The sequence below is a fragment of the Chelon labrosus genome, assembly GCF_963514085.1.
Source record: "Chelon labrosus genome assembly, chromosome: 18".
NCBI classification, from domain to species: domain Eukaryota; kingdom Metazoa; phylum Chordata; class Actinopteri; order Mugiliformes; family Mugilidae; genus Chelon; species Chelon labrosus.
The window spans coordinates 3,880,451-4,024,629 of record NC_140351.1 but is presented as its reverse complement, the minus strand read 5'-3'; the positions used below and the strand labels follow the sequence as shown (position 1 = coordinate 4,024,629).

The 144,179-nt window shown below is 45.8% G+C and overlaps 2 protein-coding genes across 3 annotated transcripts; one reads left to right on the top strand and one right to left on the bottom strand.

The window, feature by feature from the left end:
- Positions 1-9,665: 9,665 nt before the first annotated feature.
- Positions 9,666-63,005, bottom strand: znf438 (zinc finger protein 438). Of its 2 annotated transcripts, XR_014699600.1 has the most exons (5): positions 62,837-63,005; positions 29,390-29,499; positions 12,836-14,608; positions 11,934-12,754; positions 9,666-11,330 (listed from the first exon to the last, which is right to left on the bottom strand). XR_014699600.1 is itself a non-coding variant. In XM_084566505.1 (4 exons), the coding sequence occupies exons 3-4, from the start codon at positions 14,578-14,580 to the stop codon at positions 12,166-12,168; spliced, it is 2,334 nt and encodes a 777-aa protein (XP_084422631.1). In that variant the 5' UTR covers positions 14,581-14,608; positions 29,390-29,499; positions 62,837-63,005; the 3' UTR covers positions 9,666-12,165. The 2 variants fall into 2 exon arrangements, 1 of the variants encoding a protein (XP_084422631.1); XM_084566505.1 differs by having other exon boundaries at positions 9,666-12,754.
- Positions 63,006-79,718: 16,713 nt separating this feature from the next.
- On the top strand, positions 79,719-130,330 carry zeb1b (zinc finger E-box binding homeobox 1b). Its single transcript, XM_084566281.1, has 8 exons — positions 79,719-79,814; positions 113,421-113,576; positions 120,940-121,101; positions 123,040-123,242; positions 123,510-123,615; positions 124,039-125,711; positions 126,864-127,044; positions 128,375-130,330. Exons 1-8 carry the CDS (start codon positions 79,757-79,759, stop codon positions 129,085-129,087), a joined length of 3,252 nt encoding a protein of 1,083 aa, XP_084422407.1. The 5' UTR covers positions 79,719-79,756; the 3' UTR covers positions 129,088-130,330.
- Positions 130,331-144,179: the final 13,849 nt, after the last annotated feature.

Below are 144,179 nucleotides of genomic sequence, written 5' to 3'. Positions count from 1 at the left end.
ACTCATGTAAACGCTGTAGAGGAAGGTTGGGTGTGGGGGGGTGAGGATAATTGATTCTGACGACCCGAGTCTGATGGCGGTCTTCCCCAAGGGGGGAGTAGGTGAGCGGATCCCTGGCAGAGTCACCGTCACGAGGAAGGAGGGGGTTGGGGAGGGAAGGGGACAGAATATATCACTTAATCCAACTCAAGCTCGACACTCAGCGACCACATTCTTTTATCCAGTCGGTCTTTAGTTAACGGCATGACGTATGCATGAGCTAATTAACTTATCAAATCACCCCCCATACCCCCGGTGTGTCTCAACGAAAAAGAAAAACAAAGAGAGAAATGACGATCCTCGGCTCTTAAATCAAAAATCCTCTTTTTTTCTTATTTATTATCTTCTTGCATGCACAATTCTGCACAGAACAGCCCTCGTCCTCCTATTAGCCCCCGCCCACGACTCCTTGGAGCCAGACTAAATAAATTAATTACAGATTCAGATGCCTGCTTACTCGCTAACCTCGTTAGCTTTTTCTGCAAACAGAGACCTCCTTGTTTGAGTGTGTGCGCCTGGAATGTTTGCACTGATGATTGTTTTATATATATATATATATGTCTGTGTGCGTACGTTCATCTTCCTCCTCCTCCTCCTCCTCCTCCTCTTCCGGCATCAGCCTGATTAATTTAACCTTATGTGTAAGAATGCTCTGTAAATGTAGGTTACCGCTCAGGCAGACGTGATTCCCCAAAGGCACAGAGCTGCGTTAGTTAGCATCCGGTTATTTCCGACATGGCTACAGGAGGACGCTCTCTGTCGGACACGCTCAGGTAGAGGGATGAGGAACGAGAGGCCCGTGTCGACGGGATGAGTATTTGATCTCGGGCTCGAGCTACACTTGAATTGTATTTACTCCTCGCTCGTAGAGAAGCAACCGATCTTTCTCAGAGCGGCGTTACACTGAGCGTTCGGATACATGAGACGAGAGGAGAGAGGTCGGAACAGATGGCAGGAGTCGGCCCCCAAGGCGAACGGCTCCTACCCCGGTGAACACTGGGAGCTCTTGACCATCTGGACCCGAAAGGCAATGAGCAGCAACCCCGTAGCGGATTCCCCCATCGAGGTGGGGGGGGGAGCAATGACACACTGTCCATTAGCTCCACGTGAGGATGAGGCGTCCCACATACGGAGGAGAGGGACCCGATAGACCCTCTTGTGTGGGGGGTTGATCTAATCATGAATGTAGAGTTTGTGCGTTCTTCTTCTGCAAAAAACAATTTGTCGAGCCTTTCAAACACAGATTAATCGTGTCTCTGCAGCGCTCAGAGGGAGAAGTGAAGGCGTTTAGAGGCCAGGAGATAAAGATATGAGTTGTGCATCCGTCTGCGTGAGCACCCTCTGGAATGAACTGAATGTTTCTGGAGTGGTTGGTTAAACCCTCCTCTCTGGCAGAAATAACGTCTCCCACAAATCAAAAGCACAGCTCTGATTTGGCCGGATCGGCCGTGCAGTCATTTCTCGTGCTCTTCGGATTATTGGATCCAGACCGAGCGATGGAACAGGAGAGTAGTTAAAGCAGTTGATATGAAACAGTTATTGAGGCTGACATGTTAGTCTTAATCGGTTTTAACGGGTAAAATACACAAAAAGATCTAAGTACATGGTCTTTTCTTTGGTTTAAGGTCTTAAGGTTTTAGTCCTGCATTGATTCCACAACAAGATCCAGAGTCGTAATAGCTAAAAGGTTTGGTAAACGTTGTAGAGGAGCATCTCCTATTAAAAAAAGGAGAAGAAATGATTTAAACTGGACCTTAACACTAGAAGTCCCAGAGAGCAGCCATTTGGCTTTTCTACCTATAAAACCCACAGGGCAGCCGATCGGCTGGAAGGCTTTTAGCTAATATCCTAAATCACCTGTGAACCCTCCTTCTGTTATGTAAACGAGGCAGTCACTGGGGCACCACAGGAGGGGACATGCTGAGCCACTTCAAGGAAACTTGTGGGGAGGGGAGGGGGAGTGGGCCCAGAGAGCTTATGGGGGACGGGGTAAGCACACAGAGCAGTGTTCACTTCTAACCTGGCAACACCTTGAGACAGAAACTGGTTCATCCCAAAGACAAAACACCTTGACATAAAATGGGGGAGGGGGGGAATCAGAGAGGAGCAGGATTGCTGGGGGTTTGGAGGCCAGAGTGTGTGGGGGAGGGAGGCACACCTGAGGGCTGTGAACTCATTTGCTCTGTCCGGGCTGCTAACTGACTGTCTGTCTTTCACCAGTTTCACCAGGTGGCAGCCTGGGCAGAACAAATGAGCTGAATCAAAACGTAATATATGTAGAAAGATGTAGAAGTTATCAGGACCCTACAACACTGGGCTTCCAACATCCCCACCAGACACATAGGAAAAGTAAAAGAACAGAACCACATCAAAAAAGCACTCAAAATCTGTGGTTATCCCAACTGGGCCTTCATGATATTTACACATATTTACAAATAATAATAAAAAAAATGCATTATCAGGATACAGTGTTAGAGAGTGGAAGTGAGTGAGACTTAGACCTAGAACTTAGACTTAAAACTTTATTGATCCCTTTGGGGTGACTCCCTCAGGGAAATTTGAGTTTTCCGCAGCAGCAAGCACACAGAGCAGTTTGCAGACAAACAACAGCAGTGGTTTGCAAATAGTTATAGAAAAAGTGATTGAATAATAAAATGGTGAACATTAAATAATGAACGGTGAACTTCCTTTGAGTGGGATTAAAATAAGATGTAGTAAAACTCTAGTAGGGAAAAATAAACAGTAAGTAACAGTGAGTGAGGTGAGTACATTTCAATAATCACTCACAATGCTGGCACTGCCAAGCCATCTCCTTTCTGCATTTGCCACATGTGTATTTGTAGCAGTCAATACATTGCAGTCACATGAGTCATTATGGCCACATTGGTCATTAGCATGGCAGTGCCAGCATTGTGAGTGATTATTGAAATGTACTCACCTCACTCACTGTTACTTACTGTTTATTTTTCCCTACTAGAGTTTTACTACAGTTTATTTTAATCCCACTCAAAGGAAGTTCACCGTTCATTATTTAATGTTCACCATTTTATTATTCAATCACTTTTTCTATAACTATTTGCAAACCACTGCTGTTGTTTGTCTGCAAACTGCTCTGTGTGCTTGCTGCTGCGGAAAACTCAAATTTCCCTGAGGGAGTCACCCCAAAGGGATCAATAAAGTTTTAAGTCTAAGTTCTAAGTCTAAGTCTCACTCACTTCCACTCTCTAACACTGTATCCTGATAATGCATTTTTTTTATTATTATTTGTAAATATGTGTAAATATCGTGAAGGCCCAGTTGGGATAACCACAGATTTTGAGTGCTTTTTTGATGTGGTTCTGTTCTTTTACTTTTCCTATGTGTCTGGTGGGGATGTTGGAAGCCCAGTGTTGTAGGGTCCTGATAACTTCTACATCCTTCTACATATATTACATTTTGATTCAGCTCATTTGTTCTGCCCAGGCTGCCACCTGGTGAAACTGGTGAAAGACAGACAGACAGTTAGGCTGCGTTCAGACTGCCAGCCAAAATCCGATTTTTAGCCCATTCAGATTTGAATCGGATCTCGATTTTGAAGTCTGAACAGTGACAGATCACATGAAATCCGATTTTTGCCAAACGGTTGCAAACCACATCCAGAGGTAGTTTCATATCGCATTCGTATCGGAGATGGACAGATGCGTCTCAGTCTGAACAGCTCCCAACACTCAGATGGGTTTTGACTGTCCGTGACGTCACTTACGCGACGCCAGGCCAGAACCAATGCGCCAGACCGCGTGCCTATTTCCGTTGTGGAGGAGCCACGTTACGGCCACGGACAGTGATATTACAGCTATCACAATGGAGGAGGACTTTGAAAACAATTCGCCTTGGACAGAGGAAGAAACTGCATGCCTTATAAATCTTTACACTGACGTGACGTACATCCATTGTGTTGTTTGTTGTTGTTTTGCTTGTCGCTGTCGCAATTATATGACGTCTGACAAATACACGTGCTGAATGACGCTTCCGCTCGTTGCTACAGCAACCTATCAGACCGGTGAAGAATGTGGCCCAGTCTGAACAGAACCATATCCGATTTGGACACTTGCTAAAGGCAGTGTGAACAGTCAGCCCTAAAAAACGGATATGAGAAGGAATCAGATTTGAATCAGATCCGTCTGCAGTCTGAACGCAGCCTTAGCAGCCCGGACAGAGCAAATGAGTTCACAGCCCTCAGGTGTGCCTCCCTCCCCCACACACTCTGGCCTCCAAACCCCCAGCAATCCTGCTCCTCTCCGATTCCCCCCCTCCCCCATTTTATGTCAAGGTGTTTTGTCTTTGGGATGAACCAGTTTCTGTCTCAAGGTGTTGCCAGTTTAGAAGTGAACAGCCACCCTCTCCCCCATAAACTCTCTGGGCCCACTCCCTCTCCCCTCCCCACAGGTTTCCTTGAAGTGGCTCGCATGTCCCCTCCTGTGGTGCCCCAGTGACTGCCTCGTTTACATAACAGAAGGAGGGTTCACAGGTGATTAGGATATTAGCTAAAACCCTTCCAGCCGATCGGCTGCCCTCTGGGTTTTATAGGTAGAGCAAAAAATGCTGGGACTTCTAGTGTTAAAGCTGCAGCGTGGGACTTTTGTTTGCAGTTACACAAACCCTGTCGACGCAAACATGTGACATGTGCCCTCCGGCTCTGGAGAGTCCCGGCCTTGTGTTCAGAAATAGAAAAAAACAAATACAGAAACAATTCCACGGTTCGAAGACAGCTATTCATTGTTCATGTAGTGTAAAGTCAAAAGCTAAAAATTCCTCCTCAGAGTATTTGCAGATATTAACCTGTAAGCAGCAGCTCTTAGCCTTTTTAAATTTGTCAGAACAGAAGCTTGTTCTTGGACGTTTCTCTTAGTTTTTCCTTCTCGGGCTCTGTTATCTGTCTCTGTCTCTTCAGTTGTGGCAAACAATCGTTGCTCCCTGACGTAAAACACATGAGAAAAACTCCTTTAGGCTGCCGAACAGAGACGATTAGCTCAGTCAGCATGACATAAACTCTCTTGGCAAAGCGTGAAACTTTTAATTTATCTGTAAATTTACCAGCGCCAGCACAGTCTGACTGACGTCTCCTGCTACAGGGTTACTCTTTAGTAAGGCCTAATGACGAACAAGCATAACATTATGACCAGATTCCTAATATTGTGCAGGTCTCTTTTGTGGTAACTCTTCAGAGAATGGACATGGGCCTTCTGAGGGTGTCCTGTGGTGTCTGGCAACAGGATGTTGTTAGTGGAGGGGCCTATGTGGATCATCCCACTAGTGAATCTAGTGAATTTGGAGGTCAACACCTTGTGCTGTGAAGGTTCTCAGCCATCCAGGTCATGGTATATCCAAAAAAGGCAACTGGATGTTTAGAGTTTTTTGAGAAGACGTTTCACCACTCATCCGAGTAGCTGAAGAACTGCAGAACAAGTCCAGTTGCCATTTTTGAACCTTTTTTGGAAACACCTTGTGCTGTTCTTCATATTTTATGAGTTGTTCCTAAAGCATATTTGTGTGTGTAGAAGAAAGGAGTGTCATTGCTATGGGGTGGGGGGTGCCTGGTCTGGTCGGGGTGGGGGTGCCTGGTCTGGTCTAGGTGGGTGCTACATGTCTAAGTAACATCCACACCAATGAATGCCAGGTCCAGATGTTTCCCAGCAGAACATTGAACTGTCACAAGATGGTCGATGTTATTCACTTCTAATGTCAGTGGTTATCATATTATGGCTGATGGGTGTATGAGTAATCAATAAAAACACTAATTTTTACAAAAAGATGGAAAAATGGGGACCTTGATAAAACCACAATAAAAACCTCTTTTTAACACAGCGGGTGTGACAAGTAGGCGACTATAAAAATGCTCAGACTGGGGCGATATGACTTACAAATAAAATCTATAAACTACAAAGGACAAAGACATTATTGAAGACATATTTTGTTTCTACCCAATAACAAGAGAATGAACAAAGAGAAGCTGATTGTCAGCTGATTGTTGGATGGACTCTACGTCTGTTACGTTGGAGTAAAACGCCCCCCCTCAAGGTATCTTGTGATCTTTTCACATGTTTATCCCCATGCGTCTGTAATGTCTTTCCACTCTGTCCCTTTCTGAGCTTATAGGACACAATTCTGCTGCACTGGACATGCTGAACTAAACCGGCCGTGCAGCAAACTGTGGATTTTTAAAAACATTTTCTTATCGTCCTGAACCACAAATTCAATAAACCGACATAATCCATTTATGGCTCAGCTCTAGCATATGCACTGGTAAAAAATGAAGTAAATTATATGCCTCATGATTCTTTTATAATCGGTATTATCAAAACCACAAAGTGAACGCCGCAACGACAACAACAAGGATTGTTCTCTAATGTGTTCCTGGGAATAAATCTTAATCAGACTGGAGCTCCTCGTGTACGGTTCTAGCTTTGGAGACTCTTCATCCTCTGAATCATCTAAAGCAGCTCATACAGCTCAGAGCGATGTATCTGCACCTGCACGTCCTCCTGAGGTGGCTCCTTCCCCTCGCTCCATTTAGAGCCACAGCCCGGCTCGGATCGATGCCTTTCTCCAGCCGCCCGTCATCAATTATTCACCTGATCAGCACTGCTGCTCATTAGATGACTAATCCGGGAGGGTGAGGAGAGACGGGACGCTTTGAAACCTGAGACCGAGAGGCAGCAGGGAAGGGAAGGGAAGGGAAGGGAAGGGAAGGGAAGGGAAGGACGGATCACATCTCCAGACCTAGAGAGATGGAGGGAGAGTTCATAGATGTGGGATTACCGATTTGTACATCTAAGTCCTGACATCCAGGAGAGTTTATAAATCTTTGATGAAACCATAGAATCACTTTGATGAATGTGCACATGTGTCACCAACGCGGTGCACGTGCCTCCAGCGGCGTCACGGATGTTTGGTGGATGAAGACAGAGCGGCAATCAAGAGCGGATCAACGCCGAAAAAGCGAGAAAGTAGAAGGAACCCGGGGAGGAGGGGAGGAGGGTTTATGTTTGCTAAAAAAGATTGCATGTTGGACTCAGGTTACACACCACCTAAGTTGTTCACAGGAACATCTGTGGTCAGAGCGGGTCACATTTTAGTGTCCTATAAATCTCCCCTCGCCCCCTCCACCAGCGGTGACGCCAGTTGTGTTATTCCACGTCTCCCTGCCTCCTGTTGCCTAGCGCACTTGTTTCCCCCTCCTGTTTGTGCAAAAAGCTAAACAGGTAGAAAGTCTTCTAGTACGAGTAGATCAGGCTCAGCCCTTCCAAGGTTGCGGTTAAACGGGCTGTAGCTCAAAGAAAGAACAAGAGAAAGAAAGAAAGAAGGAGAGCAGCCCCCGGTTCTCCTTCTTTCCAACTGATCATGTACGAGCTTTGATCTCCCCCTGTCCCCCCTGAGAGCCACAGCGAGGTGGGAGTGCAGCGTGGTGGTGCCGTGCTCCACGTTAGCTCTGATTAAAGGGAAATATGCATCACCGTATAGCGCTTTCCTTTTTCATCTGCGATGTGGTGCGATGGCGACGCGAGATCAGGACGGGGAGGTGGGGTTGGCGCGGTTCGTACTGAAGTCGCAGCTTCATCTGAGCTGAAACAAGCCACCTGAAGTTGAGTCACTCTCCTTTGAAACCTGTGGCGGATGCGTAGTTCGAGGGAGAAGTTGTCGGGGAGGGGATGTGTCGTGTTTGCACGGCAGCAGAAGTCACACCAGAGTTTCCCTTTGACCCCCGATTCTAGGGTCACGAGCCTCCAAATCAATTAGAGCCGACGACCGGCATTCCACACTCGTACGGCGACGACTACCAGCGCCGGGAGTGTTTGTCAGTGTATTTGAAGGGATTGTTTTTTTAAAAACTCTAAATCGGGGGCGACATCTGTGAGGTAGATCACGTGACATTCGAAAGAAATGTTGTAGATGTTAGTCCATCTTCTGTCTGACGGTTGGTAGACGCACGATACACTGACAGGAGAAGTGAATAACATCGACCATCTTGTGACAGTTCAGTGTTCTGCTGGGAAACTTCTGGACCTGGCATTCATTGGTGTGGATGTTACTTAGACATGTAGCACCCACCTAGAACAGACCAGGCACCCCCACCCCATAGCAATGACACTCCTTGATGGCAGCAGCCATCCCCAGCAGGATGCAGCCACAAAAACACTTTAGGAACAACTAAAAAAAACATGAAGAACAGCACAAGGTGTTGACCTGGCCTCCAAATTCACTAGATCCCAAACTGATCAAGTATCTGTGGGATGATCCACAGAGGATCCCACTCAAAGGACCCCCCCCCACTAACGACTGGACACCCTCAGAAGGCCCATGTTCATTCTCTGATGAGTCACAACTGCTTTGGAGGCACAAGGGACACCCACATATTGCTCTGATTCCATTTGGAAAAGCAGAAAAATAGTGAGACAAGCTAGAGATCAGTTCTAATGTTATCTCTAATCATTAAATATTAAGCCATCACAAGACTCAGACTATTGTTTCTGTGCTCCTCTCTGAAAATGGCAACCTCACCTTTCTCTGAACCTAGGAAGTCTTTCACAAAAATGTCTCTTTCTCTTATCATGGTGCACATTTAAATGCGTTTTTTTTATAACCATATTCAAAGTCAAAAAGAGCTTCACACACACACACGTATGTAGATGCAGGTCTGAGGATGTTGTGATCCTAAAGCAGACAGATGGAAAGTCTGTTGGGAGGGGGGGCGGGGGCCCAGAGGTGAGGCATATGTGGGCTCCTGAAAGCCCTTTGGCTAACCCACTTTGGTTGACCCTTACATGCTGCACACACACACACACACACACACACCTTTCCAGAGTGAAATATCCATTAATGCCATTCTCTGATTCTCTTCTGATGAGTTCACCACAACCCCACCCTCCTGTCTACCTCCAGTCTACTCTCAGTCTGTTGTTTTTAATCAGAGAACACGTAGGCAGGGTTTTAAGTGTGTAGGTGGCTTCAGTCTGTATCTGTGCAGTTTTACAGAAGGTAAAAAAAAAAAATATGATTAATCCCAGAAGAGAAAATAAACCAGTCAGTCTGAAAACAAGTGTCCAGCTCTAGACACTGGTGTGAACTCAGATACATCTAAAAAAGAATGAACTCATTAAATTATTATTATTATATCCCTTATGCCTCCAAAACAGTTGGGACTCATCAGAGAATGGACATGGGCCTTCTGAGGGTGTCCTGTGGTGTCTGGCTACAGGATGTTGTTAGTGGGGGGGCCTTTGAGGGGAGGGGCCTCTGTGGATCATCCCACAGATGCTTGATCAGTTTGGGATCTAGTGAATTTGGAGGCCAGGTCAACACCTTGTGCTGTTCTTCATGTTTTTTTGAGTTGTTCCTAAAGTGTTTTTGTGGCTGCATCCTGCTCAAGGAGTGTCATTGCTATGGGGTGGGGGTGCCTGGTCTGGTCTAGGTGGGTGCTACATGTCTAAGTAACATCCACACCAATGAATGCCAGGTCCAGAAGTTTCTCAGCAGAACACTGAACTGTCACATGATGGTTTAAATGTTATTCACTTCTCCTGTCAGTGGTTTTAATGTTGTGGCTGATCGGTGCATGTATGGAAAAAAAAAACATTCCAACAACCGTGTCCTCAACAAAGCATATATTTTTATTCTCATAAACATCAGGTTCATCAGGTACATAAACAGTTACGAGCACAAACACTTTCAGTCTTTTATTATTTTGACACAGTCAACACATCGCATCACCTAATGTGGGACTTATTTTCTATTTTTATTTATTTAGTTAGTTTTTTTTTTGTTTTTTTTTATTATTTTCCGACTTGTGCCGACGGTCGTCTTGTGTTTCTCGTGTAGCTGAGGAAAAGAAGAGTCTGAGCCTTAATCCTGTCACTTCCTGGTTTGCGTTGAGGGCTCGAAAACAAAAGGGCAACTCACCGATGAACGCCGGGACGCCTCCGCCTCCGCCTGCTGGACGTCGGTGCGTTGCCCTTCGCTCACAGCCCTGCGTTTTGTGTCAGACACGTAAGGACAGCTCTGCATGGCTTTTGTTGCCAGTGGTTGGCAATGATATAATATATATATGCATCTCAGTCTCCTCCTCCAATGTGACAGAACAAAGCAGCTGATTCACTAGTTACTCTATGTAAATATATATATCATTTTTCTCAATATATCTATATAATCTATCTATAGAATAAGTCTATATAGCATGTATATATATGTTTTTATATATATATATATATACTTTTGGTAGGGTTTTTAAAACATTCAGGTACATTCACTTGACCCTGTGACTCTTTTTTTTTTTTCTTCATATGAAAGATAAAACACAGACAAAAATGTTAACAGAGCTACCTGCCATGTAGTAACGGGACGCCCCGACCAAGAAACACACACACACACACACACACACACAAAAAAAAATCATAATAAAAAAAAACTCATAAGAAGCAAACGTAACAAATGTCTCAGTGCTGGTTCCAATCACGAGCATAAATATACTAAAAGACCTCTGGTTTAATCTAGAATATAAAATAGCATATTTTTCTGGACTTGACGACAGTTTATATTAACTCTGGTCAGAGTCGGGGGTGCACACGGTTCCACAGGTGCGTACATGAGCTGGTCGACAACAGGCATTCATTCATCTCCTCTAACTCAACGAACAGTATTCTGTCAAGTGCTTTTTTTTTTTTTTTTTTTTTTTGCTTTTTTGTTTTTCTGTCGAGAAAAGCCTAAAATGCAAAACTCACTTCTACAATCACTAGTGTGAATAGACCCTTGGCATGTCACAGAATACACATATAGGCATTAATCAACAAGTCAAGAAGATAGAACTCGGCCCACAGAGGACGATGATAAGCCACGTTACGCATAAACACCGATTTCTTTTACTTCTTCTTCTTCTTTTTTTTTTTGTTTGTTTCCAAGAAAGGCAACAAGGATGTCACTTGGGTGCTGGTTAGGAAAGTGTTCCTTCGTGGGTCCAGGTTGAAAATACGGACCCTCCTCGTTCTGTAAGACCGTGAGGTGGAAGTTCAAGTCATAGCTGAACATTTTGAGGAACATCCCGGCGAAGGAGTTGTGCAGAAACCGATTTTCTGTTTAATCTGTTGTAATCCAAGGCCAGTGGATAAATAAATTGTCCGCCAGTGTGATAGTAGACCTTTTTGTTTTAACAATTCATTCCATCCTAATTAATAAATGTTTTTCTCACTTTCCAAGCCGTGGTGTCTAGCCATGCAGATTTGGTGGTTTCAGTTGTCATCTTCTGAGATTTCTGATACTGTCTGCAAAAAAACAAAAATAAAAAAAATGAAGGTAAATGGAACGTCTTTGCGGCGCTCACATCTAAAAAGAAACTGAGTTTGGGCGTCCATGTGGGTTAGAAGTCAAGCCGCTTAAAAGGAAAACAGTTCTGTTGCACGTCATCTAAAGCCACTAATAATCTGTAAAACAACACCAGCTGCAGCAAGATATAAATGGATGCTAATGGTACAAATGTGAGTTTTTAATAAAGTGATCTAGCTGAGAAAGCTGCAATAACTTTTTGGTTAAAGAAACTACAACAAAAAGGAAAGGAATAATAAACGAGAGGGAAAGTGAAGACTGTAACCAGCCATCTCAAAAAACAAGCCCGTACCACCAAATGATCTGCACGGCCAGATTGATTAAAGGATGAAACGACCCTTTACCAGATATACTGTTGTCATTTAGGTTATAAATTACCCTCTTAATAACATTTAAATAACCAGTAGAAAAAAATAATCATCTAACTTCCAACAGGATTTTAAATACATACCTCAGAACAAAAACAAAAACATCCCAGAACAGAACAGTGCAATCAAAATACTATGAAAAATTATATTGTTTATAAAACTGGATTCTCTGACCTAGTGAGAATATCCCTTAAGAGTTGTAACACGAAGATCAATTTTCACCGTGGGTTTGATTTTGTTTTTTCTTCTTTTTTTGGACCAAGTCAAATGTCACAGCTGGTGAAAGATGAAGCTAGTGCTAAAAGACGTAAGAGAGACTCTCTATCCCTGTGCTGCTGATTGTTAGGACTAAGTGAGTACGAGGAGGAGGAGGAACCGCGATGAAGGGCTCCATGGGCTAAGCTGGCTAGTGTGGGCTCGGAGCGGGAGTGTTCAGATCGCCGTCTGCCTCGCCCTCTTCGTGGCCGGAGTAGGAGCTCAGGGCGTCCCACAGCAGGCCGGGCTGCTCACAGTGGTGGCGACTCCTCCAGTGCTCCATAACCTCCTCTTTAGTGTTCAGCACCTCGCTGCAGAGCACACAGTTAAAAGCTGCACCCGCTGCGAGGACGCCGAGGCCTCCGCCGCTTTCCGGTGACGAGAACGTCCCGCTGTCCTCCCCCTCGCTTCCGCGGTGGTGGGACATGATGTGCCTCTTGAGCTTGGAGAAGGAGAAGAATTCCTCATCGCAGCTGCCGCACTTGACCAGGTTGCGCCTCTCGTTGAGCTGGCGCCAGTAGTGCGCGGCGTGCTTCACCAGCTCGTTCTCGGCCTCGCGGCCCCCCCGTGGAGGCTGGCCGTCGTGAAGCCGAATGTGCACCTCCTCCCCGTGCACATAAAGCAAATGCATCTTCATGTCGGCAAAGGTGGGAGTGATAGCTTGGCAGCGGCCACATTTAATCTGCAGCTCCACAGGGTCTTCATGATCCTGTTCATCAGATGGATCCGGGGAGTGGGCCCTGGTGAGGAAAATATCAGTTAATCACAAGCTTTAATCTGGAAATTGATGTAATTATAATCTCAATCGATAATAATCTCACCCCTCCACAGACATGTCGTCCTCATGGTGACTGATTGACGGCTCCACGGTCAGCACCACCTTGTGGACCTCCCTCAGATGACTGAAGTACACCCCCACATATCCGAAGGACTTCTCGCAGAACTCGCAGCTCAAAGCCCGACGTGGTCGTACCTCGGAGTGGTGAAGCTTCATGTGCGTGCTGAGGCTGCCCGAGTGAGCGTAGGCCTTGCGGCACACGGGGCAGATGTAGGGCCGACTGTTGGTGTGACTGTTCATGTGGCTCTGGAGGTGATGCTTGAACTGGAAACAGCGGCTGCAGGTCGGGCATCGGTGGAGCGGACGGCTTCCTATGAACAGCCGTGGGTGGGAGCCGCCTCTCAGGTGGAGGGTAACCGGCGCCGCTTGGGGAGGACAGTCCAGGGCCTTCGTTGTGGTAGTGTTGGGGAGTTGGTGACCAAGTATGAGCTCCTGTTCTTGGCCATCTGGGGTGATGGCAGGTAAACTAACTAGTTGAGGAACTGTCTCCATGACCAACATGGGCTTGGGTCGAATACTGCGGTATTTCTTTGATATATCCACTTCCTTTTGTTTGGAGCTGGGAACAACTGCTGGCGATTTCTCAGGAACCCTTCTGCGAAAGAAAGACAACGACCTCTTCTTGCGGGCCTCAAAGGCTAAGATGTCTTCCATTGTCTTTCTTTTTCTTCCTCTCTTCTTGCCAGGTGGTTTCTGGAGGGTTCCCACAACGGGCATGAGTGTGTTCTTGGCCTGCGACTGAGTACTGGAGTTTGGCACCCGGTTGTGACTCAAGGCTTCAGGTGTTTCAAAGGTCTTGGATTTAGCATCTAAGGGGTTTTTAAGTCCTGCCTGTGAAGAGAGGGTTTTCTTCTCTGGGGATAAACTGTTGAGCTTGGCAGCTGGGATGAGACTGCTCTTCATTTTAGAGTAGGGCAAGATAGGGAGTTTACCCTTAGGTGGGGATGGGATAATCTGGACCGCTTTGCTGAAGATGGCCGGGGACAGGACTGTGATACTGCTCTGGGGCTGAGCAGCAGCTGGCTTTGATTGACACAGCCTCACTGTAGTCTTCCTTTCCTCTGGGGATTTCCCTGGGGAGGTCTTGACAGCAGTAGTAGGGTACTGGAGACTCTGAATAAGACCAGTAGCTGCAGGTCGTTCAGAGCCATCTGGCACTCGCTCCAACTGAGAACCAGGGTAGAGGACAGCATTGTCTGGTAGAAGAGCGGTGACAGAGATGTCAGAGGAGGCTGGATCAATGAAAATGACTTGCTCTGAGGGCTCCTCTTTGGGCACTAGGGTTTCCTTTGTGTGCTTGGTCTCTTTCTTCATCGCCGTTGATCCTCCAGTCTCCACCGTCTTGGTCTGCACTGCCACAGAAACGTTTGAGGCTGTTTTCGCCCTGGCAGCTGTCAGTGGAGATTTGGCCTTATCCTGGGTCCCTTTGCTCCTCACTGGCTGGTATCTGGGAATGGGCAACTTGAGGTTCTTCTGGATCGACTGGGTTTGCTGCGGCGTCTGAGACGAGACAGAAGGGGGCAGCGCCACCAGGGAGAATGTGCCATCTTGACCTGCTATTTGCATCAGTGCATAGTTTTGGGTGGGCACGATGATGGACTTTGGGCTGGAGGCGGTGGTGGCCTCGGGGAGGGCGGACGGAGGCTGGCAGGACAGGACCGCAGGGGAGGGGGAGGGCACCACTGCCGGGGCCTTGGGGGCAATGCTTCGAAACTGAAGGCTCTTCATCTGACGGGCTGGACTCGCTCGCTACCAACTAAAACACACAAGCACAAAAAAGAAAAACATTTCTGTCAGTTATTATTATCAGTCTTAAACTTCCCTCAAAACCTTGAACCTCAGGCTTATATATCAACGCTGCAGCAACAGCATCATGTGTGAACTAGGGTTAGAGAAATATTTACAGAAACCTGATGAACCGCTGCTAGTTTGCTGCAATGACCCACTGGGCTCGTCACCTGTCTTCTTTGAGGCGTCCATGTTGTTACTGTCATGTGAAAAATGACTGGTCGACTAGTCTGTACAACCCCTAGTGTGAATGCATGCTTCTGTCTGTACTATCTAACACCATTAACAGGAATAACTCAGATGCTGGCATGGTTTCTTGGTCTCGTCTGAAGCTGCCAACATCATTAATATAAATGTGACCTCTCTGCAGAAGGTCGAAAGGTCTTTTAATAGAGGCCATTACTCTGCAACCCAAGCAGGACAGAAGCAAACATGCACCGTCAAAAATACAGTCATCTGCACAAGTGTGACAAGCTGTCTTATTACTCATGTCTCTCTGGTCGCAAACAGCAGACTCCCTCTCCCCCCAGGCTAAGGACAAACTGCCCCCTTTGATATGGGCTCAGCATGCAGCCGTGGTACATGCTGAGGATCTGTGGGGGGCTCCTTGTACCTCCCCTCACTTCCTGGAAGGATCAGCCAGTGGAGCGTGAAAGCTGCCCAACGGCAGGATCTCTACCAGATGAAGAGGGGGCTCCCCTCTCATCTTGTCTTCACCTGACCGGCACTCTAACCTGGCCGAAGGCAACGAGGATGCCCCGGGATTTACTTCATCATCCCTTGTTCACAAATAACATTTCACGGTCGCCCAGTGGGGAGGGAGGCTTTTCCTTTCTCACAGTGCTGATACAAAATACTGCTGAAGTCCACGGGGGAAACTCTAACCTCAGAGTGAGGTTTTAAACAAGTCCTTATTATCTCAATCTACCGAACAGTTTCCATCCATCAATCATAAGCCACAGGTATGGTTTTAAAAACAAAAAAAGGCGAAATTGCCTTCGTGTATATCAGTGCTGTATCTTTATATCAAAAGGAGGGAGAGATTACAGTGGAAACCTTCAAAGGGCCTAATTGTGAACAGACTCCGAGGTTTGAATTTAACATTATGACCCGAGTCTCAATTGCGGCATTTGATGCAGGCAGACTTCCAACTCCATTCCGTAATGCTAATCAGCATAAAAGTGCCACAATCTGGAGGTGTTACAAAAGGCAAAATAATTTCATACAAAAAAAAAGAAAGCCTCGCTATTCACTTTAAAAGAAAAGGACCTTTTTACCTTCAAAAGAATGACGAGGGGAAAAACAGCAGTGAAGGGCATATTGTTTAACAGCTGGAAGTGTTTCTGTGCAGAGAGATTATTTATACAGTACCCATACCGCATTACGACTCCATAAAACTGGAGATATTCCTCCTCTGTGTGGATAGTTGATTCCCGTTTGACTGTGACTTTGGCTGAAGGCAGAGTGGAATAAAACCATGGGATATGTCTTCCTCTGGACGTTTGATGTAGGTATAAAAATAAAAATAAAAAAGGAATGGGGGCAATGCTTGTCGATTACTTCTGCAACGTCAAAGTATACAGCTGGATACGAGGGGTGGAAAAAGTGTGTATCAACAGCCGAGGAAGGAGCTGTAATCCTTTGGTCACAGACGATTCAGCAGACATCACCTGACACCAAGTCAGCTCGCAAAAACAAATCCATCTTTACAAAGTCTGATTGTCTCATTCCACACGGAAAATAGCACTGGAACAGTGTGGTCAGTGTAGGGAAGTACTGCGTTTGAACTTTTGTTACTTGAAAACATCTAATATTTCAAGAAACTGAACAGAACTAGGTATTAGACATCAGGGAGAAAACGCAATAAGGATTTGCCAAAGATGTCAGAGTTATTTGCTGCAGAAGGAGAGTGTGAGAATTAAAATAATAAATAATTCTTACACAATGCTTCTGCACAATGAATACATGCTGTTAATAAAATGCAATGGTAAGAGTCAAATAACATGTGTAGCGCTGCCACTCCAAACCATGCAAAGGAGGCACTACATGAAATATATCAGGAGATCACCAAAGTGCCAAACATTCATCATCTGGGAACCATTAAAGTCTGCACACAAAGCTGTGCCAGTCCAAATAGTAAAAGTTTATATTTCTCAGAGGGTTAAGAAGAGTTTGACCTGCTGGTGCAACAAAACAAGAAGTGAGAGAGTGGGATCAACATTTATTTAAATTCATCCTCTGAGGGACAATGAACGGATAATTAACAGACTTTCAACAACACTTTAGTCTTTTCTAGCGACCATTTAAAGGAGCGTGTTTTTTCAATGAATGAATTAATCAAGCAGAACTCAGCTTATGTAATAGGACATCAGATCAATCATTGTGACCAGGAGCCCAACTCCAAATGTGGTCTGAGCGACTGGATCCAGATTGTGTCCTCAGTGTGCCTTGGGTTTGTTCAGACCACAACTTTGAGTTAGGTTTGAACTGCAAGCTAGCTCTGAACTGTAAGCTAAGTGTGAACTTTGAGCTCTGACCTTTAAGCTAGCTCTGAACTGTAATCTAGGTTTGAACTTGAGCTAGGTCTGAACAGTAAGCTAGCTCTGAACTGTAAGCTAAGTGTGAACTTTGAGCTCTGAACTTTAAGCTAGTTCTGAACTGTAATCTAGGTTTGAACTTGAGCTAGGTCTGAACAGTAAGCTAGCTCTGAACTGTAAGCTAAGTGTGAACTTTGAGCTCTGAACTTTAAGGTAGTTCTGAACTGTAATCTAGGTTTGAACTTGAGCTAGGTCTGAACAGTAAGCTAGCTCTGAACTGTAAGCTAAGTGTGAACTTTAAGCTAGGTCTAAACTTTAAGCTAGGTCTGAACTTTAAGCTAGTTCTGGACTTTAAAATAGGTCTGGACTTTAAGCTAGCTCTGAACTTTAGCCAGGTTTGAACTGTAAGATAGCTCTGAACTGTAAGCTAGGTCTGAACTTTAAAATAGGTCTGGACTTTAAGCTAGCTTTGAACTGTAAGATAGCTTTGAACTGTAAGATAGGTTTGAACTGTAAGCTAGGTTTGAACTGTAAACTAGATATGAACTGTAAGCTAGGTTTAAACTTTAGGCTAGGTCTGAATTTTAAGCTAGCTTTGATCTGTAAGCTAGGTCTGAACTGTAAGCTTAGTTTGAACTTAAATTAGGTTTGAGCTTTGAGCTAGGTCTGAACTGTAAGATAGGTCGTAACTGTAAGCTAGGTCTGAACTTAAGCTAGGTCTGAATTTTAAGGTAAGTTTGAACTTTAAGATAGATCTGGACTGTAAGTTAGGTCTGAACTTTAAGCTATGTCTGAACTTTAAGCTAGGTCTGAACTTTAAGCTAGGTCTGAACTGTAAGCTACACTTATACTAGCGTTACAGCCAACCAAACTTCCTCCATCCACAAAACGTTTGTCAGGGAGAGTTGGTCTGGAGTCACTCCATTGGGAACTGATTATGCTCCAGCAAAGATCTACCGAGCCGTTTAGGCTGGCTTTATGTGTAACCCTGACCCTAACCCCAACCTGATTGGCTGTAGGGCTATCCAGTTGTGTGCAGAGCATTTTTTTTCCTCTGGTTCAAACGCACCTCATAATGAAATCCAAATACCATGTTACTAGACTCATATGATGAGAACTGAGTCTGGATACGCCTGGCAATGCTGGTACAACAGGGAAGTGACACTGATGATGGCACAGCCCCAGGCCACAGCTAGTTAGCCAGTATGCTGAAACTATCAATGACTCTGTCTTCTTTACTGGTGGAGGCCAGGAAATAAAAAAGCACCCGGGGCTACGTTATCTCCAGGCTTTTTTGTTCTCATTTCACCAACTCTTTCCATTTTGTCTTCCCCCTCTATGTTTGTCTGTTCTGTTCTTCAGTTAAGCCACATGGAAGAGGTAAAAGAGACACGTGAAAGAAAAGAAAAGGAAGACGAGCAGGCGAGGGTTTGTTCACTTGTTGATGTAACGGTGGCAGCTGACTTGTCATTCTTAAGTCTCCTCAGGTGGTTCTTGTGGTATTCAAGCACAGAAAAAAAAGAGAAACCAAACAGGAGAAAAGCCAGAGCCACAGATGCTTAAGAGCCACATCCATAAACGCTTGTCAGCTCATAATGATCCTGATACCGCCGGAAGAACAGCAGAGATGCTACAGTCAAGGACGGAGACAAAACAAAAGCTATAAATATATGAACACATGGTAATCACTCTAATTTCCTCGACTAGGATACTCGAATACAAAACATGGGCTCAGTTTGAAGTTAGTCAAGGGTTTTTGCTTAAGATTCATTTTAAAGAAACGGTTGAACCACAGGAAATATAAAAGACGTCCAAGCAAGTTTAGGTATTTGTTAAAGCCACACAAATGAGAGACATTTAAAGAAAGTTTTCAGCCACCTTGATAGCATCAGATTCCCACCATTAACTATGAAATTAAGCCAGGCGATGAACAGAGTCTGGTTTCTGCTCAGGCTGAACATTTTCATCCTAAAATCAGGGTACGACCCTTACTTGGAGTTTGACAAGAACACGAGAAACCGTTTCCGTGTCCTGGAAACAGACATCATGTTGAGAATTTCTATTTTCTGTTTCATCCGACCAGAGAATCCTTTTCCTTATGCTCTATGAATAATTTAAACTCCAGCTCCAGGTACACAGTTTCAGGTCTTTCACTGAGTCATGTCCTCGGTCTATCCACTCTAAGGTCTGACTGACTAATGCTGCGTTCACACTATGAGACATAAAAGTTACAAAACGACCAGACGAGTGGCGAGCTACAAAGTGTTGCTCATGCTCTCGTAGCGGTTGTTAGGCGTCGTCTGTCTGTTTGAAATTTTGACCTCGCATTAACATCTGATCTGAGGATTGTAACAGCCGCCATCTCTAATGGATTGAATGTGCTGTTTCAGAACCAAGAACAGAGCTGTTTTATGTGTGCGTCATGACTTGTGCTCGAATTTGAGATGTTTTGATTTGATTTTGTAATTACGGGTTATTGTGCGATACTTATAAAAGTGAAAGCATCTGAATACTTTCTGAAGATGGCTCACAGGACTCTTGTAATGTCCTGTGTCCTTAAACTACAAACCTGCCTCACTTTAAATGTTACTGAGATCTGAGAAGCCTCCTCTTGACTCGAGAGGGAATAACACAACAAGGCGAGGGGAGAGGTCACAGATGCTACTCAATCTGCTGCTGGATTTGAAATGCCGACCGCTCTAATCTGACCGGGGTCAGAGGTCAGGGCCGGGGTGATGCAAAAACCTGGTTTCTGGAGAGAATGCAGGAGGCCGAGGGAGAGAGAGAAGAAAAAGGGGGTGTTTGTGTGTGCGTTTCTGGGGGGGTGGTGGTCCACAGAGACAGATTATCAGGTAAAGCTAGAGGGGTGAGAGGTGAGGATCTGCTGTTTATGCTGGAAACAGGTCAGGGTTGAGCAGGAGGGCAGTGTGGGGACGGGCCAGGCATCCACCTGGAATGGAATGAAATGGTGTAAACACAAAAAGCTCACACTCTCAAACCTGGACCCGGGTCACATGAAGAGGTGGCTCCAGCCAAAGACTGATGGGCTGACCAGCCAAAACAACCCTAGCTATTGTTCGCCGCTAATGCAAGTTAGTGAGAGGTGAACGCGCTGCTGTGTGAAAAGTCAAAACATGGAGAGCATTGTGTTTGGGTAGCATCCCCCGATGCATTCTCTGGTTTTGCTTTTAGCCAGCTACTCTTTAAACTGCAGACTCCGGCATTCTGCTCCCAGCCAGGAAATCCAAATCCAAGACAGACTGATTTTATTTGGTTTTGAAAGTTAGACTCCAAAGTCCTATTTGCACGGGACTAGTTTTACCTGGGGACCTTTAGTCATTCGTAATAATTGCAGAAGTTTCTATTCTTTTTTTTTTTTTTAAAGAGTTGTGTTTGATTGATTTGCTTTTGTTTCTGCCTCTTTTCAGTCAAGAATTATGAAGGCTGTTATATAAATCAAAGCGTGGACAGATGTTTGGGTGCAAAGTCAAGATGTCACGGAATGCAGACCCTAAAAGAAAAGCACAAGCTCAAGAACGAAATCTTGCAGGATGATGAGATGGATGACAGGCGTGGCAGCATATTTTGAGGTGTTGGATTTTATTTATTGATGCATCAGTGTTTTGCAGATGTAAATACTGACAGGTATTTCGTAGATTCGTTTTTTATGATTAATCCAAATCTGCAGAGTAACTAAAGCTGTCTGACGTATACTGACTTTAACATGGAGGGGAAGCAGAAAGTAGCAGAGACACAACCAAGGATAACGTCAGTAAATCTTACTTATCCGGTAAGAATGCGCCACAACAAAACACAGATTTGCACGGGACTAGTTTTACCTGGGGACGTCTAGCGACATTTGTAAAGTGAAAATGACCTTCCCTGTTTCCCCTAAGACCGAGGTCTACGTTATTTTAAGGCGTTTTGTTTCTTTGGCTGCTTTCTTTCTGCCTCTTTTCAGTCAAGAACTATGAAGGCCGTGTTGAAAAATCAAAGTTTGGTCAGATGTTTGGGTGCAAAGTTGAGATGTTGCTGTCAGCATGCACTAACACAGAAAAAAGCAATTTTTGCAAAGTAACTCATAGAGGTGAGGTAGGATAATAAAGCAGAAAAGACATTATAAGGGATAAAGTCAGTAAATTTGAGTAAAACACAAAGTTCTAAATCACATGACGTCCTCAGGTAAAACTTTTCCTGTGCAAATAGGGCTTCAATCTCATCTGATCATCTTGCAGCAGATATTGAGGAAGGTGATGTAGTTTAAAGTTGGGGGAAGCAGAGCACCGAGCAGAGGAGGAGTGTGAGGTTTGTTATCTTTCTTGTAGGTGAGAGTTGATGCTCATCTGGGACTCGCAGATAGAGCCTTGAGACGGAGGGGGTCTGGAATGAAGCGTATGTCTATGTGGGAGGAAGGGCTAAAAAAACCCAGCAGAGGCCAAGCTCCCCCCAGGTTTTAGCCCAGATGAAAGGCCAGGATCTGGGCTAGATAAGAGGGCAGAGCACGGGGGGTCGGGGCCAGCCGGCTGTGAGAAGCCATGTCCAGCGGCCATCTTTCACCAGAACCCCTCCCTCTTTCTCTCTCTCTCTCACACACACACAAATACAAAAACACACACATATACACAGCATGTGGGATAAGTAAAAATACTCAGAGGTGGTTAAAAAGTTGTCGTTAACTAAAACTAAACATGGTCCGTGAACGCCGCAGCCCACGAGGAAATTAGCTCATCCCAATTTTATTTTTTCCTCCTGAATGAGCTCAAAGAGTTATCTGTGCTCGATTGCTTCTCCCTGCACGCATGCTAACTGCTCATCTTTGCTCTGCAGCCTAAGGTGTACTTGTGAGTTATGCAGCTATGTGCGTGTGTGAGTGTGTATTTAAATGTGTGTGTGCTCATATGTGTGCGTGCATGCCGGGGAGCTGGGGTCTGGAGCGAAAGCGGTCATGAGGAAAATGAAATCAGTGTTTGCAGAGGTCCCCGTTTCATCCCAGAGGTCTGCCGAACGAGAGAGAGCCAAGGAGGAGAGAGCACCAACACACACACCCAAACACACACATAAACACACAATGATCGGTGAGTTGGTAGCATCCAGCTGCTCATTTCACCTTTTTCTTTTTTTTTTCTTTTTTACACCGGACAACAAACAGTGAAAGGTGTTGCAAGAGAGAATATTAGAGCACCATATGGTATGCAGCGCTCGCAACGCAAGACACACACACACAAAACACACACAATCGTATGTCATCCACTGTCACCTGAGCAAATCAATGCAAAGGGAGAAATCCATTCCAATTAGGATCCGGCTGCTCTGCCCTGCATGTGGATGTAGATGAATCAATATAGAAATCCTGTTGCTAAACCGCCGTTCCTCGCGTCGACTCTTGATGTTTAGCTTCCTTTGGCTTTACATCTTAGAAATAAGGAAACAGAGGGACGTCCGGATCGGTTACTGATCTTTAAATAGTCAGTAAATGATCTTAAACGTCCTCTCCTGTAGATTCCTTGTCTTCTCCAAGAGTCGACCGGATTCAGTCCAATAAATCTTTCTGTCAAAGTTAATGTAGTGTGGAGAGGGTAGCTGGTACCTTGTGTTCTCTAGTCCACAAATGTTCTGGTCATCCAACGCTGCCATAAACTCCCTAACCCTCTCTGGAAGATTTCTCTCCTTGACGCCGTCTCCAGGAAACTTTTCTCTTCTTTTAAACGCTCAGTGTTTGTCACCAAACATCCACATTGCATTTGTTGCTAACTGCTGTCTGACTCACTTCATTTTCCAGAGTAAAGTTTTGGTTCCTCTTCTTCTTCTTCTTCAATTTCTGGCAGCTTTGATGCTACCCAACCTCCATTAAAGCAGCAGAAGAGGAAGATGCTGCAGGGGCGTGGTTTTGGTTCATGGCTGACCTAAAATTACTTGGAAACTACTTGGCTGAAGTCTGATCCGATCATTTTAAACGTTCCCTGATACCGATCAGGACATCCTTAGATCGATATGCACTGCCTGGCCAAAACAAAAGTCTCCACCTGGATTTAACTAAGCAAATAGGTACGAGCCTCCTATTGGATAATTACTGCATTGGTGATTATCTTTCAGCTGGAAACAAGTTATTTAACCCCAACTTTCTGTCTAACAGAGTAAAGTTCTTCCACACAGCAGACATGTTTAGTCCGTGACTTTGGTTCCTCTTCTTCTTAATTCTTTGGCAGCTTTGATGCTAAAACAGAAGAAGAAGAAGAAGCAGGAGGAGGAGGCCAGGTAGAAAACTCACTAGAGAAGCTGGACCCTCAATAAAAAAAAAAACAATCCCTTTGAAGGCAGGATGCTGTAAACCCCTGACAACCGGTGACCTTTGACCCGATGTCCAACAAGGCCATGTGTCACGGCCGGGAAGCTGCAACGTCCTCAATCATCCTCGGCTGCAGCTGAACCAAATGAGCATACGGCCGGCGGCTCCGAGCTGAGTGGCGTCGACGTGGAGCCGAGGTGACAGCGGCGTGGCCGAGTGTGTGCAAGCGCGCTCAAGGTCTAAAGTGTTAACGTAGCCCCCGCTACCACAACCCCCGGGCGCCCTCCCTCCCTCCCCCAGCACTGTGTTCTCCATCCAGACTTTGCTCAGCACTAAACCTTTACCTGACCTTTCCCTCCGCTGTGACATTTGGACTCTTCTGAATAGGTCAAACAGCACTAAAGAGTGGTGGAAAAATGAAGGGAGGGGCTGGAGGAGAAACAGAAAAGCAGCGTGAGAAGATGACAAGAAGTGTCGAAGAAGATGGAGAAACATTAATGAGAGGAAGTCAAGAGGAAAAGGAAAAGGTTTGGACTGTTTTAGCTTTTGCCAGTTGGGATTCAACTGGTAAATTATACACAACAACAAGACATCGTTCACTGTGACAGCTTGAAATGCCAAACTGCTGCAGTTAAGTCTATGAAATGGTAGTGGTGGCTCATCAGAGAATGGACATGGGCCTTCTGAGGGTGTCCTGTGGTGTCTGGCAACAAAATGTAGTTAGTGGTGGTCTTTGAGGGGAGGGTCCTCTGTGGATCATCCCAAAGATACTTGATCAGTTTGGCATCTAGTGAATTTGGAGGCCAGGTCAACACCTTGTGCTATTCTTCATGTCTTTATGAGGTACTCCTAAAGCGTTTTTGTGGCTGCATCCTGCTGAGGATGGCTGCTGCCACCAAGGAGTGTCATTGCTATGGGGTGGGGGTGCCTGGTCTGGTCTAGGTGGGTGCTACATGTCTAAGTAACATCCACACCAAAGAATGCCAGTTTCCAAAAAGTTTTCCAGCAGGACACTGACTTGTCACAAGACGGTCAATTGTTTTTAACTTCTGCTGTCAGTGGTCATAATGTTGTGGCTGATGAGTGTATTTCCTTTAATAAATGTGCAGTCACTGCTGTCAGGAAGTTGCGATGAGCTCATGCTGCTTACTGACCAAAGGAAATGATGTCATGCTAATATCACTTAAAAACACTGGTGGATGTTCGACACAGGACGCAGATAAAAAATGTTTTCAAGTCCAAAATAGGGAAACAAACAAAACCTCAAGAGGCGATTCCTTATTTATCGTTGACACATCTGCAAAAAAAAAGAAAGAAGACTTTTCTCTTTTTCATTCTGTCTACTTTGGAAAAGTACACCCACAATGGTACCGTTAGAGATGAAATAATACAGCTGACCAGTTGAGAAACAAATATGTAAAATCTTCCTCCAATCCCAGGTGCACAAACACCCCATTAGTCACACAACAAAGAGGCAAAATGGAACCGGTGCCAAGTGTGGACCGTGATGTTGGGAAAAATTTCTTTCAAAGAGCTGTGTGCCAAGACGGCCACACTACAATCAGGTTTACAGTTCACGGTTCGTTCAAGGCTTCAGAGCGCTACTGACAAACAAAGTGGTTGCAAAGTCATCTTCCTAAAAGTGGTTGATGATTTCTGGGACTATTGTGCTCTCTGTAGAAAGGACCGGCTGCATGATTCTTGACCTGAATGCATATGCCAACAACAGGCAGCTTATGTGATACATACTGTAGAGCCTGTATAAAAACAGGCAGCACCTCGGCACCATCAATAGCCTCTGCTAGCGTTACCAGACGTCTTTTCAGATGCAGTAGTACTTAAGTTGTACTTCAGGACTGACATGTCATGGTAGTATGGGCTTCATCTTTAGTGAAGTATTTCCACACCCTTGATGAACCTCTGCTAGTTTGCTGTAATGACCCACTGGGCTCTTCTTGGAGGCGTCCATGTTGTTATTGTCAACATGATGCTTAAAGTAAGGTCGACTAGTCGGTACAACCCCTGGCTCAGTGTTCCAAGGTTTCTTTTATTAACAAGCATCCAGGAACGCCTTTGGACGACATGTCGTACAGTCTCGTTCAATTTAAAGTCACACTTCCATAGATGTGTTGCCAGCAGATGTACGTTACGGGATGTACTCTAGGACAGACAAGCCTTGGCTCATGCAAGTATGCCGCGCAATCACACGATCTGCTGAACACAGATGTTCGAGCGACGCGCGCCGCTTGCGTAGGTAAACAAGAGGAGATGTCCATCTGCATCTACGCATCTCCGTCCTCTCCCTTCGTCCTTCATTTATTAATCTGCTCCTCCATCCCTACCGACAGACACACGTGAACACGCATGCGAGTGGAAGAAGCTGCTCAAACACACGTTTAAAACACACTCCTGCAGATGAATACTGCAGCGATTTTATTTTTTTTTTGATGTCGGCCTTGATGAGGAAAAGTGATGCCACTGCAGCCTCGACTGGGACGCTAAGAAAACACCTGCGCTCCCAGTCGCACCTTAATGATCACTCAATGCAATGGGAGAACTTTAATGGAGGCCCTGGGAAGGAGGGAGGGAGGAAGGAAGGAAGCTGCCAGCTTGCTAATTTTAGGCACTCTGCATCTCAGATGAAACGCTGGAAAAGGCAGAGAGGAGGCGTGGAGAGGCGGGAAAGTTCTCCGTCTCTCACTTTCTCGACTTTCTGCATCGTGTCTTTCTAACTATCATTACCCCCTGCATCCGGTGTGAGAGAGAGTCTCATAGCTCTTTGATTCTCTGAATCATTTCTGCCTCTCCTTCACGATCCCAGACCTCTCTCTCTCTCTCTCTTTCTCCTTCTTTCTCCGACTCTCTTTCATTCTCACTTCCCTCCCCTCCTGTCGGTACCTGAGTAAATAAACAGTGTTGTGTGGGATGCTAATTAGAGCAGGTTCAGGGACGTGACGAGCCCAGAGACGGATAAACAGCAAGGTGGGGAGGGGTAGAGATGAGATGGATGTGGGGAGGGGAGGGGCGGAGGTGGAGGTAACCCACCCCAAGGGCAACACAGACACAAACACGTCAGCTTAGCGGTGAAGGACAGAAAAGCGGTTTTAGCTTTCAACCCAACTTAGCGTGGCTTTGAAAACGAAGGGCGCTGGCAAAGTGGAGGACTTTGAAAAGGGGGGCTGCGACGGAGTGAAGGGCACGTGTTGGAGCTTCAGCCACGGCGAGAGGAAGAGGGAACGGCGTGCAAACTTCCTTAATGACGCCTGCTCCTAGAGACCCGGCGCGAGATCAAAAGAATATGCAGATGATGCCAATGTCTCCTTTTGAGGTGAATCCTGGGCTTCTGTAAAGCAGGTCAACGAGAGGCAGCTCATTCCTGTTTAACGGCAGATGGACTTTTCTGAGGGAATAACCTGCCTCATGTGCAGGTGAGGAGGTAACGTTAAAAAGTGAACGTTATGAGAAAACTATTCCAGTGTGTTCAAGCTGGTTTTAGGACCACTTGGCAGAGGAACAATGAAAGCAACAAACCTGCCAAACGTAGCCCACTTGTAGCCACTTCTCTACTCCAACAACCTCTCAACCTGTAACCAAGGTTGTATTTCCATATTTTAGGGAAGTGGAGCACTTTGGGTAAAAGGCTTTATTGAAATTTCAGACAACACACTCATCTGCAGGAACAGGAACGTCCTAACCCAGTTCCCCTACCTGCGTTTCCACTGCGACGAACCAAGGTAGTTTTAAATATTTTATTCTAAGGCCTATAATTAAAAGGAGCTGCTGCCTTTGTAAACAAAAGAAGAAGAAAGGGTGAGCTTTGAGGGAGTAATGTGGCCCAATGTAGGAAAGAATAGATGCATTTATACAACAGGAACTTCCTAACCTTGTAACCCTAACCCTAACCCCTACCTGTGTTTCCACTGGGAGGAACCAACGTCTAAGGCTCGACTTGTAATTGTTACGACTTAGCTTCAGACCCCACGTCGTAGCCTAGAAATGCAGCTACGCTTCCCGGCGACGCACAACGCAACAGCTGTGATTGGCCTGAATCTATTTCCTTGTTCACAGGTTATAGAAATACAAAACTGTACGTCTGGCACCTTCCTACCAAGGTGCACAGAGAAGGAAAATAAGTTGGAACAGCTTTATTAGAGCGACGTGTTTCGACTCAGGGCCTTCATCAGGGTCATCAAGAAACACGCCGTCATCCAAGCATCTATGTCATGACTTTTAGTCGGTGTAAAACGCTGCAGCTCATTGTTTGAGGGTTGACCTCCGCGTCAATTACAGCGTAGCTACAGACCCTACGCAGACCTTAAAGCCATAGCATCTTCACAGAAATTCAACTACGCATCACAGTTATTGGTCCACTTGGTAGTAGCGTGTTTCTGCTTTAGTATTTCTTGCTGCTTCTCCATCTCCGCAATATTCGAATTGATTGTTTTGATTTAATAAAGATGGAACACAATGAGGAAAGGTTAACTGAGGAGGTTCGGAGATACGAACATTTGCATGACTCATCTTTGACGAAATTTTGGCGATAGTTTTAGTCGCCATTGTGAAACAGGAAGTAGAAACGCTTAAATGGCGTAGGCTACGTACGTAGGTTACGCCGTCTACGCCCTGCGGTACCTTAAATGAGCCTTAAGATGTCAAAATTCTGAAATTAATTAAATACTTGGTGTTTGTGCTCCAGACTGAAGTTGATTAAAAGATTCATGTAAATAAAATAAAAAAGTAATGTTACCATATACTATTTTTATAACGTTTTTGAAGAGGAGACTTTTGCCCCTTAATGGTAACATGGGATTTATGTTTGAAACATCAAAATTAATTAAAAAAATACCAAATATCACAGGAAAAAGCATAACCACTGCTAAGTTATCAAAAAAATAACACTCAAAAAGGAACGTCCCCAAACAAGATTGGATGCACGAATGCCCAATCACATTTATCTGTATAAATCAAGTCTTAAGAAAGTCGGCGTCAGTCCGTCTTTGTCTTGAGTTCATAAATCGAGGATCTGCTTTACGGGTCTTTGTTGGGTTATTAAAACCAAAGCAAACACTGTCTGGCAGCATCAAAGCCAACCTCGGACCGTAATGATCACTGATGCCGCCGTTAAATGAAGCAGACGTGAGCGCTGTTCACTCTAACACCTCCTCTCCACTAGCAGAGGGAGGAGGAGGAGGCGTTGAACCAGGTACAAGAGAGAAGAACCAACCAAGAGACAACACAGACCGTATAAAACTGTTTCATGATTAAAAGACGTTCCAGATTAGGGCCAGATCGGTAATGACAAGGGCACGGGGGGGAAACCTTTTCCGTTGCAAGGACTTGCATAAGCTTTTAATCTCACGTTAAGTCCGGCGCAAACACCGACGGAGAAGATGAGAGAGTGGAAGGTAGGGAGGATCGCCGTGTATCTAAGAGATTGTGGAGGAGAGGGGGGAAATGTGATGGCTGGATAGATGAGCTATTTTTATAATGAGGTCAGGGGGAGCTGTGGGATTTCATCCTCATGGGAGGAACTGTGTGGAGATGCATCGCTCCCGCTGAGTGGGAATAACTCTGTCCACAGGAGGAAGAAGAAGAAGAAGAAGAGATGGATGGACAGATGTATCCAGATGTCAGAGTCAGGCTTTCCTCGTCTCATGAAACAGAATCAAGGCTGGTGCTTAATTATACAATTTCATTATACAAGTATTTATCTATTTATTGGGAACAAGACATGCTCTCATTGTTTCCTGGTTTCAGGACAAACGCACCGCTTCCCCAACTCCCTAAAAACACACTTTACGTGCAAAGACAAAAAAGTGCGTCATCCATTTTCATCCTTAACGTGCAACATCTCACATGTTTTGAGACTATTTGTGTCTGTTAGCATCTTATTTCTAGCTTTATTAACTGCGTACGTGACATTTACCGACTGGATGATTCCTTCCTCCTCGGCCGCTCCCCTCACTCCTCCTCCTGCTCCTCCACCTCGTCCACCTCCTCCACCACCTCCTCCTCCTCCTCCTCTCCACACGGCCCCTGTGAAGAGAGACCACACGAGTTAGCCTTTAGCTGAAAGTATTGTTAAAAAACGAATAAACACCATCACAGATTTGATGTGCAATTTGTATGTTAAGGCCCCAAAGGGTCCAATATTAAATGAATAAGAGCAGCGTGAAAGAAATGATTAAATGACGCAACAAGTTTCAACTTAAGCATCATTATTATTATTATTATTATTATTATATTAAAAGCTGCAGTAATATTCTGTTTTTTAGGACTGATTTGTGCCTCGTTAAATCAGCTGTGCATGCAAACCTTTGTAGTGTGTGTATATACACGATCAGCCATAACATTATGACCACCTTCCTAATATTGTGTAGGTCTCCCTTGTGGTGACTCATCAGAGAATGGACATGGGCCTCCTTCTGGCCAGGTCAACACCTTGTGCTGTTCTTCATGTTTTTTTGAGGTTGTTCCTAAAGCGTCGGGATGGGGATGGCTGCTGCCATCAAGGAGTGTCATTGCTATGGGGTGGGGGTGTCTGGTCTGGTCTAGGTGGGTGCTACATGTCTAAGTAACATCCACACCAATGAATGCCAGGTCCAGAAGTTTCCCAGCAGAACATTGAACTGTCACAAGATTGTCAACGTTATTAACTTCTCCTGTCAGTGGTCATAATGTTGTGGCTGATCGGTGTGTGCTGCAAAAAGCATCGTTATCAAATAGTCTTGCTAACAAGGGCACGTGAGGAAACTGTCGAGACATGCAACAATATAAAATTGAGGGTAATTAGGGAAAATAATTAACTTTTAAAAAGGAGATTGACTTGGAATAATAATAAAGCGTTTGATTAAACTAATGAATAGAGTTTTTACAATTCAGAAACTAATCAATAATTTGTTTATCTTTCCAAACATATTGACTGACTATATGATTATTCATCTCATATTTCTAATTTATTTATATCAAGCTTGTCATCTTGTAATGGGGGGGTGGGGTCTCGTGTTCCCTGTCGAGGTTAAAAGAGTAACGTTCAAACGCCGCCATCACAGCTCTGCATGACCTGCTTCACAAGCGCAGCCTCAAACGTGGCCGAGGACACACATGCACAATATCAACAGACTCTCCCTCCTTCTCCGGCTCCAGCTCGGGCCCTCGCTCTCTCTAAATGCCTGTCGCTTCGGCCCCTCCATTAAGCTGAGCAAGTGCTCGTTTAGCCAACAGTGCCTCGGCAGTCGGGGACGCGGGCTGCCCACTCAGTCAGATCTAGCCGCATTAAATAAATAAGGAGCGCTCTTCTGTGTAAATTATTCATTTAACACGCCTTATCCTCTTCCAACAACCTTGTTAGAGCAACTCAGGAGTGGAGAGGGGGCGAGGGGGAAGGGGGCCAAGGAGGAGGAAGCAGAGGGGGGAAGAGGCAGACACCGCGGCTCATGTGCGACTCAGCAGAACCTGTGGTGCATCTCTAAGCTCTCTGGGCGTTCAGTCGTAGGGGGGGCTAATTCGCCCTGACACCTCCTTTGTTTCAGGCGGAAGAGGGCTGCGCACACACACACACACACACACACACACACACACACACACACACACACACACCTACTCGGGATGCACACACTCCTCGACTCACACTGACACGCACCAAGTTTGAGAGAAAGAGCACAAGAAAGGAATTTTTAGTGCATATTCATAGAATAATCATTCTAGTTGTCTGGATAAATTATTGAGAAACGGGAGTCCGGGACACGCAACGCTGGAGAGTGAGGGGGGCTGTTCAGACAACACAGCAAGCACCCCCGCTCTAAACAAGCTGATTCTGATGAGCCGGGAAAGGGATGGATAGAAAAAAAAATGCTTATCTCCGACAAAACTACTGTCGTGGATAATAACCTTGAGGACAAATGTCTGCGGAGTGTATTCGTGGCACGGCTGGGAAAAAAACAAAAAAACATTTATTTACGCTGAAGCAGAGTGAAGAGTTGGTATCTGAGCTGTGCACATACACCGATCCAGCGTAACATTATGACCACCTGCCCAATATTTTGCAGGTCTCCCTTGTGGTGACTCATCAAAGAATGGACATGGGCCTTCTGAGGGTGTCCTGTGGTGTCTGGCTACAGAATAATAAGAATTAACTTAACCCTTAATTGTTCCTGCTGTTTGACCTATCGGTTTGTTAACACAGTAGTGTGTACAGTTGGAGCAGTGGGCTGCAGCCTCTAAGGGCCGCGTCCGGGGAGCAATTTGGGGGTTAGATGCTTGCTCAGGGCACCTCAGCCATGGACACGGCGGGAGGGGAACCTGGGCAATCCCCTTGGTCCCAAGCTGCATCTCTAACCACTACTACTCTTGAGGGGAGGGGCCTCTGTGGATCATCCCAGAGACACTTGATCATTTTGGGATCTAGTGAATTTGGAGGCCAGGTCAACACCTTGTGCTGTTCTTTTGAGTTGTTCCTAAACCAGTTTTGTGGCTGCATCCTGCTGGGGATGGCTGCTGCCATCAAGGAGTGTCATTGCTATGGGGTGGGGGTGTCTGGTCTGGTCTAGGTGGGTGCTACATGTCTAAGTAACATCCACACCAATGAATGCCAGGTCCAAAAGTTTCCCAGCAGAACATTGAATTGTCACAAGATGGTCAATGTTCTTCACTTCTCCTGTCAGTGGTCATAATGTTGTGGCTGATCGGTGTACCCGTGTTTATGTTAATACTAAATCACACCGAGGTGAAGCTCTGGAAACTCAAACTGCATTAAAATGAATTCCTAATACCTAAACACTCCAGTAATAAGCTTCAAAGTCTAATTCCTTGCAGGTATTTGGGAATTAAAAGTAAAAGGAGTTCTACTTTGAGTTAAGACAAATTACCTGGAACACAGAGTTTATCAAAAAGTAAGCTTACATTCAAAATCACGACTCCCTTTTGCTCTATTAGCACTCATCAGAGTCCAGGTCTAGACTGAAGCGTTTCCAAATATTATCAGGCCAAACAACAGCCGAATCTCGCTTCCACGGTGAAATCACAGATAGTCCCAGGATCAACCCGGCACACACTGACCTCCCCTCCCTCTCTCTCTCCCTCTCTGACTCCAGTTTGCAGTCCCAGAGCGGGAGGTTGTTATGTCAACTCTGACAGTGCTCATTACCAGCCTCTACGCTCTGAATTGGAGTTAACAGGCTTTGGCCCAGGCAGAGGCCGGCCAGACAGACCCGGCTGGTACAATGGGATCAGTGTGTGTTAATGTGTGTGTGTGCCGAGAGTTAATCACAAAGTGCTCTTTCATTTCTAAATCACACCCGGAGGGCGCTGTACATTACCGAGGCATTGATACACGATGTACAGTGACATTCGCTGCTTATTTTCATTCCCACTCGCAAACTCTTCCATATGAGGGACTGATCGCTGCAACCTGCCGCCAAAAAAAGCTCCTGTTGGGGTTTGTAAATCTATACCGGCTGCAGAAGTTCTAGTTTTATCGGCGAGAATTTACCCCACTTAAAAGATGGGAAAGAAGTTGAATGACATGCAAACGCGTATAATGTAGCGTATGTCAAATCTAGCGTACTCCAAGTTTGCATATCGTTAGCCTCATAGCATAATTGCCCAAGTCATTTTTTGGCCACTGTTATAATATCAATAAAAAATACCAACGTGTTTGCTAAAAATAGATTTTTTTCTTGTTTTCCGAAAACGTTTAAATACGACTTCGGCAATTACGTTATTAGGCTAACGATTTGTAACTACAAGTGTGATTATGTTCCGCATATGAAAACTAATTTCACCGACAGGAAAAGAAAACAGCAGCCTGATGCCATTTGGGACACAGTAGACTAGTTTAACTGCTACCGATCTCTACCGCTGTTTCAGAACCAAGAACTGCACAAAACTCACGATTATAACTCCAACCCTGGAAGTTTCTACACGCACCGTAATCTCTGGTAATAAAAATCTAAATAATGACACCGATGATGCATCATTTTAAGTCCACCCGGCTCCCCATACACCAACATGATCACATCAATAATTAACCACATGCCGATACGTTATTTAATGACAGAATCACACACACACAGTTTGCTCATATTAAATACTTTCATTAGTCAGTTCTTGCTTAGATTTATATATTATTTAGTCAGTCAACAGCGGCAAGGTCAGAATATTTTTAAAAGGCTCTCTTTGCTAATGATCAGACATCACATCAGGTCAAGGCATATCCAAAACGCTGGCTTCTTCAGCTCTAAAAGACTGTTATTCATTCATTGGAGAAAGAGGACAGGGTCAAACAGTCTCCTCCTTACAGGTAAGTATCTGGTCATTAATGGACACAAAGGTTAGAACTGAAGAAGACACTTCAATGAAACGTCTTCAAGAAACTCCAGCGTCTTCGGATACCACTCACGGTGCTTCTTTCCTTTTCAGGTGATCATTTCTAATAGTGGTTGAATGACCTCTTCTGCAGATCAGCCCTGTTGAGTAGGTGGTCTTTAATGTGACCCGGGACGCATTGTGTGTCAAGGTCTGTTCGCATCCACAAACACATGAACCAACACAGGAGAGTCAGCTCATCAGGAAACGATTCAGCGGTCCACCTACACCTGAAGGACACAGGACACTCCTTTGAAGACAACAACGTCCAAATCTTAGCCAGAGAAGACCGGTTGTTGGAAAGAGGAGTAAAGGAAGCCATCTATGTCAGACTGGAATAACGTTCTCTAAACAGAGGAGGTGGACTGTCCCCAAGAGGTTTCAACCCCATTCACACCTTGAGACTGGAGCCTCTGATTGACAAGGATGGTTTGGGCACCATTCATAGGGACAGAGGACAGGGACAAACAGTCCCAGATCAATGACAGGTAAGTATCTAACTGTTAATGGAAATTAGCTACACCGGTTTCAGTAGAAGTTCCTACTTACACCTAAGACTTCCCACCAGTCCCCCTAGAACTGAAGAAGGTCCTTGGATGAGTGGTGAAACATCTTCTCGAAAAAGTCCAGTTGCCTTTTTTAAAAACGGATATTGAGGTTAAATGCGACCTAGACCACCTCCAGATGTGGTCAGAGATCGGTTCACACCTGCACTTGTGATCTGATTCCCCAGGACGGACGTTAACGCAACGTCTAAATGGGGTCAAAGTTTTCTACGTGTCACCGATTCAGGTGCATCCCCCCCTAGTGTCCTCCAGCCCTTCCCCTCCCCTCTCAGGTCAGCAGCCACCTAGCGATGTCAGTGATTACACTTGATTAAGGCTTTCCACTTCAAACGGGCCTGATGTTTACACACATATCCCTGATATGGCGGATGGGATAAAGAGCAGGTAGAGCTCTGTGTTTGTGTCCGTGTGCCATGTATAGTCGTGTATTTGCCTCGATGGGAGGATGATGAACATCATTACGCCCAGGCTTTGTGGACATTACAACTGTAATGACTACAGCTACAGAGTACTACAGCTGCTTCTTTCTCCCGCTTTCACCTTTGCCTATGACAACCATACAGTGTTGTGTTGTTTAACAATCTGCAGAGAATAGATTTATTTCTTGGAGGCTTACTTAAAAGCTTTGGTGGTTCAGCATCAGGCACTGGAAAAGCTATTACCAGGACTTCCAACTTCCATGTCAGTGTTTGTTGGACAAGAAAAGTCTCAGTGAATTATGCTTCATTTTATCAGTTGTACTGTAGGTCTAAATCTGAGCAAGGCCATGTCTTTTACATAACTTTTATAAACAAGCTGCTTTTCCATATATTTTTCATCTATTGGCAGAAAGACAAAAGTGTGAGGTGTCCCACAGCTGCAGCGCTGCCGCCCAAATTAGCCTAGACCACATGAAAAGCTGTCGTCTCTATTCCAGGACGGGGCGGGAAAATTACAGCCCTGCTCTCTCTACTCTAGCATTAAACCTCAATTAGTGCACAAGTACACCATGATGTCATCACCGAGGGACCCGAGAGCCCTGGAAATGAGGGGTGCTTTGGCTTTGGCTTTTGCTTCGAAGCAGCGCACTCTTACAAATCCAACCACCCTCAGACTTTCAGGTCTTTGCTCTCAGCAGCTGAGAAACAACATCCTCCTGCGACATGGCCTGGAAATACTGAAAGCACAAGAACTTGTGACACGGTTTTAGCTGAATTTACCAGGAATTTTAATCCTGAGTCGTGGAGCTTTCCCAAGAGACGAGAGGTCAGTGAGGTAGGGACAAGAAAAACTCAGATTTGACCCAAGCTGACCTGGCAGGAGACAGAGGAAGAAGGCTTAAGCTAGGTCCTATCCAAACAATGACAGTGTTTCTACTGCTTTACCCTCAGCAAAGAAGTCGTACTCCACAAGAAACCTACATAATCATATGGAGTGGATTAGGCTCGGGAAGGATACATACATTTTATGACAATCATGACTGTTTTCATGAATTTGAGAATCATTTCTATTATTAAAACTGACTGCATGTAAAATCTGGTATCTTTAAAGTGAAGACAGATTTGCTATTCCACTAACAAATACCAGAAAATGTTTAAGTTTGAAACTTTGATCAAGGTGGCCTGTTTGTCTCAGTCTCTATCTGTACTGATGGACCCAGGACATGTCAGTATTTTGACAGATTTGATGCACAAAACTAAAAGGCTCTTCCATCTTTAAGTTCACAACGGTGCAACATACGAACTTACCTCCCAATAAGGTAGGCCGCACGAGCACTCTTTAAAATTCAAGCGGAAAATATTTGCAGAATTGAGCAATCGTTGATGCAATCGCTGCTGCAATCAACCAGCTTCATTCACGGCTGATCTGATACCAGGCCCCTTCTTCCTGAATGTATACCCAACTGTGTGGAAGTCAAGACTGAGGGCAGATACTCCCAGATAGGCCCGCAACCAAAAACAGCTCAGCCCCAATTAGCTAAATAAGGGTGCGCTGATCAATCGGATCAGATGACGCAATATTTAGGATAATTTTACCGGCGTACATTCAAAATTGACTCAAGCCTTTGATATGCAGTCCCCTGAATGCTGGACCTGAGCAGTGGAATGTCCCCAACTGGCTCCATGCAATACTATATATGCTGGAATCTACTTTTCTGAGCCAGTCGTCCTTTAGAGGGGACAGACGCTTGTTTTTTTGTTTTGGTTTTTGCCGGTGTTGTCAGCAAGCGACTTTCAGCACTGCTGCAGACGAGAAGAAGACTGTTTTTCCATTTGTTCCATCAGGCCACTGGAATTTCATCATAATTTGATTTGTTTTCAAACTTGATGCCCTGTGCACATGCTACATCGTTGTATTTTTAATTCCTAAAAACTATTTTATTCCGCAGGACATCAGAGTTATATATCTGTTATGTATTCATGTACTAGAAATGTGTACGCTGTTTTACTTTCTAAACTTTCTTTTTAAGGTGGCTTCAGTCAGACCCTGTGATAAGGATTGGCCAATAGTGCTTCCTGCTATCGGTCGGCAAACTTTGGAAGAGTTTAAGGCCGTAACCAACCAGATCCTCTTCCCTTTTCGGAAATAGAACGCAGTTGCCAAAAAGATCTGAAAAGAACAGAACTGAAGAGTAGTTATCAGTGAATCTTCATCGTACCCAAACAAAGAACAAACGAAAATGGTTTTGATAGGAACTGGTATCAAAGTCAAAGCGTTGCCTCGTCAGATTTTGTTGAAGTAATGTCACCGTGTTCCCAATTATGAACACTGAGGAGAGTAAAATTTTAACGAAACCATAAGAAATAACAGCCAAGACTTGTAATAAACATGATCCCCCCCCTTCGACTCTGCTCTAGGTTTGCAACAAGAAAAAAAACTCAAAAAACCCAGGACACAGCACTCCCTGGATGGTTATTGTACTCTAAGGTAAGTCCCTTTTGCTGCAGGGTCACTGTTCCTTCATGTCGTACAAAGATGGGAGCAACTTCAACACAGTTCAGCATGAAAAACGCTGGCAGGCACCACCTCGTACCTTTCTCCTCTTTGTAACAGGGAGGGCGAGTTTCCCACACTGTGTGAATTATTCATTACAGCTCCCAGCAACTTCTCAGCGGTTGTTCAGCCAAGCTGCCGAGGACCACAGGTCCTCTTTGGTATACCTCCACCTGAAGAGATGGAATCGGCCTCACATCTTCAAAGAGAAGTCAATCACGCCATGGATTGTTAGTACCACCCAGTGGGTTTACAAAACTGCTACTCTGTGTCTCACAGGTGCAGAGAAAAGGGGAAGGGGCCCACATTTCACAGAAAGTGGAGCAGATTTTTTTATTTTTTTTTTTAGAGCCAAGCTCCGACAAAAACTTTGAGCAGGGGTAGGGGGGCGGTGACGGGGGTGGTTGAGATCAAAAGCCTGCAAGTTCCTGGCGAGAGGACCCAATCAGCCGAGAGGGCCAAGGAGAGGAGGAGAGACGAGTGCTTCCCTTTTAAATTGATCCCACTGAGACCCTCAAGGTTCCCCTCGCAGGACTCGGAGAGAAAGCGATAAAAATCTGGCCCTGTGGATCTGACGAGGAACTGGGAGGAGAGAAGGCGAAGAAGAAAGACTGTTTTGGGGGAGAGACACAGAAAGAACAGAGAGGAGCTGTGGGGGGAGATCAAGGGGAGACGCGGGAGACGAGAAGGGTGGGCTCATTCTCTGAGGGCGCATCCAGGCATCGTTGTGTGCCAGCAATGAGCAGGAGCAGGCAGGTCTGGTGCTATCAGGCTATCAAACCTGTGTTACACGTCTGATCATGTGCTCAACCAATCAACCGTGGCCGTGTCTTTATTCTGCCCAGGTCCTGGCAGCTGAGACATTGGACTGCTTCGATCCAGGGGCTGGCCTGAGATCAGACTCTGGACGAGGCTGGTGTCGTTATCCTCAGCATGCTGGGGCCTCAAAGGAACAAACGCTATCAGAGCAACCCAGAGACCCTGCAGCCCGCCAGACACACCGCAGACCTGCCCAGACGCCAACATGAGCGAACGCACAGCAAGCTTGTGTGTGTGTGTGTGTCCTTTTCAATGTCATGGATGTATTTTATGGTACAATATGAAATAATTATCTCCAGGAGTCTGCAAATGCACAGCTGCAACAAAATAATCACTGTCTTATTGTAGTCTTTTATCAGGGATTTAATAGACTATCAATGCTGTGTCTTTCCCGTTACTTCTTATAACACGCTTGAACCGCTTTCACAACCTAAATATCAGATTTCTGCAGAGTTATACTTCCGTTGAACAAGATACAATGACATGCAGCAAAATATGAAAAATATTATCTGGATAGGTAGGTACTGTAGGTAGGAAGGAAGGAAGGTAGAAAGGAAAGTAGGAAGGTAGGTAGGTAGGTATGAAGGAAGGAAGGAAGGCAGGAAGGAAGGTAGAAAGGAGGGTAGAAAGGAAGGTAGAAAGGAAGGTAGGAAGTTAGGTATGAAGGTATAATGGACGGTATGTAGATAGGATGGAAGGTAGGAAGGCAGGTAGAAAGGAAGGTAGGAATGTAGGTATGAGGGTATAAAGGACGGTATGGGTATGTAGGTAGGATAGAAGGTAGGAAGGTAGGTAGAAAGGAAGTTAGGTAGGTAGGTATGTCGGTATGAAGGGAAGTAAGAAGGTAGGTAGAAAGGAAGGTAGGAATGTAGGTATGAGGGTATAAAGGACAGTATGTAGGTAGGATAGAAGGTAGGAAGGTAGGAAGGTAGGTAGAAAGGAAGTTATGTAGGTAGGTATGTAGGTATAAAGGGAAGTAAGACGGTAGGTAGAAAGGAAGGTAGGAATGTAGGTAAGAGGGTATAAAGGACGGTATGTAGGTAGGATGGAAGGTAGGAACGTAGGTAGAAAGGAAGTTACGTAGGTATGTAGGTATAAAGGGAGGTAAGAAGGTACGTAGGAAAGTAGGTATCTGGGTAGGAAGGTAGGAAGTTAGGAAAATAGGTGTGAAGGTATAAAAGCCGGTACGTAGGTAGGACGGAACATAGGAAGGTAGGAAGAAAGGAAGGTAGATTGGAAAGTAGAAAGGAACGAAAGTAGGTAGGAAAGATGGTTGGTGGTAAAAAAGGTAGGTAGGTAGGATTAGTCCCAAACTGGGAAACTTCAATGTCGCAGCACCAATTGCCATACTATACAAGTCTAATGGTCTTATATAATTATAAAGAAGTTCAGTTTTGTGCAGAACAAGCATTAAGAACACGCTTGCACTCCTGCAAAGTCGCCTCTATATCATATGAATCTCTTTGTTTAAAACTTTGGTTTGGTTCACAGGGCAATCGAGACAAAGCTATGACACTACGTTCTTGCAAACAGTTTTGTGATTGGTCGTAATATTTCAGACTTGAGCAGAATCTGTCCCAGAGTTTTGTGCATGAACAACATGTTCAGTTTCATCAAGCATCTCCAGGCTATGTGTAGAAAACAACATTTACTTATATATGACGAGAAGGAGCTCTGCTGCTGCCAGACACCCTCTTCCAAAGCTGCATCAGGTAAACTACTTGGTTATATAATTATAAGGTAGTCGTATCGGTCCGTGGGTAACAAACAGCTCCGCGGAGACCACCGTCTCTAACCAGGTTCAGCTGGGTTCATTTGTTCCAGGACAGAGTGTGATTGCTGTGTTGACATGAGCCCAAACGAACTGACCGGAGGGATAAAGGCTCACGGTTTTGGAACAATGACTGTGTTGTGAAAGCATCCTAAAACAAATAGTTTCTATGATATGCAGTCAGAACACAGATTGTCGTCGTGAGCTTAATGGGTGATAAATGTGTAAATGTGGAGATAATGGAACATATTTTCAGAGAGTCTCTCCTGGAAGGCATTCATAGTGATTATAAGTGAATCTCAGATTGCTAAAAGTTAGAGAAATTGTCAAGACACAAACCCTCTAAGGTGCAAGCTCTGGTTCCGATTCTGTTAAACCATCCGACGTGCAGCTCTGCTCTCGGGAGTACAGCCTTCCCTTTATTTTAATCTCCGTGATTCACTGCGTCGAGCAAACAAAGACGCACAAAAAAGACGCAGAGGGAGACTGTGGAGGCAGCGAGGATGCTGCCTGGAGGAGGCGTTGATGGCAGGCTTTCTGCGCTGCCTTCAACTCTGGACGTTCAGAACAGCTCTGAAACACTTTTTGCCTTCAGCCACGGGCGGACACATTGAACGAGCCAGTTCATTTCGAGCATACTGAGCCTATTAAGAGGGAGCAAGAGGGCGAGGCAGGTGGGAGGTGAAATCAGAGGTAACTGCTTCGCCAAAAAAACAGCAGGCGGCATTCTTCTGAGCCTCAGACGCTGAGGACAAGATGAGCAAAGGAAGAAATAACGCAAAGAAAACAACACATCCATTTCACTCCTGCATCGTGATCCAAATGACTAGATAATAAAATAGTCTAAAATAAAGTATGTGATTATCAGACACCCTGCTTCTGCACTTCTTAGTTCTGCAGCCGGCTGCTGTAAACCAACTTAGCCGTGATGGATAGCACCTACTGAGCATGAATAACTCACAGCCTCATAAATAAGCAGATCTCTACTAATATCATTAAAGTAGCCCCGAGGCTGACACACCTCCCTTATCCATGCAAACCACCTCCACCAGCTAGCCCCCTCCTCCTCTCCCCAAGACAAATGCCCTGAAATCACGTAACTATTCAACATCAATATTTTGACATTTCATTCAGCTGACTCTCCAGACGGGAGCCATTTATTTAATTAGCTGAATAAAAATTGGCAGGAGAGGCGAATTCGAAGAAGTTACGTGACCGGGGGGGCTCAGTTGCCACAGGTAATCTTTTTGGAAGGGACCTAGTGTGGCAAATTGATTGCTGAGAGCGCAGACTCATCATGAGTGCTAATTTTCAGAAGCGGCGCACAGCGGAGCGGGGAAATGAGAGGCTCTATTTATAACGGGAGGGGAAGCTGAAGAGGGGGATTAGCTTGTCGTTAGAATAAAAGAGCGCGAGAGAAGAATCAATTTCAGGGTTTAAAAAGCTGACAAACACAGTTCACTTCTTCTGCCTCTGAGCTCACCTTTTGACAGAGCAGCCTACGAGAGGAGCTTGGATTTCAACCTTCAAGACGAGTCCTGCCGTGTCAAGCCTAATTATAAACTACCCAGAGAATGAGTCAGTTATCTTCCGATGGTAGTCTGATTTGTCTTAACTTCTCAAATAATATCACATTACACCTTTCTGATTAAAAGAAACCATTATTTTATTACCTGCTACAAGCTACCTGCTAGCACACATTTTTATTTAATCAAAGCTGCCTCGACAATCCAACTATCACGCAGCCTGATAATCCTAGCAGAGCCTGTAATTATCACCACAGCAAATCTCTTTAACACGAGAGCCGCATTGTTTCCAGATTTGAGGTGCAAATCTCAGTGCAGCGCCCGTCCTGCAAAGACATTATCAGAGTCACATTAAAGCAAGAGACAGGTCGCTGTGCCGCTAGTTAAAGACTGAATATGGTTAACATTGTTGATGCAACAGAACAGACAGAAGACAACAGCATATCTAAATCTAAATACAGTACAAATAGACCTATGGACAATGCTGCAGCAACAATATGCTGATATTTCCATGGTGCATAGTTTATTTCATTAGATGCTCCATGCTTTCTTCTAAAAGCCAACTTTTTTTCAAACCCTACAGTCTGTATTGAAGGCTTTATGTCAAGTTAAATTTCTAAGTCTGACCATGGGAGTATTACAATTATTGTTCCCAAATGGGATATCCTGACGCTGTTTTGTTCTTTGCTATATTGGCATGGTAACAAGAAACGGTTGAGAAGATAGAGGAAGTCCCGATTGGGTATCTGGGCAGATCCGGGCATTTTTACACTGACCGGATGAGATGGGTGTTGAGCTTCTGCCAAGCTTTACTTTTTTTGGAGTTATTTTTTTTTATTTTAGGTCTGCCATAAACAAAAACCACGCCCCTGCAGCAGCAAAACTCCTTCTTCTTCTGTTTTAGTGCCGGATGACTAGCGTCAAAGTTGCCAAAAATCTAAGAAAAAAACTCTTTAGCGAAAAAGAAGAAGAACCAAAATCGCGTGACTACACTTGTCTGCTGTGTGAAAGAACTTTACTCTGGAAAATGAAGTCAGTCAGACAGAAGTTTGTAAATTATGCAATGTGGATGTTTGGTGAGGTGGTAGTAGGACATCATCATTTAATACTACCAACTAGAGTCACCGCCAAAACACTCCGGTAAAGGCTGCACCCAAACAACAACAACAAACACTGAACGGAAAAGTTTCCTGGAGACAGCGTCAAAGAGAAACATCTTCCAAGAGAAGGTTAGGGAGTTTATGGCAGAGTTGGATGACCGGAACATTTCTGGAGACATGAAAAGACTTTAGGAATCTACAGAGGAGGAACTTGAGGACATTTAAGATCAGATCGGAAATCAGATCGGGCGATACTGAAGATTAAAAGATCGGAACGGGGCTTGTGATCTGGGACATCCCTAGAGGAAACACAGGAAATGCCACCCAACCAGGTTGTGAGTAACTAAATACGCTTTACTGTAGATTCTCAAAACCTCACTGAAGAGATGACCACAATTCTTCCAAAAAACAAACATACTCTGAAATCCCGAAGGCCCATGATTGCTCAGTTGTGTCGCAGCATATGATTCACATTATTGTCAAGGTCATAGAAGCATTTACTGAACGCAGTACCAGATGTGATTGTTCACCTTTTCCTTTGATGTGCTTGTTTTCAGTAACAGACCATTAAAAGTGTGTGATATTATCATTTTCGTCATCATTGGCAGACCACCTGGTTTTACTCCAGGTGTGCATAATGGATAAGGCCTTCACAGCACGAGTGAAGGAAGGAAGCTTGGTGCTGATTACCGGGCAGAGAGACACACCGATCCGTTCATCCTACCATCCTCTCAACCCCTGACCCGGGCTATCGCGTTGCCCTGCGTTTAACCTGGGAAAATCTCGGGGACAGGAACCACACAGGAAGCAGCGTAATTCAACACGAACAGGAACCCGTACAGAAGAGAAACGAGGGAGGGTGGAGGGGGGGGCTATGAGAACAAAGTCCCAAAAAGTAAACTTTTCCACCAACGCCACATTACAGCTGAGGCGAAGTCGAGCAGGGCGTAGGCACTGGTGCGTTTCTCTTTCGGGCCCAGGATAGGCCCACGTTGGAGAAGCTAAGCTGGAAGTAGGAGGCAACGGTGGAGGGATTTACCGTTCACAAGAGACTGCTCAGGCAGGCCTCAATGGCAGGGATAAAGTGAACACAACCTCGCAACGTCGCCTGCACAGGATGCTGCCAAGACTCTTCACATTACCGACACTGAGCAGGAAAACATATTCAATTAATACACTGCTGCAGACGGCAATACTGGACCCTTCAATCCAATCCGCTTATGGAGCATCTAATAGCATATGAGGAGGAAGCATATTGTGCTAATTTGTCTTGTCTGTGGAGCGCTCTGACAGCCGCATTGATGCCGACATCCCTTTAACATGAGGTTAGTGGGTGTTTGGCCTCCCCTCCAGTCGTTTGTGAGCTTCAGAGTCTGGAAATGATTAGGCCTGGGAGGGCAATTAGCCCGAGCATCGCCGGGGCTAAATATAGTCCGGCTTGGCCCGGGCTCTACTCCTGGGTCACATCCACGGCGCAGCCTCCACAATGGGGCACGTTACAGCACAATCTGGATCCCGTTTGTTTTATGACTGATGCGAAGGCCGCGCTGACTCAGACGAGATAACATAACTCAGCCGTCGATCGAGTGTCTCAGAAGAGAGGGAAATGAGTGGGAAGGAGTAACAAAAAAAAAAGACGACATTTAAAAAGGGGAAAGCACATGTTAACCTCCCGATTCAGAAAAACGAGTTGGGAGAGGCATCCACAATCAAACCTTCGGCTTAAATTCACACACGCACAAAAAGAAAAACGCTGTCGTAAGCCACGTTTGAGAAAACATGTTTTCCCACAGCCTTACAGCAGCTAAACGGTATGCAAAGAAAGAATGCTTTCCCATCGCCGGCTCCCGGCCCCTCCAGTCCCCTTGCAAACTCCCACCCCCTGTGAGAAAAAAAGTATATATAAAAAAAAAAAGCGTAGAGATTTTATCCTTAAAAACAGGAGGTTCGCCCACTCGTTCACCTGGGACGGCTCTTGGAAGGAGGAGGCAAGCTAGAAGGTTATAGGAGCCTGGGAATGTTTAACATCAAGAAAGCAATCAGAACATAGCCGGAGCTCTGGGAATTGGACAGGAAACATGGAGAGTAACCCCTTCCAGGCTGAGAGGCATAAAAAAAAAAAGAGGAGAGGAAGTGATTTAGGTGACGGATTTGCGCTGTAACCTGAAAGAGAGCGTTTGTGGGAAATTTTATAGGTAAACAAGACTTTACTGAACGCTAAAAATAGCCCAGGTCACATCAAGACTTTTTGTTTTTTCTAAGAAGCTGAAAAGAGTCGGTTTCACTTCTCCTTTTGTGAGCCTGGTCTCTGTTTACGTCAGCATTCAGAAGGTTGATGTGTGAAGACTCACGGCTCCGATGTGATACAAGAAAAGCACGAAAAAAAAAAAAACGGTAGTGGCCTCTAACTCAACATAGACTCCGCTTCAATTTCCCCGTCACCGACTTGACCCCGTATGTCTTTCAGCGCAGTATACCGTGTGGACTGAGGTGAAACGTAAGTGGAAATGTTCTGGCGTTACACTGAGCTCAGCACAAATTGCACGAGACAGCTCAGGAAACACGGGGGTTTGCTTTGTACCCTGAGCCGAAAGCACTTATCAACCAGTGAAACCTACTGTAACACGTCTATTCCTGTACCATCAAGTGACAAAGGATTAGCATCAAACAACGACAAAGGCCGCTGCGAGAACAAATTGCATCTTGTCTGCAATCTAACCCCTACATAAAGTAAAAACATGGCCTTATATATAGTTTTTCTTTCTCTTTGTGCAACCGGTTTTCAAAATCACTAGGATTTTAAAACTCCTGTAGTCTCAGGAAGGTATCCTGATCGTAGGACACCACACTATAAGATAGAAATCTAATCCCTGGTCGTCACTGACATGTAAATGAAGATTATTAGCCAGATTTCTCTTGGATGACACACATGTCAATGCAGTTTGCAGCAAAACCAGGTGAAAGTAGGTAAAGCAACACGTGGCTGGATGCAAGAATGGATGCATCATACAATAAAAATGATTCCTTACAGACCTGGCATTCATTGGTGTGGATGTTACTTAGACATGTAGCACCCACCTAGATCAGACCAGGCACCCCCACCCCATAGCAATGACACTCCTCGATGGCAGCAGGATGCAACCACAGTTCAGGAACAACTCAACAAACATGAAGAACAGCACAAGGTGTCGACCTGGCCTCCAAATTGACTAGATCCCAAACTGATCAAGTATCTGTGGGATGATCACAACACTAGGAAGGTGGTCACAATGTTATGCCTGATCAGTGTACATCTACAGCATCCAAACAGCTGTTGAGGTATTTTAAAATACCATTAGCTGCGGTGCAAAAATTCAAGGGATCAAAAGGTCAAAAGGATTCAACCTCAAGAACCACGCATTCAAACACGTTGCACTACTAAGTAAAAGCTTTGAGTTGCAGATGAAAAAGTCAGGACCCAAAATGCATCATTCCCACACCTAGAGCCACTTTACTCGATATAAATACTGCAACATGTTCTTTTTTTAATCGTAACTAAAACTCCAAAAAAACTCCAAGTGCTTCCCCCGATTCCATCCAAGTACGCTACTTCGAATAGCAGCTCAGGGAAAAGGTGGAGCGTTTAAAGACTCAACACAGTAGATGACAGCACCACCTAAATAGCACCTACCAGAAAAAAAGAAAACCCACTGGACTTAATCCAAGCCATAAAATGTACCCACTCTGTGCCCACCATATGATATATCCCTTCAAGCCCTAGCATTACGGCCATCCCTGCAGCTCGTCGCGAGCGGGAGCAAACTGGAAAATAAATCCATCACAAAGAGAGCAGGTTAGTTTGCCAACGTGCAGAGATGATAAAAGTGCAGACGCACTAAATGCACTGTTCATAAGCTGTTTGTTAATCTGTCATTTGCCACGAGAGGAATGAGAAAACAACATGGTGTGGCTTTCAGCCGGCGAGGCCGCGCTGTGGAAAGATCGAAGCGTGTCCTTGGAGTGACATTATTTATTGAAATAAATTCACTCGGGCTGAAATGTGTATATCGAATGCATTATGAGCAGCGCTTCTGATGGAGCGGAGAGGGCTTTAACTCGGCGTAACGTTGCCTTGCTCTTTTCAACAGATGTCCCTTGTGTGACACGCAGCGGGGATAATAGAGAGGAGCGGGTCTGAGCGTTTTAATTTTGCCCCCCCTCACATGAACGGTGGCGGGGATTTTCCCTTTGATGGCCTACTTTGAATGTATAGACAATTCTCCGAGCAGAGATTCGGATCTTAATTACTTCGTTAATTAGCTGTGATTCACGGGGAGAAGCCTTGCCCTATCCAAAGTCCCTCTGCATTGCTGAGGGGGGCTCTCCTCAGAAGCTCTCACATCTTTACTCTCATTTTAAAGCACCCAACACGGCACTCGTGACACTGATTTGCAAGTCTGCCTTTGCTGAAGGTGTTTTTTTCCACAAATGTCAGCAAAGCCCACCGAGCTCTGGCTTTCGGATTCTGCCCTGAGGAAAGCGAAGCAGATCAGGCCTCGTCCTACTCCCCCCACCCACCCGCCCATGCCTCCTGGTCTGTCGTGGACTTGCGTTATATCACGCGGACGCATTCCACAGATTTATGTTTATCGTTTTCCAATGAAAGACGGACAGCCGGTGCAACATCCTGCATGCTCCGCTCGCTGCGAGATAAATATGGCTTCCTCAATCCGGGGTGCCTCGACTTGGTGGATCGATAGAGCATTTAGCTAATCACAGAGGAGAGCCAGAGTAGAAAGAATAAGAAGGGATTGAAATAAGCTGTAGGTGTGGAGGGAACTCACTGGATGTTTTGCACTCTAAAGTTGGTCATCACTCATCAAGGCAAGGTGGAGACTTGTCTTGTATTGCATCCTGATTACATGCAACACACCTACAGGTTTCACTATCTCAAACTTGAAGTGAAGTGGGCGTTCTGGCGTGCAGGCCGGTTTGAGAGAACAGCAGGCTGACAGAAAGGAAAGGTAAGGTCCAGCTGAGGCAGCTGCTTGCTATTACCCCAACCCCCCCAGCCCACATCACCACACCACCGCCCCACACCACACTATCCAACCCTTCTGGCAGGAAATAAGCAATCATTTAGTACTGACAGGTACACGCTGAACCGCTGCTATCTCTGCTCTGAAACCAACCAAAAAAAAATGGATTACAGCAGTTTAGTGTTAACCTTAAGCCTCTCAAAGTATCCGTGCCAAGGTTAGTCAGAGTCAAACCTTTCGGGAGCGTGAGCGTATATTTTCCCGAGTAGGGTAAAACATGAAGTAATACTGCCTACAAGGGAGTGTACAGTGTGTTAGAGAAAGAGAAAGAGAGAGAGAGATCTTACTTCTGCTTTTAACGGCAAAGAGTATCAGCTTGCACAAAGAAAGATATCAGATGTACAAGCGTTTTTTTTTTCCCCCCTCTGTGTGTGTAGTTGCCGCTGAGACAGAAAATAACACAACGGCAAACAAAGAAAAATCTCTCCTCAAACATGTGAGGTGGTTTTCTGCTTGTGAGAAGCAGTAATTTAGAGGTCTCTGGTGAGCTGTAGAGGGGTTGGCGTGTCCAACTGGATCTGGAGTGTTGTTGCAGACCTGCCTTAATGCATTGCCAGGTCACCGTTGCAGTGTGAAAATGGCAGCTCAAGGCCAGGATAGGCTGCTGGTGGCTTGGGGCACGTGAACAAGGTGAAAGTAGAACCAAAGAACGAAGAAAATCTATGATATGCATCAAGGTTTATACCAATTGTTCAACCAGGGACACCAGAAGACAGATATCTGTCCTTACCTTTGTCATATGGCTCCATATCGTATACAGGATATGAGACAAATATGTGCAATAGTGGTAAAGTCCAAAAATACACCATTTTTGGTTTTGTGCAAAATCTGATGTTGGTTCTGGAGGAACTTTGCAAAAGGACCTGAAGATACATGGATGGACAGGTCTTGCCTCAATTTAAGGGGTACAATGATTCGTACCATAGTCCAAACTACTAATAGTTCAATTGGTGGTAGTTTGGGATGGCAAGCTTTCTTGCCTCCCAATCCGATCCCAGTCTTTTATTATTGAGTATCAGCCGATCCGAGTCCCAATCCGATCTCAAATGTACAAAAGTTCTCCTAGGGTCGACTGGATTGAGTCCAATAAAGTGTGGAGAAGGTAGCTCGTACCTTGTGTTCCCTACATTTCCATAAACTCTAATTCTTTTTTGTAGGTGCTGAATCAAGTTGGAAGTATTTAAAGATGATCTCCTACTACGACCACTCGCCAAACATCCACATTGCAAAGTATACAAATTTCCAATCAGCTTCCAGTCCTGGCGGTGCTCTCAAGAGTTGTAGCTTCACACGAGGACTAGAGTCACTGCACAGTCTCTGAAGATTTGTTGAGAAAAATCTGTCTCGCAGAAGAACTTTACTCAAGAAAATGAGGTCAGTCAGACAGAGATGTGTAAATTATGCAATGTGGATGTTTGGTGAGGTGGTTTTAGGAGATCGTCATTCAATTCTAGCAGCTTGGTTCAGCAGAAGTTTTCCTGGAGACAGCATCAAGGAGAAAAATCTTCCAGAGAGGGTTAGGGAGATTATGGCAGCGTTGGATGACCAGAACATTTCTGGAGTAGAGAACACAAGGTACCAGCTACCCTCTCCACACTACATTAACTTTGATAGAAAGATTTATTGGACTGAATCCAGTCGACTCTAGGAGAAGACAAGGAAAGACTTTAGGAAGCTACAGGAGAGGAACTTTGGATCTGCCGATACTCAATATTAAAAGATCTGTATCAGATGAGGGGACGAAAAGATGATCAGGACTCACTATACTTTCAGTGACAACAGTTTTCTATCCGGAATAATATGCTACGGACTAAGATGGGAGATGTAGGGAACGTGCAACCTAATATTAGAAGAAACCCTCCTTTATCTTTAAATAGCCTCACCCTTGTCCTCAATATCCAAAATGTATTATTCTTGCCAAAAATAAATAATCTAATGTAACATTAGGAGACAAAGCCGTGCCGAGGCAGCGTCAGGGCAAAAATAAAATGCCCTCATACAGACAGGAGTAAACAAGCAGTCAGCGCTGTTGTTTGGGTCTCTGAAAGCCCAACAGGCCCCCGGGCTCCGGAGCCGTTCCTCCCTCTACAAACATGTCTGTTCTCCGACCCCAGATGTCTCATTACTGTAAAACAAGCGGCGGAGATGAGCGACGTGCGAGGCCACTGGCCCGCGACGCTGCCTCCCTTTCAATTAGGAAGGATTAGCCTAGCCTGAGCGGGCTTTCCCCCTGCTGCGATACGCTACCTCGCATCGCGCAGGACAGCCGTATGTCAGGCCTAAATAAATTACAAAGGAGCTGAAAGCTTGGCGATAGCAGAAAGGGAGTTATGGCTCCACTTGAGTGCACAACAGGCTTAATAGGAGAAGGATGCTGTAGCCATCTATAAAACTTTACACCAAATGAAAGGTGGAGAGAAGCAGGTATACCCCCTTCCCCTCACTGCATCCCCATAAATTAGACCTATAGGATCCCACAATTCCTCAGTAGATTTAGGAGTTTTACTCAGCAGGCATTAATCAAGTGATAAAGCCAAGCCAGTGAAATTTCTGCAGTGTCATACTCCCGAGTCCCGTCCAATCCTATGACATGCACACCGGGATGGGGAGTCAAACACCACCGCCTGCATCACTCACTTTTATTGGAGTAGGGCGGCGTGGGGTTTAACAAGACATTTTACTCGTCAAGGGAGCCGACATTACATAACCATAAAACGATGAGGTCCACAAATCACCCGTCAACTCGTGACGCATTGAAGGGCGGTCCTGTGTTTGTGGGCGCGAGGCTAACGACGACAACAACAAAGGTTTCTAACGTAACCTCTTGCGCCCTGCGACCAAATCAGCCCGCACGCTGGAGTTTCCTTAATCGTGTACGAAAATTGAAAATAAAGCCCTAAAAAGTACGGTAAACCCCCTTCTGACTGTCGCGCCGCATAATTTTTCCGAGGAGCCTGTGCCATAGCTGGAGCGCCTCCACTGACCAGGGGCGTCTGTGGTTGAACTGAGCTAGACTGCAGGTCCGGAGAGGCAGGCAGGGAGGCAGGCAGGCAGGCAGGCAGGCTCCGCTAAGCCTGACATGGAGCACCCTCGCAGGGGGAACGACTGAGTAATGGCAGGGTAACTCGATCCAGGGGCTGGGAGGGAGCGGGAGCAACCCTGACGCCTAAATCATAGCTGTGGGATGCGGAGAGAGAGAGACGCACAAATGTGTCTGGAGCAGAGATACGAAGGGAGATGAGAGAAAAATGAGCAACCAGAGAGTGTTTGTGGGTGTGTGGGGCGGGAGGGGCGGGAGGTGCAGGGAGGGAGGGAGGGGAAATATCTGGGAAGAGGCCAAATAACAGGGGATGAAAGTGAACGTCTCTTTGCCGTCTTTTAATGCACGTGCCGCACCCACCGCCGCCGCCGGAGTGGGAGGGGCCTCACAGGGCCGACGAGGCGTGGGGGTCCTGGTTTCAAATTCACGAGCTCTCAAACCGAATAAACACACGTGGGCCTCAAATGACTTCTCTTCTCCCTGATGTCTGGAGCTAATTGAGATGCTGAGACTGGCAGACGTGAATGAATGCATCATCCACACGAGGCCAAAAATTTTTAACCTGTAATTAACCTGCTCCGGCTTTTATTTCATATTTAATATATTATTTTTTTGTTAAACTTGATTTCCAGGTTATTTTAGGCCAGACTTTTTTTTTTTTTATAAACACAAAACCACGAAACCTGAGCATCCTAAACACAAGTAAAAGCAGAAATTAGCTTAAGGAGTCCAAGGGCCCCTAAAGCCCCCAGCGTTTATATATCAACTGGTTCTTTTCATGCTAATTTAACTTGATGAATATGCACCAATAGAGCACATTATTACCAAGACACATGCCACAGGTTCTGTCCTGCTTTACTCCCTGAGGTGTAGAAAAACCTTGTTGGTTTCAAAGAGTGGAAGGATTGGATTGGGGGGGAGGGTGGTTAACAGAGGTCTTATTTTTTCACCAAGGGCCTCCTAACTTGTTCCACTGATGCATCTCCAACAGCAGATTACTACTAGTGGGGATGTACCGATCAAGTTTCTTTGCACCCTTGATACCGATCTTGTAATATTCTTGTCTGATCCAATCCAAGGCCCGATCTGTTGTTAAATGTCCTAAAGTTCCTTCCCTGCAGATTCCCAAAAGTCCTTCCTTGTCTTCTCCAAGAGTCGACTGGATTCAGTCCAATAAATCTTTCTGTCAAAGTTAATGCAGTGTGGAGAGGGTAGCTGGTACCTTGTGTTCTCTACTCCAGAAATGTTCTGGTCATCCAACGCTGCCATCAACTCCCGAACCCTCTCTGGAAGATTTTTCTCCTTGACGCTGTCTCCAGGAAACTTTTAAACATAGCGTTCAGTGTTTGTAGTTGTTTGGGTGAAGCTTTACCAGAGTTTATTTGGCATAATTGCGTTGCGGTATTAAATCAAGCTGGTAGTATTGAACGATGATCACCTACTACCACCTCTCCAAACATCCACATCGCATAATTTACAAATGTCTGTCTGACTGACTTCATTTTCTAGAGTAAAGGTCTTCCACACAGCAGTCATGTTTGATTTTGGATCCTCTTCTTCTTCGATTTTTAGCAGCTTTGACGTCTTGACGCTACAGGGACGTGGTTTTGGTTTATGGCAGACCTAAAATAAATAACTACAAAAGATCAGGCTTGGTTAAAGCCCAATACCAAGCGGGACATCCCTCGTGACATTATCCCAAATTGTCCCAAAGCAAGCATCTGTGTTAGTGAGTGTTTGGCTAGCTAGCTATGGTAACGTTAGCTTGCGGTAGCTGGAAGAATCGAGGTTCAAGAGTCGCTCACATTGAGCTAAAGAACACTGATCACTTTTTAACCAGCAAACGTGGCTGGTGAGACTTCCAACCATTACATCTGTTTCCAACATCACCAAAAAAAACATGTTTAAAAAGTGAAATCATTAAAAAAAAAAAAAAAAAAGAATCCCAGATGTCAACATAGGCCAAGGATGTGTCTGGGTTTTCAATACATTGGTGGAAACTCTTCTATTTGTGGCAAACATTACACGTGATATTTATATCCCTGCACAGAAAATAGACCTTGAGAGAAATACCCGGCCAAAACAACAAAGAAGAAAAAAATTACTGCCACATATACACTTGAAAATTCCTCTCCAAAAATAGAACGTGATGAGAAAAACCCTCATTGCAATAGCCCATAGCAGGGAAAAGCCACCCACAAAAGCCACTTCTTCATGACAGTGGAAGAGCACAACTTCCCTTTTTTAAAGCATTTGTTCAAAGATCTCAACCGGTGTTTTACGGGAAATACCTGCACCGTGCTCTGAGAGTTCCTCGAATTTGTCCAGCACAAGCACAGTTTAATCTGTGGGTTGTTTGAAACTTAACCTTTTAAAACCGAACGTGTTGAAGCCATTACATTTGTGCAAGTGCACTTTGGATTACCATAATTGCGTGGCGGTTGGTGCTATCTGAAAACTCCATCAGTTTCTGAAAGCTGTGGGACTAGACACCATGGTACAAGACATTTATACTTGTGTCCTCGTCAGTCTGGCTCGCTCTGTAACAACGCCACCCAAACGCTAGTCGGCACTTTGTCTTTTTCGCCAGTCGGGTTCATTTTTGTTTCTACTTCCTTCACTTTCATTTTCAACAATGGCGACTGAAACTTCTGCCAAAATTTGCCAACGTTGAGTCGTACAAATGCTTCTTCAAACCTCCTCAGTTAACCTTTCCTCGATGTTTTCCATTTTTATTGATCCAAAACAATCGATTTAAAAATTGTGGCGATGCTGTAGCTACAGTGTCAATAAACCGCCTTTAACTTGTTGCGCTCTACAAACAATGTGGTGTAATTTCGGTAATTTGCACTTGCGCCACTCCCGGAAGGTTGTTGCACTCTTATAAAATGCAGTAAACCGTAAATAAGTAGGTGTTCTGAAAAAGAATGGGCAAATGCATTTACTGACAGGACATTTTTTGACCTTTTTATAGCTAAAACAAGCAAAAATGTCCAAACAGACATTTGGAGTCTTAGGTATTAAAGGGTTAAAGGCAGAAAAAGGACCTTGGTGAATGAATCAATGGAAGAAAAGTCACTTTTTTTAAGTGGGATCCATTTTTTTTGAAGAAACTTGAATGTGATAGCTCATAAATACATGATAATGACAGGTCTAAATACTACCAGCAGTCACAGTTACCATCCAGGCTCAGTCCACTCACATCAAACCTCACATGATGCTGCCACGCGTCGACATCCGACCACGCGCACTGCGAGACCAAATGGTTTGCTAGAAGTGGAACACAGCCAGGGACTATGCTAATGCTCAACGGCGCAGCCCTGATATAATAATAATAACAATAATAATATGCCTCCGTCCGCCGCCTGCAGCCTACAACTTCTGTAAAAGTCAGTCATTAGGGCTTCACATGTAATTTTCATTAACTTTTTCTTGGAAACAAGGGTCGAGCAAGAAATGTTCACCAGACGACTATTACCGAACCACATCCTCCGTTTTCCATCCACAGTATGGTCCCCATTCATTATTCAGGCTGGAGATGCATTTTCCTTGTTCTTTAATCCGCCACTCTTGACTTCTTTGGGCAGCACTTAGCAGACGCGAAACATATCAGCTTCTCAGAATTCAGGTTCGAGTGAAAAGGGAGTGGGCCTAACATGCTGATGGACTTTCTAATCAGGACTTTAGGTTTCCATCAAAAAAAATAAAGAAAATTAAAAAAAAATCGATCTCTCTGTGGCTCAAGGATGTTACATCCTACCTTAAGATAAGCTCAGAATTTATTTTTTTTATATATAAATTATTTAAATTCCTTATCAACCCTGTCTGCTGACTTTTTTGGCATTATATTATTTTTTATTTTTTTTAAATATTATTATTTTATTTATTTACTTATTCGCATAATAATTTATTATTTTTTTTAATTTTGTGCTTTTTATTTATTTATTTTTATTCTTATTTTAATCCACCATGTGCCATTATCTGTACAAATGGGCATAAATATAATAAAATAAATAAATAATAATAATAATAATAATTTGTATGACATGTTAAGTAGTTTTGTAGTTCTCATGTGCTACTTCTGTTGTATTTAATTTCTATATTTTTTGTACTTATTTAATGTTTAAGGTTTTATCTCCTGTGTGCAAGGCCCTTAAAAACAATCTGTCAGCTGCTGCAACGCAAACAAAGCATTATCTTATCTTATCTACTTGTCAAATAACAAAACAAAGGGTTGGAATGCACATTTATACTGTTTGTTATTGCAGTTCCCCAATAAAATTAATAAAAAACAGTATTGTACAAAAGAGAACTCCAATCCCCGGATGCATATCGGGGGAAAAAAAAAAAAACAGACTGTGGTTTCAGGAAGGAGCTGCATCTTAATTCAGCGTCGTGGTGCCTATATAATGCAAAAGCGCCATAAATGGAAAAAAAGTAGGGCAAGCCTTGGAGCGAGACTTAAGTCAGAAAAACACAATCATTAGCAGCGACACAGTCCAGCCTGCAAGCGGTTTCCTGCACAGAATGACGGGCTGAATGTTTTTATCATATCCCCTCGTGTAAAATGTCAACAAGATTTGGGAACGCTCTCAGCTTTTTGAATTATTTTTTTTTGTTGCTACTACTTAAGACTGTTTCTTCAAAGCCTGGCAATGAGCAACGCTTGAGTGCAACAATCTAGTGTGTGTGTGTGTGTGTGTGTGTGTGTATTATGGTAACATGATCTTGGTTATGATTGAGCGGAAATGTTAGACAAGCATCTAAGTTTCCTCTGCCTGCTTCCACCCTCCTCGTCTAGCCACATGTGAAACCACACTGGAGCTGCTCTCGGGCAAAAACCAAACACTCCCGTCGTCGTTCGCTCTGGATTGTGTTTAACATGCCAACCCCATTCCCCTCCAACCCCCCCCCCACCACCACCACCCCTCCATCTCCTCACTCATATTCCAGGGATGGATCATATCACACGGTGCAGTTCTTCTTTCGTAATCACTGTATATATGCGTTGAACCTTTAAAGTGCGAGGCAGAGAGGGAGGGAGTTCCTCACACTGACTCATCTAAAGGCCACGGAGACGCTCTGAGTCGGCAAAAAGAAAAATCTTTAAAACGAAGAATGTGTAGGCTAACCAATTTTCCAAGCGAGCAGAGAGGGCCGCTCTCTGAAATGAACAATAAAGGTAAATGCAGAGCAATACCCCAGATGAAGTGGAGCCAGAATCAAAGCTGATTTATGTTTATGTGATTGCTTTTATAACTCGCTATGTCACATAATCTAGCAGATAGCCTGGGTGGAAAGTTCTGTTTACGCCCGACCAGTAAACTCAAGCGACCTGCGTTCATTAAAAATGTGAAAGATTGTTCACGGGAGCAAACAGAAGAAGCAGAGTGGGGCCCCGTCATACACAAGTTAAAGGGCCACTGCACCCAAATCAAGAAAACAACTAATTCTGCCACTTATCTAGACATGCAGCTACTTTAATTATTATTATTTATAGCTCAGATGTTAAAATCCCAACCTCTGAGGTCTCTGTAGCCATCACACTGAATGCTTTTAGTAAATAGACGCAATTATTGGAATGAATCAGTTCATTGTTTGAGGTGTTAGATATCAGAAAACAGTAAAATATTCTCATTATGACAAGAAAACGATCGAGCTGCGACATTTATGGCATTTTATCTTCCAAGAATGACTCTTAACTATTAGTATAACTATAATATTGGTGTTGTAATCTAACAAATTAACTGACTAATTGTGCCAGCTACACATTTAACACGGCGTTTATTTCTGCAGCAAATAGCTGTCGGCATCGTGAATTATTAATAATTAAAAGATGTAGCCAGGAATTTAAGGGATACTGACGTCATGAGCCTCTAACACCGTTCCCCTCTGCATTTATTTGACCACAAGCCAGACCTCTACTCACTGATTAGAGCCAAGCTGACATTAATATTTAAGAGGTGACAACATATCATCTAATATATCTATCATCATTCAGTTAGCTTTTATTTAAGTCGTGAACACACAGAGTACTGAGTGGTGATGTTTTCTAAATGACTAAAGGTTGACATTTCTGTACAAAGATTTCTTGTTACTTGTACCCGATCAGCCACAACATTATGACCACAGACAGGAGAAGTTAATGACATTTAAACCATCTTGTGACAGTTCAACGTTCTGCTGGGAAACTTCCGGACCTGGCATTCATTGGTGTGGATGCTACTCAGACATGTAGCACCCACCTAGACCAGACCAGGCACCCCCAACCCATAGCAATGACACTCCTTGATGGCAGCAGCCATCCCCAGCAGGATGCAGCCACAAAAACGGTTTAAGAACAACTCAAGAAACAAGAAGAACGGCTGAAGGTGTTGACCTGGCCTCCAAATTCACTAGATCCCAAACTGATCAAGTATCTGTGGGATGATCCACAGAGGCCCCTCCTGTCAAAGAAGGCCCCCCCCCCCCAGTAACAACATTGTGTTGCCAGACACCACAGGACACCCTCAGAAGGCCCATGTCCATTCTCTGATGAGTCACCACAAGGGAGACCTTCGCAATATTAGGAAGGTGGTCATAATTTTATGACTGGTCGGTGTATGTGCAGTCATTTGATGGACTGATGACTTGTTAAATTAAAAGATCAGTATCAGATTGGGAAAACTCCCCTAAAACCCCCCTTAAACCGAATCTTGACAGGTTATAACCCTCAAAAAGTCGCAGGGCCCACAGAGAACATCATGGCCGCCCAACGTTGGCATTCCGCTGAAGATGTTCGGCTCCAACAGTTTAATAAAACCACCATGGAAAGGACGCGACCTCAAAGTAAAAAAAATAGTCGTTTTTGGTGAGCTAATCATTCACGACAGAAATAAATAAAAAGCAGGATTTCCCAGTGATGACAACGAGTTCAAACTAACCGGTGGTAGGAAACTTAGCGGCGGTGGTTCCTGTGATGCTCAAGAGCCAAAGAGAAGCATGAGCTGGCCGTGTCGTGGGAGTTTCTGTTATGAGTGTGAAAGCTGTATCAAATGCACAAAAAAGAAAAAAAAAAAAAAGTGTTTGCTGACTTGAGTGGTGTGACCTGCTTTCCATCATCAGCACTAAATATTGCTTGGATGGCAATTTTTCCAGTGTTCCAGTGAAAGCTTGTTTTCCTCTGTGTGGGTCCTAGTGATGCCACCTTAACGCCAACTCAAACGGCTTATTTTAATCGACCTCTGGGCTCAAATGACGGCATCAGACCCCCGTGACACAATTCAACACTATTTTTTCCTGTTGAACCGCCAATCGGGTTCTCTTGAGCAAGGCACTGCAATAAATAAAAAGTGAAAAGGGAAATTCTGTTTGCAGTCAACTTTCCCTGCATACGGGCCAAAGACGAGCGTGGGGCACGTTGACCTTTACAGCATCTTTTCGTAATGTGACAAAAAATAAAAAATAAAAAATAAAAAAATCAGACAGCTGCAGACAGTGAACATGATAAATTGCTGTATCTGGAAAGGAAAACCAAGAACACTCTCTGGAACACGCTGTACACCGCAGCGAGAGAGATTTCCAGTTTCGAGAAGACGGCTCTGACAGGAGGGGAATTTTCTCCTTCGCCTCCTTACAGAATCCATCCTTAAAAAGGTGTTTCATCTACAGTTCCACTTTGATCTTTACGTGAAACAACTGGGACAGACATTAGCGGTCATTCGGCCAGTTTTACTGAGACCCTTTCTGTAATCTAAATTCTTAAAAGCCACAGGAATTCGCAGACCTGAAAAATGTGCCAAAGACCTCATGTGGTTTCTGTCAAGCTTTCTAGAGTGGCTCATGTAGAGCAACATTTCAACGGCACAAAAACGTCCCTGCCAGCTCTGGCCAGCTCTGTCCTGTAGCTTCAACCTCTGACCTTTGACCTCAGAGTGAAAAAGATGTACACACATCAGCCACAACATTAAAACCACTGAAGAAGAAGAAGTAAATAACATCTTGCGATAATTCAATGTTCTGCTGAGAAACTTCTGGACCTGGCATTCATTGGTGTGGATGTTACTTAGACATGTAGCACCCACCTAGACTAGACCAGGCACCCCCACCCCACAATGACACTCCTTGATGGCAGCAGTCATCCCCAGCAGGATGCAGCCACAAAAAACGCTTTAGGAACAACATGAAGAACAGCACAAGGTGTTGACCTGGCCTCCAAATTCACTAGATCCCAAACTGATCAAGTATCCGTGGGATGATCCACAGAGGACCCTCCCCCCAAAGATCCCCCACTAACAACATCCTGTTGCCAGAGTCTGAACCTTTTTTTGAACCTTTTTGGATACATCCTGTAGCCAGACACCACAGGACACCCTCAGAAGGCCCATGTCCATTCTCTGATGAGACACCACGAGGGAGACCTGCACAATATTAGGAAGGTGGTCATAATGTTATGCCTGACTGGTGTACTGTTGCACGCAAAGGTTTGAGCACCTGTGGGCAAATAAGTGTAAAGTCATACATGCAGTTCCTGCAATGACTAAGAGGTAGTGACATGAGCGCAACACTGTGCAGCGTCCTCCGTCTATTAACTCGTTAGAACTTAAATGACTCTTCAGTCAGAACGAGATTGGGGAAAGGTTGTTTATGCATGCTCCGCCTTTGTCTTTGCCTGCGCAAAATTTCCTAAACCTTACGGAGCCGCTCTCACTAAATTAATGATGACAAAAGCAAAGCCCTATGAAAGATCTGCCAACTACAGAGAAAACATTGCTGAAATACCACAAACCTCTGCAACCACTGACAACAGCAGAAATGTTTTGAAACTGAAATATCTCTATATCAATCGAACAGGGACTTTATGAATCATAATCTTATCGATTCAGGAAATCAGTAGCGATACCCAGCCCCAGTTTGAGATTCTGTAACTCTAAAAATCGTGTCTAGAATCTCGTCTACAGCCCCTTAATTTCTGCTGCTGCTGCTGCTGCTGCATGTCTTGGCCCAGACGCTCACATAAACAAGATTTTTTTTTTAATCTCATTGAGACTTTCCTGGTAAAATAAGGAGCGTAATATTTTAGCTGTGCAGGTAGGCGGCGGCAGTAGGTGGTGGTGCTGTCCTCCAGGCAGGTTTGAAAACCGTCATCGAGAAAAGGGTAGGCGGTGGTAGGCCGGTTAGCTGGCGGCTTACGAGGGTCTTTTGGCTCATTGGGGGATCGTTGGGGGTGCACTGGCAGTTGGGTGTAAAATAGTGACAAAGCTTTAAATATTCCGCCTTAGCCTACTCCCACCTGGAATACATTAAGGTGCAGCTCAACCAGCCTATAAAAAGACTCCAGGAAGAGTGGCACGCAATACATACTAGTCTGTAGGCTATTGGAATATCTGAACTACCCACTGCTCTACAGAGGAAATTTCCGGGAAAAGGCGCCATCTGTTCTGACTCCGTTTGAGGTATTAACCAGAAAAGTGAGCTCGTGGTTGCAACATGGAAAGTCGTGTACGCAAAATGCTTGACGTTCAAGTGGTAATATTGGCTATCACCGCTGGTAGGAAACTGTCTGCGTCGAGAAGCCACAGAGGCTAACAGTTTGGCGAGCTAATGAGCAGGTGATGTAATGCAGGAAATATAAAGCCAATTATCATACATATATATATAATTACAAAAAAAAGCTGAATGACTACGGCTGGGTTCAAAGAATAGATTTTTCCAATTCAAAACGATCTTTATTTGAAAGATACGACATCGATTCATAAAATCCAGCTTCCTCTTGTTACAAGTCTCACTGCAATCTCTCGAGACAACAAATATCGTGAGACTCGGCAACAAGTTTAATCCACGTGTGAGGGCCGAGGCCCGGAAGCTGATTGGATTCACACAGTATGACGACAGGGAACAGATGCACAAATACCTGGAACTAATGACTAAACCAGTTCTGCGAAAATCTTTTTCACAACTGAGTCAACTTTTGAAACTGAAAATCTAAAAATGAACTGCATATGATTCACATATATTGAATCTAATTTAACCGGGGCCGTGAGAATCAGAATCGGTTCCGGAAATCGGTAGCGATAGCCAGACCAACACGTGACTCCACCATTTCTGAGGCCAGTAACACAATCAGTAGCATCAACGCTGCCCAAAATAGCAGAAGAAGAAGAAGAAGTCTTGTGAAAAATGGTAAACACGGTAACACACACATTTGGCATGATGCAATTAAGTTCCAGTACATACAGGTTCAAAATTGCTTGCAACAGCCTGACACAACCTGAGATATTAGACACATGTATGTCTAAGATGTCATAGGACACTGAAAATCATTAACATGCCCAAACCATGGACCCATTGGCACAACCTTGGTTTGCAGTAAGGATGTGCCGATAGGTTTCGAGCCAGATCTAGTAATTTCTAAAATGATTGGGTCTGTATCGAGCATGAACTAAGTCTGACACTTTTGTAGTTATTTATTTTTGGTCTGCCATAAACCAAAACCACATCCTTGTAGCGTCAAAACGACTTCTTCTTCTTCTTAAATTATTAAATTGTGCAGTGTGGATGTTTGGTGAGGTGGTAGTAGTTCATTATCGAAACAGAATCTATGGAATCTATGGAAAGGCTGCACCCAAACAACAACAAACACTGAACGTTTAAATGAAAAGAAAAGTTTCCTGGAGACAGCATCAAGGAGAAAAATCTTCCAGAGAGGGTTAGGGAGTTTATGGCAGTATTGGATGACCAGAACATTTCTAGAGTAGAGAACACAAGGTACCAGCTACCCTCTCCACACTACATTAAAGGGGAACTACTGTTTGTTTTTTTTACAACCTGGACCTCATTTCTAGCATAAAATACAGTCATTTGGAGTCGTTCGGACAATATTTAGATCCGAGTATATCCATATAATGGGAGTGACTGGGGCACCGAAACGCAGCTTCTGAGTCTGGAGTTACCTGTTATCTATTTGCGGACGTGCACCAGTTTGTTGTTCTTTGGCCATTCTCCTTTCAACGAGCTCCTCATCCGTATACTCTGGCTCAAAACGGTAAGGACGTCCATTATAAACAAAGTCGTCGTCCACAACCTCAGAATCGGCGCTCAGAGATGACGTCATTAAGGTCAGAGGTTAGTAGGTCAATCTACAGACCTCGGATGATGACAACAAGTAACTCTGGACTCAACGAGGAATAGCACTAGCGTATCATAACAAAATATTGGTGAAATGAACGAGTTTTGTGGCAGATAATGCGTTATTTAGAGGCTGCGTTTCGGTGCCCCATTCACTCCCATTATATGGATATACGCTGATCTAAATATCGTCCGAAGGACAACAAATGACACCAAAGTTATATGGGTTAGTAAATGATCACATTTTATGCTAGAAATAAGGTCCAGGTTGTAAAAAATGGTAGTTTGGTAGATTTATTGGACTGAATCCAGTCGACTCTAGGAGAAGACACCAGGGAAGACTTTAGGAATTTATTTATTTAAGATCAGATTGGGACTTGGATCGGCCGAGATCTGTATCAGATCAGGGTGCTGAAAGACTTATGTACATTACAGTTATTCAGAAAATGTGTCCACAGCAAAACTAAAATAATAAATAAATAAATAAATCCAGCTTCACAAACTCCCTGCTCTGTAGTTTCAGGGTTACTGCTCACACCTGCACAGGTACACAACCAGCTCTGTTGACATTCAGGACATGAGGCTGAGGACAGATGTGGGCTTGCACCCAGAGCAACGTAACTCGGTTCAAAGTCTGTTTACACGTCGTACAGCTGTGTTGTCGTGTCTTTGAACGCATCACACTGCAGGGAATCCTCTATCTGCGATGTTCAGCTGCAGGGTTAGCCGCAGGCCTGCTCTGCATTAGCTACACGCACACTGCATGACACCTCGCTGACACCTCACCTACACCTTTTTATTGGAGATGCACGTGTGCACATAAAAACCCCTACTTCTGTGAAGGCTGTTGTTGGAGTTTGAAGACACATATATATATTATTCGTAGTGTAAATCCAGAGCTGCAAGTGCAGAGGCTACCGTGGTTAAAGCACTGCAAGAGGCGAGCACCGCGCCTGGAGCCCCGGTTTGTCCGCCTAAAAGCAGCGGGGGGAGGGTGGAAACCGTGAATTAACTTTAAACATGTCTCACCTGGATCCCCAGTTATGTGGAGGGAGCGCCTTCAAACTACACACGGGCTCATTTTTCTTAAAAACCTGGTAAAACCGTCGATCCTCATAACTGTTTCTCTCCAGCCATTTTGAGCCAAACCGTCGACCTTGATCCGGAGAGGGGTGGAGACTAATAACCGAGTTATTAACAATTAAATTATCTGTCATTTTACTTCAAATACAATTCCCTCAAAGTCACATATAAGCTTTTATTTTAATATCAAGTCACGTATATGTGTTTTAAGCGAGTAAAATACACATTAATACAACCGTTGTTTCCTCAAACACCCCTTTTAAAGCAGCAATGGTACGGTCCGACGAATTCCGGGGACCTACTTTGCTGTGCTCTGTGAAGGCAGCCAATCAGAGGCCGTGTAGTAACCTGTAGCTGCAACACACACACACACACACACACACACACACAGAGAGAGCTGTCACTGTCAGAGCATCCAGATATCAGAGCAGAGCAGGTCAAAGGTTACGTTAGGACACTCTCACAGCAACACAACCTCACTGTGACACTGCACGCACACAGTTTTAATGCATAAATGTAAGAATAATAGAAATAAGGAGTGGTGGAATAAGGTATTTGCCCTTTAATATGAGAAAAAGCTGCAAAATGATGTTAAAAACAACTTATTAGTTTAATCAAATACACAGATTTAAAATTTTCTGCACAAATATAAGTGTGCACATTATGAGGTGCTGCTTAGCTTGTTATCTTCCCAGTCTGCTTCCCTAGTGCCGGATAAATAAAGGCTCATCTTATGCTTTCTGTGACACTTTCCCCAAGTTTGCAAAGAAAATCTGCAAAGATCAACGTTAGATTGACATTAGAATTACAAATATCTAACAGAAAGTCTGCTAACTCCAGTTTTTTAGGAGTTGCATTATGGGAAATGTAGGATATAGCATGTTTTTAAGCAAGAGTTTATTAAAGTGTTAAACATACTCATTACAGAGGCAGATTCACCCCATTCATGTGACTTACTCTGTGCTATATTAGCTAGATTAGGTTAGATTAGATTCCACTTTGTTGTCATTACACATGTACAGGTACAGAGCAACAAAATGCAGTTTAGCATCTAACCAGAAGTGCAATAGGCAGTATGGTGTGTTTAGTGTTTTGGATTTGTATCAGTGTATCTGTATTTTATGCAAATATTGCAACGGCCCTAGTCTCACATAGAACTCTGCGGCGCTCTGTTGGTGTTGCAGTGTGATTCAAGTTCTCAAGTTTGTATTTCATGAAGCCAATCACAATGGTTTTTGGTCGAGCTAAGCCCAAGGTGCAGTGATTGGTGGTCCAAGAAGGAAAATTCATTTGGCGGAAGGAACATTTGCACAGAGAGAGGCGATTAAAATGGTTAATTAACTCAAAGACGACGGATGTAATTTGATAGCTGGCGACCTAGAGGTGAAGCCGGTCTGTACTTTAGCTCTTGAGGACAAAGAAGCTCACTGGCCAAGCAAATAATCTCAGATTGACATTGTCCGTGTCAGAAAACAGATCGCGTAGAGCTGCTTGCAGGCATGATCTACTTTTATTAAAGCTTTATTTGTGTGTATACATTGCTCAAAGGCAACTGTAGAGGGTTGCGGGGTGGCCTGGAGCCTATCCCAGCTGTCATTGGGGCGAGAGGTGGGGTCCACCCTGGACAGGTCTCCAGTCTATCACAGGGCTAACACAGAGAGACAGACAACCATTCACACTCACACCTACTGTACGGTCCACCAATGTCTTCGGACGGCGGGAGGAAGCCAGGATTCAAACCCAGAACCTTCTTGCTGTGAGGCATCAGTTCTAACCAATTAAATATTTACGCAAATCCAAGAGCAGCACGTGTTGTGTGTTTGTGTTTGTGTTTGAGCAGCTACTTTAAACCAGCGAAGCCCTAAAACCCAAGACGTATGAAAACGGTTCAGACTCTGGGAAATGGTTGAAACCGCTGCTGCCGTTGCTATGGTCACCATTACTTCTCTTATTGACAAAAAACCCGCTGAAACTACCGCAGCCAAACATTCCCACGGAAACCAGGTTCTTGGTGCAACTAATTATTTAGTTCCTGCTGTAAAAAACAAAAAACAAAATAAAAAATCCACTTAGAGTCCTTGATAACAATATTTCAACACTATTTGTGTTTGTTTATGCTCCGGGCCGCTTTAGGCATCCTAATTAAGTCCATACTAATTGCTGCATGACATTATGAGTCAGATTTGACACAAATGCATAACCATGAACACGTTTAGATTTAGATATACATGTAAATTGACACACACCAACACAACCTTTCTGCTGGTGTTTCACACCGTGTTCTTGGTGCAACGAAGCATGGTGTTGTTAGTTTTGCAATTTGAGTCACCTGGGGCTACGCGTGTCCTGTTCTGTTAACCACCGTCACACGCCACAGTCTATGGTCTGTGGCAGGTGGCGACGCTCACGCCCGGGTGTATTTGTGTGTGCGTGGATGACAGACTGACAGATAGACAGAGACAGAAAAAGATGCATTCGGTTAGTCCGGGCAAGCAAGATTTCTCTGTCTTTTTCTGTCCCCCCCCCCCGTTTGTCTTCACACACTGAGAGGTAATAGCAGAAGCTCTGAGAACAAAGTGTGTGTAATCAGGAACTTCAGTACAGGTGTTGTCACTGCTGCTGCGTCTCTGAAAGCTCCTGTTTCATGCTGATAGGGCTCGGCAAGTAATATCAATATTTCTCATCTCACAAAACAGGATATGAAAGAGAGCTGCCTTCTTTTATTTTTTTTTTCTGCAGCCCTCGGTGAAACGCCGCCGTGGTGCCACTCTGGAGCGTTTTCTGCCTCGTGTTTGTGACGCTTGATTAAATCCTCAGGTATCGCTCTGAAACATGTGATTAAACATCCAAAATGACGATCTGTCCTTTAGCAGCGTGTGTGTGTGTGTGTGTGGGTGTGTGTGTGTGTGTGTGTGTGTGTGTGTGTGGTTGAAGGACTGAGCTCATGCGCAGTACATACACCGATCAGCCACAACATTAAAACCACTGACAGGAGAAGTAAATAACACTGACCATCTTGTGACAGTTCATTGTTCTGCTGGGAAACGTTCGGACCTGGATGTTACTTAGACATGTAGCACCCACCTAGACCAGACCAGGCACCCCCACCCCATAGCAATGACACTCCTTGATGGCAGCAGCCATTCCCAGCAGGATTCAATCACAAAAATGGTTTAGGAACAACTACAAAAAAACAAAAACATGAAGAACAGCACAAGGTGTTGACCTGGCCTCCAAATTCACTAGATCCCAAACTGATCAACTATCTGTGGGATGATCCACAGAGGCCCCTCCCCTCAAAGGCCCCCCATTAACAATATCCTGTTGCCAGACACCACAGGACACCCTCAAAAGGCCCATGTCCATTCTTTAAAGAGTCACAACTGTTTTGGAGGCACAAGGAAGACCTACACAATATTAGGAAGGTGGTCATAATGTTATAGCTGATTGGTGTATATACACAAAGATGTTACTTAGACATGTAGCACCCACCTAGACCAGACCAGGCACCCCCACTCCCCCATAGCAATGACACTCTTTGATGGCAGCAGCAGGATGCAGCCACAAAAACACTTTAGGAACGACTAAAAAAAAACATGAAGAACAGCACAAGGTGTTGACCTGGCCTCCAAATTCACTAGATCCCAAACTGATCAAGTATCTGTGGGACGATCCACAGAGGCCCCTCCCCTCAAAGACCCTCCCACTAATAACACTGTGTTAAGAGACACCACAGGAAACCCTCAAAAGTCCCATGTAGATTCTCTGATGAGTCACCACAAAGAAGATCTACAAATGCCAGGAAAGTGGTCATAATGTTATGCCTGATCGGTGTACATACCCAAAGAGCTTTTTAAACAACACATAGAGGTTTTAACTCTAGAAAAAAAAGTAGTTGTGGCATCCCTACTTTGTGATCAATACCAGGATCTTTAGCTCGGGGCCAAATAGAATTAAGAATTGCTTTAGGATAATGACAGTATCGACCAGGGCTCAGCAGAGCGTTTCAAGCCGTGGCAGGTTAATTCCCTTCTATGAAGGTGTACAGGGAGCCAGACTGAGTCAGGTTTGACGGTCAAAGTAATTCTCTCCAGCGTGGCAGAGCTGCTGTATCTCCGCGCGCAGCGACTACTTTCTCCCCCGTACCACGCAGCCATCTGAAAACCACTGAGAAAAGATTTATGACATAATCTTTGGAAGGTGAGACGCCGCAGAGCCTCGGTGCCATCGGAGAAGTGAAGAAAATTTGGCAACGGCCCGCACTTACATTCAGACCGCGGTAGTAAAACATCAGCAACTGCGAGGTTATGGAATAATTGCACCTCCACCGCTGGCATGTGTCTATATCTGCAAAGCCACAAGTCCTGAGGCGAGTCATGGATGACATGTCATGAATTACAGGTCAGAGTGAGTTATAGCCAGATCAGCCTACAAAGCATTACGGCTGACATGGTAATACAGCTTAATAACACAATTACAGTTGAGAAAAATGGCTAGGCAAACAATCATAGGAAAGAATTAGCCCTTTATGCAACATCCAGTTCCTCCAAGGACACAGGAACTCTGGCAAAATACAAAAACGAGACGTATAAGTTCTCCCTCTTCTTTTCCAGGTGATGTATTTTTTAAAGCGAGCTCCTTCTGAGTGAGCATTCCTTGTTGCATATTCCCTCTGTGAATAAAAGTAATTTACCTTGCTCATTATGTGAGACATTGAGGTGTTTTGATGTTTGGAGATGAAATATTCATTTTCTTTTTTTTTTTAAGTTGGCTTAATTATGTATGTGTCCACTGTCAAGTTGGAAACTGCTGCTCCTGTGAGGGATGTTTCAAGCGTACCTTTTTATTTTATTATTTTGCCATTGGCGCAGAATACATTACCTCCTTATTACCGGGACTGCCTCGCTCGTATGCAACCTTATGGAAATATTAAATGAAGAGGCTGCACACCTCAGTGGACGCACTGAATAAGCATGAGCGTGATTCATAACGTGAAGGTTGGGCTGATTGTCGTCTTTTGACTCACGCACCACGTCATTTGTTGTTTCAGCTCAGGCTTTAATGTCGCGGAGAGACAAAGAGGACGTACCTGCGCTTTTGTGTTTGTAGTATTTATTTTAAAGTCGTCGCCGATAAGACGATTCTCCAAATTACGAGCAGATGCTTAGAGATGCCTTAGGTGTAATTGGCCTTGGATTTATTAAAGTCACATCCCGGTGTGTGTGGCCTTGAGTTCGTGTTACACGCCAGCGTGTCAAGCTTGGGGGGGATTTTTCTAAGGGGCCACATCAAAGAATCAGGTCAACATTTTTGAGGACATACTCAAAATGGGGTTGAGATGTGAGCGTGCCGCACGTTTGTGATGTAAATGTAAAGGTGTGGCTTCAACTTGAGCTGGAAATGGGGGAGACAGCTAAACACCCAAACTGACATGATGAAATTGTAGTTTCTGTTTGGATCAAACGAACAAGAGGTCAGTGAATGAGCTTTAGAGATGACGGTAGGCTAATACAGTCGCCCTCAAACTGTGCTACCACAGCTGTTCCTCCTTGTTTCTGGCAGATTGTTGAGCTAAGCTAACGCCCTGCTAGCTCCAGCTAGCAATGTGACGGTGGTTTAATCCAGGAAGCATTGAAAACACCAAAACTGAAATGCTGTAAATTTAGGTAGAATGTTGTCGGTATGTTTTTAGCTTTAATACCTAGTCATAATAATACAATGCCTTTTAGCTTTAAAACATAAAATAGATAGATAGATAGATAGATAGATAGATAGATAGATAGATAGAAAGATAGATAGCATGGTATTTACTCAATGTGTCTGCAAACTTTTAAGCTAGCTAGATAGCCTCCAAGATAGCTGTTTCCCTCCATTCATGCTAATCGCGCCTGGAGTTGAGCTCCATACTATAGTTTGATAATCTAAAGAATATTTTTTATGTTATTGCAGAGAGAATTAGATGATTACTGTGAGTTAAACATGAAGCTAGTTAGCTTAGCTTAGCTTACTGGGTAGCTTGGAAACGGGGAAGGTGCAGCCTGTCTTTCAACAAAGGTTAAAAGGTCTCTTTGTAAAGCTCAGTAGTCAGTAGTCCATCCAGTTTCTATATAACCGTTTATCCTTAGAGGATCGTGGGGGAGTTGGTTATCTTAGTTATCTTAACTGACATTGGGTGAGAGACGGTTATTCGTACATTTTGCAGGTGTGGCTTACACCTGGGCTGGAAATGGGGGAGACAGCTAAAACACCCAAACTGACATGATGAAATTCTAGTTTCTGTTTGGATCAAACGAACAGGAGGTCAGTGAATGAGCTTTAGAGATGACGCTAGGCTAATTCAGTCGCCCCCAAACTGTGCTACCGCAGCTGTTTCTCCTTGTTTCTGGCAGATTGTTGAGATAAGCTAACTCCCTGCTAGCTCCAGCAGGGAGAAAACAGCAAAACTGAAATGTTGTCGGGATGTTTTTAACTTTAATACCTAGCCATAATAATACCACGCCTTTTCGATTTAAAACATAAAATGTGACGTCGTGGAACAACTAGCTTCTACCGCCCTGCAAAAACATAGATAGATAGGTATCTTCAAACGTTTGAGCTAGCTAGCTAGCCTCCAAGCTAGCTGTTTCCCCCCCATTCATGCTAATTGCATCTGGATGTGAGCTCCATTCTATAGTTTGATAATCTAAAGAATATTTTTTAGGTCATTGCAGAGTGAATTAGATGATTTCTGTGTTAAACATGAAGCTAGTTAGCTTAGCTTAGCTTACTGGATAGCCTTGAAACGGGGAAGATGCAGCCTGTCTTTCAACAAAGGTTAAAAAGTCTCTTTGTAAAGCTCAGTAATTAACTCCATTTTGTACTTTTTAACCTTAAAAAGACAGAAATATCGTTAGCCTCGTAGCATAACTGCCTAAATCATATTTTAACGTTTTTGTAAAACAACCAAAAACACAAGTTTTAGCAAGCATATTGGTATTTTTTATTGATATTGTAACAGTGGCCAAAAAACTTAGACAATTATGCTATGAGGCTAACGATATTATTCAACCACCCATCCAGTTTCTATATAACTGTTTATCCTTAGAGGGTCGTGGGGGGGTTGGAAAGTATCTTCACTGACACGGGACGAGACGGTTATTCGTATGTTTTGCAGAAACTTCATGGGTATGATGGGCAGATGGTGGATCAAGAGAGAGGTACAGATTCCTGTTGTTGGACTATCTGGCTGTGATCAGAGCGCGTGTCCTTGCATAAGGTTTTCCAACAGCGTAACCCTCGGCCTGGCTTTGCTGCTCCTCCTTCTCCTTCCAAAGCATTGAAGTCGAGGCCTCCTCTGTCTTTCCAGAGCTGTAAAACATGCAAATGAAACACCAGTCAATCTCACTTTCAGTTTTGTCCAGATGTCACATTGAGTTTTTTTTTTTTTTCGATGCTCTCCACATGTTTCCAATGAGGGACTTTTGCTGCGCGCCTGGCTTACACCTCTGGGGTGAGTGCTCGAGAGGCGATCGAGGTGAAGAGGTAGTGGGTGAACTACATGTGCTTAAATCTGCACATGTGTGAGCACACCTACGAGGAGGAAATGCTCAGCAGTGAGAAAGGGCTTTTGTCATTTAAATATAAGATCGGGGCTTGACAATCAATAAACACACTTCCTCTAAAAAAAGCCTGCATCATGAGCTTTACACCACAGCCTATACATAATACTGTCCCTTTAAAGGACTGCCAGAAAAAAGCTCAGTGTTTAACCAAAGCTTCCATTGCATTAATTTCCATAATATAACTCCACGTCTTAAAACGCTTCCGAGTAGAAACTGCACCCACTGCTGAGTGTATCCCCCCGTCCGCCCGCCCGCCCGCCCTCCCCTCTTGTCCTAAACACTCAATTACAAACACTAAATGAGTGCTATCTCTGTGCATGTTTATTTCCAAAGCCGGCGCTGGTTGTTATGTTATTATTGCAGTCATTTCCTGTGCTGGAATTTCATTTTGGGGCTCCCCTCTCGCTCCTAAAACTCGCTCGCAGCCCGTCACCCTTTCAGCACCTCTAGCTGGTTCTTGTAAAGGTGTGGGTGGCCGAGGTTGGACCCTGAAGTGGTTGCACGGACGCTGAGCTGTGAAATTACATTAAGCCGCCAGCCCAGGGCCCACGGCAATCCTCCCCTTTAATGAAAACTGTTTCACGGCGCGGGGCTGCTCGGAGCACCGGAGACAATCTGTTTGACAACCGGGGCTTAATATGGAGAGGTTGAGTAAAGGGACACCATGGTAATTGCTGGCAGTTTGGATGTTCATTTATAGAGCTCCGTTAGCTATTCATGTGCAGAGAGAGAAATGTTCTGATGTTCTGTGAGTGTGTGTGTGGGAAAGGAGTAGGTGTGCGGTATTCATATTCATCCAGCGAAAAAACAGCAGTGGTCTATCACAGATTGAAGCATGAGCACGTACACAAACACAAACCACCCACGCGCCGTTCACTCATAAAGCTTAAACCATTGTACCCGAACAGCTACGTCGTCTCTGATGTGTTTCCTTGTAATGGAAAGGTGACGTATAGATTTATATCATTAGCTACTGGAATGACGAGCAATAACTGGGTACACAAAGGTCACGCAATAAAAAAAAAGAGAAGACGAGCAGGAAAAAAGCGGCCCTTTAAGAACGTATAGATTTAAAACCAAAATCAATTAATGTTTTTGTGAAAACAAGGTTTAAAACAACTGTAATAGCTAAATACGTCCTTGTTGATCATGATTCCGGCGAGACTTTACGTGCAATTCATGCAGAATCTTTGCACTTCCTTCTATTTTGAATGTTTTAAATTGTTCTTATTTATTGCACCCCAAATTCCTTGCATGTCAGGATTCAAGATTCAAGATTCAAGATGTTTGTTGTCTTAAAAACAGCAGTTTAGACAATGAAATTCTTACTTTGCTCCTGTCTCCTCAACTAACAAGAGTACATAAACAGAATAAAACCACAATCAACACGATTCTCTGCAGCTTCTCTCTCTCTCCTCTTTCCTGTTTCGTCTTTTGTCTCCATGCGCCTTCCCTCACTGGTTTCACCCATGTGTCTTCCCCCTTGTCCCGTGTTCCACGTTTGTCTCTTGATTCCCTCGAAGCTCAGAGTTCCCAGCCAGAGTTTCCTTTCTGTCCATAAACGTGATTTACTAGTCGTTCCCCAGGTCGCCGGTACTTTTTTCACTCGTTCAGTTTTTTTTTTTTGGGGGGGGGATTATTCTGAATCACCTCTGAATCATTAAATGGCATTTTATAGTTTCATCCAGTCTTGCGTTTGGTTCCTACCGCCGTGCTACACATCATAACGGTTTGTGTGGGTGTTAACCCTTTGAACGGCGGCTGTGCGCGTCTATTTATAGTGAAAAACCTCAAAAAAAAAAACTCTTCTGTACGCAACTCAACCTCACAAGGATGATACTGACTCCATGTCTGACGTGTTTTTTTGTTTTTACATCGACCCCCCACAACATTATGACCACTGACATGAGACGTGAATAACATTTAAACCATTTTGTGACAATCGATTGTTCTGCTGGGAAACTTCTGGACCTGGCATTCATTGGTGTGGATGTTACTTAGACATGTAGCACCCACCTAGACCAGACCAGGCACCCCCATCCCATAGCAATGACACTCCTTGATGGCAGCAGCCATCCCCAGCAGGATGCAGCCACAAAAACACTTTAGGAGCAACGAAAAGCACAAGGTGTTGACCTGGCCTCCAAATTCACTAGATCCCAAACTGATCAAGTGTCTGTGGGATGATCCACAGAGGCCCCTCCCCTCAAAGCAACCCCCAGCCCCCCCCCACACACAATAATGTGTCAGTGTGGAGATTTCACCCATGTCAGTAACAAATGTGAACAAATGTCCCCATTACGCTGCAAAAACCACGGTGTGAAGAGTCATGAGTAGTTCAACAGGAAGTGGTTCCAGTGAAATGTCATTGTTTCACTGAGTAACTACCTGCCTGCATGGGTGTGGGCATGCTAACCTTCGTCAGTTTAACAATCCAGAAGCAACGTCCATGTGCATTTTAACTTCCATGCAGGTGAGACGCGTAAAAGTCTGCAAAACGCATCTGCTCTTCACGGCTTGGTTAATAACATCATCTCGTCACTGCAGTACACCTCGATTCACACGTACTATTTCACCACAGAGTAATTTTAAACGTGAGAGAATCTGCTTCCAAAAATAACGTCTTGATAGACCGAGTTTGACGTTTTAACACAGAGAGAGAGAGCCCGAGCGCCGTTCCAGCCGCAAGGACAGGCCGACAGTAAAACGCAACAAAAGCTCCAATAAATACAGTATAAATTTAAACCGGGCTTTCCAGAGGATGGCTGTCTCCTTTTGACAGTCACAAGAGGAGGGAGAAGGCCGGCCCGGGGCGAGCCAGTCTGGAGCAGCGAGGTGCGTTGGTGTCTATGTGCATGCACGGGCCGGGATAAGTTCCCACACACGTCTCCCTAGCCAAAACAAGTATATATCTTGGCCTGCCGCGTAGACAGGCAGCGTTACGTTCACCCGCAGGTCAGGAGCTCTCTGCCCCGTGGCCACCCACCCCCGTGGAACCATGGGAGTGGGGGAGTTTGTGTCTGCGAGGTGGGCCTTCTAATCCCCCTCCAGAGTTATCATCTAATCTTGATGGCGAGAGAAAGGAAATGCAATAAGGAGAATTTTCATTGCACCAGATTTGCCTCAGATTAAAGTTTGTTTGTCACGGTGTCGGCTGAGAAAACAGTCTGAGAGAAATAACCCTGATTATATCATTAGGGTTATTTAGAGCCGGGACCTGGACTGATTCAACACAAAACCTTACCGCGGAACGGAAACAAGAAGACAGGAGTGTTTACAAGAGGAATTAAGTTATATAACTGCACATACCGCTCAGAAATACTACGGCCACATCCGCTCTTCACCTCACTGATGTATATGTAGTCGAATTATTTAAAAAATAAAAGAGTCTCACAAGGAGACACAATCAAAACACAGGCGGGAAGTATCTTGGTGTTAATCCCTATGGATTAGAAACTAAAAGAATCCTACATTTCCCACAATGCAGTTCGGTAGCATCCTAGTCCCACCCTGTCTGGTGCACACAGAGTTGGAGGCGGTGTTCAGATCCTTATAGGTGTAAAAGTAGTAGTTTGGAAATGTTATTTAAGTTAAAGTTTACTTTTCTTGTTAAAGAGAACATAAAAAATACAAAAAAATAGAATAGTTATATTATATATTAATCATTTGGTGACTATTCTGAATCTTTAATGTGCCGTATGACTGTTATGTGGAGGCTGAGCTAGTTTACTTATTCATTTATTTTCATTTGTGTGTTTAAATCTGTTATTTAAAATCTGAATCTAAAAGGTAACGGACATCATTCATACTATTCTCTATCCATGTTACTAATATTAGTGCACATTATTGCACCTTATTAATCCTTCCTATGTATAATAATATATATTTACTTCTGTTTCTATGTCTTGTACATTTGTTCATATGAATATTTTGTAAATGTTTTGCTTTTACTATTTTATTTTATTAGATTTTAACTTTTATTTTATTTTATTTTATTTTAATCTTATTTTATTTTATTTTATCTTTCTTGTTACTTGTGGTTCTCAAGAGTATTTTATGTGCAACTATGTTATATTTATTTTATTTTATTTTACAATTTTATTTTATTTTATTTATCTTATTTTATTTTATTTTGATCTTATTTTATTTTTATTTTATTTGATCTTATTTTATTTTTATTTTTATTTTATTTTAATATTATTGTATTTTATTTTATTTTATCTTTATTTTTACTTGTGGTTCTCAAGAGTATTTTTATGTGCAACTATGTTATATTTATTTTATTTTTATTTTATTTTATTTTAATCTTATTTTATTTTTATTTTGTTTTAATCTATTTTATTTTATTTTTATTTTATTTTAATCTATTTTATTTTATTTTTATCTATTTTATTTTTATCTATTTTATTTTATTTTATTTTAATCTTATTTAATTTTATCTTTCTTTTTACTTGTGTTCCTCAAGAGTGTTTTTTATGTGCAACTAAACTATATATTTTTTTTTTTTAAGTTTGAATAAAGTCTGTTTAAGTCTAATTTTATTTATATTTAGGGGAGTAATGCATGTAGAGATCTAAAGTGGCATCAAAAATTAAATTAAAGTACAATAATTGTAAAACTGTAAAAATAACATACTTGAATAAATGCACAAGTTAAATTAAACACGATAACAACTTTATCAAGGTGATTTTATTCTTCAGTTTTACACTCAGAGCCGCAAAAGAAGCTGCCCATCTGTAATCACATCTGTCTTCAGCTGATTAAACTGAGCGGCGTGTCCCTTTAACGAGAGCAAACAGAGTCAGACTCTCTTGTTTCCGCCTCTGTCCTGCTCACCTTTCTCCCAACTCAGACATTTGAGGTGTGGCCCGCTCCAGCGAGCATGCCAGCTACTTCCTGTCTTGAAGGGGGAGAAAGAAAAAAATAAATAAATAAAAAAATCCATGGAGGAAAACGGAAGTGGGTTGAGAATACTCCCGCTCTAGATTGACGTCTAGTCCTCAAAACACGGCATTGTTGGGCTTCACGGTCTGACAGCGCTGCATTCAGCTGCTGCCCAATGCTCCAGCTGATATTTGTTTTAGGAGCCCCCCCTCCTCCCCTCCTCCTCCTACCACCCAAGGGGCCGACTTGACCTCGAGAAAGAGAGAGAGAGAGGGACATGAGAATATTCTCAGGCTTGCAGTCAGATCTGTTTATGTGCTACGAGTTAGAAGTTTGTTAAAAGCTTTTATGAATAAAAGAGAAACCGAACCGGTCTCGTTCTCGCTGCTCTCGTTGTGCAGCGTGCCGCTTTATATTTTCACTTCTATCGGCTGCAATTGATCTTTTTCTCATCTCCACAGTATCGGTTGCATCCAGGGCCCCACCTGTGCACTTTTAAATTGCATATCTTTTTGGTTTTTTTTCTTCTAGCCGGGTAACAACCGGCTCGGCTGCAGCTGAGCAGCACGGCGAGCGACGGTGCCGAGGTGGGGGGTTGGTGGTCTGCAGAAAGGGGAGGAGGACCTCACATTTAGCTGCCGTCTCTTGGGAGAGATTAAGCAGTTTAGTCTTCGCTGCGTCTCTCTATCATTGCCTCCTGCTGCCTCTCTTCTCCTTATTTGGAGCAGGGCACTGTGTACCTTTCCTCCCGTCCTCTTTCTTTTTGCACTTTCTGTTCCTCTCTTCGACTCTCGTTTCCTCTGCTCCTCCTGCTCGCTTGTTGTCGTCCTGCCTGATTGTGACACCACCCCACCACCCCTCGACCCGAGCCTCTTTCGCTTTCCTCCTACCTCCTTTTTTTTTTTTTTTTTGTCAGCCGCCCCCCCCCCCCCCCCCCCCCCCCCGACCTCTGGGCGTCCAGCTGATTCTCTTAGCCGACAGCCCAGATGGCACAGAGTGAGCCTCCCCCGACTTGCACACCGGCCCCTCTGTCCCCTCTCACCGATAGGCTGCCTTGGCCCCGGCCGTCCCACTGAGCTGATCCACCACCACCACCACCACCACTCACCCCCCTGCCACTCCACCGCTACCCCACCCCACCCCTGGTCCTGTGTGGAGCACCGTGGAGCTCAACCACCACTCACATTAATCTCCTAAACGATCCTGGACCTAAGAGGATCAATACTCATTTTCAGGGAGCAGCATGATCCCTTAATGTAGTGGAGGATGGCTGCTTATCCCTCACTCTTTCTCCTCCTCCTCCTCCTCTGTTTTAACTCCCCATTGGAAGAGCAAGAGTCAGCCTTTCGTTTCTTTCCACGGCCCACTTTAAGTTTAAGAAAATGTCTCGCTTTTTGTGTGGACAGCACCTGTAAGTCCTCCTCGGAGGGGAATCTGCAGGGGCCTCGTGCCTCTATCTTCATTAGTTTTGGTGTTTTGATGAAATTAGATCTATGTCTTGTAATTGCCCTCTCTGACCCCACATTCATTCAAATCACAGAGGGGTCAGGAGCGGAGAGAGGGGGGCGCCTACGTGTATCTAACCGTGCACTTTGTGCGAATCTGCCCCGGCACAGAACACGCCGAGGATGTGCCAGAGAAAATAAATCACCTCGTTTTTACTCCACTTGCTCTGAAACACATCAGAGATGTCTTCGGGCTATTTTGTATTAGTAGTGGTCCTATAATTGTTATTCTTTGTTTTCCACAGACGGTGAAAAAAATGACTTCATGCTAGTGGCGGCGGCGGCGGCGGCGGCGCGATCCAAGGAAAATGGGAAAAGATGTGACTTTCCATTGGATAACAAGCATCCGATTTTTCCAGGCTACGACCGCACGGTTAGCCGAGCGTCTCGCTGTCGATCTTTGCTGATGCAGACTCTTCTTTCTCTTTTTTTTTTTTTCTTTCATTAGCCCTCCCCTCACCGTGTCTCCCTCTCTCTCTCTCCGACAGGCTGTCTATTGGCGGAAGAGGCCACCTGGAGCAAGTTTGGAGGTGTTGTTTATGCTAAAGCTATTACTCTCTGTCTGGGCAGCCTGCCCCGAGAGCTGGACGGCTCTGCTGCTACTGAATTATTCACCCCAGAGATCTGCCATCCCATGTATACAAGCTGTCACATGTAGCTGAATGATAAGCTGATCGTCTGGCAACGAGGAGTGTCTTACACTGCGTCTGTAAATAAATTACAGCCGGATTTATTTCCAGCTTTCGTGTTTGCGACACAAAACGCCGTGTGTCTGGTGAAATGGCGAAATCTAGGAAGTGTAATCCAAATATATCTTTAAAAAAAAGTGGCCGACTTCTGCTTAAATCGGCTCCACTGATTACAAAATGTCACGTCCCAGTTAAACGGCCCCCTTCTCCAAAAAAAAAAAAATTTAAAAAAGACAGGACACCCAACTTGTGGCAAAACTGGGTTGCACCGTCTCGCCGCCACAATAGTCTGAATGATCACGGCATCTCACATACCAGAGGCCCAGGCCCCCAGAAACCTTATAGTCATCTGCTTCAAGAATAGCCACAGCCTCACAGCAACTGCTGCTCGTCTGACCTATAATTGCAAGTCATGGGACCTGGAGCATCATCTCCTCCTGGGCTGTTTCTAAACTTCCACCGTCCCTGCAAACGCACCTCAAACATGTGATCCCTGGATATGCGCTTTTCTACTTCCACGGAGTGATCAGCGGTTTGTTCCGCTCTCTCTGTGTGTGTGTGTTTATGTGTGTGTGTGTTTATGTGTCTCTAGGTCTGATTGGACGCAGTCTGAACCTGCTGATTGTTGCTGGCAACGTCCGCGTCCTCCTCCTCTCCTTCTTCTTCATCACCGCCGCAGTGAGCTCGGCCCGGGAGAACAGCGGGGCCTTTCTTTAGGCGGAGGATTGAATCAGTGATGACGGTCCCATGACCTCTTCCTCTCTCAAACACACACACACACACACACACGTGTTGTGTTTGCTGCGTTGCTACCCTACTGTGCTCCGCGCACACGGGGACACAACAGATCAGTAACTCAAATCTGGGCGGAAAAATGTCATCGAGTTGCTCCTGTGTGCCCCTGAGTCGTTCGTTTTCTGTTTTTCTGTGCTGGACAGAGGTGCTGGGACACGCCGCTAGCTCTTGGAGGTGATCTCCATTTGTTCTGGCAAATTTAGACTGAGAAAACTCACCGTGTAATTCAGCTGCCTGGTCCTGGTCCTGCACAAACGAAACAAAAATAAGGAGACGGGAGGGAAGTTAGTCAAACGTTACCAACATATCGCAATATTTGCAAAGTAAGGCAGAAACAGATGTGATAATGATGATTAAAACAGGAATATACACAAAAGAACTGATTAAAACTATGGCACGTACCTCAAGGAGGCATGTGGGGGTACATGGGGCGGGGTCTGAACCTGTAAGTGACACGTAGACAGCAACATGGTTTAACAGCCAGGTATAGAAACACTTTAGTACAACCTATACCAAAACTAGGAGCCACATTGTGCAGAACCATTCACATATCTATGTGGCGTTGCGTTGTACGATTGGGAATATTGTGCAAAGATATATATCTGTTCAGAAATTTTGAATAGCAGCCCTTAAAAAAAAAAAATAAATAAATAAAAAGCCATCACGAGGCTTTATCCAGCAGCAGGAGATGTGAAATAAGCGAAATAAATATATGTTATGGAGCAGCTGACTCATAAGATAAGAACACAAGAGGAGCAATGTCAAGAGAGATGGGGGAAAAATGAACTTAGATTTAGATTTGGATACGGTTCATTGATCCGCAAGGTAAACTAAAATAATAATAATAGTAATAAAAACTCTTGAAACCCTCTAGTAACAATAATAAATAGTCATAAGACAGTTAATATAAATAAATAAAGTTTTAAAAATAGTATTCTAATGATAAAACAAACAAAAATAAATAATTTTTTCAACTATTATTATGTCCAGGCAAATAACATGTGGTAAAAGTGAGGTTTGATAGGTATTTATTAATTTTTAAAAAGCAATTAAAACTAATAAAACAACCAGCAGTCAACACCTCAACCTTTTTAATGACTCACAGGGAAGAATAAATATCTGTCCCGTGTTTTAGATCCACGTTAAGTTGCCCCGTGACAGGTACAGGCCACCGGGACTCATCCCTCTCCCGTCCAGCCCCGAGAAGCCAGCGTGGGTCGGCGAGGTACGGGGAAGGTGATGTCGTAAAGCCGAATGTGTCGTAAACCAGGTGCGGATAAGGGGAGGTGAAGCGGAGGGAGGGAGGGAAGAGGAGGAGGGGGGGAGAGAGGGAGAGGTGGGGGTGAGAGAGGAGGTGACTCTCCGGCAGCATTTAGACACAACGAAAGGATCATGGCGGATGGCCCCAGGTGTAAGCGCAGAAAGCAGGCGAACCCGAAGAGGACCAACGGTGAGTCGAAAACTACTTCCCCGACGCCGGGGCTTTTTCTCTCGGGGAGGGGAACCGGCTCGGAGGCTGTCTCTGTCTGCCGGTGATTTTTGCCGAAAAGTTTGCTCGGTTTTTCAGTAACAGAAAGTGCTGGGAAGTAGCAAGTGAGCGCTGTATTACCAAGCCCCTATGTGGTGTACCGTTATACCTGGGTAGCGCGTCTCTTCCCCTCCGCCTAGCGGTCCGCTGCACCGCCCGGAGACCGTTATATTTAAAACGCACCTCACTCTGCCTCTGTTAGGACCGGACCAGCTTTTATTTATTTAATCTCCTCTTTCTTTTATTTATTTTAACACACTTTACCCCCCTTTTTTTCCTCTCTCTCTCTCTCCATAGACTCGGACATTCATTGATTTGGTTTCTGTGTGTTAACTCGGACCTGTTTCAGTAGTATAACGGTCTACCTGATTGTTGCTGCGGACCTTTACGGATAATACGGCTTGGGAAAACATAAAATATAGCTTTTTGTGTTTTGTTTTTGTGTCGAAAACGCGAAAAAACAAACGAGGGGGTCAGTTTTTATGTTTTTTTTTGTCGCTCGTAGCAGGTAGCGATAGGACACTGTTGCTGTTGCTGATTCTTCTTCTTCTTCTACTGCGCTACGACGGTTGAGCATATTGCGCTTTTATATTAGTTTAATATTCACCACCGAAGAAGAAACGAGACGAGAAATTAACGGTCGTTTTTGTGATAGAACGTTGTCGCCGTTCGCCCTTTAACTTATTTGAGTGTTTTTTTTTTCTCATTTAATTTTTTTTAATTAAACGGTAAAAAGTAACGGTTAGAAAAAAGAAGAAGAAGAAGAAGAAAAAAAAAAAAAAAAAACATGGATGAGAGAGAAAGAGGGAGAGACCGAAAGGTGTTCCGGAGAACGAGGAATATCTCACGCGCTTGTTCAGTTGAGAGCAGGGCGAGCGCAGCCCATATAAGGACAGCGGATCCTCTCCTGTGTCGCGCGCTGGGAATCCTGATTTCTTGCAGGACGCGAGCGAAGCTCCTCTCAAAACTCCCGATCCCCTTTTTTTTTATTTATTTTTTATTTTTTTATTTTTTTTAAAACTTTTTTTTAAACGTAAAGAAACGGCTGCATCGTTTATGGTTTATAGGGGGTTTCCCTCGCGCTGCATTGTGTGTGTGTGCCGTTTAAATGTTTACGTGGTGTAAAGTACGGGCTGTTTGTTTAATGCTAATGAGCTAGCTTGTTATGATACGCCTCTGTTAAAGCTAAATGCTAATTATGGGACTTTTTGCGAGTTCTCGTTTTTCCCCTGCTTCAATCCTGCTTTTATTCCGGTTCCGTCTCTTACTCTTCATTAGCTTATTTATTTATTTATTACAAAGAAAGCAAGTTGTTTTTTTTTGTGTGTGTGTGTGTGACAACATGTGGCGTCTTTATAACTATTCCACTTCCCGTGTGTGTGTGTGTGTGTGTGTTAGCCTGTGCCACCCAGTGTAGCTTAAAGGAACTACTGAGCGTTAAATGCAGGAATCTTTTCTGGTGTGGCGCTTACTAAAAACGGTCATCCGTGGGTGGGTGGGAGAAGAATGCAAAAGAGAGTGGCATGATTATTTTCTCATTCGGGGTATGATACTAATGTTTTCCGTTGTCGTTTTAAGACATCTCTGCAGCAGAACGCCTCAGTCTGTTTTCTTGAAGTTGTAAGTCTAGCTCTCCACGAAGGTGTGGACTCGCTGTGGACTTGTTAACAAGGGGGTCGTATCAAACGCCTTCTCACCGATAACACGGCCTCTTATTGATATTTAAAGTCGCATCAGTAACCAAACAGATGTGCTCCCTGTTGCTTCTCCCTAATTTGCATTCGCTTCAAAGAGCTGTCAAGGTCTGCTTTTAAGTCCTCACTTCCTCCCACCTTGTGACAAGGCAGGTGATCTGTCATGCAAATTCAACTTCCACGGATTCCTTTAAAGTTACATGAAGTTACCAAGGCTGGTGTCGCAGCCTTGGGGCTTTGTCACGTTTTCAGTTTCAATTTGGGCTCCTGCCTTTTTTTTTTTTTCTTTCTTTTTTTAATAACTAGAGCCCATTCCTGTCCTCGTGTAATTAAAGAACCACTCACGTTGCGTCCAGCTTGTTATGGTCACTGACTTTGCCGGGGAGCTGAGATCAAGGTGAGCTCCATTCCCCCTGCTGTAAACAGAGAGGTGTTAACAGCCTGCAGGACGACAGGTGTTTGCAATCGGCGGGATACTACAGCTTCCTTTTGTCGCTTCTCCACAGCAGCAGCCAGCTAGCTAGCCCCCCTCAGGAATAGCAGCCGTTCCCTGCAACGGTAATTTAACACAGCAATTTGGGAATAGAGGAATGCGCCCCGGTATTAACATTCTTTGCAAAAATAAACAAAACAACGCAGTGCTGGGACAGCTTTTGTGCCCGTGCTTTGCTTTTTCACCGTTTCCAGATCGTGTGTTGTGGGGGAAGACACTTTGAAGTGAGCATGCGTGCAGGTAGCTAAGATTTCGGTTTATTTGGCGATATCACACGGGTCATTTGTCTTTCTCTCGTCTCTCTCTCTTTCTTTCTGAGGGTGGACTTGCACCTTGATGAATCATCCATCAAATAAGGAGAATGTGGGTTTGGCAGTTTGGCAGCAGCTCATGTAATGTTGAAGAGCATGTTTATTGGCCTGGTAAAACTATACTTAAACTATGCTCGGTGCTCTGGATTCACTCCCCCTTCCTTGGAGCCGGCGGTGAATACAACCACATGCCGCATATGCAGGTTAGCGGGAGAACAACAATAATGAAAGAAAACAACAGTTTTAGCCGTAGCTACAGTTACATGCACCGGTCTGAGGGCTTTCGGGAGGAGGTGGGGAGATTGGCTCCGCGAGCTCCCCCCCCCCCCCCCCGTGCCACTTCTGCATTTTAAAGGACATCTGTTTACATTTAAATGGTCCACCCCTGTTGTGTGAAGAGTTTAGCAGAGGAGGAAATTTTTCATTTATCTCTCTAGCTTTTCACCAACTTCCTCAGCAGCTTGATTTTGAAAGTGCCAAGTAAGAAGAAAATCCCCCCTCCACCACCACCTCTCCTCCTCTCCGCCGCCTCCGCTCTGTCTCTGCCCTCTCACTCCTTGCAGAGTTTGTGCTTTATTTTCGAGGAGGAAGGGAGGGAGGGGGGGGGGTAAGACACAGTAGCCAGGGGTGCTGTTGATTGCCCCCTGACCTAGGCACCCATGCGTGCCTAGAGTATGACTTCACTTTCCCCCCTCTGTGCCATTGTGAGGCTTCCAGCATGTCCAATTGTGTTTGTGTTTAAGTCTGTTCAATGACAGGGGAGAAGGAGGTGGAGAGAGGGGAGGGGGGCCTCCTTCCATCCCTCTATCCCTCTCCTCTGACCCCTTAAACTGTGAGCTCCATGTTCCCTGTGGAGTCGAAAAAGGGGAGGGGGGGAAGGAGGATGAGGAGGGTTGGTGAGATGTGAATGAGGTGACTAAAGAATTATACAACAGGTGACAACTGAGGGACTGGTGCTGGCAGATATAAGGCATCTCCATCTCCTAGACGTATATACGCAGGTAGAGTCTGACACCTTTCTTTTTTTTTAGTTTATTTAGGAAAATAAACTTTTGCTTTGTGTCCCATCAGGGTGGGGAAAAAGTCCCGTCCTCGTCCGACCGAATTAAAATTACGTGATGTACGACCACACTCTCCCACCTCTGTTAAGGCAGCTTAATGATTAAGCTACTCCCACGGAGGCCCCCGAGAAAAAAAAAAAGGTGCTCTCCCCTCTTCATAAAGAAGGGAGTTTTAAAACCCAGAGTCAGTTTCAGTAACCCCCTTAACTGCGCTTTGGATGTGCTTTATTGGGGTTTGTGTGGCTGAATGCTTAAACGAACCATTGTGTGTTCAGGCCTCAGCGAGAAAGCCCGAGGAGAAAGAGCCTAGTTACCTTTGCAGTTTGCCTGCTCTACCTCATACACTTTCAGCGGCTAGAAGAAAAGGGCCATTCAGCGGTGGCCCGGCATGGGGAGGGAGAGCCCTTTTCACACTCCGCTTGTGGGAAACTTCTCCTCCATACTGTGCATGCCATTTGCATATGACCCATTCTTTTCTCAAAGGTCCCCGTGAGGGAGGAATCTGTGGAACGTTCGCAGAATTCATCAAATCCCTCTCTCACGCGGCCCTCGGGCCCTCGAGGGCCTGCATTGCATTGCAGCAGCACTGGGTTTGACATTTTTCGTCTTGGAAACGCAGCAGCTCACGCCTGCGTCACGCTCGCTCGCCTTAATGTTAACGCCGACGCATCCCCGTGGCATTTCTGTCCCATGTACTCCAGAAAAGTGGTAAACGCAGTATGTTGATTTTTTAATGTCAGGGTGAAGGCTTAATTTGGCGCGGCAGGCAGGCAGGAGTCCCCCCCCAAATCCCCGGCATGGCCCTTGATCTGCATGACGGCCTCGGAGGCTCCCTAACTGATAATGACGCAACCCCGTACGCGGCTCGCCAACGCTGTCCCCCGAAAGGACAAAAATACCCCCGAGTTGCTGACTAGAGGGAGTACGGAGGGGAGGGGAGTGGAGGGGAGGGGAGGGGAGGTGTAATGGGGTAATACAAGGATGAGGCGTCAGCTCAGCTCAGTGAACTGGACAAAAACACAACCGTTACACCCCGTTACAGAAAAGCTGCCTGGGATCATCTTGGTCCTGTCGTCACCAGACGCAAACATGTGGAGCAGCATCCACACTGGCATGTTTTTTGTTGTTGTTGTTGTTGTTGTTAAGTGAGTCGTGTTGGTCTGCCACACATCTGATAGCCCCGATAACTGACACAGAACGTGTTGTAGGCCGGTATTTGATGCAGCGCAGGGAGGAGAGCTCACTTAAGTGTATCATGTAAGCTAACTGAGCAGAAAAGCCTCCTCTGCCGACACCAAAGCAGTGAGTCACGGGCAGACAGGTGTATACGTGCAACCTTACGAACTCTCCAACTCCTGTTTCTTCTTTTCACTTAACTATTCTCCTCCTCCTCCTCCTCCTCCTCTTAGTGCATCCTCACAGGTGTGTGGGTGAGAGTTAATATTCTCTAGTAGTGTATACTTGAGGGAGAGATTAACTCTAAATTACCGTCCTGGTGGATGGGAAATAACGTCCAGCGTTGTTTTTTTTAATCATGTGTTTGGTGGCTGCTCCTCAGCTCCACACTGAGCCCCCTCTGCAGAGACCCCTCCTTGTCCTGCTACCTCCTTCTTCTCTCCCTTCCCGCCCCCTCTTTGCCCTCCTCCCCTCCCCTCCCCTCCTCGGGGTCCTCAGTGGAGCGGTTAATGAAAAAGACTGGACCGACACAATAGGCAGAAGGCGGGCCCGGCGAGGGGCTCTCACACCAGCTTGTGTTTGTGGCTGAGACTCGTCAGTGTGAACCTGCGCTGTCGCCCCAACTTCAGACCTCCCAACTGTCAGCTTTTGTCTTTTTTGTTTTTTCCTACAGAGATGTAGGATGTCTACGGCCTTCTTAAACGCGCTTGACCTTATTACGGTCCCACAGTGTCTCTGTCTACAGGGATGAAATTAGATGACATCAGATGAAGAGTAATCCGCTGCCATGTATTATGCTCTGGCTGTTTGCCAGCCCCCTTATGATGACCATATTGATTTTCCTCTCCATAGCACACAGGACTGATAATGGCCCTCCTGAGGGGGTACACATTCATATTCACATTATGATTCCAGTTGCACGGCCTGGCTGCGATGTCCCGAGGGCCACTGTGACTAACAAATCGAGTGCCTTTCAGTCCCCCCCAAGCCCCGTGCATGTTGCGCGCTAGCTAGGCTAGGTTAGCCCCCCGTGACAGCTCCACCATAAAAAAAAAAAAAAAACCTTAGTCACCCTGTTTGTTAGTCAGAGAGAAGGCCGGCTGCTATGCTGAATGTCAACACGGATAAACATCCACACAGGATTAATGAGAGGAGAATGGTCCGGCCTGAAAACAGAGGCAGGGCAGAGTGGAGGGAGGCACGGCGCGTCCACGTCGCCCCGTTTAACCCCATGAGCGTTTTTTGTTGAGGTCCCCGTGACCCCGCGAGTGTGACGACCCAACCGAAGGAGGCAGCCAAGCCTAAACACACACACACACACAAAAAAAAAGAAGAAGCTGCTGCAGTTCGTCTTTGTGAATGGAAAGGTTTCTTGAAGCCCGTGTACAGTTTTATCGAGTTCTTCCTCAAAGAGTCAGGTCTTTATCTGAGAAACACCTGAAACTGAACGATTCATTCATCAGTATCAGTGCTTTATAAACTGTTATAGCATCCTAGCATCACAAAGACATGATTAAACTTATAGCTTGGGTTATTTTTTAATGTTTTGTCTGTAGGTTTAGTTTTTTTTGGGGCCTCCAGTGACCTTTGACCCCTCTCAGCCCACCTGTCCTGACTCAGCTCATTGCGTTCAGGTGTTAACAGTGTGTACTGGATACTCTGACACCCCCGCCGCCCCGCCGCCCCGCTTCCTCTCTCGTTACCGTTGCATTTTGGACCGCGACTCAACGAAGCACGGCCTTTTAATTGATCTCGTTTCGGAGCTGTACAGCCGCTTGTTCCTCACTTTGTTTATTTGTTTGTTTCTTCCCAACACCCGTCATTAATTAATTTCTTATTCTGATTACGATCTGTTAGCTGCATGTCAACAAAGTCGTAATCGCATGCTAACCCCCCGCCCCCCCCCTCCTCTTTCATTACGCCAACCGTCTAACTCTCTGTTTCTTACACGTTTCTTCCTCTTGAATCCTACGTATTCTTGTCTCTCATTCCTCTTTTCTCTGGCAGCTGCCTTGGCTCTGGTTCTCCAGCACCAGCAGGTGTTGTAGGCATGCAGCAACTCGGCTATACAGCGCTCATAAATAACACCTGACAAAAGTGTGAGAGAGCCAGAGTGAGGGAGGGAGGCAGGGAGGGAGGGAAGAAGGGAGGGAGGCAAGAGATTGAAAGTTTCCTCTGGCAGGAGAACAGGGTGTGGCTCACGGTCAAATGCCGGCCTTTCTCAAGAAGGACATGTTCAGAATAGAAGGAGGAGAAGAAGAAGCTGTGAGAGGTGAGAGGAGCGGAGTAAAAAAAAAAAAGGTGGAATGTGAGCTTCTCTTTTTTTTATTTCACTGTGAATGTGTTACCCATTCTCCTGAAGTTTGCACTCACGCTCAATGCCATCTTTTCAATAAACCCCTTTCATGCAAATTTCTAGTAAAATGGACAAGGCCGGCTCTAAGTGACTGGTTAAGAAAGAAGGAAGGAAGGAAGCTTTGTCTTTTCTGTAATTAGGGTGTAAAAAATCTCGGAACAATGTTAATCGTGCTCTAAAAGCAAATGAAGGGGGGGTCAGAAAAGAAATTACACGCATACTTTTATGTTTATCATCAGTAATGAAGCGGCACTTGGAATAAATGAACCCATAACTCAGCCCCGATCGAGAGCCCATTAATGAACACGGGCTCTCTCTTCGTCATTTTCACGCTCTTTTAAAACTTACCAACATCACACGACACGACACGACGCACATCCTGCCTCATCAGAAACTATCGATCAGCCTCTCGGGGGCGAAGGTTACTCGCCGTCGTTTTTCTCTCTTGCCTCCTCGCCGTGAACAAAACCAGGAAGTGTGTGAGAGATTACGGCCCAGGATGCAACCTGAAAGCCCCTTTATCTCTGTGAAAACAAGAGGCTTCCTGCGGCCCTGCTCCCATCCAGACCACCTCCCTCCCTCTCCCCTCTCCTTCGCCCCCCTCCCAGCACCTGTGGCAGCCTATTTAAGGATCCTCATCAGGGACTGCAGAGACCACAAACCAGGGCAGAAAAACATGAAAGCGCTGGAAAAAAAAAAAGAACCAGCGCTATTTCTTTTCTAAGACGTAGGCTTCAGTGCCACACAGAGGTGAACAAAACTTCTTGTCACTCTCACGGACTTGGATAAACGACTAAATATTATAACGGTGCATTCCAGCGTGACATTCTCAAAGCACAGAGCAGCTCAGTCCTGTAATTTGTGCCTTAAATGACGCTGTCTGGGTATTTTTTTTGATGAGTAAGCAGTGACACACGTGAGAAAAAACTTACTGCCGGTCACCAAACATTTTGTTTTCAACCTCACTTGTTGCTCCTTTAAGTTGCTGCCACAGCTGGCGAGGGGAGGTTTGTCTTGACGGTGTCCTGCGTTGAATTTCAATGACCCTCCCGTCTCCCCCCCCCCCTTCCCCACCCTTGGTCTTATTATGCCATCGCTGCTAACTGGCTCCTATTCACTGCAGTGTCCTGACTTCCCAGAGGGACCTAGATAAACAAGGGCTATTCAGTCACTGAAAAGCAACCCCCCCTACACCACCACCGCCACCACCACCACGCCAGCCAGACAGCTTCGGCCTCTCCTTGTTTCAGTGCCAGGGCTGCAGCGCGCCTCACTCGCCACCGATGCCGGCAGCAGCGGGCGCCGTGCCATCGATTCTTCTAACACTGCACATTAGAAGGATTAAACTTAAACAGCGGTGACTGATAAAACGCATGACAGGGGGGGAGGAGGAGGAGGAGGAGGGCGCGTACTGTACTGTACCGTACTGTACATGTGTTCCTGTGCAGCGTGCGATTCAGGGAGCAGTTGTGTAGGTGTGGTGTTGGTGTGATGTTGCAGGCCAGGCTGACTTCCTGTTGTTACAGTCCATCAGGGGGGAGCTCAGGGGTGGGACGGGGGGTGATGCTCCCATGAGATTACCCCGTGAGAGTCACATGGTCTGACTGCATTACATTTAAAAGCCATGTCTCTTTCTTTTTTTGTGTGTGTGTGTGTGTGTGTGTGTGGTTTCAGAGTGCATTCCTGACCTCCACCTGAATGCTGACCCGAGTGTGAACTGTCTCTGAGCTCCTTCCTTTTTTTTTTTTTTTTTTTGTGTCAGCCTCCGTCCTTCCTCTTAATCTGAAAAAGGAAAAAGAAACAAAACATCTCCCTTGGGTGCCTCACTCGTTCTCTTATCTATCTATCTCTTCTAACCAGATGTTTCAAAGCTGTTTGTTTGTTTGTGTGTTTACACTTCGATTGATGCCAGCGATGAAACTACAAGCTAATTCGAGACGCCGTCTTTATTCATTACAGTAAAAACTGAAAGAGGGAATAGACCAGGTTTAATGCCATCGTAGTTATTACGGACGCCGGCGACCGCAGACCGTCGGTAAGCAGGAAGGACAGCGTGGCCCGGGCTGTAAATGTCCCTCCTGTCCTGTCCCGTCCGGCCCGCCCTCCATCACTCACGGACTCCTCACCGGGCTAATTTAAAGCAGTGCCCTTCTAATCGAATGGCTGTCTGATAAATCTACCGGATCGGGACAGATGTCCGGCGCGGGGGTGTGGCAGTGACACAGCGTCTAGACGGGATGAGAGAGGTGATCGGGGACGACCTCCGACGTGAGTCAGATCCAAAGGAATCTCACCTCCTCTCCTGTACTCTGCGCTCCGGTCGGGCGTGGGGGGGGGATGGCATTTTAACCAAATCAGGGCAGGAAGAGATTCGCACAATGACTCTAAAGTACAGAACCACAACACTAGAGCTGATTGAAGCATTGCAGCAAAGCTAGCAGGCTCATATTTGGGTCAGCCCCCTCTCTCTCTCTCGTTGGAAAGGGCAAAGGGCCTAGGGCTGAATTCAGCCTAATAATTGTATTGTCCCATGACAGATAACATTGATGTAAAGCGGTTTATTGTTGACGATGAGTCCATTGAACCCAGTCATGCTCGTTCCTGTTGTCCTTGGGGAGCTTATCCCCATGTAGGCAGGACTGGCCCGTGTTTCATTAAAACCAGTGTTTAAATCTGATCAACAAGCAGATTAAACAACTAATAAAAAATATACATCACCATACATATATATATATATATTTAGAGAGAGGTAGAGAGAGAGAGAGAGAGACCCCCCACTATGTGACTGTTTCTATTAATACACAAATATGGAGGATTACTGTCTGCTTGTCTCCGTGGCCGTGGAGAGGGGATTAGGGTCCCGGTCCAGACAGATTGGATTTAACGTGTGTGTGTAAGGCTAAACGATTGCTGCGCCCACAAAGCCCTCATGTATGTACGGGCTGATCTCTGCTCTCTGGCTCGTAGCGCTGTGTCGCGTTCGGTGGATCAGTTACATCCATTACATTTGTGGGTCACTACTGACCTGACAGAAACAATCTTATAGTTGTAACCCCCTCCTCCTCCTCCTCCTCCTACTCCCTCTAGCTGTTTTGTATTAAGCCACGTAGTAAACCATCCACAGTTGTAAATGTTCATGCTTCACAGCCCGCGCTAACCTTATTTTCCGTATTATATAACTCGTGTTTGCTTGACCAGACGCAGGTGACGGCCCTTTTCTGGCGTTTTGTATACTTTGCTCTGTTTTTCCTGACTTGGCAAAACAGACAAAGGTTAAAGTAGGACAAAAAAAATGTATGCGTGTTTTAAAGGTGTAAGGTTTAATAGTCCCAGTCCGGGCCTGATGCACTAATTAACTGACAAATTACTAGATGTAGTGTGGATCTTTTATTTTTCTTGCGGAGGTAAGACGTTCCTCTCGCTCAGGAGTCACCAGTGTAACCCCACCGAGATTTGTGTTTGTCCCAACCAGGTCCCCCCTTTTCAAACTGTTTACAGCGACAAACTTGGTTTAATGGCCCGTGCACTTTTTGGTATTTCAAGTTTGGTTGTAGAATCTAAAATCAAAAACCTTTTGTACTTTAATGTTTGAAAAAAGGGAAGTAAAGAAGAAAGCAGCCGTTATTTGATTTATGTGAACCCAGAAGTTTTTGTAGGTGAAGAAGAAGAAGAAGTTGTTGTTTACAGAAATTAAACTACACTTTATGACCTAAAGTATGTCATCTGAAGAGAAGCACCGGGTTTTTCATCCCTAAATCTTGTCCCGAACGTGCCCCGCGCCGTCCTAATGAAGGACAACGCGGCCTTTTTGATTTAGTTTTTGACTTCTCGCACTTTTATTCTTTAAATCGTATTAGCTGAAGGTAAATTGAGTCTTTCTTCTTCTTCGTTTTCAGACTACAGAATAAAAGGAAGGCTTCTGTTCTGTTTCGTTTGTGGATTTAAAAGGTTTTAAAAGCAAATTGGCAACACCGAAAAAAAATGCACGCACCATTAACGCTGGTAAACTCTCAGTGGGACGCGAGTGACTGAACCGAGTGCAGCAGTAATCAGTAAAAGAAAGTGAAAACACGTGTAGTATCCTGTCCCGCTGATGTCCTAGAGATAGCACTGTTAAGAGTGTGTGTGTGTGTCCTTTACCTGCTTTAACATGCAGCCCACACAGAAACACACACACACACACTGTTTATCCCCAAGGGCGCCCGGCTAAAGGAGAGAGAGCCCCTTAATCATGTCCCTGTCCCACGTCCTCGTTATCAGGCACGATTAATGAGCTCTCCATTAATGAAAAAAAAATACAGGAGGTGCCAGTCTCTCTGATACAAAAGTGAGAGAGGAGGGGGGGGGGGGTGTTAGAGTAAACGCTCCCCAGGTGCAGTGACTTCATCCTCCGAGGTAGATATGATAGCTGTCACAGCTCGCTTTTGTTCGGGGACGACGCGGGACGGTGTGTGTGCATGTGTGTTTTGATCGTCCAGAGCCGTCCCCGTTGGGTCTAATCCGTCCTGCCTTTGTATATTTGTCCTTCCTCTTTTGTCTGCGGCGGCTATAAGGTGCGAGGAGGGCAGGAGGGGAGGGGCGAGGGGGTAAGGAGCGCCTGATGAGACAGTAGTGGAAGTGGGGGAGGAAGGGGCGGCGGGGCGGGGAGGGAGGAGAGGGAGGAGAGGGCGGCAGGTGCAACGGACACCCGGCGCAATCACCGGCGCTCTGCACAAAAAAAAAAAGCTGCGACAGGAAATCAAGGTTGTCTTGGCAACCTGGCACTATCGATTAAGCACGGCCGTCTCCGAGCTCACATCGGCGTTCCCGGTGGAAATGTCGCTGCGCCGGGGGTTTCAGGAGAGAAGGAAGACGAGGAGGAGGGTTAAAAAATAAAAGAGGAGCAGGTGAGGAGACGCCGGTTGGACGGCGAGGAACACCTTGGCCCCCCCCCACTCGCCTCGGATCCCCTCTAGATTTATGAATGCAGAATACTTGTGGTCACTAAGTCACTTCCACGGCTGAGGCCTTCTCAGAGCCTCGCCAGCATTTAACATTTAACACCCGCCCGTGTCCCTCCTGCCTCCTCCCTCCACCTCCTTTGTACTCCCTCGCCGCGTCTGTCTCTTTTTATACGGGACTACTGGAGCGCAGTCCTCTCGGCGTTTCCAGGCCATTACTTCACATTGTGCGGTTTGATTTAAGGACCCCGTGGCACACATGAGGAGTTTACTTTTTCTCTGCAGGGCGAGCAGGTTGGCTGTGCAAACCTCCCCCCCCCTGACTGACTGCATACAGTGATTACACCATAATTGTACACTGAGGTGGTGATGTTGCATAAGCCCCGTGCAGGAGTAATCAATACGCTGTATTGACTTGTTAGGAGGAGTATTTTTGGCTGATACTGCACTCACATGGTGTATTTCAGACAGAGCCGTGTTGCTTTCACACTCGCTCCCCCTCTCTTTCATTCTTTCTTTCCGTCTCCTGACAGAAGGTGAAATCACCCAGTCCCAACTCCCCAGCAGATGTGTCCTCCCTCTCTTTCTCTTTCTCTCTCTTTCTCTCTCATATAAACACACTCACACACATTCAAGAAAATCTTATTATCAATTTTTCCTCCCCGTCTAAATGAAGTATATTTATTTTCCCACCTACGACTTGAACCGATCGCTTGTTAGCCACGGACGCTTGATGCAGGAGATTAGCCGCTATCTTCTTCTTCTTCTTCTTCTTGGACAATAGCACAAAAACTCTCCCTGTCTTCATCCCACCCTCCTGCTTCCTCCTACCTCCCATGAACACAGAGCAGTCTTCTGTCCTGCCATCGTGTGGGTTTTTTTTACAGCCTAGTTAACCCATAGCTGTCCGCTGAACCGGGCGGCTCTTTATTTCTTCCTGGCGGCGTGTTTGGGAGATGTGCTGATTTGCTTCTTTCATTACTTGTCTGTTTGCTAAATAATACAAAGCTACAATCAGTTAGCTTGTCTTGTCATAAAGACCGGGATGAAAGAAATCTCTAATGTGGTATTTGTTTAAAACATAGAAAGTATTAAACCAGGAATTTGCAGTTTTGTGAAAGTTTTATACTAGCTGGCTACACTACACCATGTAGCACCCACCTAGACCAGACCAGACACCCCCCACCCCATAGCAATGACACTCCTTGATGGTTTACAGCAGCCATCCCAGCAGGATGCAGCCACAAAAACACTTTAGGAAGAACTCAGGAACAAGGTGTTGACCTGGCCTCCAAATTCACTAGATCCCAAACTGATCAAGTATCTGTGGGATGATCCACAGAGCCCCCCTCCCCTCAAAGGCCACCACAGGACACCCTCAGAAGGCCCATGTCCATTCTCTGATGAGTCACGACAAGATAGGCCTGCACAATATTAGGATAGTGGTCATAATGTTATGCCTGATTGCCGTATAAGTCATAACATGTCCGCAAAAGCCAACTTCCGTCATTATCACAACCGCGAGTCGACAATAAAATTGACGAAACAGCAAAGATCTTGCATGTGGCCTAAAGTAATGTCTTACAAGACTATAGGGGCGCCAAACACCCCCCACCCCGCCCCCCGCCTCCCCTCTAATCTCTCTTTATTTGGGGCTATTCTGGGCTGGGCTAATGTGGCGACGCTCGCTCGCTGCTACGTGCTGAGTGAGTCAGCGGTCATTAGGGCGTGCAGACAGCACTCTGCCGGAGGCCACAGGAGCCAGTCAGTCTAATGATGAGGCCAGCGAAGTGCCGGGGACCCGGGCGCTCAGGACGTCCTATAGCTCCATCCAATTAGCCTCCCTGTGCCCCGCCCCGTCGTCACAGAGAATGAAATCACTTTCGTCGTAACATCTTTTTTTCATATAAGCTTGTAAGCCGAAAACAAAGAGTCATGATTGTGTGTTTGTGTGTCTCATGCACGGCTACTGTATCTCTAGTAACCATCGTGTAACCGGCTTGAGTTATGAGAGAGAGAGAGACTCAGCTACAGTCGTCCTCCCCTGGGAGAGGCTGACTGAGCAGGAATGTAAACATGGCAGCTAAATAAACTGCTGCATGGGGCACACATACAGAGACAGAGAGACACAGAGAGAGAGACAAACGAGAGAGTGCATTAGGAGACGTCAGGATCACTCAGAGAAACCGACAGACTATTACACGGTGGGTCTGTGCAGTCTGAAGTGGGATATATCTCAAAGTAAATGGTCTGGATCGGGACAAACGCAGCGGAGGGGGGTTTTCTTTGACCATTATCTGGCGGCGGGTTGTAATCAAAGAATTTAACCTGGGAGTGGGAGCTGACGTCCACCGCGCGTCGAGGCTTACAAGGACAGCTCAGCATTCCTCTGCCCTCCCCTCCTTTTAACACCTTATCTCAACCTCTCACTCTAAAATAAGATGCACTCGCACCGTGTCACATGGCACCAGCCGTCACCCACAGCTCCTCAGATACTCCTCCCCGGACTTTGAAAAGCTCCGGAAGGTGCAATAAGCCGCGTTCACACTGTTGTTGTTGGGTTTTTATTTATTTTTATTTTTATGTGGAAAAGGTGCTGTCTTGTTGGGGTTGCTGCCAAACTCTACCACGGAGCTTAATAGTGTTGTAAAGTGTCAGATGTTGTATGGAGTGTGACTGTACTGCTGTAGTACTAAAGGTAATTTACTTAGGATTGAGATTAGCTGTACTTGTTTGCTTATTTTGACGATAAACAGGTCATAAAACGTCCTGTGAGAAAGTTCTTCTGCCTGAATACCTGGACCTTTTTTTAACGTCTAGCAGTTATTTACAATTTACTGCATAAGAGTGGAATAACCTTCCAGGAGAAGCTAAAGACACCAGCTTTTCAGAAACCGTTGGAATATTTCCAATCGCACAAACCTTGACGTAATTGCGGTAATCCAAAGTGCGCTTGTTCTTTCACTGAGGCCAGTGCTTCTTCTACTTCTTCTCCTTCTTCTTCTTCTTCTTCTTCTTCTTCTTGGCACCCTTCAGCTCCACCCTCAGCAGCAGTCTAATCCTTCAGGCTTGTTTTTGATGTGGTGATCTGACTGTTGAGCACAGGTGCTGCTTGCCGGCTGCTGCCACGAGGTCTTCTTGAAGCTGCCATAACCCCGGGGGGGGGGGGGCAGGTGGCAGCCATTATGGCTACGTCTGAGGTAGCACCCTGGCACCACAGTGGCTACCAGTAAATATGCAGACATAGCATAGCGGACCCTTCTTAGCTACCTGGTCCCACTACCACCTATTCCCTCCATCTTCTTTCTGAGGTGCACTTTTTCCAGGTTCCTGTCTTTCCCACGTTTTTTTTTTTTGTTACTCTCTTTTCCAACGTCTTTCATTTTCTCTCAAGGTGGATCAAAGAGGAGAGGTCTGTGGAGGCGTATGGCACCAGACTTAGTGTCAACAAGTAGATTTCTCTGCTTCCCTTCCTTCTTAGTGTGCCGGTTCAGAAAAAAATCCCCCTTTACGACTTCTCCAAGTTATTTTTGCTGTTTCATGTTGCTACGCTAGCCGCTGGAAACCAAAGTCCTTCTCCTTCTCCATCACATTAAACCTAAACAATCTATTTATGTATTTAGTTTTTATATATATATATATTTTTTTTTTTACATCATACCAAACACAAAGGTAATTTTAGAAACGAAAAAGGGAAGACGTGAATAAATAAAAACCCCACCCAAAACCAAAACCCAGCGCTGCGTATTTGAAAACAAAGTAAGCGAGGGTTTGTTTAGAGACGACTGAAACTGAATCGCACAGATCAGAGAGTCGGGGCTTCTGTCGAGAACATGCTACGGTAGAGACCAGGGGAATCTCAAAATTTCTCAGGGCTGTGGTTTAAATTGTGAGTCAGTTTTTTTCCAAAAAGAAGAATGTCAGATATCTGTGAGATCTGTGAGGAGTAGGCCGCCTCATTAAGACACACTCTGGTGTTATGCAACACAGCAAACAGAACGAAAGATGCACTCCCATCCAGAATATCTGCACACGTCACGTCACATGACCAAAACAAAACGCCTTCATGAGCTAAACGAACCACGTTTTAATCGCTCACCAGCTCCCATCAATCCATTCGGATTCTCTTCCTGATGTCTTCTTCTTCTGTTTCCTCCCTTTGTTCCCCCTTTCTACCATCTGTCCCTCCCTCGTATCCCGGGCCTCCCGACGCACTGGGCGCCGGGCCAGAGGTGCTAAACAGCGTCTTAACCTGGTGTCTGAGCCTCGACTCATCCTTTATTCATTCCCATTAAAGGAGCATGAGAGTTGTTCTCCTGCCTGTAGCCGCTGCCGTTTCCACCCCCCCCCCCCCCTCCATTAGAAAGACAAATGCGAGTGTACCTACCCCCGGTCTTCTGTACATAACCGGTGGGTGGGCACGAATGAAATATGCATGCACGGTGTCTCTCCTGATACTAGTGAGTCCAGCCCGGGACAGGACGGGCCATGTGGTGATGCTGCGGGAAGACACAAGTACAGAAAAGCGTTGCGTTCATGACGTGTGCTTTGTGGATCTTTAATGTTTCGTGTCTGTATTCAGTTCAGACACATGCTGTGGTTGGTCTTCAGTTTTTTTAATTGTGTAAATCTGGCGTAAAAGTTATTAAAGAAGCTCGCAATCGTCTTGAAATGTACGTACCATAAAACAGAGGCACAAATACCTCTAGCAGAGTCATTTAGCTGTCAGGGCAACAAAGGATATAAGCCCCTGGGTTCTCTTATATATTGTTTTATGTAGAGTACACACACACACACACACACACACAATATGAGCATCTTCCACCTTTTACAACCTGGCGAGGAGCAGCCTGGCTCTTTGAAACAAAAAAAAAAAAAAGGCGTAGTAGATAAAGAGGGGAGAAGATTGGAGGAGAGGAGCGACATAAAGGTTAAGAAAGGCAATGAAAATGAAGGAAAGTGCTAGGCCAGCGACTCCGGTAGAGAGATGGACAGGGCGGCTGAGCATTTCTGCCTTGTTGGAGGAATTTTGATGATGTAGGGAGGTGTGTGTGTGTGTGTGTTTGTGGTGTGTGTGTGTGTGTGAGGCAGGTAAATTGAATATCAGCACATCCTCTCTCTTCCTTTCTCGACACGGACTGTAAACCCTATAGCTCAATCTGGTCATCGAACAATTCGGTTTGAAACCCGTTGGAAGAAATATCATTGATGGAATTTGTGGAATTTGAGTGTGTGAGCTTGGTGTCATGATGTGTAGTGGTGGTGTGTGTGTGTGTGTGTCTTGGGGGTGGGGGGGGGCTTTGAGCACCTGTGCGGTAAGTAATCCAGCCAGTTAATGTTGGAGGAGCCGTTTAAAGTGAGCGCAGGGTTTAGGAGAGAGAGGTGGATGAGGAGGTCAGGATTTTCTTTTAATCCTCACACTGCTGCTGGCACAGAGGGGGGAGAGAGAGAGAGAGGGAGAGAGGGAGAGAGGGACAGGGGGGAGGAAGAGGAGAGGAGGGCAGGGAGGCAGCAAACTGCACCAGTGTGACAGTATGTTTTGGGAGGGGTGAGGCTGGCACTGAGCCGCTGAATGCTAAAACAAAAAAAACAACTCTGGACACTAATTACAGTCAGTTAACAAGTCATATATCAGTCAGTTATTATATATATACACAGCTGCACAGATAACCACTCATGTACATCAATCAGCCACAACATTATGACCACTGACAGGAGGACAGAAGTTAATAACGTCGACCATCTTGTGACGATTCAACGTTCGTTCTGCTGGGAAACTTTTGCACCTTCACATTCACGTGGATGTCACTTAGACATGTAGCACCCACCTAGACCAGACCAGACCAGGTACCCCCCCCCCCCATAGGCAGCAGACCTGGCCTCCAAATTCACTAGATCCCAAACTGATCAAGTATCTGTGGGATGATCCCTCCTCAAACCACAGGACACCCTCAGAAGGCCCACGTCCATTCTCTACACAATGTGAGGCAGGTGGTCATAATGTTACGCCTGATCCGTGTTCGTTAAAAAAGAATTGGCAAACAAACCCTCATCCAAACATCAGAGGGATTAAAAATAGTCCAGCGTGTTGAGGTATCAGCACACTATCCTGTTTGCTTCACAGAGACCTCTCTCATTAATGAAAATCTATTGTGTATACAAGTCAGGATCGGGCCCGCACACACACACACACACACACACACACACACACTTCCTGCCCTAATCACCAGCTCCGTGGATAAGGGGCATTACAGTAAAGTAGCAGGTGCCTGTCCTGTCCATCGCGGCGGAGCACGGCTGATTTGATGGTAATCTATAATCTGGACCGGCTTTTGATGCCGCCGCCGCCGTCGCTTATCAGCCGGGCTTTTGTTTGGCCAGGCTCAGAGCGATGTTTTTTTAACAGGACGACAGTGTTGCTTAACCTTTTGTGGGGTTTTTTTGGGGTTATTGTGGCAGTTTATGCATGAATGCAGCGATGGTTTTTATGGGGTATGTATCAGTGCAAAGGTATTCTGTGATGGCAGGAAAGAAATGTCCATTATTTTAGCTAATACACATCAAAACATAGCTATTAAGACACTACACATGCTACTTCTATGCTGTGCTGGAGATAATTGTGTGTTCTCCGTAGCGGCGCGTTAATCCACGTTTGTTTGTTGGATCCGTTGTGTTACTATGTGCAGCAAACAGTGAGGGGGGAAGAAAGAAAAGAGGCAGCAGACAGCGGAGCGGTGACATGTACGACTCACATGGCGCCAACTACTTTTATTGGACAATAATGGGAGGCTGCCATGGATGACTTAGAGGGACGCACCCGCAACCCTTCCATGTGTGGAGGAGTTTTTATTTGAGAGGTGCAGAATGTGTGAGAGGTTTTGCCGTGATTCATGCGAACCGCTGTGTGTGTGTTGTGTTCTCTGACCGCAACGCGTCCTAACAGTGGGCGAGGCCGTCGGGTGTGTGTGTGATTGATTAAAGATTTCCAAAACACCCATCGTAGGTGAAGAACTCTGCAACGTGTGATAATATATTTTGTATAAGCTGTATCACACCCTGTACGCTTGAACCCTCCAGTCGAGGGTCGCACGTTTGCCTCGAGTCAAACGGTCGAGACCTCGTGTTTCAGTTCACGTTCAAGCGGATATTGATGTCATTAGTTCCACCTTTTGAGAACAGGAAGTCAGTCAGGTTATTGCGTTGGAATCGGACACTAAGACGTCCTTCCTCATCAGCTCATTACGAGGTCTAGGGATGAAGGAAGCCGGCTAATTGACTAACAGTGTTAGGTTATCAGATCAGCCTAATACAACCACCTTACACTGTACGTGATGTACTCGACATACATTTGTGTGTTAGCTTACGCCAGAGGATCCCGAAGTAGAGGTGGGGGGTAGCTATTGTAGGACAAGCCACGCACCGATCCGCCACAACATTAAAACCACCGACAGGAGAGGTAAATAACATTTAAACCATCTTGTGACAGTTCAATGTTCTGCTGGGAAACTTCTGGACCTGGCATTCATTGGTGTGGATGTTACTTAGACATGTAGCACCCACCTAGACCAGACCAGGCAGCCCCCCCATAGCAATGACACTCCCAGCAGGATGCAGCCACACAAAATTTAGGATCAACTCAAAAAAACATGAAGAACAGCACAAGGTGTTGACCTGGCCTCCAAATTCACTAGATCCCAAACTGCTCAAGTATCTGTGGGATGATCCACAGAGGCCCCTCCCCTTAAAGCCCCCCCCCCCCCCCCCCCACTAACAACAGGACACCCTCAGGAGGCCCATGTCCATTCTCTGATGAGTCACGACTGTTTTGGAGACCTACACAATCTTAGGAAACTGGTCATAATGTTATGTTTCTTAATCAGAAGAACTTTGGCCGACTCTGCCAGACTCCGTTTCCCTTATTCAGTCATTTTCCGCAGAATAGTTGATTAAACCCAACTGCTACGTATTTAAACTGAACTCAGCTGATTAGTTGCTGTCACCTGCTGTTGTTGGTGCGACTCACACTCGGTGTCTGGCGTGGTTCGCAGCCTTGACTAGCTTCCTCTTGAAAGTAGTCACCATCCTGTCTCCTCCTCTGTCAGGTACTGGGAGAAGTGTCATGTCAGCGCCGCGACAGCCCCTTCAACTTCCTCCGGCTCCCTCTGATAACCCCCCTCCCCTTCATACTCAAACTGTGGAAACACACCACAGCGGTGACGAGGGTGGAAAACAGAGATATTAGAGCGTGTGTTAGTTATGTAGTGATAAATGGAACTTTTGGGGTAATTACGGACACGAACAAAAAGCAGCACATCTTACTCCAAGAGTGTTTCTTTCTTTCACTCTCCGACCCTGTTGATGTCCAGTTGGAGCACCTGGGAGGAAGCAGCTGTAGGTGGTGATTACAGTCCTGAGACTCTAAAATAACCTCTCCTCCTCCTCCTCCTCCCTGCCCGCTCTCTCCCTCCATTCAGCCTCCTCTTTTACTCTGAATCACAACCAAATAACAAACGCAACACTAAAAGAGAAGAAGGGGGACCCGAAAATGCTCTAAACTGCCTCAGTTCTGTGGTCTTAAGTCTCACGGAGGCTGCACCAGTTCCCGTGTGTTGTGCTCATGTAAATAAAGTGACTTATACACGCCGCCTGGCTCATCAATATGGGGAGTAGCGGGCTCGGCTCACACACAGATGAACACTGGATGAATAATGTTAGCTGAGCATTGCTGCATATGACCACCTCTCTCTCCACCCACCTCCAGTGTGTGTGTGTGTGTGTGTTTACTGTGCTAAAGCTCCCATCAATCACACGCCCAGGACCTTTCAGCAAGCTACACACACACACACACACACAAGGCATTAACACATACACTGCTGCTGCTGCTGCTGGGTTTATTAAAAGCCAGAGTGTTATCACTGATCTGTCTGACAACACCTGCGCACACGCACCCATATATGCATGTATATAAATATATATATATATATGTATATGTGTGTGTTTATAGCAAGATACAGAACATAACGTCAGCTCACAAACAAACCACCAGCACAAGTCAGTCATGCTACCGGGGACGACGAGAAGAGCGAGTCCTCGGGACAGAGCTGTCTTTCTTTCCTTCTTTCTTTCTTTCTTTCCCTCTTCCTCTCGGGCTACGGAGTCACATCGCTGCAGTCGAACAGGAAGGCCAGTGTTCAGGGTCACGCACTGCCTGGTGGAATTCCCCCCGAAGAGCAGGGACCTCACACAAGAGCTCTGTTTGACCCAGTTCAGCCACCGTACCGTACCGTCAGGGGGGACACAAAACGCCGATCTACCCCTAAATCGTCCTAGAAGATGAGTGGTTTTAATAGGTAGGGGGTCAAGGAATGAAGCAGTGATGTGACGGGTGGTATGAACATAAAACTGCAAAGGGGGAAGTTTTGCCACTGGGATTCGTGATGGGAAACTGTGATCACAAGACCAAGAAAAACCACTAGAATATTAGAAGAGAACAAGAGGCTCTCCGTGCACTCAGGAACATTACAGATGAAGGTTTTGCCCTGAGGACTACACAGCTATCAGAAAGAGGTCTTAAAGTAAGTTCTACTTGGGAATAGTTAAAAAAAAGCAAAAAAAAGGCGGCTCCATCCCAGAAAAATGCCTGGCCGTTCTCCCCGCCTGCTGAATGACTTCACGTTCTGCCGGGTGACATCACATGGGATAGTCCCGGGAGCCTGGTCCAATGATTGCAGCGCGGCGCTTGGGTAATCGAGGTCCCCACCCTGTTGGCCCGGCGCATGCGAGAAGAAGAAACCCCCTCGGTCTGGCCTCCATCTTTCAAGAAGGCTCGCGGAGCTGAAAGAACACGACTAAGGACGAGAACGTACGTGACGCGTTGCTTCGTTAGCCTCCCGTCAGTGCGGCTGACTTACCTGAGCTACCCTCCTGTGCACAAAGGCAGCAGTTCATTTCTCTCCTGTTTACAACCACTTATCGAGGTGATATAACGGAGCACGCGGGAGTCTCACAGCTCCAGTGTTCGACATCACTGAAGGCCCATTACCATAGACGGCAGAGGGGAGTGAGAGATCTGCGCCTATCGATCGCCCCCAGCTGGACTGTCGATACTCTCCTTTCGAATTCTGACACAGGGAACTAATGGCCTCCCCGGGCTGGTGGCAACCAGACACACACCCCCGCACCTACGGGTGTAAATGGACAAAAGAGGGGGCCCGTCAATAACGTCAATACGGGACGACCTGCCTTCACCTGCTGCCTCAGCCGTTTCGCCGATCGGCGTCGCGGCGAGAGGGGTGCATTAACAAACAGCGCCGCACGCTCGGGTCGGCCTGAGATTTTTCATCCGTCCGCCCCCGACCTACAAATCACAGTTTATATCGATCAGGCATAACATTATGACCAGCTTCCTAATATTGTGAAGGCCTCCAAAACAGTTGTGACTCGTCAGAGAATGGACATGGGCCTTCTGAGGGGGTCCTGTGGTGTCTGGAAACAGGATGTTGTTAGTGGAGGAGCTTTTGAAGGGAGGGGTCTCAGTGCATCACACAGATACTTGATGAGTTTGGGATTATTTGCGGGTTCTTCATGTTTTTTGAGTTGTTTCTTAAGTGTTTTTGTGGCTGCATCCTGCTGGGGATGGCTGCTGCCATCAAGGAGTGTCATTGCTATGGGGTGGGAGGGGGGGTGCTGGTCTGGTCTGGTCTAGGTGGGTGCTACACGTCTAAGTAACATCCACACCAATGAATGCCAGGTCCAAAAGTTTCCCAGCAGAAGATTGGATCATCACAAGATGGTTTAAATGTTATTTACTTCTTCTGTCGGTGGTTTTAATGTTGTGGCTGATTGGTGCATGTGTTCGCTGCTTGACCCTCTTGTTCACTCTTGAAGACGGGGTGAACACTCAACCCGGTCCTTCTCGCCTGGTTTAGCAAGACAGATTTTCGTAGCTGGCCGTCGGGACAGGCCGTCTGCAGTCCGCCCTCGTGCTCGTTTAACAGCGGGGTAATGGTGTGAGCGGCGCTGGTTGACTGCTCCTCAGCTCTAGTCACCCTGGAGGCTGGAGGGGGGGGGTGACCCTTTCCTGATCACACGGGGGGAAAGGCCACTTAGCCCGGGGAGAAAGGAAAAGATGTTAAAGTGTGGGGGGTGTGTGGATGTTGGTTAGAGGACGGAGGTGACAAAAGAGCTTTTGTGGATGTAAGTTTACGGCGTTAAGACCTCTCCCCTCTTCACACGGAACAACAAGAAAAACCACTGTGACAACTGAGCAATCGCCCCCGGGGGCAGCATGTTTGATTATGTAGTTGTGTGTGTGTGTCAGGGGGTTTGAGCAGGACGCCTGGCCTCTGGAGTCTTGTGACGGAGCTGACATTCTGGAAACGAGAGAGTGGTCAGCTGTCGTCAAAACGCCACAAAGAGGAGGATTTTCTACAAAAAAAAAAAAGCAAACTAGAGCTCTCGCTGCACTTTTTTTTGTGCATGTTAGTGTCAGGATTAGTGAAGCCACAGTAGGTTGTCAACATGAATCTCGGCCACGGCTTCACCGAGGTGTGCGCCGCCGAGTCCTGCTGATTCCTATAAACGGGGGAGGAACTTGCAACTGTTGTAAAATTAGATGTAAGCGATGAACAAATAGGCCCTTCTGGGTTATTTCTGCCCTTCCACCTGTCCATGAATGTGTGTGCAAGTGTGTGTGTTGCCTGTTGTTGCCCCGCGGCCTGTCCCCTCAATGAGACATCTGTCAAGCAGAGTCACAGCCTCAACACCTGACCTTTACTGGGGGCGCGCCGACGCACACCGACGCAGACATTTAAATCTTTCCCTTTCTGTTTTTACTTTTTATTTCATTATTATTCTCTTTCAACCTTTTATGTCTGCATTTTTTGTTTTTTTATTATTTATTTTTTCCCCTCCCCAACCTCCATCTCTCCTCTATGTTCTCGTTTTTTTCTCCCCCTCAGTCTCTCTGACAGTTTGTGACACTCCCTCCCCGGGGCAGCCATCAGTTCAGATGAACATCGTGTGTGACAGGCCAGCTTTGTCTTTTTAAGCCATTAGCAGTTGCTCTCCTCCCACCTTGCCATCATTCCCCTCTGTTTACTTTTTTCTGCCCTCCTTTCTTTTTTTTTTTTGTGTGTGTCTCTCTCTCTCTCTCTCTCTGCTGACTGGCAATCTCTGTATTAATCTACATAGCAAGCGTGTTCTCGACCAGAGTGAATAACCGAGGAGACATTGCTGATGACTACGACGTTCAGTCTTCTTAATGAACTTAAACTGATGTTAGGGATGAGTCTGTGTGCAGTTAGGTGCTTTACAGGTAAGCAGGACTTTAATGCAGAGGATTGTTTGTTCGTGTACCTCCCTCCCTCCCTCCCTCTTTCCCTACCTCCCTCCCTACCTCCCTCCCTCCCTCCCTCGTCATACCCAGTGTAATTCTCTGTGCTCTGTACTCCCCCACAGTAAACTGTCAAGCCTAATACAGGCAGGAATGTCCAGTCACCTGCTCCTAAAATGCAACAGCCCTGTGCTACACTAACCTAATATAGACCTGCGCCGACTCAACCAGGTTGGATAACGTCGTTATTGCTCATTGCATATATTTAAACACGCACCTCAGTGGTGTTCCCGGCCCTCTGCTGCTAGGCCACGACCCTACGGCGTGGAAAGAGTGCTCATAATGTAATCTTGAATGCAGAGGGGAAATACTGGTGGCTAAGGCCGTCGCTTAGAAGCAGTTTGACCCCCGTGCATCTGTGACGGGACTTGGATCGAGCCCGTGAAACTGGATTCCGCTATCGGCCTCAGCGATTTGGCGTGCCGCTCGCTGTTGACAAATGATTATCACACACCTCTGGACGCATTCCCCCCATTGTCCTGCCCCTAATGTTGGCGCACAAACGGATGGTTTTCACACGTGTTTGGCTCTTGACGGTATCGGCCGCGTTGCCGTCGTTTAGCGCTGGGGAAAAAAAAAAAAAAAAGAGGAAACACGGCACGTAATGAAGTTTGATGCCACTGATGTAACTGACTGCATTTAAACAGGCCGAATACCTTTAGGCAGTCGCTCTAATAATATCCCCACAGAGCCTCCCCACTTAAAATGTCAAGCCCAGACACAAATTGCCAAAATCAAAGGAGGAGAACGCCATTGTGCGACAGTGCAGCTTTCAAAACCCATCAGTCTGCAAACGTGGCCTGAATGGAGTCTGACAGCAGAGGTGACAGGGACATTTCATTTTTTATTTTTTTTTTTGCCCGCAACACTCCGATGAGACTTGACGGAGGCTAACACAACATTAGCCGCCAGGTTTGGTTGTCTGCCTGCTGTCTGCAGATGTGTTGCACTTAACTCGAAACAGCCATCTAACAGAAGGGGAAACAACTGTTTACCCAGCTGAAGCTTTTTTCTGCGCCGGCTAAATATTTACGTTTTGGTGTTATTTCTGTGTCGGAGGTGATTTCTAGCGGGTATAGTGAATATTTAACATAATAAGGGGGGGGGAATAAAAAATAAAAAATAAAAAAAAAAGCAGCGACAGATCAACCGTGAAAGGTAAAGGAGAGCAGAAGGAAGGTGGTTGCCGGAAGCGTGACTGCAGGTTTTCTGGGCTTACCAGAATCTACAGCAGATGTTTCCTCTCCTCACCTCTCTTGTTTCCCCCCCCCCCTTCTTCCTGCTCACCCACCTCCTACCTCACTGCTTTCTCTCCTCTCACCTGTCTGTAACCATGTCATGTGTGGCTGCGCTGCTCGACTGGGTGGGCATTTTGTGGAAGAAGGTGGGACGAAGGTTTGTGAGAAATTCTTGATGCTGATGAGGTGAATCGACCTCTGGGCTGATCCAGGTGTTATAAACCAAAAAAAACACGTCCCTCTAGCGCCAAAACGTCTTCATCTTCATCGTCACCTGTCGGTCAGATGGAGATTTGCAGTGTGGGTGCTTGGGTGTTTTGGTGAGGTGGTAGTAGGAGATGATTATTCACTACTACCAACTTGATTCAACACTTGATGCAACGCAAGACGCCAAGGCCACTCAAGTGAAGGCTGCGCCGAAAACAACAACAAACATTGTGTTTAGAAGAAGAGAAAAGTTTCCCGGAGACGGCGTCAAGGAGACAAATATTCCAGAGAGGGTTGGGGAGCTTATTGGCGTTGGACGACCGGGACATTTCTGAAGTAGACGACACAGGTTTTCTGGAGCCACAGTACGAGCTACCCTCTCCAGCTTGTCCAGTCGCATGGTGGACATTTATCTAGGAGGACACAAGTAAGATGAGATGAAGCATTTATGAATCTCCAGGTTTGGGAATTTTGTTCATTTAAGGTCAGTGCTGGCTCGGTGGTCAATGAAACCTTGATCGGGACATCCCAAGGTGGAATTTTAAATCCATCTCATAGCTATTTTCTGTGATGGATATGCAGCTATGGACGTGTGACCACCCATGCCGCCTGAAAGCCGTCTCCACGCCGAGCTCGTCTTTAAACAGCTTAACATACAGAACACACACACTCTCACTTAGGTGTACCAGTGTTATTACCTCGGATGGGGCTGCCTCACCTCCAACATAAACACGGGTCGGGAGACTAGTGTAAACTCGGTGGCCGGGGGCATTGCTGCGGATTGTGTGAATGCACCCTCCGGTCCCATACCAGCCCACCTGGCCTTATTTAGAAGAGCTAAGAGGAGCCAGAAGGAGCGGCAACTCTCCAAGGACGCCCCGGTGTAACAGAATGTGTGTGTGGCTCATCAACATGCTCATTAGCCCCAGCTCCAAATACCCTCGCCAGCCGCCGTGATTCGTACCCAGAGCAGCCTGTGACTCCCTCTCTGTAGAAATCCAGCCTATTACCTTTGTGTCATTTTATGTACAGCAGCACAATTAGGACTAAAACACACAACCTAACAAACAAAGTGCATAATAGGAAAGGTTTAACAAATCTCCACAATCTCCGAGGTGCATTTTTTGTTGCTTTTCCTTACGCTCATTAGCACCCGCTGACTTCCCCTTACACTTGGAAGTGTCATCATGCAGATTAAGAGAACAATAGCCGCCATTAGCATTAGTGTTATCATGGAAAGTGCTCATCAGATGGGAGATGAGTGACCCGCAGAGGCTCATTAACTCACGTGCTAAAACCTTGATCAGCGTCATTAGCGAGACAAGAGCCCATTGTCTTCCAGCTCACCTCTGAAACGATTCCCACTGAACAGCTCGTCGCCACAGGTTGTTGAAGCGCTTTGACTTTGATGGGCGCCATCTCAACCCGCTCATACGTGTTTTCCTGCCTGAAACCATCAACAGAACACGTTAAATGTTTATATCTCTAGCAACTGCGGCGCAAATAAACACACGGCCGCGTTTAAGGTGACTAATTCTCAGGACTGCTAGTCGCTATTTTTACCCCAGGTCCATAACAGTGCTTCTGCTTTTTTGCCCTCCCAGCCCAAAGTTAGAACAGTGAGTAAGAGTCATTTGATGATGTTTGGGAGGTTTTTGGATGCTGTGTATCTACGAAGAAACAAGCCAGGATATGTGCGGCCCCGGCTTCTCTGACACGGCTAGGAAACAGTCTCTTGGGACCTCTAGTGCCCTCTACAACTAACTGATTGTGTCGAGGGATGTCACAGTGTTCACAGTAATACTGTATCTCTAACTACTGAAAACTAAACAGCCTTTGTCTGAAGGCTGAATGCCCCTGCCAAGTTTGAAGCAGCATATGAACAAACTAACCATGAAAATTCCCAATTCTTTTGTTTTGTTATCGGCACTTGAGTTGACCTTCCTGACTCTGTGGGAGGAAGGCTGTTGTTTTAACAAAACCAGCCACATTTACCTCAGCGCTGAATGAGGCGCCTCACCTTGAGACGGCATACTTGAGGTTTTGAATGGCACGGCTTTGTTTTACTTTGGTTTTTTTTTTTTTGTAGTGGTTGGCTTCCCTGAGAAAATGGCATTGCAGGGTTGCAAGGGCAGACTCAGTGACGGCAGGGTCTGTCTTCTTTGAGGATGCCTGTGGTAGTTTCACCGCTGGCTGCCTGGCCCTGAGCTCCAAATGAGATAAGTGGCGTACCTCAACGAGGGAGCCTGTACCAAGGCTAAATATAGAGACAGAAGAGAAGGTAGAAGGGCAGACAGAGAGTTTGCTGCTGCTGCTGCTGCTGCTGCTGCTGCTGCTCACGGTGAGTCAATCTGTCTAATCACAAGCAGAAGACCTTACAATACGTGTCGGCCAGTTGACTGAAATTACTAGCAAGGAGAGAGACAGAGAGAGCACACCCTTTGATCTGTCTCTTTAAGAGCCAAACTCAGAGAAAAGTGTTTTGGTTGGACATTCCAGACATACCTCCTACACATTCGGGCTCTGCTGGTCTGCACATAAGAAGTATAGGTTTTCGGCTCCTTACAGATATCCTCTTAGGTAATGAATCAAGACGAGAGGTCACGTTTTGACGGTAATGTGTTTGTTCACAGGCTATATATGTTTCTGCGTCCAAATCTAAAGCTCGGGTTATTAAGCCAGTCACTCACACACCTTGAGGGCCTCAGAGCGCCGAGATAGCCGACTCCCACGGAGGCTGAGATACTGCCGTTCCCTATATCTGGCACGTCTCAGTGTGGGACAGTACGGACTGAGCGAACTGCTGTTGTACGAGTACTCCCCTACAATGATTTTTAAGTTTAAAAAAAACAAAACAAAAAAATACATTTCGAAATAAATTCCAGCATGTTTTTACAGTTATGTAGTAAGTGAACATGCAGAGTAAACAAAACAAACTAGGAGTTGCAGAACTTCAGATTTTTTTTTAAAGTCGACTGATACGTGATCTCTGATGACATCACTAACAAAAACACAGTAAAGAAATCTATATTCTTGACCTGAATACATACGCTGAGAACAGACAGCTCATGTGCTACATACTGTGAGCTGCAGATATGTATAGCCTGTATAAAAACATGCAGCACCTCAGCACCATCATTGTAGCCAGGTTACGCACTGTGGCTAAAGGTCTAAAGACTTTGGCTGCATCCGAATAGTCAGTACATACTAACGTCGGTTAGAACGTACTACTCAACCGTCAATTTAGTACGTTATTTATGTATGCGAGCGAGTCGTAGGCATACAATTCGGACGTACTGGGCAGCCATCTTGCCTGTCGTTTGACGCCGGATGTTTACATGCGACGCCGGCACATAGGACGCACACCTACGGACGCCGCGAAAATCACAACGGTCTCAGCCATTTTGTCTGATTTGATTTTCCCCGGCGGCTCGTCTTCTTCTACGCTTAGCGGGCTCCCGTTGAATTGTGGGATAGCGTAGTGAGCTACCGTTGTATAGAGAGCCATAGTCCCGCCCCTCTACTTCCGGGTCATGGGACCTATCTTTCGAAAAAAATATGAACGGCAGTCTATGGAGAGATCATAATTATTTTTTGGTCCCGTTCGAATTGTGGCACGAATTTCACATATGATGTGTGTGAATTTAAAAGATAATTTTTCACGTCAAGAGATAAATTATTGGACGTAAATAAGCTGAACAACATTAGGTTTTGTATGAGATTGCTTAGTGAACTACATCTCTCGTCTCGAACAATGTACGTAACTAGAGAACTATGGCTGTCTCCTTGTTGAGCTTTACCGTCTTCTTCCAGGACGAAGGCAGAAGCATCAAACGAGGTGAAAATCATTATAAATCGGGTCATGTCGAGAGCTGTAGTTACACGAAGGGAGTTTTGGTCGGTTCTGTACGCGCCAGCATGCGGGACTTGTAGTTCGTTTAATTACGTATTTTCCATAGCGTTTTACTTAACTATCTTGCGACAAACTGTGACATTCTTGACATGTAAAATCATTTTTTATTCTGAAAAACAACATATGTATAATCCAAGGCACAAGTCGATCGGGACCAGAAAATAATTTATCTTTCGCCATAGACTGCCGTTCATATTTTTTTCGAAAGATAGGTCCCATAACCCGGAAGTAGAGGGGGCGGGACTTCGGCTCTCTATACTGTGGAGGTAGTAGGCCATCCGGGTATTTTTCGCAGACTAGTCAATGTCTACTAAGAATTCGGACGTACTACTACTGCGTCTCGCCTACTGAACAGTACGTTAGTATGGGTATTCGGATGCACCCTTTGACAATAAAAAAAAATTCACCATCAAGTTTTTGATTTGCATACGCCTTCTCTCTTTCACTGGAGTTTGGTCGTTTGGATTTGGATCGTTCCTCTGCTAGCATTAGCGTTAGCGGATGTCTTTTCAGATACATTGCAGTAGTACTTCAGTCGTATTTCAGGACTGACATGTCACGGTAGTATCGGCTTCGTCTTTTGTGATTTGCTGCAACGACCCGCTAGACTCCTCACCTGTCTTCTAGGAGGCGTCAATGTCGTTACTGTCACGTGATCGGCGACTAGTCAACATGATGTCCTAAAGCCGTGACAAACCGACTACTCGACTACTCCGTACAACCCCTCGTGTTAAAGCTCCGTGCTGCTGAGAGATCAGTTACGACACACTTACCAAGGTGATCCCCTCCCAATGAGGTCACTCCGGACCCGTTTTGGGAGTTACCCACCCAGTCACCCTTTCCTTCGCTTGTAATTGATATAGCCTGGCAGGTGTCATAACAACGCCACCCTCCTGCTCTCTCTCTCTTTCCAGCAGGCTTATTTAAGTGTGGCTGACATGGTCTGTCTGGCACCGTCTCTCAGAAGACTCTCTGGGAACTTTGCGAGCGTAAAAAGAGGGTTGGCGAGCGAGGTTGGTGGAGAAATTCAAGCAGCTTGGGCTTAAGTCGCTTGCCAAGGTATTGCTGATGGGCTCCAGCGACGGGACGTATCCGTAGCAGCGTAGCCGCAAAGATGTGTAGGTGAAGGGTGAATAACAGATTGCGAGGCTTTTACGTCAGCTTGTCTGTTGCTATTAGTAACGGTGGAATCTGGGAGGTTTTCCCAGGTAAGAGCCGATCATGTGATTCTTGATCAAAGGTCCCAGATGCACAAAATGATCTCAGTGGGAGGTTACACTAAAGTTGTGATCTATGTCTTGTCTTTAGGGACTAAAATCCAAAGCTATGGCTGCACAGGCCGCTATTTTCTCAGGTGCTCAACACATTGCAACCTATGTAAGAAAAGCAAACTCTCAGAAGTAAGCTCATCACCTCCTCCGCCCACCGGCGCCTTTTTCTCTCTCTCTCTCTGTCTGCGTTGCGTAGGAGTCCGTCCTCCTGTTGTGTGCTAGCATGCTAGCGCTAATGAGGCCAGCTGTCCAAACGCTCAGCCGTTCAGCCAGAAGGGAGCGCAGCCTTTGTTGACGCTAGGTGTTACATCTCCTGTTGGAGCACACACTTTTGTTTCAACACCGCCAACCATTTGGCACAGGAAGGCCGTCTCTGTCCACCTCCCCCCATCCTGGCTATCTTTTACACTATCTCTCACCCCCCCCACCCCCGACCCCCTTTTTGCTGTATTTTGTAGCTCCCACTTTTATTGTCCCTTTGCCGTCGCCACCTCTGCACACACACACACGGCGGCGCATTGATTTTTCTCTCTACAGCTTTATAGTTGATCATTTTCTCTTGACACCGCCGCCGGAGAGTGTTGCCTTTGTAATCGCTGACCTCAGCGCCACACCTGAGTGGCCGTGGCCCTAAACAGCCTCTCTCAGACCGATCCTAAAGCACCCTCTGTTTCAAAATGACGTGTTGCTCCCTGTTTGGGCTGCTGAACGGACGATACATCACCTGGCAGAGAGTCGCTCAAATAGAAAAGAGGTTTGGGCGTAGGGAGACTGGAAAGATGGAAGAGAGGGACAAGAACAGACTACTTCACACGGCTGCGTAATCGATTAATTATTGAGTTTTAGTTTATTTTAACGGGGTCCCAGCTTTATGGCGCTCAGAGTACAAAGGATGTGCATTACCCCAGGACTGGTTGAATGCATCGCCTGGAAACTGCGATGGCATTCACATCACGGTAAAGAAAAAAGATAATATTGTGGAGCGAAGGAGAGGAAAGAGGGTCGCGAGTGAAACAGCTCTCCTGATGAACCCCGAAAGGATTTTGCAGCTGCGGCACAGCGGTGATGACCCCGCGAACAACTTCGCCAAATAACAGTGCTTCTCCCTCCTCCTCCTCTTTCTCTTCCTCCTCCTCCGCCACCTTTCATCCCTTCCCGCCCCCACACCTCCTTCCCTCCCGCCTCCCCCCCCTCAAGCCTGGACCTTTTTTTGCACGACTGCCGCCGAGACTGTGTGAATACTAAAACCGGTTGTAATGACCCGTACAATAGCAGAGAGAAAGGGAGAGACCTCGCCGACACAATTCTCATTGATTGAAACGGAGGCTCGCGATTCTTCCCAGATACGCCTCCTAAAAAAAACAAAACGTTTGCAGCCACTTCAGAAAGAGGTGGGCGAGTGGGGTTGGGGAGAGTGAAGATTTGAGAAAAAATAAGAAATTTCAGGTGCTTTGTACTGGCAGAAGCATATTCAGCGGGTGAATGCAGGTGGTGTGTGTGTGTGTGAGGTAGTTTCGGCGCTGCAGCCCGGGCCCTCTGCTGACTGGGCTGCTCTCACAGGAGAATTGATTTGGCCTCCGAGAGGATCTGTAGCTCTCTTAGTGGAGCAGAGGGGGGGTGGAGAAATGGAAGGAGAGTGGGTGGAGGTATCACAGGTGGAATTGAGAGATGTAGGAACATGGTGGAAATGAAAAGAAGACACAGGAACACACACACACACACACATGTCTGAAACAGACAGTCGGTCAGGAAAATTTACTCCCCGTAATAACCCTCTCTGTAGGCTGGCTGTCTCCTGGCTCCTTCAGCCCATAACACAAACCGACCAGGTCACACCGACTCCCACGCAGCGCACACACCACTTCATCCTGCTATCTAATGATCTAACACGCCGGCTCTCTCTCTCTCTCTCTCTCTCTCTCTCTCTCTCTGTGTGTGTGTGTGTGTGTGTGAGGCCGCACATCGAAAAGTGTGAATTTTCTCCGCCTCTCTGACAACACGCAACCTGTTGTCCCTGAGTTTGTTGGATTCTTCCTTCGGATTTTACTGCGCTCGGGAATCAAAAACATCCATTGCCGTTTTATTTTTTTTAAAAGCCGCCATTTATTTACTCTGTTGTTGCCGTTTTATTCACTCCTTAACTTAACAACCCCTCCTCTCTCCCACCGGGGTAATTTCAAGTTTCATTTAATCTATTTAAGTTGGTTTGTTTTATAGGTCTCCTGTCCTCTCCTGCTTCAGCTACTCCCTTTAATAGTGTTGACATTTAAATGACAGTACATATATTTAACCTCTCCAGCTCGCAGCCTTTGACATTCAGTGCTCATAATCAAGAAGCGCATACACTACACCTCCCATTATCATTATAAAAAAAGATAAAATACTAAATGTGCGCAGCTTCTTCGCTCTCCCCTTTAAAGACTAATTAAAAACCGGACCCGTCGTCCTAACCCCTCTGATCTCCCCCCTCGCAGTCACTACCTACAACCATGCGGTGGAGGCCGGCTCAGACTCAGATGACGAGGACAAGCTGCACATCGTGGAGGAGGAAGGCAGCCTGGCGGACGGGGCCGACTGCGACAGCACCCTGCCAGACGACGAGCACCCCAGGGAGCACTGCTGGGACCGAGGTGAGACCACAGGGGCCCCCGTAGTTATTACTGTCGCTCACACGTGCGTGATTCATGCAAAATACCCCCATCAGCCCACCGTTTCCGCAGCCGGGGAAAGTTCAGCGCAAGTGGTAATTTGATCAAATCTTCTGCTTTGAAATGTTTCTATTGGTTATCTATTCACTTTTGACTTTAGATTAGTTAGGTTTATTGAGGTAAAACTGGGTCACAACATGATACAGATCTTTTAAGATTCAAAATTCATCTGAGCCGAGTCACGCTCTGATCTTAAATAAACAAAATATCCTCCTAAAGGAGATTCATTGACCATGTTTACATGGTCTTTAGTATCCCGGCTTTGATTGGGTTTTTGAAGTATCCCGTTTTTGTGTTTGTCCATGTAAACACCATATCCCGAATTCAGAAATCGGGATATGCCCATTTCCCGATTTCAAGAAACCCGGTTTTGCTACCTGGAGTACTCCGATAGAAGCCGGGATACTGGAGCATGTATACACCTTATCCCGATTTCTGACGGCTGCCCACTGTCTGCGCAGGCGCGAGTGACGCCAAGCGACGCACTAGATATACAAACGACATGGCGGCAACGAGAACGTCTCACCTTTGGAGCGACGAAGAGACAGAATTTTCCCTCAAAGTAATGAAAGAACTAAACATAACGACGTGTTTAGATGCAGAAAACACAGAAATGCTGATGTATTCAAATCTGTTGCGGAAAAGCTACGTGACGCTGGTTTTCCACCTCGCTCCGTTGAACAAGTTAGGTCGCGTTGGAAAACACGCATGCGCAGATGGGATGCAGCGATCGGAAAACGGGTTACTGGTATTTATCATGTATACGGGGATATGAACACCATATCCCGGATATGCTCAAAGCCGGGATAAGCCTCAAAATCGGGATACGAAAGACCATGTAGACGCAGTCATTGAAGCTTTAATACTAGCCAGCCGCCATTAAGACAGAAGAAGAAAACGTTTAGACGCTACAGGGACGTGTTTTTTTTGTTTATGACTGACCTGAAATAAATAAATGCCTGGACCTGCTCCCTACTTCATTTCCGTATCAGGATGTATATTTATATAGCAAACGTCTTCTTTCATTGTCATTCCTGCCGTCATGAGGCTGAATGTCACACTTCTGACATTCAGCCTCAGAATGAGAGCATTACTTACTAATGCCTCCAGCACAGAAATGCAAATGTGTCATGCAGCCTCTTTATGTTTAGCTCAGTTGTTTGACTGCAGCTGTCTCGTTTTTGACCTCAGCCTCAGCGATGCAGGTTAAGTTAAGAAATGCCTTCGCTGACATCTGTACACAGTTACACACCAGGCTTTTGTCTCATTGTGAAACCGTGTAAGGAAGCAGGTACTACAGGCAGAGGGGCTTCCAACTGAGGCAGGAAGCGTGATATTAAACAAAGACAATGCCAACGGAGAGCGAGACCTTCAAGTACGGAGAGCTTTACGGCACTGGTGGGCACTGAAGGGAGCGCCGTGAACTTCTTTTTACCTCAACCTGTGAGGAAGTGACATAAGAGGCGGCTTACTGCCACAGGAAGGGCTGACGTCACGACCCCCCCCCCCTCCTCCTCCATCCAGAACAACAATTGCAGGTGCTGAAGGATGTTGGTGTTTCAACCTGAGCTTCAAGGCCTCGCCGCTGTGCTCCTGACCTCATACTGCATGTGCTACGTCTGCACCCGTTGTTTCCTTGCACTGTACGTTCAAAAACGGCGACAAGGGGTGGAAAATGAAGAGAGGTGATCCGGTAGGGCTCGTAGAGAGTCGTAGAGCTTGATTATACACCGATTAGCCACAACATTATGACCGGGAGGACAGGAGAAGTGAGTAACATTGACCATCTTGTGACAATTCAATGTTCTGCTGGGAAACTGTTGGACCTAGACCAGACCAGGCACCCCCGTCCCATAGCAGTGACACTCCTTGATGGCAGCAGCCGGTTGCAGGACGCCACAGGACACCCTCACAAGTCCCACGTCCATTCTCTGATGAGTCAAAACTGTTTTGGAGACCTACACAATATCAGGAAGGTGGTCGTATTGTTACGCCTGATCTGTGTATCTTGGCGCTGGAGAGGTTTGATTCTGTGAAGCTGCGGTGGTTGAGTTTCTCCGGTTGCACGGTGAATGTGTTGGACTTTTACACTTTGTTCCAACCAGTAGTGATGATACTTGATGTTCTGTAAAATTGGTCTCAAATCCATTCGGAGAATTTATGCAACACCTACATTCCTGCGTGCCTCACGTCATCTTGTGATGTTAAAAAACGAGCCACCCCTCCCTCTGCAGAGGAACGGAAGACTCTCCAGAGGGTTAGAGCCAATAGCGTTAAGCAAATCATCTCAGATCTTCTCTCTGACTCTCCTCACGTTGACGGGAGATAAAGTGGAGCACCTTTTTCTAACAGCTCCAGTTGTTTGCGTGAATCCTGTACAACCCTCCCATCCACTATTCTGTACATGTGACAGGCGCCGTATGAAAGGCAATTACACTCTCAGCCACGGGAGTATTTATTTTAGGGTGTTGCTACAAGCAGCTTTTGAGACTTGTGAGACCCGAGGAGGGGCTTTGATTTAGCCAGGGGTCAGGTTAGCACATGTGAAAATGTCCAGTGACATATTGCTTTCAGTTTAGGGAGGGATATTCAGAAATTCCTCTCCAGTGAGGTCCCTTCAGTTCCAGTTGCACAAGCACCTATTCCCCAGACTACATGCTGTCATTTTCATCGCTGCTCTCCAGCTGTACCACCTTGCATAAAGGGAAAGTTGGAGGAAGAATAATGTCATTGGTTTTGGCCGGGGCTCGTGAACATTAAACACTTCAAAAGCATGAGTTACTCTGAAACAGCTCAGTGAGCTGGCTGCGCTCCACGGTCATGCCTGATCAGGCATATTTTCTCTTGCTTTCACTCATGTGCGCTCACGCCGCTGCTTCGTTCGCTCGTTCTCTTTCTAGCCCTCGTCTCGCGCGTCGAGCGGCGTCTTAGCCGTCGCCGCCCGCTCCGCATCGGACTGACGGAGCCACAGACCTTTAAACAAACACACGTCTTTTCGTCTCCCTCATCCCTTCGCCGTCCCTCCCTGTGTTGGTTTTTGCTCCTGAGAACAGAGTCTCCGGTGCAGCCTTGAAAAGTGACCACCACCCACTAATCTTCTCCTCAGCTTAGCCCGGTTTGCTTCAAATTAAAGCCTTGACACCCCTTCTCCCGAGACTGCTGCGCTCCAAAAACCGAAAAAGGTGGTTTCTGGATTGGAGCCGTCTCTTTCCTTTTCCTTTTTCTTTCCTTTCATTTCATTTTTTTTTTTTTTTTTCCTGCACTCCCTCACCATTCGTCTTGTTCTGAATCATTCCTCTTGATTATATGGTATCATGGGCCCCCTGCTTGCTGTCATTACTCATTCACTCCTAAATGATTATGTAGCGGTGGAGTAGCCCAGCGTTAGTGCAGTAAACTGGAGCCTGTTCAGTCCGACTTAACTCCAGGGTAGGAAAATGTAGAGAGTTGACCTGGTAGGGTTTCTCCTTTACGTCTAATGAGTTGTAGAGCTTGATTACATCGTAGAGAATGGGCAGGGTGGAGCTGGAGAGCTTCGATACTCACTGTGAGGCTGCGGTTGTTGAGTTTCTATGTGTGCAAATACGGTCTCTGGAAGATTGCTGGTTGCATTGCACTTCCTGTTCTAACCAGCGGTGACGATATGTGATGCATTTGGAGAATCTTTTTCACACCTCGCGTTTAAACCGAACCGCCCTTCTGCAGAGGAAAGGGAGCCTGTCCAATAGAGAGACAGCACAAATGTTTGATAGCATCACACAGCAGCCAAGGACAAGCAGACCATCCCAGATCTTCTCTCTGACTCGCCTCCTGTTGACGGGAGATAAAGTGGAGCATCGTTTCTAACAACTGCGGGATATTTTTGAGTCCCGATCGGCGATATGTCACTCCCATCCAAGATAGAATCTACGAACGGGCCTGGACGCACGACCACAGGAAACGGTCGGGGGCAAAGGTGGGCCAGGGCAGGAAATGCATCATGGGATACTGTTGTATCATGTTGCAGAGAGAGAGACGTGGGCAGAGAAAGGACGAGAAAGGCGTGAGGGAAAGAGAAGAAGAGCAGAGAAAAGAGTGGGTGGTCTAACACGTACTGTAGTTGAGTTACACTGAGCAATAAATAAAGAACAAACTTTTATTTTTTTTTCTTAGATCTGAGCTGTAATAGAACGTCCCGCTACAACCTCACAGGGCTCCTGCTTTTTCAAACCGATTTTCCACTTGTGCAGCGGTGCGTTCACATCCCCGCGTCAGCACATAAACGGCCTGTGTGATGTTTCGTGTCAGGGGAGCAGCCTGATAACGCGGAGCCGCCTCAGCAAGGCTGTGAACCCCTCCGGCCCGGGCTCTGCGCTTTAACAAAGAGCCGAGATAGACAAACTCACACGCAGTGAAAACAACAGCTTGTCAAACCTTTGCACCGCGGACCCCCCGACTGGGACTCGACTTCACACACATGCTCGACATTTAGCGGCCCGGAGGTGTGTTTGTGTGTTTGGGCGCTGCCTTTGAGCGCAGGACGGGAAATAAACAGTCTCATCAGCACTATTCCACATTCTACACATGTTCTCAATATTTTTTTTTTTTTTTTATTGTCAACAGACACCAGAGCAGAGAAACACAAAGCAATTACTTTAAATTAATGATTTGACTTTTTTAGAAATACACCGATCAGGAACAACATTATGACCACCTTCCTAGTATTTTGTAGGTCTCCAAAACAGTTGAGACTCATCAGAGAATGGACATGGGCCTTCTGAGGGTGTCCTGTGGTGTCCTGTGGGGGGGGACTTTGAGGGGAGGGGCCTCTGTGGATCATCCCACAGATACTTGATCAGTTTGGGATCTAGTGAATTTGGAGGCCAGGTCAACACCTTGTGCTGTTCTTCATGCTTTTTTTAGTTGTTCCTAAAGTGTTTTTGTGCTTCTGGACCTGGCATTCATTGGTGTGGATGTTACTTAGACATGTAGCACCCACCTAAACCAGACCAGGCACCCCCACCCCATAGCAATGACACTCCTTGATGGCAGCAGCCATCCCCAGCAGGATGCAGCCACAAAAACACTTCAGGAACAACTAAAAAAAAACATGAAGAACAGCAGAAGGTGTTGACCTGGCCTCCAAATTCACTAGATCCCAAACTGATCAAGTATCTGTGGGATGATCCACAGAGGCCCCTCCCCTTAAAGGACCCCCCACTAACAACATCCTGTTGCCAGACACCACAGGACACCCTCAGAAGGCCCATGTCCATTCTCTGATGAGTCTCAACTGTTTTGGAGACTATCTGTGGGATGATCCACAGAGGCCCCTCCCCTCAACCCATAGGATCCAAAGGACACCACAGGACACTTTCAGAAGGCCCCTCCCAATAATCTCCAGAGAAACCTGGTCTGAGCCTCGTTTGATACTGAGATTCTGGCCAGATTATCTGGTCAGTGTTGCCAGATTTGGGTGGTTTCATGCCCAATTGGGAGGTTTTAAATGTTATTTATGGTGGTTGGCTGCTGTTGTTTGTTGCTGTATAATTCACATGTTCCAACTGCATCACTTTTTGTGATGTACTAAAACCAAATATCGATCTTGTGTTTTGGACCTGGTCTGGTCTGGTCTAGGTGGGTGCTACATGTCTAAGTAACATCCACACCAATGAATGCCAGGTCCAGAAGTTTCCCAGCACAGAACGTTGAATCGTCACAAGATGGTTTGAATGTTATTTACGTCTCCTGCCAGTGGTTTTAATGTTGTGGCTGATCGGTGTAAGCCGGTTTTCTTTCCTCTTTGAACTCTTCAATACTCTCAGTGCAACAAGTATAAGGCTACGTCCTGCTGGAAGCTAGCTTAGCGTAGCATAAAGACTTGAAACAAGGGAAATAGACTCCTATTTTTAACCTAGCTCTATTCAGAAAGCAAAAATCTGCGTATTCCCCAAGAAATACTATTAAAATAGGGTTGTTTATGAGGTATTACAGGTGCTGCTGAGGTCATGGGAGAAACGCTGTGTGATATACGAGGGTAAGCCGTCCCCAATGTGGGATGAGAATTCCACGATCTGACTTTTCTCAGCACCTGCCGCCGTCTCCTGGCGTTACACGCACACACGTTCTCCTCCTTCTTCTCTGCGTTATCTCTCGTGGGTTCGCTACAGGGCGGGAGTTTTTTATTTTATCCTTTCTTACAGTCTTTAATAACCATAGCAACAAATGACTGCGTATTGTTTCGCGGCTTTGTTAAGGTGCACCAGAGGAAGCCGGAGCGAAATGCTGTGTGTTAGTGTAGTGTGCTGGTATTCACTGTCTGTTGGTGAGTCACGAAGCGCTACACCTGTTCCCATCTCTGAGGAGAACACATCCTTCAGCAGACGCACAATTCACAATTCTCAAACCTCCAATAATCAGAGGGGGAGCTTAAATCAATCTATAAAACATCTGCCCCAGGAAACACTACCAGAGGATCCACAGAAGCCTAACTTTGCTCTTAGATGATAGCTCATCCTCGTAATCATTCTCGCTAATGACACACATAGGCGCACTAACGTAGCCTGAGAGGAATGAAGCCCCCGTTTAATTGCCAATATGCTATACCTGCTTCCGGCAGCTACTTCAGGAAGCACTGGGAGAGCGGAGATAGAACGGAGGAAGGAAGGAAGGAAGCTTTCACGCATCCTGAAGTCCATCCTCGGGTTACGCTTCCTATAAGCCGCAGCAGCTTAGTAATTAGTGCTCGTTACTAGCTAGCCGGCCTCATGTGATATGTGGAGGAAGAACGCACTCGGCTCCCACATGCAGGTACTCATTTGCCGGGATATTAAGCACAGTCTGAAGGCCAAGCCTCTCCAGAGAGCAGTGTGGTGCTTGTGTGTGTGTGCATCTCTTCCTGCGTGATATCTATCTGCTGCAACACATCAGGACAAGATTCATCACCTAATTATCAGTCCCAGTCTCGGTACCTTACCTAAGTGCCTTACCTAACATTGTGAATAGAGGCTCGCCATTCAGTTCCTACAAAGAGCACGGTGCTCATACAGTGCAGTAGCCTCTGGCCTTTGATGCTAATTAGTTTTCTCATCCTATCCATGAACAACAGCGTCCTTCCAAACTGGTAAACACGTAATGATCACAAGCTTATAGACCGTAAGATCCGATTCGGACGTGACACCGGCTGTGACATTATTGAATGATCACATGTCAAATACAAAAGGTTACGGAAAAAACACGTGTTGAAATAACAGGGGAATCAATAATAATAATATTACCTCGTCTTGTGTTTGTTTCCCCCTCGCAGTGAAAGAGGATTGCGTTTCGGACGGCGAGGATGACGTGAGCACAGACGCCCTGGTGGAGGAGATGCTCCAGCAGGGAGACACGGCGGTCATCTACCCCGAGGCCCCGGACGACGAGCCTCAACGCCAGGGCACGCCCGACGCCAGCGTCCACGACGAGAACGGTACGAGGAGTCGCCACCGCGGCGTCACCACGCGTGTTAACCCTTAGACTCAAAATGTTCACAGAAAATGTCCTGGGAGTGAACAGAATACCTAAAAACTTTAAATATCTGGGAGTGTAATGAGTCAAATTACCGTAATGACACAATATTAGCTGCAAAGAGCAATTAAATTTTCTGCAAGCCGTGGCGTACACATTCGGTTTTAAAGGGTTAATTAATAACACACATAGGAAAGTGTCCCTAAATCACACATCACAGCTTCCACCTGAGAGCTCACAGTCTCTGAGCTCTCACACTATTACTGCACCTACCCAGTAATTACTCGACCCCCGGGGGGGGAATGGCTCTACCTGCTCCCCGTCTCACCTCAGGTGTTAACTCCCCCCCACCCGCCCCTATTAGCACCACTCTTCGACATCATTACACACATCGCTATTTGTTAAGTGCTGCACACTGGGGCTTTTATGGCTCCTGGGCTTTTGGCTTTTACCTGTTACCAGTGAGGGGGGAAAAAGAGAGGGAGGGGGGGGGGGAGGAGGGGGAGGAGGGGGAGGACGAGAAACAGCAACACCTGAGTAAATTTGTCACGTCTGCGCCAGCTCTGACTCACGGCTACCTGCGCGATAATGTGTGTGCATTCCCATCCCGAGGCCCTCACCTGTCCCGCGGGGCAACTTAATACATCACCTGTTAACAAAGTAATGCTTTACCTGTGTGGGAGCCGGGCAACCGGGACCCTCTGTTAATAACCAGGCTGTATCCAGACGAGCGGCGCTTGTTTGCCGAGCTCACTTTTCCTTAAACGCGCGTGGGTGCTTCTGAAACGCTTCCGCCGCTCAATAGTCAATCAAATTACAGAATTTCAAGCGTGTGAGAACTGTAATGGCTTCGGCTTTGTGTCGGCAAGGAGCAGAAAAGCAGAAATAAAATGCGGTCCTGCGCTGGGGTGCCATCCGTGCTCCTTTTATTTTTGTTGGTATTTTTGGTTTTTAGACTCTAAAATAATTAGATTTTCAATTTAAAAAGCAAAAGGAAAAACAGACACATGAAATCAGAGGTTTTTGTAGGTGAAGAAGAAGAAGAAGAAGAAGAAGAAGAAGTCGTTTCATTTGAGTTTCTCTCTGAGTGTTGGTGTTGTGGTGGAGAAGCACCAGGTTTATTTAGTGCTGAACACACTGATCCACGACTAAACCAGAGAGACCTGGAAACTACAGACGTTGAAGGCGACTTCCTGTTTCACTAAAGGAAAATGCGACGGTTTTGTTTTTGCAGAAACAAAACAAAAACTGAATTTCTTTCATTCTTTAGTCTAAAACGAAAGAGAGAAAGTTAATATTAGACAAACAAGTCGTATTTTCCTTCAGTTTAATTTGAATTTACAGGTTTCGAAACTAAATAAACCTGGTGCTTCTCCAGATATAAACTCAGATGACCAGATACCTTTTGTCAGAAATCTGAATATTGCTCCAAAGTCTGTGCTCTGTTTAATCAGCAGAAAAGATTTCCACTGACTGCTGGAAACAACCTCTTCACCTACAAAAACATCTGGTTTAATATAAATCAAATAAAGACTATTTGCTGCGTTAGTTTCCTTTTTTTCATATATTAAAAGGACACATGTTTAAACTTTTATTAAAAGCCAAACTATCACAGGATGTACTGGCGACCAGGTCTGCCGTTTTTTGTGTAAATACAGGAAGGCGTTAAACTAGATGAGTAATCAGCTTTCATCCATTTGGTTACCTGGCTGGTGTTTACCTGTGGGGGAGGATCTCTCAGTGATTGGTGAAATAGCAGAGGAGTGTTACTGTGGCAGGTCATGTGCAACATCAAAGAGAAAACCTAGTCTCTGTTGACCGCATGTTTCTACCCCTCCTCCTCCTCCTCCTCCTCTTTCTCCTCCTCCTCCTCCTCTCACTTGATTAATTACTCTTCCAGGAACTCCTGATTCGTTCTCTCAGCTGCTCACCTGTCCGTACTGTTCGCGGGGGTACAAGCGTTACAGCTCCCTGAAGGAGCACATCAAGTACCGGCACGAGAAGACCGAGGAGAGCTTCAACTGCCCCGAGTGCAGCTACAGCTTCGCGTACCGCGCTCAACTGGAGAGGCACATGACGGTTCACAAGAGCGGACGGGATCAGGTAAAAGAAGTTTGATCTAAAATCAGAGTTGTGGTAATTACGAGCTGAAAAAAGTGACTCTGAACGCAACGCTGCACAGGAGCTTGGCGTGGGTTTCCCTCAGCAGCTTCCAAACACGATAAAAGAAACGTGAACTTTTGCCCTCGATTGATTAATGACACTGTGACACGAATTAGTAACAGTTCAAAGGTTGTGTTTTCATTGTGGATCTCACTCAGTGACCCCTCTCTCTCTCTCTCTGTCTGTCTCTCTCCCCTCGTCCGACAGAGACACATCACGCAGTCGGGAGGCAATCGTAAATTCAAGTGCACTGAATGTGGCAAAGCATTTAAATACAAGCACCATCTGAAGGAGCACCTACGCATTCACAGTGGTGAGTAGACAACCTCTGTCACCGTGGCGGCGTATCGTATATGTGTGTGTGGCCACAGATGTTTCAGTCTCCTGCGAACCAATATTTATGTTTTATTTATGTTTTTGCCAATGCCCTGTATTTAGATATCCTTTATCGTGTTTCAGTCCATTGTGTGCTCCTCCTTAATGTGCCATAATTGTGTTTCTTTTGGCATTATGGGACAGCAATTAGAGAAGGGCATTTCCCAGCGGTGCCATTACATCAGCGTTTAAGCATCATTGAAATGCATTAGAGCTTTTTCCCGTCGCACCGTTCATAGCCTGGCGTGCTCATTTAGCTTCATTCACTAATGGAAATCTGTGTCTCCCCTGGCCTCCTCCTCCACCGCCCCTCCATCCCCTCACCTCTTTGTTTTCTCTCTCTGTTGTGGGTTTTATTCAGGAGAGAAACCCTACGAGTGCTCCAACTGCAAGAAGCGATTCTCCCACTCGGGCTCGTACAGCTCCCACATCAGTAGTAAGAAGTGCATCAGTGTCATCTCAATTAACGGCCGGCCGCGCTTGGGGAACTCCAAATCCCAGAGCCAGGGTCCGTCGCCGGTGCTGCCCACGCCGCCCTCAGCCCTCCGCACTCAGATTAGGGAGAAGCTGGAGCACAGCAAACCCCTGCAGGAGCAGCTGCCCCTCAACCAGATCAAGACCGAGCCTGTGGACTACGAGTACAAGCCGACGTTGATAACGTCCCCGACCGCCATGAACGGTGGGGTTTTCAATGGAGGTGGCACGGTGCAAGCGGTCGTCCTGCCCACTGTGGGGCTGGTGTCGCCCATCAGCATCAACCTGGCGGACCTGCAGAACGCTCTCAAAGTGGCGGTGGACGGTAACGTCATTCGCCAGGTGCTGGAAAACAACGCCAAAGGCCAGGTGAACTCGGGGTTAACCACTGGAACGATCCACTCCCCTCAGCAACAACTCATCTCAGCCATCAGTCTGCCTATCGTGGGTCAGGATGGAAATGCAAAAATCATTATAAACTACAGTTTGGACCCCAACCAGGGCCAGCTCACGGCTCACAACCTGAAGAAAGAGCCGGAGTCGATGTCTCACACCACCGCTGACATTTTCAAGTCCCAGAAACTACCAGAAGATCTTACTATCAGAGGCAGCAGGGCTGACGAGATGAAAGAAAAAGAGGAAAAGACCACTAAAACCTGTCTCCTGTGTGATAACTGTCCAGGCGGGCTGGAGGCCCTCCATGCCCTCAAGCACTGCAAGAAGGAGGGTCTCAGGCTGAACGGAGAGAGCCTGGATAAGTCTGAGTCAGCTGTTGCTGCCCTGCTGTCAGAGGGGGGGCTCTGCAGCCAGCCAAAGAACCTCTTGTCCCTGCTCAAGGCCTACTTTGCCTTAAATGCAGAGCCCACCAAGGACGAGCTGGCCAAGATCTCTGACTCAGTCAGTCTGCCAATCCACGTAGTAAAGAAGTGGTTTGACAAAATGCAGGAGGGCCAGATATCACTGGGCGCCCCGACACCTCCGTCAGAGGAGGAGGACACCTGTGAAGCTAACAGTGTGGTGTCTCTGGTCCCAGGGAAGGACGCAGCCACTATAAGCCCTTCTGTGGCCCAGGACAGCCCTACAGAAGCCACCCCGGCGGAGGTCAATGGCGCTCACAGCTCGCCGGCCTCTCCCTCACCACTAAACCTGACAGCTGGCGGACCCGTCCCAGCAGACCTTCCCCAGAGCACTGAGGGACCCCTAGACTTGTCGCTGCCAAAGCTGGCCAGAGAGGAAGCGGAGAAAGTGGCGTCTAGAGCCCGCCTTTATCCGACCCCTCCCTCTGGCTCCACCAACGCGGAAGAACCCCTAAACTTAACTTGCACAAAGAAAGAGACATTGCCACTCTCAGCCATGGGCGCCAGCCCCGTCGCACTGTACGCCAGCCATCAAAGTGCCAAACCCCTCGACATTGTGACCACAATGCAATGCCTAAGAGCACTAGCCTCCAACAACAAACAGACTATCCTGATCCCTCAGCTGGCGTACACCTATACCACTACTGCAAACAGCCCTGCAGGGACGGAGACGCACGAGATGCTCCACCTCAACGGAATCAAGGTATGCAACTTTTTTGTGCAGCACTTTGGGATATGACTCCACTTCTGTTTGCTACATAGCTGCCAGTTAGCTTAGCTTAGCACAAAGACTGGAAACAGGGGAAACAAATGCTCTGATCAGAGGTAAAAGATTTTGTTTCTTACATGTAGGTGGATTTTGTCTTTTTCTGACGCAGACTACTTGATCTATGTTTCCAGTGTTTATGCTAAGCTAAGCTAATTGTCTGGTGTTCATATTTTCCATACTTTTATGGGAGCGGTTACAATCGTCTGACTCGTCTAACTCTTAGTTGGAAAACTTCATTCCCCAAATAGTTCAAACCATTTCTTTCATCCACGCTCTCCGTCCTCTTTAGTTTCTCTACACCAGTTGATTCTCAGGATTCAGTATCAGTTTGGGAAAACAAGTAGAATCGGACCGGTGTTGCCTTTTATCTGCCGGGAGCGATCAGTCAAAGCATTTAGTCCAGATATGGTCCAGATCATTACCTCTTATTGTTCAGAACCACTAAAACATGATGGATAGTCCGAGACCATCCAAAAACCAATCAATAAGTCATATATAGAAACGTCAAAATTCAGCTCTTTGTAAAAATGATGGCCCTTAATAGTTCTTCATTGTGCAGACACCTAATGGGCCTGTAATGATGGATGTAGATCTGTGTAGGGCGCGTGAGTGATCTTCTTGGGCTGTCACCCAGAGGACATGAGGCTGCACTTTACTGCACAGCCCCTATTGATCTGTTGGAATCTGTTTAAACGCAGCACCTCTGTCGGCCGCATTGATTTATTGTTGTTGTATTATACTTTTGTGTTAAGTGGATTGGCATAGACTTGCCTTGTTAAAAAAAATAAATAAAAAAAGGCTGTGCGTACTGTATATATATCTTCTCCTTAATAAGGCCAAACATCCTCTTTTACTGCGGCATGAGGGGAATAACAGCAGGAAACCGTACATGCACTAGGTGTGTATGTTTTGGGTCATGGAAAAAAAGTTTTTAGAGAGCTATGAGTAGGATATGATTCAGCATCATTTCCTGCGAACCACGTACAAACACTTCACTGGTATTATGAGTCATTAAATGTGTTTGTCTTTTGCGGTAGAACAAACAGAAAAGACTAATTTTGCGTCCTCACTTCTCTGTTACCCCAGGAGGAGCGGCAGGACACGGGCTCGGAGGGCGTCTCCACCATGGAGGAGCAGAACGACTCCGACTCGGGCCCTCTGAGGAAGAAGATGAAGAAGACCGACAGCGGCATGTACGCCTGCGACCTGTGCGACAAGATCTTCCAGAAGAGCAGCTCGCTGCTGAGACACAAATACGAACACACAGGTAAACGCACAACGTGTTTCCCCCTGGGTCTTGCGCGCAAACGTAGTTTTTAAAACACAGCTGGAATTAAGGAGCCAGAGTTGTCTCACCATCGCTCACTGTTGGCTCCTGGGACAGATGAGTCAGAGCGAGCGGGGGGATTTTGTGTTGTGGCGTAAAGAAGGGTGGACACCTCCATTCCAGCAGGTATTACTCAACACGCACAGAAGAGGTCTGAGAACTTCTTTCCGCCAACTCCCCACCTCTGCACTGCCAGCTTCTCATGTGAAGCACCGAGTGTTGCAAGAGCCGAGCTCTGGTAGTGATTTGGATCGCTCCGAGACGATGATTCTGCGGCCAAGCTCGGGGTCAGCACTCTCAGAGGCGTTTTTTTTTTTTGTTATTACTCCCGATACCTGGCTTGGAACCACAGTTATCAGCTCCAGATGAGCTAATCTTAGGTGAAACTAGCTGCTCCCTGCCTGGATGACGTTTCCTTGGAAGTTTTGAAGCTCGATTGTTGTAATTTCTTTTCTTTGATTCATTTTTCGACGAAACAATGTGGGGGATTTTCCACACTTGTTTTCCTTCCATGCTTGAGCTGTTGTAAGCCCTATTTGCTGGTACTAGTTTTACCCTTGGACCTCTAGTAATTTCTAATAATTGCAGAGTGCAAATCGTCCATGTCTGCAAATGACAAATCATATTTCTCCGTTATCTTCTCGCCATCAGCCTCTCTGTGATTTGGGGCTGTTTTAGTTCTATTCATAGTTATTATGGAGGAAGTGTTATAAACCAAAGTTTGGAGAGATGTTTGGGTGGAAAATCAAGATGTTGCTGACTCATTCGCAGAAAACAACAAGCTCAAAACATTCAGACAAATGTCACTCATTCATTTTCTGTAACCGCATATCCTCTGGAGGGTCACGGGGTCTGCTGGAGCCTATCCCAGCTGTGATTGGGGCGAGAGGGGGGGTCCACCCTGGACAGGTCTCCAGTCTATCACAGGGCTAACACACAGAGAGACACTCACACCTACTACGGCCAATTTAGAATCACCAATGAACCTAACCAGCATGTCTTTGGACGGTGGGAGGAAGCTGGAGAACCTGGAGAGAACCCACGCAGACACAGGGAGAACATGCAGACTACACACAGAAAGGAACCAGAACCTTGTTGCTGTCAACAAGTGTAGAGGTAGAAAATCATAACCAGGGACACATCTGAGTAAAACACAGATACAGGGGGGTAATATCTAAATCACATGAGGTAAAACTACTCCCGTTTACGCAACACAAATTTCTTTTTCTTTAATAATATTGATAAACGTCTGTTTTCCCTTTCTCTGCAGGGAAGCGTCCTCACGAGTGCGGCATCTGCAGCAAGGCCTTCAAACACAAACACCACTTGATCGAACACATGCGGCTCCACTCGGGGGAGAAACCGTACCAGTGCGACAAGTGCGGCAAGCGCTTCTCTCACTCGGGCTCCTACTCCCAGCACATGAACCACCGCTACTCGTACTGCAAGAAGGAGACGCAGAACCAAGCAGGGGGGCGGGAGAGCCCCGAGGAGGACGGCGAGGCCCCCGTCGACATGGAGGCCCTGAGTCAGGCTCAGATGCAGCACCTGGTCCCCTCGCAGCTGGACTCGGACGAGCGAGGGAGCAGCACCAGAGAGGACGAGGAGAGCGAGGAGGAGGAGGAGGAAGAGGAAGGCGCGGTGGACATGGATGACATCCAGGTGGTGCAGATAGGGGATGAAGCGGGAGACGAGGAGGTGGAGGAGGAAGAGCGAGACGAGAGGAACGAGGAGGTGACGGAGAGAGCGGTGGAAGAGGAAGAGAAAACAGAGGTCGAAGAGAAAGAGGAGGCCGACACGAGACAGGAGGAAGAGCACGGGAGCGCTCAGGCCGAGGAGGAAGTCAACGCGGAGGAAGAGGAGGAGGCAATGGAAACGGAAGAAGCAAAGGAGGAGGTCACAGAGGAGGAAGGCGGAGGAGAAACAAACACAGTTTCTGAAGACGGGAACCAGACGCCGCAGGAAAAAGGAGACACTGACTGAAAGAGGAACCAGACTCCTCCATGAGACACAATCAGACTCCTCCTCCACGCAGAGGAGGAACGCAAGAGCTGAAGTCTGGCCGCTCTGACAGTTCGTTTCAGTTCACTACTGTGTACAAATCCAGGTGTGCCTGAAAAAAATAAAAAAAATACTAGTGACTTTTCCACAGGAGAGCGAATTCTCTGTTAGAAGAATCCATTTGTAAAGAACAAGACGAAGAAGACGAACGTGAATTTTAACAAACGAAGGAAATGCATTATACAGACTTTGGAAGCTAGAGCCGACACGTTTTAGATAATGTTTTATTACTAAAACACCTTGGGTCATTTGTTTTTATCAGTGTTACTAATTTTATCACTCATATTTTAACCTTTAAAAGCTGTACAGTTGGGAGATATTTCTATATCTTTTTATTGCCAATGAACAAAAAAAAAAAAAAAAGAAATAAAAAGTCAGTATTTTGTTAAGTTGGAAGGAAAATAAGAAAAAATCCTGTGCACTACAAGTGGCTTGGTTTACCTATGGATTGAGCAGTTGTGTTGTCTACCCTTCAGTATTACCGCGCTATATACCACGCCATCATGCTAGCAGATGTTAGCATTACAGTTATGTTGTTTGTGTTGTTTTGATTGGACTGTGAGCCTTAAGAAGAAAAAAAAACAAAAACAAACGGAGAGAGCTGACGGATCTTACTAACACCATTACCAATCAGTGTTTATTACTGGGAATCATTTGACGTTTTTGGGGAATCCAATAAAATTCTCAAATCGGTGCTGTTAGCTGTTAGCTGGTTAGCGTAGCTGGAGCGGGACTAAATGTACGGCTAGCAAGGCTGTACCTGAACAAAACAAAAGCTCCACTAATGCTTACGTCTCGTTTGTTCGGTCTGTACTCTAATAGTTTGGCACATAACCCATCCCCCTCCTTACCTTCTCCCCTTCCCCTCCCCCGACTACCACTACCACCGCCCCTCCCCCGTCCCAGAACTACAATTTTACACATTTGAACAGATTCAACAAACGAGATGCACGCTAATTACCGAGCTGTAGAGACGCTAGTGCGATTAGCCGGTTGCCTTTACAGCCTAAAACAACGACTTCCTGTTTCCACAACCTATGCTAACGCTACGCTAACGTGCGGCTGTAAAACAAGGAAGCGAATGAGCCAGAATGTCAAATGTTACGCTTTAAATGTTCAGAGCTAGCAGAACGGGGACGTAGAAAGCTGTCTGATCCTGCCTCTACCTACCCCACCCCCCCAATCCCCCGTTCCACTCAGAGCCTTATGCAAAAAAAATAAAAAATATTTAAACAAAAATCAAACTAAACAAGAGAAGCATGCATATCAAAAGTGCCATTGAATATCGCTGTTGAAGCTTAGCAGCTACGATCAGGTATTGCCGGGTCCCAGATCAAACAATAATACCGGAATACTGTTGACCTTGACTGGCCCCCGCCCCGACCCCGACCCCGACCCCGCCGCCACCACACCCGAGAGAGTAGAACTTAACCATGTGTCATAAATTTTAGATTTCATTTCTAACCTGAGCAACTAAAATAATTACAATGCACACTTCTTCTTCTTCTTCTTTTTTTGTTTGTTTTTTAAATCTTAACGACTAACTGTGTCCTGCCTTCTCAAAGCTCATTCAGTGCACTTGTTTAACACACCATGAAAAACGCTCAGACGTCTCTTCAGGTAACAAAACGTAGGCAAATCGCAGGAGTTTAATTCAACAACGTTTTACCTGTCAGTATTATTTTGTTTTGTTTTATTTTTTATTATTTTCTCGTCTCTTACGTTGTGTTATGTTCTGTTTCCGTGTGTGTGTACTGTGTGTTCCCAAGCAATGGCAGTATTACCCCCACCCCGACGAGATGGGTGTCGTCTGTTTAGTCATAGAGAACTTTTATATTTATGTGTCTTATTTTTTATATTTCTTTATGGTTATTTATTACACTATGTAGTGTACAATACTGTAGTTTGTATTAATACGATAATATATTTTAGTATGGGAAGAAAAAACATTAAAAAAGAAAAAAAGAAAAAGGCTAAATAACTACCGGCCTGGAAAAATAAGACTCCGACATACTGAAGTATGTTTTACAAACTAATGTTTTTCTTCGAAGGATTTAAATAAATAAAAAAAAATAATTAAAAGAGAGAAACTCGAACCCTGCAAGCCTGAAGATTGGAACCTGTGACCTCTCTGCATCCATTCTCATGTTAGTTTTCTTTCCCCTCTCTTAATACGAAGCTACTGAACTTTTTGAAAACTAATTGTATGTCTAATAGCATGAGTGTGTGCTGTTGTATTGAAGGATGATCCTTAACCACCACAAACTGTCCTCGTTTTATTTTGTTTGTTCTTTTTTTTCTTTTTTTTTTGCCAAGCCAAAATAATATTGACGTTTGTCCGTTTATGTTTTTATTTGTGCCAATTTGTTACTTTATATGTCAGGGTCACAACCACGCCCACTTTTATATGCCCCTCCCCCCATTTTAACGCCCCGCCCTCCATCTTTTTTTTTTTTTTTTATAGTGATTGTTTGTTTTTTTTGATTTTTTTTGTTCATTTTTTTTTTTATGACTCCCCATCTCACAATAAAATACATCAATTACAACCTGCTTGGTTTGTCAGGACGTTCTTACTGAATCTACATTCAAGTAAATACAACAATCCGCCACAACATTATGACCACTTACAGTAGAAGTGAATAACTTTGACCATCTTGTGACAGTTCAGTGTTCTGCTGGGAAACTTTTGGACCTGGCATTCATTGGTGTGGATGTTACTTAGACATGTAGCACCCACCTAGACCAGACCAGGCACCCCCACCCCATAGCAATGACACTCCTTGATGGCAGCAACTCAGAAAAACATGAAGAACATCACAAGGTGTTGACCTGGCCTCCAAATTCACTAGATCCCAAACTGATCAAGTGTCTGTGGGATCCACTGGGACAAGCACTTTGCTGCAAGCACCCTTTGACTAATGCTGGAGTATGAGGACACAAGATAATTGGCACCGGGCTAAAACGGTGGAGGAGCGTCTCCAGAAAGCCTGAATGCAGCTGCTCGGTTAGAAAGTGCGACACGTTCACTTCCCCATTGGTTCTCTTAAATCAGAAGCTGATCAGATGCTCAACAAAGGAACCCAACTTCACAAACACAGTATAGCAACTATAGCAGGTCCAGTTCCTCTTGTTTCAGCTTCGCTCTTTGGATTCAGGAAGTAATTTTCACATTTTTTATCATTAAGTAATGTCGGAAGAATCAGAAGTTCAGGAAAATTTGTAGCCTTCACGTAGACTCAGACCTTGGCTGGTTAATTTCCGCTGATTAAAACACAATTAGACGCATACATTAAACATAAATCAGCTGAATTTACGCTAACATTAATATGTTTAAACACAATTTCTAACCGGCTTTGTCTGTACTCATGAAGCGTTCTCCGCCTGGAGGTACAGTAGCTGGCCTCGCTCTGACTTGGACGGTCTGAGTGAGATGAGATTTCTGCATAAACAACTAATACAATATTAACTTGAGGCCGCCGCTAACAAGCCAGCCCCGGCTCATTTAAGCTGCAGACTGTAGCTCCTTCATTCAGAGCCGACTGTTACCTAAAAAGTAAGAAACGTCTCATTGCTATGCATTTAAACTAAATGATATGAAATAAATATACTGTACAAGCCCTCAGTGATCAGTCCGGTCTGTCTGCTAGCAGGCCCAGCCCCAAGGTCAACCCTATTGATCCAGATTGGGTTTCCAGGAGGGTCGACCCCAGCCCCTCCACCTCCATGAATTAGTAATGGAATGGAACCAAAAAATCCATAGTCGGTGGAGGAGCTGAAAAATGATACAATAGCTGCTGAACATATTTGATAGTTCTCTCTGAATGGTTGTTTTCTACCCTCGCCTTCCCAGAAACAAAGTCCAGCTCCGGCCTGGCTACGACGGAGGGACGCTTTCTGGAAATACTTAAGAAGAAGTTTGATTCGCTTAGTTCAGAGGGAGGGCAGGTGATGGTGGAGGTGGTGTGAGGATGGAGGGATTGCAGAAGTGAAACTACCTGAGTGTTTGTGAGAGTTGGGGAAAGTGAAAGATGGAATAATCTGTCAGAGGTTTCACTCTGCCATCCTGTTAAACGGCTCCCCGGGGGATATCTGCGGATGGAGGAGGGATGGAGGAAGAGAGGGAGGGTGTGTCGGTGGAATAATGCTTTATAGGACAGTCCACACCGTCCAACAGCATCTTGTAATTGCAGCTATTATAAATGTCTTTAACGGCGGTTACAGCAGCACCGAGGCTCCGCTCTCAAACTCCACAAAGGTCAAGCGGCGTTTCAGCCCCGCGGCTTCCTCGTCCGGGACGCGGGGCCCTTTTTACAGGCTCTCAGCCCCGGTCCAGGACCTGAAGCCAAGATATTGCAACATGTTCTGCTGGGCTCAGCATTTCAAAGGAAAATTGAAAAGCTATAACTGCTAAGAGGATACGGAGTGCTCTTGCCAATAACGGCGCAAAAGCCTGATGAAGTATCATGGCTGCTGGGACGCTGACACGGAGCCAAACCCAGAGGGGGGGCGAGGCTCCCTGGGGAAATTTAGAGAAAAGCCAGGGGGGGGAGGAGGAAAGAAAACCCCGCCGTTCAGGAAATAGCAGTCACTTAAATATCATGTTCATTTACTCAACCACTAAATAGCAGAACGTACACAGACACATTGTGTGTGTGTAGTGTGTGTAGCGTGTGTGTGTAGACGGGGGGCAGGTTAATACACCACTTCATGTGACAAATTGCTGTTTCAGAGGCGGATTCCAACGCGCCGGTCAGCAGACATAAGTGAAAATCAGTTCATCAGCAGCCTCCGGTACGTTAACGGTGAGACACGGAGCTCCGCAGAGATTTACGGTCTTTTACCGGCACAAACTGTTACACATTCAAGTCACGGTCAACAACAGCTGACAGGGCGGTTATCGTTACACAAATACCGCAAGACACAGCATCCTGTGAGAGAGGTTTGTTAGTGGAGCTCCTGAACGCACAAAGATATCTGAGTAAGAGTGTTTGGTTCTGAAACAGACGCCCAGACACATCTGGAGGCTGTGGAGCAACTGTCACTAGAGACGCTCATTCACTGATATGACTATTTCTAGAGATACTGAGTCATATGGAGGACCCACCTAGACCAGACCAGACCAGACCAAGCACCGCCCACCCCATAGCAATGACACTCCTTGATGGCAGCAGCCATCCCCAGCAGGATTTCAAAAAGTAGAATGGGAGGTAGAGCCTTCCGCTGTCCGGCTCCTCTCCTGTGGAACCAGTTCCCAGTTTGGGTTCTGGAGGCAGACTCCCTCTCTACTTTTAAGGTCAGGACTAATACTTTCCTTTTTGATAAAGCTTATAGTTAGAGCTGGACTGAACCATCCCTTAGTTATGCTGCTATAGGCCTAGGCTGCTGGGGGGGGGGGGGGGGGGGGGGGGGGATGATGCACTAGCACCGAGCTCCTATCCTCTAGTTTCTTATCTAATTTCTTCTCTATTACTACTCATGCAATTCTGTGGTACTACTGTGGTGTCCCTCTCTCCCCCCTCAAGGTTTCTTCCTGATAAGGGGGAGTTTTTCCTTAACACATGCTTTTGCTCTGGGGTTTTGACGCCGGGTTTTGTAAAGCGTCTTGAGACAATCTGTTTTGTTATTGACGCTATATGAGTAAAACTGAATTCACCTGAATTGAACAATCCACAGAGGCCCCTCCCCTCAAATCATAGGAACCAAAGGACACCACAAGACACCCTCAGACTCATCATTCTCTGATGAGTCACCACAAGGGAGACCTGCACAATATTAGGAAGGTGGTCACCCCGTGTCCTTTGACTTTAAAAAAGACAGGACTTTCCATTGAGTCAACGCACCCATCCTCAAAAAAAGTTGTGGAGCCCAGAAAAACGTAAGCATTCCCTAAACTTTGTCCCCCATCGACTTAATTAAACCATAAAAGCAGGTGTGTGTCCACGTCTGCAGAGGTCAAAGAGCTGCAGGGTCACCATTAAAGGAGGTCAGCGTATATATATATATATATGTGTATGTGTGTGTGTGTGTTTGTGTGTTTCTGGGGCGGAGGGGGTTGATTGGATTGTTCTGTATTTAGCTCGTACCTCAAACATCTCCCAGGAGAATTACCCTTCAGCGGCGGTAATATGAAACCAATCGTTAACCACGTCGAGATCCACCAAGGCTTTTTTTTTTTGTCCTTGTTTTTAGCCGAGAGAGTCGTTTACCTCGAATCCTGGTCAACCTTTTACCAATAACACACGCACACTTATATAGATATACATGTTCCTCCTCATCCTCCTCCTCCTCGTCCTCCTTCCAGTTGAATCCCATTACGGCGTTTCTCAGAGATAAGCCCTGGTGAAATCTTTCGCAGAAATGAAATTTATGCCTCGTCGTTTAAGCTTGTAATTGCTTTTGAGAGACTCTTGTTGGTTTCATTAGGCGGCACACTGCGCTGGACTGACTCCGTCCTCTCCTGCACGGCTGCTGCTCTGTAATAAGGACAATGAGTTAAAAGCTCAAATCTCAAACTTTCTCTCTCTCTCTTTCTTTCTCTCTCTTTCTCTCTGTGTGTCAGTAATAGCGCTCTGGCAGTTTCATGCTTTCTTTTCAGGGTGAGGTTCAGGGCTGACTTTCACCACTTCCCCTCCTCGTTACCACATCGGGACTCGAGTTGCGCTAGAAAAACACCAGCGCAACCACAATCACCTCACAACCCTTTGCCTCTCTCTCTCTCACACACACACACACACACCTCACATCCACACACACACACACATTTTGTGCAAACCAGCCAGTGTTTGCAGGTATGGCCGGGCCCTCCCACACTGCTGGGACAACACGGAGCAGCTCTCAGTCATGACTAGAATAACAAGGAGCTGCACAGAATTCAATTAAATGGTCTGCTCTTTGAAAAGCTACCACCCACCTGCCTGCGCACACACACACACACACACACACACACACAGAATTATGCTACACACGTACATAACACACCTCCACCCATCTACCCACTCTTGTATGCTTTGGTCCTCCCACACGTACGGGGAAGCATGCATGATCACACACACTACTACTACTACACACAAATATCCATTCCTCCTCTGGTGATGTGTGTCCCGGTGTAATAATCCCATTGTCCCGTTGTCCTCAGAGAGGAGCCCCGGACCTTCAAACACCGTCTCGTCCCCCAAAGCTGCCGGCTGATTGGCTCGCTCTGGAGGTCGCCGGATAAGCCCGTAAAATAAAATAAACAAATAAATAAATAAATGAAATAAAGGCGTGACATCTCTTTACACCGTCTTAAATGTTCACCTTTCTGCTTCAAGGACCCTCTGATAAACCTCCGACGGCTGCACAGCTGCAGAGGCAACTTGGACAAAATGTTTTGCTCTCATGTTTTTGGTTTGTTCTTTTTCCAGGTTCGCCTCAGAGGAGGAGACATGTCACGGTCTCCAGAGATCGTCCTCCTCTCAGAAGGACGGGACTACAAAAGCTCCACAATGTTGTTTTTTTTAGGTGGGGGTGAGGGAAAGTCCTTTCAAAGATAGAAATAGAAGTTTTATGTGCGCGCATGTGATGCAGAACGTCTCTAAAAGTCAAAGGTAACGGGGTCAGTGATGCATACACCGATCTGGCATAACATTATGACCAATATCGTGCATGTCTCCCTCGTGGTGACTCATCAGAGGATGGACATGGGCCTTCTGAGGGCGTCCTGTGGTGTCTTTGAACAAAATATTGTTAAGATGGGGCCTTTGAGGGGAGGGGCCTCTGTGGATCATCCCACAGATACTTGATCAGTTTGGGATCTAGTGAATTTAGAGGCCAGGTCAACACCTTGTGCTGTTCTTCATGTTTTTTTGAGTTGTTCCTAAAGCGTTCTTGTGTGTGTAGAAGAAAGGAGTGTCATTGCTATGGGGTGGGGGTGTCTGGTCTGGTCTAGGTGGGTGCTACATGTCTAAGTAACATCCACACCAATGAATGCCAGGTCCAAAAGTGTCCCAGCAGAACACTGAATCGTCACAAGATGTTATTCACTTCTCCTGTCAGTGGTCATAATGTTGTGGCTGATCGGTGCAGGACTAGGTCTACGACTAGAACTTGACTCAAGCTGTATTTACTAATTAGATAACTTCTAATCTTTCTAAACGATCTGTAGAAATGTAAAACGTCCTCTATCATCGTAGCTCTGTCTCCGTCTCTGTCTCTGAGGACGGAGGCGTCTCTGTGGACCAGCAGGAGATAAACGTCCTGCAGCAAACCTCCAGATGTGCTCCCGGGCTGTAAGTCACTCAGCGGCCGACAGCTCAGATAAACCGACCCTCCGCCCTCTCACGCTCAGGTCACCTCGACACTGCTGAGGCTTTCTCCTCGTCTCTCGCTCTAGTCAGGAATGTGTTTTTTTAACGCAGTCCCGCCGTGCTCGACCTTTACCTCCTCCTCCTCCTCCTCCTCCTCCTCCTCCTCAGGTGTACGCGCCTCAGCAGCAGAGACGACCTTTCACCTCCGCCTCTCTTTCTCTCTCCGTCTCCTCTGGGGGATGTCTGGGTGTTTTCCTGGGAGTTTAAGCTCTAAGGTTAAGAGAAGGGAAGCTCTGTGTTTTAGCAACCGCGGTCGTCGCTGCGATACCTGCACTCCTTTCACCTCCCTCAGATATGCGCCTGTCCTGTTTCTCCTCCCCAAGCCGAGAGGCCGAGAGGCACCTGTTGTTTTGAATCCAGCTCTTATCAGCGGTTTTGCTCTTCCTCCCCCTCCGCTAACATCGGACACCGAGCGGCTGTTGTGTCTACGGCGGCTCCAGAGGCTCCACAGCTTTTTACATTACGGCCTAAAAGAGTAAATAATGAGAGGGAGTTCCTGTTTGTTGATGACAGAGAGAAACTACGACGGGGGGGAGGGACTCGTCTGTGATAATCTCATCTCTTTTACCTCCTTCCTAATATTGTGCAGGCCTCCAAAACAGTTGTGACTCATCAGAGAATGGACATGGGCCTTCTGACTTTAAACAGATAGAAAATGACCAGTACAAGGACCCTTATCATGAGCCAGGTGGGATTTTTTTCGAGCACTGAAACAGCCGTTAATTTTTCTGAGGAGGTTCATGACGGTAACGCAACTACAACTACAAGTAACTGTTTAATCCTGAATTTCTTTCTCACTGTGAGTAGTTTTAGAGCTGATCCACGTTATAAACATTAGCCTAACTCGCCTTTATGAACAGAAACCCGTTGGACATGGTGTTAAAAACTAAACAAACAAGACGTTACACTTGGAAAACACTGGATTCTGTACCTGATATAAAGTGATCGCTACACAAGAGGGATCCCATAGCTCCGTTTTCTTGTTCCGTCTTTTGCGGGATCTTTGGGAAATCCTTTAAAATGATTTCCCCTTTGCTCGTAGAGGTGGTTAGCACTGATGCCTTACAGCGAGAAGGTCCCGGGTTCTAATCCATCATGGGCCGACTGGTTCCTTTCTGTGTCTAGTTTACATGTTCTCCCTGTGTCTGCGTGGGTTCTCTCCAGGTTCCCCAGCTTCCTCCCACCGTCCAAAGACATGCTGGTTAGGTTGGTTGTCTGTCTCTCTGTGTTAGTCCTGTGATAGACTGGAGACCTGTCCAGGGTGGACCCCGCCTCTTGCCCAATGAGAGCTGGGATAGGCTCCAGCAGACCCTGCGACCCATAACAGGAACAAGTGGCTACAGAAGATGAATGAATGAATGAATGAATGAATGGTACAAGGACAAGTTGGTTAGTTCCTCGCAGCTGTCAACTGAATAGTAATTCAATGGCGGCGGTGTTGTGGTTGCCGGTGCAGGGTGACGTCAGCTACCGGAGCTCTGTACTTGTGCGCTCGTCAGTCGGGCTTCATTTATTGTTTCCACTTCCTGCTTCACTTTTTCAACAATGGCGACTTAAACATTCACAGAGTCGTACAAATGCTTGCACCTATACGCACCTCCTCAGTTAACCTTTCCTCCATGTGTTCCATCTTTATTGATCTAAAACAATCAATTAGAAAAATGCGGAGATGGAGAAGCAGCCGGAAATACTGAAGAGGAAACAAGACTAATTTATTTCAGGGGAGGTGCACGTCAGGCTACGGTGTTAGGGTCTGCACAGAGTCAAACTGACGCAGAAGTCTAAACCATCTATTAGTGGGGGCATTTGGATCCTAAGGGTTGGGGGTGGGGGTGCCTGGTCTGGTCTAGGTGGGTGCTACATGTCTAAGTAACATCCACACCGATGAATGCCAGGTCTCCTGTCATCAGGGAGTCGATGTTTTCTCGATATTTGCTGCAGCGTGTGAACAAGGTTTGAGTTTTGTGACTGAGAACATTTAAAGGAAATCAGAGAGGTGAAGTTATGAGATGCTACAATCAAAGAAATGATCTGAAAGACACCAGGTGATAATGTCTTCATCACCGTGACACGCAGATTTCTGATTGCACCTCATCATTAAACCGATTAATCATCAGCGGCTCGTTTGACTCTCCAGTCGACCTGTCGCTAACATTTCAGCGTCTTGTGTCAGTCTTGGCTGCTTCTGCTGCTCTTCCTCCTCCTCCTCTTCCCTCTTCCTCATCTTGGGCAACTTGAAAGTGTTTATTTTAGAAATAATCTGCAGATTTCCAAACGTACAAATCTTCAGTCGGAGACATCGTCACCTCGCCCCGGGGATGCCAGCGGCTCGTCTCACCTCGGCTCGTTTAAAGTGCCAACATTTGAATCAGGACGGCGTGGAGAGAGTTTTGTCTTTTAAATCCACCGACACTAACTGAGGTATCACTTCGTCTCATCATAACGTCTGAAACGACACTAGGCATGAGGCTGAGGTGGTGGTGGTGGGGGGGGTCTAGGGGAGAAAAGGGGGGAGGCGGTCTGGGGGATAAAACCAGATGATGAGGAGGGACACTAATCAGCGCCGGCAGCGTCCATTCTCTCCTTCTGTCTCTGTCTGTCCCCATTTCCTCAAGCTCTTTTCATTAAGACACTGGAGGCCTTGATTCTGTGCCAGCGTCCAACGGGACCTGTGACCTTTTGATCCCCTTTGGGGGCCCCCCCTGCCTGCCCCCCCACATGTGTGTGTGTGTGTGATGGCTAAGAGATGTGTTTGTGTTTCCATTTTGCCCCGGCGCTCCAGCCCCTCCACGCTCGGGCCGTGCCTTCTGTCTCGGCCATCATTCACTAGGTGTGAGCTGGAGGGGAGGCAGGGTAGGGAGGTGGAGGTGAGGGGGACGAGGGGGACGAGGGGGGGGGGGGGGGGGGGGGGGGGTGAGGTGAGCGGGACCAGTTCAGCACTTTGTCCTCAAATGTGAGTGCAAAAAATAAAAGGAAAAGACAAAGATATCATAAAATCCCAAGGAGTGCATGTGTCATGTGTGTGTAATCCAACCTGCCCCTCCACCTCCCCCCCACCTCCTCCCACCTCAGGAAGGAGAACAGGTTGGAGCCCCATCTTTCTGTGCCAGATGGCTCCACATTGACAAATCAATTAGGCTCCACCTCATCACCGGGGGGACCGGGGGAAGGAGGAGGAGGAGGGGAGGACGGAGGCAGCAAACCTGCTCCCACCCCCCTCCCATCACCACCCCGGAGTCCCTCGGTCAACCACTCCTCCATCTCTCCTTTGCCTTAATCACCCCCACCCCTCCACGCCGCCTCACCCCCCCTCCCTCCCCTCGTTCTCCCTGATCCCCAGAAAGCCTAGCCCGGGTAAAAGGGGGCGAGGAGGCAAGAAAAGATAAAACAAAGAGGCTGGCAGCACATGAATCACCTAGCATCAATATGGATGACTTCCATGCTAATGCAGAGGGGACCGGGAGCAACGGTGGCAAAAGCTTGATTTTGTCAGAGTGTGTGTGTGTGTGTTTCTGTGTATGTGTGTGTGTGTTTCTGTGTGTGTGTGTTTGTGTGTTTACAAGCTCAGTCAGAGCAGATTTGCCATGTGCTGAAGAGCCAAGTGTCTCTAGTTGTTTTTCCTTCCCTGTGTGGAGGTGGGAGAAGAGGAGGAGGAGGAGGAAGATGAGGGAGGGAGGGAGGGAGGGAGGGTGGACGTTTGGGGAAGTTAATCCAAGGAGAATAAACAGCGCAGCCTGGAGCAGGTATGCATCTGGGTCGCCGGAGCCGAGGGTTTGAATCCGTGTTCTTCACTACACCCTAGTGGCGGAGGAGAGACACTGCAGGAAGAAACATGAAACATTACTGCAATAAAAACAATAGAAACATACATTAAAGTAGAACCTTCCTACTGTCCTCCAGGTCTCAGATGGTTCTATGGCACATAGTTTGATATAAATACACCAATCAGCCACAACATTAAAACCAGGGGAAGGAGAAGTGAATAACATTTAAACCATCTTGTGACAATTCAATGTTCTGCTGGGAAACTTTTGGACCTGAATGTTAGGGTTAGGACCCACCTAGACCAGACCAGGCACCCCCACCCCATAGCAATGACACTCCTTGATGGCAGCAGCCATCCCCAGCAGGATGCAGCCACAAAAACACTTTAAGAACAACTAAAAAAAAAAAAACATGAAGAACATCTCAAGGTGTTGACCTGGCCTCCAAATTCACTAGATCCCAAACTGATCAAGTATCTGTGGGATGATCCACAGAGGCCCCTCCCCTCAAAGGCCCCCCCACTAACAACACTGCATTGCCAGACACCACAGGACACCCTCAGAAGGCCCATGTCCATTCCCTGATGAGTCACCACAAGGGAGACCTACACAATATTAGGAAAGTGATCATAATGTTATGGCTGATAGGTGTATATAGTAATTATCTGAGAAGAAGTTGTCTAAAATTAAATTTTATTTAAGGCTTCATAAATATTCAAAGGGTCCCGGGTCAGTTTTGACCTCGTAGGACAATTTCTAGTTTTAAACATGTCTCTGTACATTTATACAGCTATGGTGGATTAAAACATAAATAATATGTGTGTAAGTAAATACATAAATTAACATAAAATAAAGAAACTACCCTCTGGAGCAGGTACGGTGGACAAAGAGTTGAAATCATTTAATGAAAAGCTGATCTCACACCCTGGACATGTCTCCAGTCTGTCTCAGGGCTACACTACAAATATAAGGTTCCATGTTTAGTTGAATATCTAAAAAGCGAGACACAATTACAGAAATATCTTTCAAAAATTTCTGTATTTTGGGACCACGGTAGAACACATGGGTCAAGGAGAGGCTCGGCCTTCGTCACCAGATGATTTTTAAAGCCATGAAACACATGAAACATGTAATAATCCAGTCCAACAAGAATAATAGTAATACGTTTACCTCTATACAACAAATCAAGCGTAAAATACAAGACAACTATACGTATATAACAAAGATAAATACCGTGAAATAGCATAAATACTATTTAAAATGACAAGAGAAACCCTTTTAATATTTAAATTTAAAAGGAGTGTTAAGAGATTAAGATTTAATTTAACAGTATTAACATTCAGAGTCGTGATCCAGACGCCATAAAATGATGTGAATCAATGATATGTTTAATTAATCATTAAATCCAGATTTCTGTTTGTCAGCCATCCAAATATCAAACATCCGCGCTGGTGTCTGAAAGTGATATTCGATAAGAGGACGATAGCGTCCGTTTAGAGTATTTAAACATTAAGTCTGATATTAAACCTATTTTATCTCTATTTGGTTCTTGAGCTGCTAAATGCTAACGAACATCGTTATGTTATTAAATCTTCCTGCTACAGGACTCAAGCTGATCTGGAGTCACATCCTTGGGAGATGATTATGCTCCTGCAACGATTTACCGGGACAATCAAATGGTTTGGGTGGTTTTTATGTGGTGACGGACCACATGACGGACCGGTCTCTGACTGGTTAAAACTCTCTAACCAGTGTCTTTTATTACGACTTTCCTCGTCTGACTTCCTTCAATCTTACTTTAAAGGGGAACTACTGTTTGTTTTTACAACCTGGACCCTATTTATGGCATAAAATACGGTCGTTTACTCACCCATATAAGTTTTGTGTAATTTGTAGTCATTTGGGAGATATTTAAATCGGTGTATATCCATATAGTGGGAGTGAATGGGGCACCGAGACACAGCCTCTAAATAACACATTATCTGCCGCGAAACTCGTTCATTTCACCAATATTTTGTTATGATACGCTAGTGCTATTCCCCGTTGTGTCCAGAGTTACCTGTTATCATCATCATGGCTGAATATTTTTCCGATTCTGAGCACGAACCATAGCAGTAGCAAATTGCAGGTAAACAAGCAGAACATCACTCCAGCTATATGGATATACGCTGATCTAATTAGCTCCTAAAGGAATACAAGTTACAATTAAAAGTTATATGGGTGAGTAAACGACCGTATTTTATGCCAGAAATAAGGTCCAGGTTGTAAAAAAAACAGCAGTTCCCCTTTAAACGTGAAACGAAGGCCTTTAAATGCTTCGAGGCTTGTGAGGATTACAGACGCTGACAAATCTTTGGAGATTTATTAATTAAAAAGGACAAAAAAAAGACAAATTCATCTTGAATGTAGAAGAAAAAGTTGCGAGACTGAACCAAAACATGAGATAAAACCACAACAATGAGCTGAACGGTGCTAAAATGTCGAGATGATTTGCTTTTGCTGCTTGTTTGGTTTCTTGTTTTTGGCCTCAGGTGTGCAGAGTTGAGCTGTTGCCGGTCGTTGCGCTGCCGTCTCACCTGCTTCTCATCGTCCAATCAAGCTGAACCCTACCTGAGGACTTTCCACTCGCCCACTCATCACCAGTTCTTCAGTTTTACCCCTGTGGTAGTAACACAAGAACCAGGTATTGTCACTTAGCCTATTTCCTTCGTGCCCGATCTAAAAAATCTGCCTTTCTTTGTTTGCTCCAGGTGCACCTCCTCCTGAGATCCAGCTTTGTTTTCATTAAAGTCCTTGAGCCTGAACTCTTGAGTCTCAAGTTGTCCACAACACAACACGTTCATTGCTATCGTTGGTGCATACATGCTAAAAGACTCCACTGATGAGTAGAGTGAACTTTATTTAG

Bases quoted from the DNA above. Each gene is read 5' to 3' on its own strand.
- zeb1b (XM_084566281.1), top strand. From the start codon at position 79,757: ATGGCGGATGGCCCCAGGTGTAAGCGCAGAAAGCAGGCGAACCCGAAG. The intron at 79,815-113,420 runs GTGAGTCGAAAA...CCCCCCTCGCAG, and splicing joins GAACCCGAAGAGGACCAACG to TCACTACCTACAACCATGCG. The intron at 121,102-123,039 runs GTACGAGGAGTC...TTACTCTTCCAG, and splicing joins CAGCGTCCACGACGAGAACG to GAACTCCTGATTCGTTCTCT.
- znf438 (XM_084566505.1), bottom strand. From the start codon at position 14,580: ATGAAGAGCCTTCAGTTTCGAAGCATTGCCCCCAAGGCCCCGGCAGTG. The intron at 12,755-12,835 runs GTGAGATTATTA...TTTCCTCACCAG, and splicing joins GACGACATGTCTGTGGAGGG to GGCCCACTCCCCGGATCCAT.